The following is a 113,558-nucleotide window of genomic DNA, read 5'->3' on the forward strand; positions in this document are numbered from 1 at the left end:
GACCTTGTAGAAGGAGTGGACTTGTTTATGACAGGTACGCCACGGTCAGAGCCTCCACATTCATGCGTAGGGTGCTGTATTACAGAAATACTAGTGCCATGAAAGGAGCCTTGTGAAGTTCCAGAGCTTGGATTGTGGTCAATATTGTCCACTGCAGCGGTTGTGAAGAGACCATTGCGCATTTTTGATGGGCATACAACATCTTCTTGCTTGAACCGTTGGCAGACTCCATTGGCAATATCGGCGGACACCTGCAGAAGGCGATCATATGACACGCACATTCCCAGATTGAAGAGAGTGTCAATTAGTCCTCTGCTACGTGTGACGGCATGGATTTTCAAGGCTATGTACAGTGGAAGTGGAGTTTCCCTGTCACGGCTGTGACGCACTGCTGTTGACTTTGCTGCTCGTGTATGTTTGACACTGTTGAAAACCAACAACTGTGAGACTGTGAGTGCGGCACTTGTAGTATCTGTTTCCTGAAGCTGATCCTGGTGTTTGATGTTTGCCCCATCCAGGATCATGTTCACCAAAGCCAAAAGCGATGTAGGTACAGACTCCTTCTGAGCATTAGGATGGAAAGTGCCATCAAAGCTGAACTTGGTGGAAAACATCTCTCTGCGTACTACTTGTGCTGCTCTCATCAAATGCATGCCATCACTGTCGTAGTCACAGGCCTTCTTAAGGGCATCTCCGATATCATTCTGAAATGTCAAAAGTGTGTCTCTTCCCTGTGAATGTGCCATTAAACCAGGTACCTCTGAGAGAAGCCTGTTCTTTAGTCGGGTTGTGTGGATCCGATTCCCCACTGGTGCACCAAGCTGTTCAAGTCGAATTTGGTACAGGTTACGCAGGTCAGACAATTTGAATACTGGAGCAGTGTCCTCCTCACTTCTTCTTTCCTCCATGAAGGCTACCAACTCTGCAAACGCAATACCAAGTAGCTGAGCATCTTCCTTGTGTTCATCCTTTGATATAGCCTGTCTTGCTTTGTTATATAGCTTCTGGAGGCAGTTTAGATGATATTTTGCTTCAAGGGCTATCATGTCCGCAGGTGCAAGTTTAGCAAGCAACTCAGTGTCTTCTGTTTCCACGGCAGCTTTTCTAACTTTGGCATCTAACTGTTTTGTTGATGCCATATTGAGCACTTCGGACCCAGCAGGCTTGTTGCAGAAGAAACACAAAGGGTCTTTTGGGTGGATATGACTGTGAGAAGACCGTGTGTGAACCATGGCTACATCACACTGTTCCAACTTTTCTAATGACTTCCGCCGTCGTTGCAGTGTACTTTGATTGTATTTTACTCTACAGGCCTTGTGCCACTGTGCTCTGTTGGTCCTCAGCGTGGCCTCTATGCCATTCCCATCATCCAGCCTGTCCAAGTCCAACTCAGGTGGTATTTGTCCAATTTCTTGGAATGCATGGAGATCCCTGGCCAATGACACATAACCACTGTCTTCTGATGGCTTGTTATGCCTGGTGGGGCATTGCAAAGCTTCTCCTGTTTTTATTTGACAAAGAGCACAGACTTCCCAGTTAATAGAGCTACTAAACTTGGAATTCTTAGATGTAAAAGGCTGAATTGGATCAACCAGTAAATGGCGTTTTGACATGATGCAGGCAGTGTTGACTTATCGCAATTTTGAAGGGCGCTGGAGGCTAGCTGACACAGGCTACAGAGGAATCCTGAAAGAACATAACACATTGTGTAAATTTACTATTACATCTGTTAGATAGCTTTAATTCATCAACAACCAGCTAGCAAGCAATTTTATTTAATTAATTAACAGCTAGCTATATCTATTTTATTTAGTTCACTAACAGATAGCTAGCTAGCTAGCTAGCAAATGATTTTATGTAATTCATCAACAGCTAGATACAGCTATTTTATTTCATTCATTAACAGTTAGCTAGCTAGCAAGACATTTTATTTAATTAATCAACAGCTAGCTAGCTAGGCTATTTTGTTTAATTCATTAACAGTTAGCTAGCTAGCTATTTAATTTAATTAATGAATAGCTATTGTCTTTCATCAGATGGATGGGGATTAAAATACTCACCTTTCCTGACAGCAACATCACACTCTTTCTGTCATAGTAAATGGTGCTGCCAGCTTCCACCTGCCAACTGCCAACTGCGAACTACTGCCCTCTGCTGGTCAGCAACAGTATTGTCATATACAAACTCACACAAAAGGCCATGACTGAGCAAAATTTTCTTTATTATAACAAAGACATATTTTTTTTTTTTAATTATGTACTTATTATAATGGAGAATGAAGCGAAAATAATGGAAAAATGCAATGCTGAGGTCAATGACCTCTCAAGGTCACCAGAGGTCAGACCCAAAGTGCTTCCAATTCAGAAATTAATCCTTGGGGGTTGTAGATGATATGTAGAAAGTTTCATGCTTCTATCATAAAATGCACAATTGGTTTGCTTATCTGCCACACTACTACACTTCATCTCCGATCAGCGTGACCAGCATAAGCCGAGGAGCATCCCGCCAGCTGCGCTCAAGGAAGCTCACTGGCTACCCAGACCCAGTGAACACCCTTCGTCCACCCGGGTTACCCGAGCGGAACGGTGACCCGTGTGCAACGAGACGGCGTGACCAGGAAAAGGGGGACAGCCTTGCTGCCAGCAACGCTGCATTTTCCAACTCTCCAAGACAGAGAGAGAGGGAAGACAAGGGAGCCGCTCACAGCTAAATCACCAGTGGTAGTGTCAAAAGTTTCCTTACCTCCTTACTAATCCACACACAGACAAGTTAGTATCCTGGTCATCAGGCCTCCAATACTTTCAGTTACCACTGGGTGGAGGACACCCCCGCCCACCCACACCCCCCATCTAAACATGAGCTACTGTTACTGCAACAGACATGGACTACGGGTCTCCCACAATAACTCAATGTCCACCATGTGAAGGAGCCAAACACATGCATTCTCCTCCCGTTAACTGAGAAAAACTGCTGGCATATTTGTTTTATGTCTATAGCAGGGATCAGCAACCTGCGGCTCTAGAGCTGCAAGCGGCTCTTTAGCACCGCCCTAGTGGCTCCCTTGAGCTTTTTCAAAAATGTTTGACCTTTTTTTCTTTTTTCTCTTTTTTTTCTTTTTTTCCTTTTTTTTTCTTTTTTTGTTCTTTTTTTCCTTTATTTCGTCTTTTTTTCCTTTTTTCCTTCCTTTTTCCTTTCCTTTTTAATCTCAACATTTCGACTTTTTTCTTGAAATTTTACCCATTTCCTCAACATTTTGACTTTTTTCTCGAAGTGTATAATGAAAAAAAAATCTTCCGCCAGTTATAACTAATATAGCTACATGCAGCATGTGTTGCTTTCATTCTAAGGCTTATACAAGACTTTTCCATTTTGTTTTTTGTGTTTTTGGTCTAATACTTTCAACATTTTTGCTTGCCGACCCCTGGTCTATACTGTCCAGGCTCTTCTGGTGGCATAGAGCAGCTTTGTTTAATCTCATTTGAGTCATTGTTGACCATAGCCATGTTTTTAGTCTTCTGAGAGCACTGAAACTTCTTTCAGCCTCAGCCGAGGCTACTGGGACGACTAAAAGCATCCTGACAAAGTTGATCAAACAGACCCCTCACCTCCACTGGCATTTCCCTCATGATAGTAGCCATTTCTGTACTAGATGTAGAGCTATATTTGGATGTGAACATGGCTAGCTGAACCTTTAGACTCTGCCTGTTAATTTCTGGGTACTGATCAGCAACGCCATCCACCTCTCCAGTGAGCAGAATTTCTTCCAGTTTCTGCAAGAACCTAAATCTGTCTGGTTGAACCTCTCCTGAAACTGAACATGTAAGACGATTTACACACTGGGTGACTCTGATTTATAAGGCTCTTCTTGGCTTGGTTCCTGGTTATTTATGCTTATTTCTTCAGAGAACTAAAAGCCATTATGCTTTAAGATCAAATATCATTTTGCACCTGGCTGTTCCTCGTGTTCGGGCTAACTTGGGGAAAAAAGCTTTTAGTTTCTCTGCACCCTGTGCTTGGAATATCCTCCAATTTGAACTGAAAATGCCTGAACTTATTTCACTTGAAGCCTTTCGCTCTTTTCTAAAAGACAGACAGCGAGAATCCTTTTGGCAGTGCCTGTGTTTTTAAACTACTTGTGCCCGTGAGTTGTTTTTTTCCTACATGTTACTGAAGTCACTACTGCACTTTATTTGCTAAAACAGTTTGCACTCTCATTTTTAATGTTTATTTTGTGATTGCTGTTACTTGTGTGTTATTTGTGGACGTGTGCTGCTGCCTTCCTTGTCACCCTTGTAAAAGAGGTCTTGATCTCAATGGGTCTTTTATCTGGTTAGATAAAGGTGAAATAAATAAAAACATTTTTTAAAGCAGCAATGATGTTGTTCATCTGAGGTTGTATCTTTCTGAACACCGGGCCAGTTAATCTGGATCAAAGTGATCCGGATTTGGAAATCCCATTTTATGCTATCCAGGATCAGGTAATCCGTTTTAGTTTCATGCCGGATTTTCAAAGCAACATTGGATTGGATCACCCTGATCCAGATACACAGTTTTCAAGATTACCAAATCCAGATTACCAGTGCTCTAAATGGGACAACATATCACAATGTGGCCTACCAGCTATGTAAAGAACAACAGGTAGAAGAGCCAACATGGGGTCACTTTAAGTTTATTGTCTTGCACAACATCGCTGCCAGGTGCAATGTCCCTCTCTGTGATGACGTTTCTGATGCTCCTGAGCCTGTTGAAGAACCAGACCAACCTCTGGTTCTGTTGAAGAACCAGACCAACCTCTGGGCCTGTTGAAGAACCAGACCAACCTCTGGCGTTGAAGAATGAGGGACTGACCGGACGTGTAGTAAGGGATGCAATAGTTAGAAATCATTTTTGACAGGTTCATCTCTGATGATTGTTTCTTTGATATTAATATACAGTGATGAATTACAGAAAAATTGAATATATTATTTTTGTTTGTTATTGAAATCTGTTTGGGGGATTATTTCATGGTGACAAGATCATTTTTATTTTATTTTTACTTTACTGAAAGGCTTAATTGGTAGCCTATGTTTACTTTATCTACGTTATCACTGTAACGGTTAAACAAGTCAAGTGCAAAATATAAATAAAAGTATTTACACTAAATGATACAAATGTTGTATTATTTGAGCAATTTTAAAGTTTTTCGACATTTTCCTCCTGAAATCCACCTTGAAATCCTACCCCCTGTTGGGATCAGGATAATCCTGTTTTTTTTGGATCAAAGTTATCCAAATCCTACTGGAAAGTTTTGAACAACACAAACTGAAGGTTTGATCCAGATCAGTGGCGTCAATTCACTGGAAGCTAAGGTATGGCAAGGTTACGAGTCACAGAACTTAACTAAAGTATCAATCAACACGTCCAGCAAATACTCATCACAGAAGTCTGCTATGTAGCTTATCTGTGTGGTCAAGAAAATTGGAACTTTTTCCAAATGCAGTCTCACTCACTGCAAAAAACTCAAAATCTTACCAGGAATATTTGTCTTATTTCTAGTTAAAATGTCTCATTTTTAGTCAAAAAATCTCATTACACTTAAAACAAGAGTCATTACCAGAAAAATTACTTGTTATTTTACCATGTTCACCTGTTTCAAGTAAATTTTCACTTGAAATAAGTAGACAAATCTGCCAGTGGGACAAGATTTATCTTCTCATTACAAGCAAAAAAATCTTGTTCCACTGGCAGATTTTTCCACTTATTTTAAGTGAAAATCTACTTGAAACAGGTGAAAAGGGTTGTTTTTGAGTCTTGTCTTAAATGTAATGAGATTTTTTTTGACATTTTAACTAGAAATAAGACAAATATTCTTGTTAAGATTTTCAGTTTTTGCAGTGTATAATAACTAGTGAAATCGATCATGTTCTGATTTGCATTTGTAGTTATTCTATATGTATTAAGTAATAGAATAATCAATACAAATAGACACAGAGTAATTCCATAAATGTATTTAAAAAACAAACATTTACATTTTCCCTTGAAGCCAAGGTGTGGCGGCTGCCATACCTTGCCATACCCAATTGACGCCCCTGATCCAGATTAGAACTAGGATTGGATTACGTGATCTAATCCGATTTCATAATCCTTCTTTCCCTTTTGAAGAACCCATTTTCAAACTTTGATCCAATCCGATAACCAAAATCCGATCAGATTACTTTTGACCAACTGGCCCTAGAGTTGATGTGTTGCAGTAAAACGGGGTAGGTGTGCTGCACATGCGGCGGGTGTCCAGCAGGGGGCGCCGCAGCTCCAGCTGTTCATCCAGGACTTTTCCTTTTTTCCAGCTTCAACATGCGACACTTTCCCAACTGCCAGCATCATCCCTGCACCCAGTGCGCCTGCGCAGAACGACCCATTCTTGTCCTGCAGGCAGGCAGAAATCCGGGCGGAGAGTCGGAACCGGGCCGCGGACGGAGCTGGTGCACCCCGACCCGACGAGCGCGGTGAGTGGGTGACGGGTCCGGGGGGTTCTGTCTGCTCTCCGAGGGTTAGGGTGGTTCTGGTTGCGGTCTGTCTGTCTGGCTCGGGAGTGACGTCTCATTGAAACGCTAGCGTTAGCCGCGGTGAAGTTGGTCTCAGGTTGGCTCTGCGACAGACTTTCACCAGGACCACGTGACCCGGGACTGGAGTTCTGGTTCTGGAGTTCTGGTTCTGGTTCTGGAGTTCTGGTTCTGAAGTTCTGGTCCTGCTCTGCTGGATCAGGGGAGACTAAGCTCCAGCACGTCTTTTAAATGCATATTTTTGTCTCTTGCTGCACGTTAAACCTCTTTTTAAATCTCCATTTGAGTTTCTTTTTTTATTCCATTTTTATTTATTCTGAAATTTAAACCAAATGTTTCTCTTGACATTAACCCAGCTTTGATTTGGCGCTACTGGATCAAAAATTGAGTGTTAAATTTAATATTAAACAGTAATAATAATAATAATAACAATATTAAAGCTGCAAGCAGCGATGAACGGGCCCTCGCCCGTGCAATTTCCACCAATTATGGTCAAGGACTCAAAACCAAGTCCGATGACACCACCCACGACTCTTTATGTCAAACCATTCAAAAGTTATAGCAGAAAAAAGCCACGGTAACGCTTATTTATAACCCATCGTCGCAGGATGGAGACGCATATTTTGATGTATAACACACCTGGGGGCATGTTACGGTTCGGGCCGTATTAACTGCCGAAGGAATGGCATAAATTGCAGCAAAATTACATGATTCATTCAAAATAGCCGACTTCCGTTTCAGTTTCAGCCATGGCGCCAAGAGACTTTTCTTTAAGTTGCGACATGATACAGGTGTGTACCGATTTTCGTGCATGTACGTCAAACCGTATCATGGGGCTTGAGGCACAAAGTTTTCTAGGGGGCGCTGTTGAGCCATTAGGCCACGCCCATTAATACAAACCATTAAATATCACATTTTTCACCAGGCCTGGCTTGCGTGCAAAATTTGGTGATTTTTGGGGCACGTTTAGGGGGGCAAAAAAGCTCTCATTTTGCCGGAAGAAAAATAAAAACGAGAAAAATAATAAAAACATCTCCTACAGATACAATAGGGCCTTCGCACTCTAAGTGCTCGGGCCCTAATTAGTTCAACAAAAGTATCATCACAATATAGAAGAAAACCTCAAACTGTTGATTATTTGTTCAGGTTTGGAGTCACGTGGTATAGAAAATACTGGGATAAAGCTTGAAAATGACAACAATTAACTGTGTTTGAAAACATTGTTTTTGAATATGCTTTTTTATAAAACTAAAAACTTGTTTTCTCTTGGCATCCTGGTTTACAGTTATTGGATCAGATGGCTTGGAAAATCATGAAATTTGATTTAAAAATACCCTTGTTTTGATTTTATTGCAAAATTAGAAAAAATTAGAAAATACTGGAAAAGTGTGCAATTGATTGTATGTCTCTCGGCTGGCCTGGGAACGCCTCGGACTCCTCTCGGAAGAGCTGGAGGAAGTGTCTGGGGCTAAGGAAGTCTGGGCATCTCTGTTGAGACTGCTGCCCCCGCGACCCGGGAACGGATAAGCGGCGGACGATGGATGGTGTGCAATTGACTAAAGTCCAATTAAAAGTAACAAGAGACATGTATCAACGGGATCTTGCAATACTAAGCACCTTTTTTTTTATATTAAAAAGCAATAATATATCTGTAATTACATTTTTCTAGTCATTGTGGGTCACGTGACATGAAAGCCATTGAAAGAATGTGGCTTTTTCAACAAAAATATTGATATAAAATAAGAGCTCAAACTCAATTTCAAAAAAGGTGTGTCTTACTTATTTATTAGGGGAGTGGTAGCCTAGTGCAGTGTTGCCCAACCCTGGTCCTCAGGGCCCACTGTCCCGCATGTTTTAGATGTTTCCCTTCATCAGCACACCTGATTCTAATTAATGGTCCTAATTAGCTTGTTATCAAGGTCTGCACAATTCTGTTGATGACACAGCCACTTGTATCACAGTGTGCTGAACCTACATGCAGGACAGTAGATCTCGAGGACCAGAGTTGGGAAACACCAGCCTAGTGGTTACAGAGGTCTGGAGGATCCAGGTTCAAGCCCCTGGATTGCAACCGAGGTCAACCACTTTGGGCCCCTGAGGGCCCTTAACCCTTACTGCTCCCCGGGGGCCGTGCAAAGGCAGCCCACTGCTCCTAGTTGGACTAGGGATGGGTTAAATACAGAGAATAAATGTCCCCGTTGTGGGATTAATAAAGGAACATATTATTATATTATTATTTGTGCATTCTGCTCCAGCGTGACGTCACAGCTCCCTAGGCGTGGAGGAGTTTTTTCTTGTTTTGGTTGCGAGGGCTGGAGACCATCCAACCTGAAGCGAACTTCACCGCGGCGCTGCAGTCTGCTCCGTTTTCCCGGATTTGTCCCGGTTCTGCGGAGAGGTGGGCCCGCTGCGGGAGAGGCTGAGGCCGGCTGCAGCAGCCCGGGGCCCGGCCTCGGGGCCCGGAGACCCCCGGGGGAGTCTGGGAGCTTCCCCAGCAGTGATGCTGCGGTTCTGGGTTAGCCGGCCCAGCTAGCAGAGGCGGCTTAAGCCTGATTTATGGTTCCGCGTTAAATCGACGCAGAGGCTTACGGCGTACGGTGCGCGTCGCCGCATACCCTACGGCGTAGGCTCTGCGTTGGTGTAACGCGGAACCATAAATCAGCCTTAACGCTGCACAAAAGCACGGGACAGTGCGGGAGTCCCAGCGGGCAGGAGAGGATACAGATGACGAGGCTCTTAATGTGGCAGAGGAGACGAATCATCACAACACTGAATGTGCAGAAGTCTCTGTGCGTCTGGGATGAGAGGACATGTCAAACCAGTTCATGAACATCTGCATGTACATGCATGTCCAGGCCATACCTGTCAAGTTTGGGATTTAAAGATACAGGAAATGTTCTGCCGCTGTCCCACCAGCCCAAGCGAGAAATTCAAAATAATTACCTGTCAACCATTTACAAACTAGAAATATGTGCTCAGAGTGTGATCATTTTACCTTTGTTGACACTGAAATGCTGTGGACATTCCTACGTATGTAATTCCTATAAAGAGCCTAAATGAAAACACAAAAGTGAATTATTTATTTTAAATATTTTCAGTTTATATACACATTGATTGTCTTCAAGTGAAACATTTACGTTTTCTTTTAAAGGGGACCTATTAACGCATTTTATGTCTATTTTAAACAGGCCTTGAATGTCTTAAAAACAAGCTTTTGATTGTTTTTTCTATATAAATTAGAAATTCAGCCTCTGGGCCATGTCTTTATCTTTACCGTTTTTAACCTCATTCTCTATGCTGGATTCTGAGTGGGCGGGGCTATGATAATGAGGCTCTGTGCTGATTGGCTGCCTGAATGACACGATACACCGCTATGAAAAAATGGCGGAAGCTCCGGCCGGCGGAGTTAAGCCTGAATTATGGTTCTGCATTAAATCGACGCAGACCCTACGGCGTACCCTACGCCGTAGGGTCTGCGTTGGTGTAACGCGAAACCATAAATCAGCCTTTACACCGTGTCATGCATGCGATGCGAGCGTCAGCGTCAAAATCAATTCCATTGCTTTATTTTCTATTGGACTGGCCGCAGCGACGCAGCACAGCGCGACACGCCGTTTAAGCTGAACATTTGTCGGACGCCCTGCTTCTATTTTCTTCCTGTCACTCGCGTTGAAAGCCGGTTGAAAGCGCTGTAGGAAAGCTCAATAAAGTGGCAGCTGGCTGGAGGGAGATGGACAGAGAGCGTCCGATGTCACGCAGTGCGATGCGATAGTCGGACGCTCGCATGCAGTTACACGGTTTTATAGTTGTGGGCGTGGTTTGCATTTTGGTTACGTAACGAAAGGGAGCAGAATCTGAACGGCTCGTAGATCCACATCACACTGGACGGCTCATCCGGGCGGCTGTACAGACACTGCAGAATTTGGTTGCTTTCCTCCTTCTCTGAGTTGGCAGGCTGAGGGGAGACCACTTTATACATGTTAAAGCAAGAGAAAACGTGTTTTTCATAATAGGTCCCCTTTAATTTGTCATTTTCAGTCATGTGGCTCTCTGGTATTCACTGACTGACATCAGTCCTTCCCCTGTCAGAGACACAATTCGTAGTTACACGTCTTTCAGAACGGGTAACTGAGCCCCATCCTGCTCCTCTCTAAAAATGGAAAACCGAATTTACTTTCCTAGAGATATTCATGGCGCGACTCTACTCGCCACTCCCCCGTTTTGCACTTTTACACTACGGGTCGAGGCGGGTGGAGGCGTGCCGAGTAGATACTTTTTCTGTATCTATTCTGCTGAAGTTCTAAGCCAGGGGTCACCAATCCTGGTCCTCGAGGGCCGGTGTCCTGCATGTTTTAAATGTTTCCCTGCTTTAACACACCTGATTCTAATTAATCATCGTCATCAGCTTTTCATCCAGGGCTGCACAATTCTGTTAATGACACAGTCACTTGTATCATGGTACAATGAAGCAGGGAAACATCTAAAACCTGCAGGGACACCGGCCCTCGAGGACCAGGATTGGTGACCCCTGTTCTAAGCGGCTTAGTCGGCACTATATCTGACGTCATCACACTACAGGCAGCCGATTGGTCGGGGGGCGGGGCCGTCAGACGTTTGAATCAGGAGGCGGAAATCAGCGAGGAGAGCGACTTGCAGCTTTTTGTTCATTTCATTCAACAGGCAACGGTAGCGCAAAAGTCTGTTTGGTGATCCAGCTCTGAGATGCAGATGTTCATAAACCTGGTGGCTGAGGAGAGAATTAAAAAGGGATGTAGACGGGCGATAAGGAACAACCAGATCCACCAGGAGCTCGGTCACTTCTCAGCTGCTCGCAGCTCCAGCTGACTTTTCAGCAGTGCCGAGACAAACTAACAAACAAAAAAAAGCTTTGCCGCTTGAAGCTTCTTTCAGTCAAATTTTTTAACTTGATATCGAACACAAGCCACAGACCCAGCAGCACATATATCATCTCCTCCAGGTTGTCCATCTTTAATGTTGTTGTCTTCTCCGTTTAGATCACACAATCAAATATGTCACAGCAGCTTCGCTCCAACCCTCCTACTTCTCATCTGGGTATTGAAAATAAACGAGGGCAAGGTGAGACGAGTCGCGCTGAGTAGGTACTAGTATAAAAGCGCCATAACGCAAAGTCTTTGCTTTTTTGGCAGAAATCTCTCTCGTTACATCCATCCATCTCTGATTTGTTTTTCCGAGTTTGCTCCCGTTGTCACCACTAATCTCGCAAGAACTGCCACCCGGGCTGCAGCAGGTGGCAGTTCTTGCGAGGCTAGTGACGATTCAGTTTGAAGTTTAAATATTATATTATAAAATGGGAAATGTACAGAAAAATACTAATACGGGAGGACGGTGGGAAAGAGGGGTAAAATATAAAAAATACGTCTCCCGGCCAAAACGGGAGACTTGACAGGTATGGTACAGCCACATGCACACTGTCAGGAGGTGCACTTACAAACACAATAATAAAAAAAGATGTCCAAACGTTGGATTGATGCCCAACGTGTAAATATAAACAGAAGACGATGATCTTTAAACCTCACACCCCCTCAACCCCCAACCCTAATATGATCATCATTGTGGGTGGGAGGTTCTTCAAGTTCAGCTAACGATAAAGTTTTAAGCTTCTCTTTGAACTACAGCTACAAATTTGAAACGAATTCTCCGATCAAAACTCTTCTTCATTTTCAGGTTTTTAAAAAAAATTTCAGGTTAACTTGGGAGTTTCCATCCAGTCATACCGAGTTTTTACGTTCTACTGTACGAATCTGGAGACGTGGCGGTGCAGATGCTCTCATTGTAGCGCCCCCTACTGGCTAATTGGTTTCAGATTTCCTCCGTTCTCTGCAGTGCCACATTAATGCACATGAAAGATTGGCCTCTGAAATCTGATTGGCTGTCAAAGTCAGCAAATGGCTCTTTAGATGCGGCCTACAACCGAAGCTTCGTAAAAGTTCACCAAGGTTTAAATTTTACCTCAATTGGTTCATGAGATGTTGACGTGCACTGTAGCGTTCAGCATTCAACTGAGGGGTCCGGATTCTGGCCCCGGCTTGTGTTCGATATCAAGTTAAAAAATGAGAGTGAGAGAAGCTTCAAGTGGCGACGCTTTTTAATTTTTGTTAGTTTGTCTCGGCGCTGCTGAAAAGTCAGCTGGAGCCGCGAGCAGCTATGAAGGTACAGAGCTCCTGGTGGATCTGATCGTTCCTTATCGCCCGTCTAGATCCCTTTTTAATTCTCTCCTCAGCCACCAGGTTTATGAACATCTGCATCTCAGAGTTGGATCACCAAACAGACTTTTGCTGCCATTGCCTCCACCAATCGGTGGCCTGTAGTGTGATGATGTCAGATACAGCCAACTCAGCCGCTTAGAACCTCTGCAGAGTAGCTACAGAAAAAGTATCTACTCGGCACGTTAGACCCCTAGTGGAAAAGCGCCAAACCGAGGTGAGCCGAGCCGGGCTGAGTAGGTACTAGTGGAAAAGTGCCATAAGTCTGGAGGAGGTAATGATGCAGGTCTTGATCCAGGTTTCTTCCCTCTTAAAGGGGAGTTTTTATCTGGTATTGTTTACATAATAATTGCTCGGGTCATGTTCTGGGTCTCTGGAAAGATCCTAGAGATGACTTCTGTTTTTAATAGACGCCTTATAAATAAAACTAAATTGAACTTGATCCCAGAACCAGCTCAAAGCTGTGATGAGCCTAAACAGCGCTTCTGTATCTGCTGCTAAATCGCTTCATCTTCCTTTGTTCTTCCAGGATAACTGGGACCAGATCCAGGGACCAGATCCAGGGACCAGATCCAGGGACCAGATCCAGGGAGCAGACATGGGCCTGTGATCCAGCTAACTCCATTCGCTGCCCTGCTCACCGGTTGCCAGACCACCTCTCTTTTCCCCTTTGTGGTGGTTTGGCTGCGACTCCTCTGAGAGAAGAAGAGGGGGAGGCCGGGGCGGGAGGGAAGGATAAACTCCCCAGCTGCCATCCAGACGCACACATGCTGCATTGCTGCCATTCCCCAGACCCAGATCATCGTACCCAAGGGCGCTGAGCGACCAGCAGCTGGTGGAGGAAGTCCTGCCCCGAGGGTTGGCAGTAAAACCGCTCCGTACACCCGGGACCAATCACTTACCGGCTTTCATCCAGGCCAGTGAGTCGCATCGTACTGCGGTGAGCAGTGGATGGTTGCTGGTGGGCGGCCAATCACCGAGCAGGGCAGACGGAGGAAACCAGAGCCGGGGTATGGAGCCCAGCATGGAGAACTGCCTGGCCCAGGTCCTGCAGAAGGACCTGGGCCGACGACTGCAGGTGGGCCAAGACATCATCGAGTACATCCTGGACCGGGAGAAGTCCCCCGACCTGGAGCAGGACCAGACGGCGCTGGACAAGATGGTGGACGGCATCGCCAGCTCCTGGGTCAACTCCAGCAACTTCAAGGTACACTCGCGCAGAGGAATGGCCGAGAGGCGGGGCTTCATGACATCATTTCTCCATGAGAGGTCATTGAAGGGGAGCGGTTAGACCGACTTTCCTAAACTGACCATTTGGAACAGTTGGATGCTTGACAACTCTTATACATTTTCGTGCCAACCGGGTCAACAGGCCGTTCATGAATCCAAGTCAGTTCAGGCAAAACGATGTTTCCTGCGATGGCGACTCGTACGACTTGTTGTGAGATTCTACCGAGTCTAAAGGTTTTAGACTAGTCTCTCAGTCCAATGATGCAGGGAGTTTTCTAGGATCTGGTTCATGATGGGGAAACCTGGTGACCTCACTCAGACACCTGCCATGCAAGATCCAGGCCACTTATGGGTGACAGTTCTAGCAAAGCTCTACTAGTCCTGCTTTCAGACCCACTAGTCCTGATTTCAGATCCACTAGTCCTGGTTTCAGATCCACTAGTCCTGGTTTCAGATCCACTAGTCCTGGTTTCAGATCCACTAGTCCTGGTTTCAGATCCACTAGTCCTGGTTTCAGCTCCACTAGTCCTGGTTTCAGATCCACTAGTCCTGGTTTCAGATCCACTAGTCCTGGTTTCAGATCCACTAGTCCTGGTTTCAGATCCACTAGTCCTGGTTTCAGATCCACCAGTCCTGGTTTCAGATCCACCAGTCCTGGTTTCAGCTCCACTAGTCCTGGTTTCAGATCCACTAGTCCTGGTTTCAGATCCACTAGTCCTGGTTTCAGATCCACTAGTCCTGGTTTCAGATCCACTAGTCCTGGTTTTAGATCCACTAGTCCTGGTTTCAGATCCACTAGTCCTGGTTTCAGCTCCACTAGTCCTGGTTTCAGATCCACTAGTCCTGGTTTCAGCTCCACTAGTCCTGGTTTCAGATCCACTAGTCCTGGTTTCAGATCCACTAGTCCTGGTTTCAGATCTACTAGTCCTGGTTTCAGATCCACTAGTCCTGGTTTCAGATCCACTAGTCCTGGTTTCAGATCCACTAGTCCTGGTTTCAGATCCACTAGTCCTGGTTTCAGCTCCACTAGTCCTGGTTTCAGATCCACTAGTCCTGGTTTCAGATCCACTAGTCCTGGTTTCAGATCCACTAGTCCTGGTTTCAGCTCCACTAGTCCTGGTTTCAGATCCACTAGTCCTGGTTTCAGATCCACTAGTCCTGGTTTCAGATCCACTAGTCCTGGTTTCAGATCCACTAGTCCTGGTTTCAGCTCCACTAGTCCTGGTTTCAGATCCACTAGTCCTGGTTTCAGGTCCACTAGTCCTGGTTTCAGATCCACTAGTCCTGGTTTCAGATCCACTAGTCCTGGTTTCAGCTCCACTAGTCCTGGTTTCAGATCCACTAGTCCTGGTTTCAGCTCCACTAGTCCTGGTTTCAGATCCACTAGTCCTGGTTTCAGATCCACTAGTCCTGGTTTCAGATCCACTAGTCCTGGTTTCAGCTCCACTAGTCCTGGTTTCAGATCCACTAGTCCTGGTTTCAGATCCACTAGTCCTGGTTTCAGATCCACTAGTCCTGGTTTCAGATCCACTAGTCCTGGTTTCAGCTCCACTAGTCCTGGTTTCAGATCCACTAGTCCTGGTTTCAGATCTACTAGTCCTGCTTTCAGATCTACTAGCCGTGGTTTCAGTTGTTCTAGTCCCAGTTTCACTTCAACTAATCCATGTTTCAGTTGATCTAGTCCATGTTTCAGATCTATTATCCCTGATTTCAGATCCACTAGCCCTGGTTTTGGTTCTTGTTGGTCTCACTCCAGATGTTTCAGTCATGACTTGATCAGGATGAGTTTAAATTTAGCTAATTAAATGGCTTCCCAAGGTAAGCATTATCTAAGCCAGGGGTCTGCAACCCTGGTCCTAAGGAGCCGCACTCCTGCATGTTTTAGATGTCTTTTTGCATCACCACACCTAATTCTAATTAAATGTCATCATCAGCTTGTCAAACAGGTCTGCATAAGTCTGTTAATGACAAAGTCCTTTTTACCAGGGTGTGTTGATTAGGAATGGGTGATATTTTACTGTTCACGATATACCGTCAAAAAAATTCCCCACGGTAAGACTTTGTCATCTCGCGGTAAAAACGATAAATTCCCGTTGATGATGTTTTTGTGTAAAGTCGAATTTATGGTTCTGCGTTACGTACAGGAAGGAAGGAAGGAAGGAAGGAAGGAAGGAAGGAAGGAAGGAAGGAAGGAAGGAAGGAAGGAAGGAAGGAAGGAAGGAAGGAAGGAAGGAAGGAAGGAAGGAAGGAAGGAAGGAAGGAAGGAAGGAAGGAAGGAAGGAAGGAAGGAAGGAAGGAAGGAAGGAAGGAAGGAAGGAAGGAAGGAAGGAAGGAAGGAAGGAAGGAAGGAAGGAAGGAAGGAAGGAAGGAAGGAAGGAAGGAAGGAAGGAAGGAAGGAAGGAAGGAAGGAAGGAAGGAAGGAAGGATAAATTCCCGTTGATGACGTTTTTGTGTAACAAACATGGCGAATCTGAGAGTGAGATAGATTTATAGTTACAAAGGTGGAGTTGAATTGGTATTTTTTTTATCGTCATTTTTATCGTTATCAGGATAAATGCCAGAAATTATCGTGATACATTTTTTAGTCCATACCGCCCATCCCTAGTGTTGATGCATGGAAACATCAAAAACATGCAGGACGGCGGCTCTTTAGGACCAGGGTGGCCTACCCCTGATCTAAGCTAAAGAGTCAAAGCTGCTGTCCCTCAGGTGAGGAGGGCGTGGTCCAGCCGGCTGCCAGCACTGCTTGTGGTTGGCAGACGCCCTCACAGTCTCACAGAAACATGTGAGTGACGTCACAGGGGCTTGTGTGATTGTTTAATGCTGTCTGGTAACAGATGAAGGACCTGAGGTCCCTCGCTGGTCAGAAGGCTGGACACCTCCATCATCCACACCCAGTTCTTTAGTTTGTGCTACTTTTTCTATTTTGTTTGAGAATTAATTTCTTTCTTTTTTCTTACTAGTTGCTGTGCAGTAAACCAAAATGTGCCGAGGCAGCAGAGTCACACAATGACACCGTTTACAAGGAGCTGGACTGCATTCTCCTCTGCTTCCTCCGTAAGCGGCGGGGCTGTTTTTGGAGTTGAATGTAGGGCGCTGTTTTTATCTGTTTTTATCTGACCCTGAAAACTGGCGACGGGCTGCTTTTCGCTCTGCACTGGTTAAAAACATGTCGGATCTCTGAACACAGACGAGCCCGCCTCCACCGGGTTTCGTACTCACGTTCAGCAACAACCGCAGACTCTGAACCGACCCTCTGTGGCATCGGCCGCTGTCATGAAAGCTCTGATGGTGGAAGGAACCGACTCCACCCTCAGTGGATCAAGCCTGCCAGCTGGTTGGACCAGGCCCACCTCCCTCAGTTATCACAAGCTTAGTTTAGCTCCGTTTAGCTGAGCTCCTGCAAACCTCCGTCTGAGGCTAGCCGTTGGCAGGAAATGGGATGAAGTCAGGACGACTGTTTTCTGTTAGGTCTTTATTCAGAAGAAGCTCAGTAGAGCTGCTGTCTGGGTCCAGACTCAGTCAAAGCAAATGTAAACTATTCTCAGGTAGGGATGGGCGGTATGGACTAAAAAATGTATCACGATAATTTCTGGCATTTATCCCGATAATGATAAAAATGACGATTAAAAAAAAAAATTTTCTTTCTTTCTTTCTTTCTTTCTTTCTTTCTTTCTTTCTTTCTTTCTTTCTTTCTTTCTTTCTTTCTTTCTTTCTTTCTTTCTTTCTTTCTTTCTTTCTTTCTTTCTTTCTTTCTTTCTTTCTTTCTTTCTTTCTTTCTTTCTTTCTTTCTTTCTTTCAGGCTCCTTTCTTTCTTTCTTTCTTTCTTTCAGGCTAATTTCTTTCTTTCTTTCTTTCTTTACTTCAGGCTAATTTCTTTCTTTCTTTCAGGCTCCTTTCTTTCTTTCTTTCTTTCCTTCTTTCTTTCAGGCTCATTTCTTTCTTTCTTTCAGGTTCATTTCTTTCCTTCCTTCCTTCCTTCCTTCCTTCCTTCCTTCCTTCCTTCCTTCCTTCCTTCCTTCCTTCCTTCCTTCCTTCCTTCCTTCAGGCTCATTTCTTTCTTTCTTTCTTTCTTTCTTTCTTTCTTTCTTTCTTTCTTTCTTTCTTTCTTTCTTTCTTTCTTTCTTTCTTTCTTTCTTTCTTTCTTTCAGGCTCATTTCTTTCTTTCTTTCTTTCTTTCTTTCTTTCTTTCTTTCTGGCTCATTTCCTCAATTTATCATTTTTACCGCGAGATGACAAATTCTTACCGTGGGGAATATTTTTGACGGTTTATCGTGAACGGTAAAATATCACCCATTCCTATTCTCAGGTTCGTTGGTTCTTCTGACCGGATCATGAACGCTTGTGGCTGGGGGAACTGCTGGTGATTGTGTTTGTTGTGAAGATTCTTCAGAGGTGTCAATCACTTAAAATCAGTCCAGGCGTTCCTGAGATATGTTGTGTAACTTAATTGTATACTTGTGTTGTAATCTCTTTAAAAACAAAACAAAAACACAAGTAGCATCTGTTGTTTATATGTCTCTTCTTCTCTTTCTTCTGCTGCATTCTTCTTTTTCCTTTTGTGCTGCTGGTTGTTTTGAAACAGTAAAGACTCAACACCGCCACCTGCTGGGCGGCTGTGTTATTCAGTCAGCGGTTCTTGTGTGTCATGGAGACACGCCGGCTGAAGGAGCTGAGCTTCTTGTCTGGGAGTTTACCCAGAATCCCACTAATGGACATGCGCCTTATGTTATTGTTTAAAACGTGGGTGTAGTTGTGACGGGGTGAAGATGCTGACTTCAGCCCAACAGTGGTTAAGAGGGGGCTGTGTAGGAGACGTGTTTGTGAGCAGATGGGATTGGTCCGGTTTATTAACCACCACAGCAGCTAACTGCAGCTCACCGGTCTCCAGCCATCTAATGTGGAAACTATTCAGTCTGACCGAGAGACTGGTGGTTCACCATAGATGGAGGTTTGGCCCCTCCAACGAAGCAGCTGAGTTTCTGCTGCGTAACCTTCACATGCACGCCCAGTTCACTCAACCAGAACAATGTTTGTGAGGGAGGAGGGAGGAGGGAGGAGGGTTGGAGCTGCAGACGCTCCGGAGCTGCAGCAAGGAGCTACATCTGTTCAATGATCCAGACCTGTGATTCCTCTGTCTGCCGACCATAGATTTTTCATGTATGGGGGAGTTTTTATGTTCCTCATCTGGTGAAATTAAATAAAACCCCTACTTTATTTTTTAATTAGGGGCGTGGCTTTCTGATCGGCATTGAATAAAGATTTCAAATTATTAGTCTTGTTTTAGATGTATGTCTGGAGACTGGGTCTGAGTTGGCCTGAGAGGTTCTGGGTTGGTTACTGTTGAAGGCATCTAGCCAGGACTAACCACAGAACAGCAGCTGGACTGTCTCCAGATCATCAGTGTCTGCGTCTGGTAGCAGCTGGATCCTCTGGTCCCCAGACCGAGTCTACTAAGTTAACTAGACCAAGAGTCGATGGCAGTAGGGCTGTTCGATTAATCGATTTTAAATCGTAATCGCGATTATGTAATTAGAACGATGTTAAAACGTGAAAATCGTAAAATCGATTTTTCACTTTTTTTTTTTTTTTTTAACCTTGTCTGCACACATATTAATGATTGATACCATATTAATGATTGATGGAAATACCTCTCAATACCTGCGACAAGTGCCCCATCGGAGAGGCTCTTTAGTGTAGGAGGGGGCGTTGTAACATGCCACCGGGCATCCCTCAAGCCAGGTGCGGTAGACCGGCTCGTGTTCCTTGCAAAAAACTTGCAAATGTGAATATCAAATGTAATGACTGACATTACACACCTCTACCTCCTTCATGGGTTGCATTATTATTTAGCATGCAAAGACCCAGTTTAGTTTAATTAAAAAATGTCTTGTTTTATTTAATTGGAAATATAACTTACTGTATGTTTGCAAGTGCTGATTTGCTGATTTTTTTTTTTCAGAGATAAAACTTTATATTTTATTATATTTTTTAAAACTTTTTTTCAACTTATTTTACAGAGTTTTGCACTTTATTCATTCATTTTTGCTTTAATAAGAGCAAAGTTTGCACTTAAAGCCCAATGGGGCAAATGTTCAATAAAAAAACAGCACATTTGAAATAATTTCTTTGCCTTTTGTCAATTCACAAAATAATCGTAATCGAAAATCGGATTTTGAGAGAAAAAAATCGAGATTTTATTTTTGGGCAAAATCGAACAGCCCTACTGGAGACTGGGTCTGAGTTGGCCTGAGAGGTTCTGGGTTGGTTACTGTTGAAGGCATCTAGCCAGGACTAACCACAGGACAGCAGCTGGACTGTCTCCAGATCATCAGTGTCTCTGTCTGGTAGCAGCTGGATCCTCTGGTCCCCAGACCGAGTCTACTAAGTTAACTAGACCAAGAGTCGATGGCAGTGCTCCACACTTGGTGTTGCTTTGGGGGCCCAGGGGCGACCCACGAGTAGCTTCCACCAGCTCGATGCTGGCGGGCAATCGCGCAACTGGGTTTCCCATCGTAGCTCTGCTGGTTCTCGTTTATGTGGTGAGAAAACTGCCATAATCTGAAACTGAAAGAAAAGGTTTTGAAAGCTTGAAAATCAGTGTTTGAAAATGTAAAACCTGAAATAAAGTTTTAAAAGTCTGAAAAAAGTTTTGAATCTCTGCAAGAGTTATTTTGTACATAGTGTGGTGGGAGAATAAAATGTCTTGCAAATAACATTACATTTTAATGATGACATCGGTAACAGGTTCTAAATGTCGTCTTTGATTAACGTTCAGCTGGTCGTCCAACCCGACTACAGACACAGACATCTCAGCCCAGACAGCCGTATCTGAGTCTTCAGCTCTTCAGTCAGGTTCTGCAGCTTTCTAATTTGGGAGTCTACAAATAAAGACGGCTCAGTACATCTCTGCTCCAAGTCTGAACATTGATGCCAAACTTTTATCTGAGCCCCCTGGTGGCCGCAGGAGGTAAATGCATCATAAACAGAAACGGCTCTTTGTAGTGGGAAAGTTATTTAACTGATTTCAGCGCTGCCTTCTGTGACGTCTCCAACGATTGCTATGAGACGGCAGAAGAAACAAAAACAGTCTACTCTCGGTGTTGTTGGAGGTCCAACACAACCTCGGGTTAATCCCTCCAGAAAGCGTCCTCATGACTGCTGCATGCTGCTGTTACAACACAAAACTTAAAATAAAGTCTTCCTCTGCAGACTTAAGAGCTACTGAAAGTTATTCACCACCAAAGATTTCAGTCAGACTTTGTTCAGCCGGTCCAGAACCCGATGTCTCACTCCTGAAATGGTCTGAATCCACCTCTAGGTGGTGCCACGACAAGAGGTTGTGCCTGATATCTGAAGAACTCTATAAACTAAATCTGGGGGTACTGGGTCTGATTCCTTGGAGGCCCCCAAATCAAACTGAAATGTTCACAGACATTTCCACCAACTCCCATCGCACAGGACGTTCCCACCAACTCCCGCCGTGCACATCGTGAATGGGATCGCCAGCGGTCTGCGCTTTGTTTCCTCTATGTGAAAGGGGCTTTACACACCACCCTACTTTTGTCCGTTTCTTGTGTTCCTGCTTTAAATGGGAATTCAAAATGAGTCCAAACGTCTGATCTGAAAGATTTTCCGCTTGCCATCATCCCCATTTTATTCTTATTTGGTCGCGTGCAGCCACCGTCCACAAAACGCGAATTATACGAAAATGTTGCACACAGCGCCCCCACTGGCCAGGAGGTGAATCGATTCAGAGGCTTTGCTTAATCGATATTGAATTAGGGCGGGGATAATTGCGATGCATCGATTTTTCCATATTTTTTACCCACCCCTAGTTGCAAGTTTATAGTTAGAATTTAAGATTTTCCTGGTTGTGTTTGGCTTTAGTTTGAGATATTTTAACAGAAGTTTATCAGGCCATCACGCGTCCTCTTGGAGCAGGACTATAAAAACTAACCCTTTTAGTAATCTTAAAGAACAGACCTGTTCCTCAGTCTGGTTTCTGGCGTCTGTTTTTAGCCGTCTGCCTGTAGCACTCATGAGGACCTCAGTTCACCTTTGGTCCCGTGAATGTCATCTGATGAACCACAAGTTCACCTCCAGGATACTCTGTTTGGGACCGGAGTCACCAACACAGTTTCCAAGGTGAAGCCAGAGCTGGTGTCATCTGTAGCTAGATTTCACTGACACGAGTCCCTGGTACGTTTTATGAAAGCCACAAACTCCAGGGTTGGACTTCACGTTCTCAAGTGTGTGCTTCAGTTACCTTGGTAACGGAGAGGAGAGCAGACATTGTTAGCCACTGGTTTCTGCTGAGTGCGTATTGCACGGCGCCATGTTGTATAGAGACGAACAGGTCTGGTAGTTGACTGGGACACGCCCACCTGTATCACAATCAGCTATTTTTAGCTTGGCTAGCTTGTGCTAACTTGCTATGCTAATGTTTTATGTTTATTCTTGTCAAATATGTCCAAACATAATTGTTAAATATTGAAACATGCAGCCTGGACTGGCGGAACTGGGACCGGGACTGGTGGAAGTGGGTGATTGTGTTCTTTTAGGTCTTTACTCTCAACTCACAACTAGGGTTGCCACCCGTCCCGTAAAATACGGAATTGTCCTTTATTTGAGAAAAAAATGTTGCGTCCCGTATTGAACTAATACGGGACACGATTTGTACCGTATTTTCATTAACTTTTACACCATATTCTAGTTGAATTATTGAAATAAGTTAACTTTTACACCATATTCTAGTTGAATTATTGAAATAAATTAACTTTTACACCATATTCTAGTAGAATTATTGAAATAAGTTAACTTTTACACCATATTCTAGTTGAATTATTGAAATAAATTAACTTTTACACCATATTTTAGTTGAATTATTGAAATAAGTTAACTTTTACACCATATTCTAGTTGAATTATTGAAATAAATTAACTTTTACACCATATTCTAGTTGAATTATTGAAATAAATTAACTTTTACACCATATTCTAGTTGAATTATTGAAATAAATTAACTTTTACACCATATTCTAGTTGAATTATTGAAATAAATTAACTTTTACACCATATTCTTCACCTGTAGGCTATATTCTACATCTGGGCTGATGTGGACATACGTAGCATAGGAGAATATTTCAGTTGTTATATGGTTGTCTGTCTCTACAGTCATGAAAGTTCAATGCTACTAAAGCACTTTAAACTTTAAATCAAAGCATTTTGTTTTTTCATATAAAATAAACACATTTTTATTCAGTTTAGAAGTTTTGGGGCTTTTTTTTTTGGCTCCTGCGCTGCTGAAATCAGGGCGTCCCTTATTTCTATTTCTGAAAGGTGGCAACCCTACTCACAACACAAGTCCGAAGCAACCATTCGCTGTGCAACAAATCAGATCCAGACTCTAGTAGTCGGTGGATGGAACTGCAGGTTTTCCAAGTTTCTTAAATGTTGGAACTTTGGTGCTTCTCCTGCATCTGGTTGGACTGACCGCCAGACTCTTTAAAACTACTGCACTTTGTGTTGTGTTAACACGATGCCATGAGGGAACGACATCAGCGGCAGTTACTGAGATACATTTGCCACTGTTCATCGGTCTGGGAAGGGAAAGTTGCCAGAGCCAACATGAACATGGCAAAAACCTAAAACCTGAAGATGCTCATTTTACCCAGAACAATACAGATTGACGTGCATGTGGGTGTACTGAGTGGTTTCTTTGTCTCCTCCAGGTGGCGCTGCTCGGCTTGGACCTCCTTTCTGCCTTAGTGACGAGGTTACAGGAGAGATTTAGAGCTCAAGTGGGGACAGGTAGGACCAACATCCGTAATCACGCCAGTCACCACGTTGTGGGGCAGTAGTCCCTGTGAAGGTCAAGGAATATGTGAGATTTCAAAATAATGTTCCTTGAAGAAAGAGCTGGAGTGTTTTGCATATTTCTTCTGCATTTCAGAATATCATCAAATTATTCAAGCAGTGTTTATGTAATAGTTGTTGGGACGGGGTTCTGGAGAAGCACACTGACCTGAACTTAGAGGAAACCTTTTGTTTTGTTTTTACTTGTTAGTTCTGCCCAGCCTTATCGATCGATTGGGAGATGCCAAAGACCAAGTACGAGAACAAGACCAAACGTTGCTGCTAAAGATCATGGAACAAGCGGCCTCTCCACAGGTACCAGCGCACTCACTCAGACATGCAGGTCCCGTAGAGGTAAAGTCCGGTTTATGGTTCCACGAGGCTGCTGTACATGTGGGCCACATAAGGGATCTGCGTCATAGTTGTTCATATTCGTCTGACGTCGTTTGTGTCTCTTTGACTACGTTCACACTGCAGTTCCCAAGTGACCCAAATCCGATTTTTTGTGAGATTAGTGTATCGTTACACCCCTATGATCCCACCACTCCTGACTCCAAGTCTGCATCCACACACACCTCTCTACAGACGAGGCAGCCATCGCTCCACAAAAAGCCATTATTAAAAATGCAGCTTTCTTTCTCCTCCTTCTCCTCTTCATTAACACTTGCTCACAGTTTCGTCGGCTTCCACCACACAACAACTTCAAAATATACCCATGTACGCTCACTTCTGTTGCCTCCATGTTTACCGCCGTATGACGGCGTGCTGCGTGTGACGTCTTTGTTATTGTTTCTCTGCGCATGCGGGTCAGTTCAGAGCTGCGATGCGTTCACACTCCAGTCTGATATAGGACACAAAAACAGCCACACAAAAAAATCGGATATGGGAAAAAATCGGAATTGAGCATTAAGGCCTGCAGTGTGAACGTATTCTTTGAGTCAGAAGCTAAAATGATAACAGCGGGTCCTCAATCAGAGCGACAAAAAACACTCTTCCCTTCAGAAACCTGCGGTGGGCGTCGTCGTTTCCAGCAGTGACAGCATGATGATGATGGTTTATCTGTTTGTGCAGTATGTTTGGGACCGGATGCTGGGAGGCTTCAAACACAAGAACAACAGGACCAGAGAAGGAGTGTGCCTTTGTCTCATCGCCACGCTGAGCACGTGAGTCCTGAACCTCCGTCTGCTTCCACTCCTGTCGTCTCGGTAAACGTCTACGTTTGGACACGGCCTTAGTATTGTCTATCCTGTGTTCCTGTTGTTTCTGTACACCAGGCAGTCTTTGAATGTAGTTTCAGGTCCACAACGCCTATGACAGTTAAAAGGGTCTCAGTAGGGCTCCAGGTGGTGCTCTATGGCCTCATCCCTCTAGAACCAAGTGAGCCAGAACTTCGGATCTCTGGGAAGCTCTTGACTCAGAGCCAGTCAAAGACGCCCATATCTGCATGAACAAAACCAAAACGTTCTGACGGTCGTTCATCAGACTTTTGGAAAAGTCTCAATAGTCATTGGAAATGTTTTTTCAGGGTTATGTGCCAAACAAACTAGTCGGCGTGGCCTAGTTTGGGCCTTAATCCTGTATCTTATAACATAATGTTCCGTACCGGGGGACCTTGGTGGCGGTGTTTTTGGAGCGCATCAAATTTACTGAGTCTCAGTCCAAGCAACGGAGAATCTTTATCCAACCGACGAAGAGTCTTCATCCAACCGATGAAGAGATACCGACCGATATCTTGCCGCGTATTGATCCAAACCTAACAAATGCCGGTACCAGTAGGAGGTACCATAGCCAGGAGATTCACATCTGACCTGAGACCACGATAACTGTTTATGCTAGAATAAAAATCCCACATCAGAACTCGTCATCGTCACCAAATCGTTACCGTTTCACCCGTGGGGAGTGCTACAAATCACGCATGTCTCATGACCGTATGGAGACAAGAGTTTGTAAGTAGGGATGTCCCGATCAGCTTCTTTTGGCCCCGATCCGATTCCGAGTCATTTTATTTTGAGTATCTGCTGATACCGAGTCCTGATCCGATACTTTCGTAACACATTGAAAAGATGATTAAATGCAAAACAAACAGATCCAGGTTGTCCCTCACTTTTATTTTATTCTTATTTTATAATTTAAACAGTGCAGTTTTCTTCGAGTAGCTTGAACAATCAAGTAATAATAGTGCAACTATTAACAAGTAAAAAAATATTTCATATTTAAACATAAACAGCTGCTCAACTTAAAATACCCAGCAGGCATGTCAAAAAATAAGCAAATAAAAGTGTCAAAGTAAGGCAGTAATGTGCTTTTTAGACTACTTTTACTTCTTACTGTCCTTTTCTGGCTTAAAGAATAAAACATTTGTGTTTGAAGTGACCTACAATCTTCCTGGCGGTAGACGGGTGTCCATCACGCTGCCCTCGTGCACGCAAAGTCGGCAAGAATGCGCGACGCAGCCTGTGGTGTTTTTCTGTCCGCTCTGCTTAGGAGGTCAACGCAGTCGACGCGTCGTTCGGTTTTCAGTCACCGTTGTAACTTAACATTTATTTATTTAACTCCACTGTAACACTGCTGTGCGCATACACAGATAACCACAAACAAACAACTTTATTGAACTCACTTTACGTGACACAGTCCACACTCCGCACCCCCACCTCACCCATAGCTTTCCTCATATTAGCAGCGTTGCGTACGGGGCGAATCCATCAACCATGAGCTGAATCTTCCTGGACCCGATTACCACTGCTTGTGGCTTGGTGTTTATGTTTTTAATGCAATATCTGTATCTGCCCCAGTTCCTTACTGCTGCATTTGCTTCTCTGTGTTCTTGCAGGTACGGAGCTCAAGGCCTGACCTTGAGTAAAATAGTTCCTCACATATGTAACCTCCTGGGAGACCCCACGAGTCAGGTAGGGGTCTAACCTCCATATGCTTGTGTGAAATGTATGTCACATCTCTATTTGAGAGTTTAGTCGCTGTAAATGTCACAACTTTCAAAGACGTATTTTAGACCAGTTTTACTCCAAACTGTTGCATTTCTCAGCTTATGAGTGATTTCTGTGCTGTGATGGGCAGGTACGAGACGGAGCCATGAGCTGCTTGGTGGAGATCTACAGACATGTGGGCGAGAGGGTGAGGCTGGACCTCAGTAAGAAGGGGCTGCCGCAGTCACGGTACAGTACCACTACTGTTTCATCCTCATGAGTGTTTGTGATGATGCTGCATGATTTCACACGAGCAGGCACTCCTCTCTGTACTTGGATGCCCCCGTGAGGAATCCCTACATTCCTGCAGAAGTAGAACGCAGATAGAGAGCAGGGGCCTCATGTACAAAAAGTGCGGCGCACAAAAAACGTGCTTACGCCACTTTCTACGCTCACGGTTGGATGTTCAAAAAGTGATTTGAACGTAGAAAGTTGCGGTCCTTCACGCACACATCAAGTCTGGCGTACGCACTTTTCTGAGGTTTTGTCCGTTGGCGACACTCACTGGTGATGCAGTGAAGTGCAGAATATGAGGAAACGTGACGTCAACAATAAGTTCACGACCACGTGAAGGACACGACAGTCCCGACTAGGGGTGGGCAAAAATATCGATATAGCAATATATCGCGATACTTTTCCAGGCGATTCAATATCGATATTCAAAATTTGAATATCGATTTTTTTTTTAATTAATTTTTTTTTTTTTATCCCCGATCTTTTTCCCATTATATCACCCAGTGCTCCTACCTAAGTGACAGTCCTGGGCATTGCCACTCTCTACCAACCCTGGGAGGGCCCTGCACTGAGCTCAGGTTTTATTTCACATTTTATTTCATTTTATAATTTATTTTTTATATAACACAATTGCCTGTCCTTAAAAAATGAAAAATAATGGACAGAGGTTTATTTATTTATGGATTTATATCTATACTGACTGATCACTGTGCCTGTCCTTGGTTTTAGTACCCATCTTTCTTGTGTTTATTATCATTTGCCACATAATTAAAGCAACCTCATACTAAATTTAATGTTAATTTCATATGATGTAAATAATATGAAAAACATATACAAATATGTTGTAACTTTAGCTTGTATAGTTATAATAAAACATTGTTTTGACTCAGTTTGTCCCATGAATTGTCACTATAATCTGATGAACGTGCAACTCGGATTTTAAGATCCATCACTATCATCTGATGTACATACATACAACTTGGATTTTAAGATGTTAATGCATTTTTAAATTTTTTGGTGAACTATGTAGAATATAATAATCGGGATATCGCATAATCGGGATATCGCAATGTGTATCGTATCGTGGCTCAAGTATCGTGATGCGTATCGTATCGTGAGGTCCTTCCCAATACCCACCCCTAGTCCCGACATCACCAGATAAGTTACACAAGAGTGGAGCTGCAACAATCTCACATGAACATATAAAGGTAGGATCACAACGATGGAACCTGTCAATCACAATGACAGCCTTGGCTCCGTTAGAGGAACCTGCTGCTGCAGGATCAGGAGCGAGTCTTCCGGGACCAGACTGATCTGCTGGTCCAGGACTAAGACTGGACCATCAGCTGGTTTAGATACCAAGAGGATCATTCTGGATCTCTGCTCTGAACTGGACCAGCTGCTCCGGTTCAGACCAACATGATGTTTCAGCTGGAGCTGCTACAGGTCGGACATCTCTGTCACCATGACGACCCTATGGGACGACTACTGGAGATAAAAGCCAGATTGTGTCCTCTCATGTACAGCACTTTGTTTCAGCTGTGGTTGTTTTAAAGCGCTTTATAAATAAAGTTGAGTTGAGTTGAGAGATTCTTGAAACATCCCATAACTGTGACTGAACAGACAAACATTAAAGAACCAGTTCTCTAAACTTGTCTTTTTAAAATAAAACTAACATGTCTCTGAAATGTTGGTTGGAACAAACTGATGTGACTCAGCAATATATGAATAAAGTTGTCATTGAATGTTTAGGCAACTTTCAGAGTCTCATATCGAGTCAGCTGCAGCTGCTGCAGGATCCAGAAAGTGTTTCTCCTGTGACGGAGTCCGGGACTAAGACCGGTCTGTCCTCCTGCCGCTGCAACACTACGAGTTACAGCAGCGTTCTTTATTTCTCACGTTTGCACCTCGATATAATCACGTTGGCACAACTTGTCTTTATTTCTGCAGCAGAGGAATCAGATCGTGATGCTTCATGTTTTAAATATAAGCTTATATTGTTCACATTGTTATACTTATGAGAGAGGTGATCGCGGACATCCACAATGTGTAAGACTCAATAAACATGTACATTGGTCTTAATCCGTCAGTATGTAATAGTACGCGTGACAATAAAGCGGAACGAGGAGCCGTTTCTCGTCCCACTAAAAGTTCTGGTGTTGGTTCTTAAAATACAAACAAGAAAAGCAGAGTGTAATGATGCACTAACGCTGCCCATAAACATTCACAAACCCTTGCCATCATAAAACCACAACTCTTTATGGAACGCAACACACAGCAAAGGACAAAGATACCCATAATGCAATGCGGTCAACACAACTACAGTACATTACTCTGTTTTATTTTACAGCTTAAATCAGAAGAAATAGCCCCAAATAAATGATTTTTCCAGCCTCAACTTCTGACAGGAGTATCTCCAGCTCACTGCTGATGTTTTTTATTAATTTGTTTTTGTTTTTGCAAGTTCCTTGTTAAGATGAGCGGTTTTTTAATTGATATTTATCCTCATTATCTTATGCAAATGGCTCTACTTGAGGGAGGAGTCAGGGAGGAGAGTTGTGCTCCTGCATGTGCGCTCAATTTCACGCTGATTGTGATGTTCAAAGAAACGTACATGGATTTGGGCTTATGCACAGTTTTCAACATCGGAATTTTTTTTTTGCGTACGCAAGAATTCCACGCACGGATTCATGTTGAAATCCATGCATCTTTGTACATGAGGCCCATTATGACTCGGAGGAAAACTTCTAGATGGAAGGGGAAACATTTTTAAGAGCCAAAGAACAGGAAGTCCACTTGATTGAGGAGTTTCAGAAGAAGTCTTGCTGAGGAACCCAATAGATGCATCAAATCTTCACTTAGACTTCACTTAGATTCTGCAGGTACAGGATCAGTAAATAAAACACTGCGGCTCCTCCAGACGAGAAAACACTTCATAGACCCTCCAGAAAAACGCGGGCAAAAATCCTTGATTCTGCGAGCTAAAATCATTGATTCTGCGGGCTAAAATATTTGATTCTGCGATTAAATGTGCTGGTTTTTTATGTGCTTTATGCCGTGAAATTGCGGAATATGCTGGAAGTTGCGGAATATGCGGGAAGTTGCAAAATATGCTAAATATGCAGGAAGTTGCGGATTCGGCGCTGAGTTCTTCCCTCTTAAATTCAGCGGGCTGTCTCGTCTGATCTGAGGTCGTAGGAGAAAAAAAAAGGAGAGCGCGGGTGGAGAGGAGAGGGGCGGTGGCGGCCCGGAGGCCGGCCGTCTCTCTCCCTCCAGCCCACGGCTCAGTGCTCGGGTGATTGCCGGGCGCACCGGCGCGACGAGGGGACGAGCCGGAGCTCCGTCACCCCACGCGTCCGCCGCCAAGATCCCCCAGTGGACGGGAGCTCCGCCTCCGCCGGCCCTCGCAGGCGCAGTGGTGCGCGGTCAGCGCGGATCCTGAGTCCCCCGGCAGCCGCGCCCACCGCGCAAGCGGGGGGCTCGACGGAGACGGCACTCTCTTTTTCCTCTCACCCCCGCGGGTGAGAGCTGCTGTTTGGGGGTTGGCGGTTTTCCGCGAGGGGTGCGGAGGTCCCCGGGCGGGTCCCGCACATCGCGACCGGGCGTCCCGACATGTCACTCACAACACTCCCCCCTTTTTCCAAACTTTATGCGAAAATGTGCAGCGATGATGCGGTGAAATCAAGCGGGCCCCGCATAATTCGCATATTCAGCGCGGACATATGCAATTATCGCGGGAAATATTTACCTCGGTAAAAGTGATTTTTCTGCACCAGACATTGAAATCCACGGAAGGTCTGTAAATCCACAGCCGTGAAATCCGCGTAAATTTCCGCGATCACGGAATTGCGGATTCCTGGAGGGTCTAACTAGATGATTACCTGTAAAGAAGGTCCAAGTCCCGCAGCTCCCTCCAACACCACTCCAATACTGACATTGGAGCATTTCCTGCCGTGCGTGTTTTCCGCTTCAGGAAACCTCTTCAAGCGGAGGTGTCGAGGTTTACATGGAGCACAGAGCTGGAGTGGATGGGTGGGGGGGTAGTCTGGAGCATCTGAGGGACATTTGGGGAAATACGCCCCCTGGCTGTGAACAGAGAAGCTGCATCCAGAACTTCAGCTGGTGCCAAAGGAGTGGATTTGTTTCTCTAATGACCTGGTTTGTTTGACATTATCAGGGAATGTCGGTACTGTGGGCCCGCTGGGTTGAGGGGGGGCCACATATGGAGCTGTCGCCCTCGTGTGGACGCTGCACGTTTGATTCCTGGCCTGTCGCTCTTTACTGTGGCTCTTTTCCCCTCTCTCTACCAAAGTTTCCTGTCTACCGACTTTCAAAATAAAGGCCACTAGAGCCAAAAAACCCTGAAACAAAAAAAAAACCAACTAAAATATTAGTTATGTCATCAAATATGACAAAATTAACCTTTAACTTGTCTGTTTGGTTTCAACTGTGATAATTGCTCAAGCTGTGGGTAATGAGGATTCTGGGAGATTCAGACATGATCGTCATAAAGAGCGGGTTGTGGTCCGGCTGGGGGGGCTAATGGAAGAACTGACGTGTTTTTTGCTCTGTGTCCGGCAGGTTGAATGTAATCTTCAGCAAGTTTGATGAGGTCCAAAGATCGGGGAACATGATCTCGTCGTCGGGCTCAGGTGAGTTCTCCTCTCAGGTGTTGTCCCGGCCTCCTGCTCCGTCTCCTCATCCTCCTTCCTCTGATGGTACTGACGGTTCTTCACCTCCTGACACGAGTCCACCATGGGGACTTTGTGTGGACCTTTGGTCAGTGTGTGTGTGTGTGTGTGTGTGTGTGTGTGTTTGTGTTTGTGTGTGTGTGTGTGTGTGTGTGTGTGTGTGTGTGTGTGTGTGTGTGTGTGTGTGTGTGGACACTGATCACGTGGTGCAGAAATTCAGGAGTTTAGTGTTAACTTGAAGACCGATGTTGAGCAGGTGGTACCTCCTGGCTTTGTCCTGGACCGAGCTGCTGAGCAAAAACCCATGTAAACGAAGGTCTGAAGGTCCAGTTGGAACCCGGTCCTCTGGAGCTCTGAAGGTCCGGTTCTTTTAGGAGAAACTGAGTCTTCGGTCTGCAACGTGCTGCATGTTTTGATTACATGTACAGACGTCGTAAGGTCAACCTTTATTCTCTCAGTGGAGAAAGTTCGAGCAGCGGAGATGTCAATCAAAGATATAAATGTATACACAATCGTACAAACTAACCATTGCATTGTGGGTAATCTTGTATCCCACAGTCAAGTATTGAGTCAGTGATAGATGATTCGCTGGGAGCAGCTAGTTGTAAAGTCTGGCTGCAGAAAACATATTGGATCCGGTTCCTTCACAGAGGATGTGACGGTCGCCGTCATCCAGTGGCGTGGACGCCTTCCCCAGCAAAGATGATGGTTTGGTACCGTCCACTGAGGCCAGAGGGATTGTCGGGGTGTGTACAGCAGACGTGGACGTCCACATCTTACCTGGGGAAAAAAAAGAGGACTTTTATTGTGAAGTTTTGGAAAGATTTAGTGTTTTCATGGAGGTAGAGGCAGGAGGAGGGCTCTGTTTTATGAAGAGGAGGGAGTAGAGCAGAGGGATACGCAGACATCTCTACAGTCGCATCCAGAGAAAGCTGATCAGACAACAGCTCTGCTCATGACTGCTGGAGACGGTAAGGCTGTTTTAATCCCTCATTAGTAGACCAGTTTTTGAGGTCCCTGCTCCTCAACGACAGGTGGACTCTAACGCAAGTTTATCCCAGCGACCACACAGGAATGAATCTGGCATCGATATAAAGGTAACGGGAAGTTCCAGCTGTAGTTCCTCCCAACCAGGGAGGGACCAGTTGTCCCTGTAGTCTATTTACCGCCTCGTCCTACGGGTCGTGAAGACCTAAACGCATCGTTGTCCCTGTTAAACAGGTTTAGATGGACTTGAGAGACATTTAGTCATCCCTCTATCATTGAGGTTTTTCAGGAACCAAAGTGTAAACCTGGGGTTATTTGATAGAATTGTCACAAAAAGTGTTAATTTCTTTAATATGGAAGTGTTTGTGTCAGCAGGCGTCTTGACTGTGTTGGCGGGTCTCCGGTACCGGTTCAGCGTTCAGAGCGTTCAGAGCGTTCAGCTCCACAGATAAACGCTGGAAGATATTGAACCGTCATCTGTTTTACCACAAAAAACAAAAGACGGATAAATCCAGTTAGAGAAGCTGAGGTCCACATATAGAGCCTTGTGGGACTCCTCAGGTAGTACAAGCCATGTTTTCATGGTGATGTTCCATCTGGAGATACCTCCGAGTCTGGAGATGTCTCCTCTTGAAGAGGTTAACGTCAGACTTCCACGTTCTTCCAGGTTCCTGGAACGGTTTAACAATGTTCTGCTCTGTCAGACATTCCTCTGTCAGACATTCCTTTAAGTTTTCTTTGAGGAACTTTGATTGTAAGGATTTTCTCATTCATTTATTGACAAAGGATGGATCTTCTGTCCATCTTTGCTCTTCAGAGGCCTTTTATGCGTGTTGCTTTTGGACCAACCCATCGTAGCCTGCTGACATCCTCTGGTTGAAACGGCATTGTCTCCTAAAGTGATTCATACCCAGTATTTTTGAAGGTGTTGCATGTGAGGACAGACGTTTATGAGGAAGTGAAATGTGAACTATCAAGGGTTCATAGGTAGATGTAGGAATGAACGTTATCAACGTCTCCAGGATTAACCTGCAAAAGAGCGACGCGTGCCGGTAAATACTTACTGTTCCTGCTGACATCTCAAGATTAAAATTTCTACACTTTTAATTTTGTGTTTTTAGCCGCAGCATTGGTCTAAGAGATTACTGGGGGAGCGGGTCGTCGTTGGACTGACCTGAAAGTGCTGCTGATGGCAGCCAACTTTGCTCCAGAGATGTTGAACCCAAAGCTCCCTCACAGCCGACGGGTCATGAGCACGTTCCTGTCATTTGTTGTAAAAAGGGTTTGATACTCGTATATGGAGGCTGAGTCCGAGGCCTCACTATGGATGTACTGTCGTCTACCTGTAGGCGGTATTGTTGCGTTGACCTAGCGGCCCCGTAGGGGCTGATGGTCTCAGGCCGAGAGCAGCAGCGTTACCGCTGGACGGGTGGTGCTTCTCAAGGGCCTCCATCTCACCACAAACAAGTCATCAACCAGTTGGATCATGTTTTATATATTTGTTTGACTTTAACTGTATTTTTTGAAAAGATCATGGTGATATTGTGGTGGTGCTTGGTGTGTGGTGACATTATAAATCACTTAAAAAAGGAACTCATCCGTTGCAACTGTTGTATTTATATATAACATGACGCCATTTTAAAGTTTCAGTGAACTTGCTGCTGAAGTCGAATCAAACACACCTGGAAACATTGTCGGTCTAACTAAGGTTCAAGCCGCCATCGACGGCAGGTTTCAGGGAGCTTTGTTTCTTAGTTCGTCGGTTCCTCGTGCTGCTAAAGCCTGGTTTATGCTTCTCCGTCAAGTCGACACGCGGGGGGCGCCGTCACGTCGACGCCACGACGTCGACGCCGCTTTGACGCATCATAGGTGCTGAGGAGTAATTGACCATCAAGACGCTAGACGGTGTTGAGTTTTCAAAGGAACCTTTGTAAGCACGTGAGATGGTTTACCTTCCGGCTTCTTTAGAGAGGACGATGTTGGAGTTGAACGATGTGGAACCGTAAATACCGTTGTTGCAAATGTCGCACCGTACATGTAAGGGTGGTCATGTGAGGCGGTTGTCTCTACGCCTTTAGGGCTTTAGTGGAAAGGACGAAAGTGCCGGAAATGACGATGAGAAACAAATCAAGCCCAGATCCGGTGGACGTCAGAGAAGCTAGCTGGGGCCTCGTTAATGGCAGCTGTCTGGCATTAATCCAAAGAAATGGTTTGTTTGGGGTTAAAGGACACATTTGTGGGGTTTCTTGAGTGAACATGTGCTGCCAGGTCTCTGTGGCTGATGGTGGTGGAATCAGCCTGGTGTCTACGTCTTGTCTAGCAGATTGATGCATCACGGTGTTCATGACCAGACCAGCCTGTTGCGTAACGTCGGAGGATGTTTGTAGCTGCATTGGATCCGCCGGTGGTCTCTGCTTTACGACACTATCCGCAGTCAGACTTGTTTTCCTGAAGCTTTTTGAGTCTGTGCGTGCGTGCGTGCGTGCGTGCGTGCGTGCGTGCGTGCGTGCGTGCGTGCGTGCGTGCGTGCGTGCGTGCGTGTACATGCCAGCTCACTTAATCGTCCTCGATTCCAGCACTGTTATGTAAGCACTGCAGACGCTGCTGGTCTGTGTTTTCCCAGAGCTGTGACAAGCAGCGAACTGAACAGTTGAGTAGATCCACAGCGGTCACCTTCAGGAGTCAGCGGTTTAGGGGTTAGACACTCCCAGTGTGTCATTGAAGACACGGGTGGGGGAGGACGGGGATTGAAAGGAAGCCATCATCTGATCCAGTACAGCCTCAGATAAATAAGCCCTTTGTCATTACTGTATAAAAATAAAGGCGACAAGAAAATCATGTGGGTGATACCAAGTGATCGTCATCCAGGGCTCCCCCAGTCCACGCTGCAGCCGTTTTGGTCCTTGTTTCAGAAGTGGCTTCGGTAGCAACAATTGAAATGAGGACTTTTTGGCAGATTTGTCCAGAAAGAAGAAAGTCTAGCATTGGTTACCATCACGGGTTAGCATGAGCAGCACTGGCCAAGCTGAAACAGCTAAGTTATGTTAAGTGAACTAATATGAGCGCGTTCTGGCGGCTTTCAGGTCTTTCCATTTTTGGACCGTCCAGGGCTGAGGGGGGTCGGCCCCTCCCAACATGACAAAGAGGAGACTTTAGAAACCGGCTGGTGATGTCACAGGGGTGTGTCCAGGGCGTCTACAGTCAACGACTCGAAGTTACGAAGGCTAGTTTTGGTCGTGTGTTTGTTTTTTTCTCTTGTGGCAGTTGAACAGCAGTAAAATATCCTCCACTTTACAGATCTTTGGGTTTGTTTGAACCACAAATGTATCAACACTTCTGAGGGTCGTTTCCATGGAGATGTTTAGAGGGATAATTTATCCAACAAAGAGAGACAGAAATGATGAGGGACAAGTAGGCCAGTATCATGAATGACAGGATTGTTCTGCTTGTTTATGACTGGGGGTTAAAGGAGGTTTGTGCTGCTGCAGGCAAAATCAGCCAGAGAAAAATCAGCCTTCACCGACCCAGAGCTTTACTGTCTCTGATGAACTGTCAGATAATCTGTTGAAGTACTTATAGCTGTGTATTATACTTAGTTATGCTTAGTTATGTCAAACTGGATGAAAGTCTTGGGTACTTGGGTACAAGTTGACCTTAAGTGCCCCTCAAATATATATCTAATCCTTTTTTTTTCCAAGACTGCTAATTTCAATCCCATCAGTTTCTGAAACTGTTGGAGAGCATCCTAACGTTCACACCTTGGTGAAGCCCGCTGAGTCGCCTTCTGTTTTGGGAGAAATCTCAATTAGGTTCTAGGAGTGGTCGGCTGTACCAAAATGAATCACACACACACACCTCTTCTTTGCTATGAAATATGAATACATTTATTAGCAAGAAGCAAGCATTTACATAGAAGACATCCACAAAACTACCCGTTTGCTAGGATAACATGTCGGATTACCCCCCACAACTCGGCAGTACACACAATATCACTCGTTTGCTAGGATTACGCGACAAGCTATCCCCCGCAAAACAGCAGCAATCATCACAGTTGCAATCATCACACACAAGTACAAGGGTTTTTAAGGCCTTCTTACCTCGACACGTGACTGGAGAGCCTGGCAGTCCGGTTTTGAATAAGCCAAGGAAAAAACCTGCGCCGGGCGTTTTGCAAGAACCCACGGCAGACTCTGGCCAGACTTCCGGGTTCCCTGTCTTTTATACCTTTCCCTCAGCACCTTGCGGAGGGGGGGGGAAAGACCTATTCGCCCCCCCGTCCGCAAGCTCTCAAACTAAGTTTCGGCTCCCACGGGACCAAAATCCCGTGCGAACCAGGCTCTTTCTCACAGAAAAACAGGCATTTGCTATGATTAACAGCAGGTGCGTGGCTGACTAAAACTAATGCTGTGTTTTGGGAATCCAGGGCATCTTCAGGACACAAAACTTATTTTTTTCTCACTTCACCTTCTCAGGTGATGCAGCCAGTCCTAGATTACAGCCTCACCTGTGATCAATTATTGATCAATCAATTAGTGGGTGTATCGAAAGAACCAACACGGACGTGACCAGTGGATGCTCTGCCTGTGTTCCTCTTTAATTCAGCTCATCGTAGAGTCGGCCGCTCGTTGTGCTGGAACCAAACAAAGCTCAATAATCTGACTGGATTCAGTCTGCATCCTCAGAAAACTCCAGACCTGCAGCCGATCAACCGTTCACGTGTGAAGTGTTTGTCGTTCACTGGTGTCGCTCTGTTTCCTCGGCTCTGTCCCCTCAGACAGCCCATATCCATTTGTCCAGCACTAACGTAGTTTACTTGTAGTTATTTGAGGCTAACATACGTCTGTGGTGGAGTAACCGCTTTCACATACGCCCCAAACACTGTCTTCAGAGACGCCGCCTTCAGAGGCCGGGGCTGATGTCATAGCAGGTTTGGGGGTCTGGCTGTAGAACGTAGAACACTATTGGCCCTTTTCCACTAGTCCCACCTCAGCTCGGTTCTACCCGCCACGGCCCCGTCTTGCACGTTTGCACTCGGGGCTGAGACGGGTAGAGCCACTCCAAGCAGATACTATTTCTGTAACCATTCTGGCGAGGTTCTATCCGGGCTGAGCCGGGACTATTTCTGAGGTCACCACCATCCTCGCCACTGATTGGTTGGGGCGGAGGCGTCAGACGTTTGAATCAGGAAGCGGGAGTCAGCGCGAGGCGACTCGCGGCTCGCAGCGATTTTATCATACAGCGCAAACGTCTGTTTGGTGATCCAACTCTGAGGTGCAGATGTTCATAAACCTGGTGGCTGACGAGAGAATTAAACAAGGGATGTAGACGGGCTGTTTTACTCTCAGCCGCTCGCGGCTCCAGCTGATTTCTGATCAGCGCCGACATGAAATAAGCGGTTGCGCAATCGAGTACGTCACAGCAGTTTCACCCCAACCTGCCCACTTCTCCCCTGGCAGTGGAAAAACAAACGGGGACAAAACGGGTAGAGGCGTGACGAGCCGAGTCGGGCCGAGTAAGGACTAGTCCAAAAGGGCCATAAATGGGTTGGAGATGGTTTCAAGTTCAGGTGAATCCTTAGATCTGGTTCAGAACAAGATTCTCCAGGAAACATTGTTCTGTGTCTTTAGAACCCAAAACGCCTCTTATGTAATCAGAGGTCATGCCGACAGTGAGGTTAGGTCCCGCCTGAAGGGGAGATGAGGTTCCGTCGACAGGGAGGTCCCGCCGTTGGGGAGATGAGGTCTTCGCCTGGATGGTTGTCAAATCAATGTTCTAACAAGCAGCTCAGATATACAAGGCACCAAATCCTGCGACACCGCTGCAGGAGCAGATTCTGGCGGTGGGAGCATCAGGTCAGACTGAAATTGGGGGCGTCTTTGTCCCGCCGCTTTTACTCCCAGCAGCCTCTCTGGATAATTAGAGAAAAGTTGTTTTTATGACGACATAATACTGATCACATCTCATCTGCCTCTTATTCAAGTCCCCCTAGGAGAACTGTTGTCATCCTCAACTGGACAGTCCTGTGTTTTGGGGCTTTTATTTGTAAAGGGTATCCTGATCCCGATGTAGGTCTGAAAATGATCCATGGTTCCTCCCCACCCAAGGGGCTACGTCTACTTTAAAATTGGACGGAAGACGGGACTCGGATCTTTCCTTTTATAAAGAGTCTGAATCTTCCTGTTGAAGGTGAATCAGACGTCCTCAGCTGCAGCATCCAGATGATGTCACTGCTCTGTCGTCATTGTGTTAACCCCGCCCACAGACTCACTATACAACGATAGACTGATTTGATTGGGTTCCCCAAGACTTCTGGGCATATTCAGCTCCAACAGACAGTAGAAAGTTGCACTTGCAGCGGTGAGTCCAGGTTTCTAGGGTATGTAGAGGCATTGGGCCATGATATTCATCTGTGAAGGTCTTTTCTGCTGACGCTGCCATCTGGTGGACGTATGTCAGGATGACACCCATGACTGCTGAATCACCCAAGCCCCTCCCATCCAGGACACTTTCTGAAGGCACATGTCAGCAATTACGAGGCGTATTAGTATAAATCTGGTATCTAAATAAAGGCACCGCACGTGAGATTACAGTAGATGAGTAAAACTCAGAACGCATATTAGCAGGCCATAGTCAATGGAAATGCTTTGACTGATTTGGGTGATTGACAGCGTTCCTGAGTCTTCACAGAAGCAGCGGGAAGTTCATCAGCCCACGTCACCTCAGACGTTATCCAATCAGAACAAAGTGATGATACTCTGCTGCTTTTGCACTCCAGCAGAAACTGTCACAGAGATGATCTCAGAGCCTTGTGGTGGAGTCTGGTTTATGATGCTGAAAAGCCTCAGGCTACTCATAAGGGATGTGATGTGTTTATTCAGCTGCTCAGATTGGAACTGGGTTTAGTTTGTGTGGAAGTAGTCCTTACAGGACTTTTTTCCCATTCCCAAACTAGCTAATGAATGCGAACAAGCCAGCTAGCAGTTGCTAACTAAAAAGCTAGCTGGTTTTGAAATTGGGTTTTGTTTTGGTCTTTGCAGGATAAACCTGAGCTTTTGTTTCGTTGGAGTGGTGAATCATGTTCTGCTCTCATGCTCTACAGAAACAGAACTAACTCATTGATTGACAACTTCCTGTAACCATGGTGATGGTCTGAGGGTGGTGGAACTCATGAGGTCAGCCTTGTGGCTGAGTCAGAGCTCCAACAGGACTTTTCCAAGTAAAGATGCAGCGTAGCATCATTTCTGCAGCAGATTGTTCCGGAGTCACTTCATTTGCTCAGAGTCAATGTTTAGCTCTCATTCAGCTTTCATTCAGCATCACTGCATTCAACCCTGCATTTTCACAGGAAATGCAGCCTTTTATAGTTAATTTGAGATTAAAATGTTCAGCTGGTTCAGGAGTGTACTGCTATGACTTTTGGTCCTTAAAATCCTTAAAAGCTTTCTAAGATATTAAAGGATTTCCAAAATCTCAGGCCCATTCAAATATAATGGGGAAATCTTCAAATCCTTGAAAAACTTCCACCAACTTGAGACCTCACTACTTCAGCATACTTTCAGCTAGAGACTCTATTCACTCCCGGGAAGACCCGGACACTTCCGGCCGGAGGAGCTGCAGTGTTTTTATTCACAGTACTGATGCTGTATGTGCAGCTGAATCTATGTAGTTACACTGTGTATGAAAGGACACACTTTTGAACCAGTATGTAAAGGCCAACGGAGTAAAATTGATGGCTCTTTTTGCAGAAATGTTACAGAATGCCAGTATGTTAGCGCCTTCTGACGAGTTAGCAACAGTAGCTGGGGTGGGCAGAACTTACTTTTTAACTACAGACAACAGCTGCTCATCCCAGGACCACGATTCTGTGGTTTTGTCCATCGTTGCTCTGGTTGATGTGTTTATTCCGTCTTCCTCTGTGACTTCAGAAACTCCTCCTACTTTTTCACCTGGTGGTTCCTTTAATGCTCAATAAGGTGACATTCATGAAACCACATCTTTGAATAATTATTGTGTAACTTGCTTTACTGGCTTTGAGAGAATTGAAGAGGTCTGATTTATAAAAACCAAGTGGTATCACCTGGTATATGGACGTAAATAGTTGGAGATCCTGATATCCATGTTTTTGGCAGAACTGGACATTATTTTTAATGCAAGTATTGGGACTGGAATCCTGTCGCTGCACATTATTTTGATGCCGCCACCCCCATGCTCTTCAATGGGTCTGAAGTGTTTCCGCTGGTTTCCTCCAAACCTGGTTTCTGGACATGAAAACCAAACGTCTCCACCAGAGCCGCCTGGGAGATTTGCGAGGCCCTGTGCGAAATGGTGGGGGGGGGCCTGCGAAATTTTTGGGTTTTTCGGGTCGGATTGAGTGTCTTTATGTGCAATTTTTACTCTCCAATTAGCAAAATACTGGATACCTTCCCCTGCCTCATCATCATCTCTTGCCTCGACGAGGGGCCCCACGGCTGCTTGAGACCCGGTCGGATCGGTGATTTTTGTAACAAATTTATCAAACGAGCCTTTCAGAGAGGCATTAAACTCTTCCATTTCCTGACGGAAATTTCCTGACTCTTTCTCGTTCTCTCGACATTTTGTGACAGTTTGTTCCAACTCCACCGTCTGGATCAGAGCAGCTTGTGTCTGCGCTTGGTCTGATCAGTTGTTTGAACAACAGACACACGCATCATTGCACATATATTTATTGATATGCACAGACTAGTACACATTTAGGTCTGTAATGGAACGTGTCTGTTGATATTTATAAGGGAAAAAACGAAAAACAAAAACGAAAAAAAAAAAAAATTGAAAAAAAAAAAAAATTTTGAAAAAAAAAACCAAAAAAAAACCGGCCCATAGCGCGAGGCCCCTTGGGGCGCGAGGCCCCGTGCGGTCGCACGGTTCGCACACCCCTTGCGGCGGCTCTGGTCTCCACTGTGGTCTCATGTGTCCAGAGGATCCAGAAGTCTGCTGGTTAGTTCAGATGGAGTTTCAGTCGTGTCCTCTGCTGAACCTCCATGCAATGTCACGTTGAGCAGGCGGTGGTGGTCGGGGGAGGGGGTTGGTGGTGCGGGCGGAGCTGTCAAATTAGATTACAGTCAGATGGACGGCCGTTTGAAGGTTACATAGAAACAAACCCGACGCTGACGGACAGGTCCATCGTCGCTCAGACAACAGAGATCAAGGTCAGAGTTATTTATGCAGCACATTTAAAACCAACCAGGCTTCCTTTCAGGTGAAATCTAGAACTATATAAATGATGCACATTAGGTAAGCGTATGTAGGCGGAGTAAAAACACAAGTAAAAGTAAAAACTGGAATTGAAGACCAGTGAGTAGAAATAAACGGAGCAACATCAATAGTGGGAAGCTGCTCCAGACAGCCGGGCCTGGTACCAAGAAACATCTGGATCTGGGAACTGCAAGAACCTCGTGACTGGATGATCCCAGTGCTCAGCGGTATGAAGTTCACACAAATATCAGTCAATCTTTATTTTTACAGCACTTTTAAAACAACCACTGTTGACCAAAGCACTTTAAAGTTAAAATCAAATAAAAACATGGACCACCAAAATAACCGTATGACACGTAGAGACTGAAAGATGAAAACATTCCAGTAAAAAATCCAATGAAAAGAAATAAAAGTTAAAATCAGTCAATAGTTTGGATCTGAATAGAGGCGGGTCGACGAGGGAGCTTAACTCGGGGGGCGTCGTGGTCCAGAGTTCAGGCCCAGCTACAGCAGAACCGCGATCACCCCATTTTTTTCCTGCTCATCCGGGGAACCTCCAACAAAAGTTTACCTGCTAAACGGAAAGTTCTGCCAGGTCGGCGGAAGTCGAGAAAGAAAAATCACAAAGACACAAGGGAGCAGGATCATTTATAGCAGTGTTTCTCAATCCTGGTCCTCGTGGGCCCCTGTCCTGCATGTTTTAGATGCTACCCTGCTTCAGCACACCGTGATAAAAGTACCTGTGTCATCAACAGAGCTGTGCAGACCTTGATAACAAGCTAATGAGGACCTTTAATTAGAATCAGGTGTGTTGGTGCAGGGAAACATCTAAAACATGCAGGACAGGGGCCCACGAGGACCAGGATTGAGAAACACTGATATATAGTACTAAAAACAAACAAGAGCTTCAAATGAGTTGTAAATTCAACGGGGAGCCCAGGTAAAGAATAGAGGACAGGTGTTGTAGGAGACACTGTGGCTGTGAGTGGGGGTACGAGGCATTGGTGTGTTACAGAGATGGGAGGGGCTGTGGGTGTGGGTGTGAGCCGTGAACAGATAAAAGCGAACTCACCTATGGCGCTGATGAGAGTCTGGTCTGGGTTGCCAAATTTTTTGTTGACTGCAATGCAACACCACGCTGCCCAACCATTCTTCACATGCTTGATCTGTTAGTTCCTATGAAGCTCCCAGACCCCTGAGCTTCATCTGGATCTGGTTTGTTGTGGTTCCCAAGAACCAGAACCGAGCAAGGTGAGGCAGCGTTCAGTTATTCTGCTCCTCACCGGTGGAACAAACTTCCTGTAGACCTGAGGTCTGCTCCAACTGTAGATCCTTTAAATCAGGGTTAAAAACATTACTGTTTACTCAAGCGTACTCCTAAATTAAATACTTACCTGCTGTATTCTACTGCTCTTATTTTTAACAGCTTGTGCTTTTTATTATTTTACTTGTTTTTTTTATCATCTTATTCATAATTTTATTCAATCTTATTTGTTATTTACTGTCTAATTATGTTTTGCCGCTTTTAATGTCAATGTAAAGCACTTTGAATTACCTTGTGTTGAATTGTACTATATAAATAAACTTGCCTTGCCTTGCCTTCACACTTTTAGTATATTTTTCTGTCCAACCATCTTTTACTGCTATGATAGCTGTGTTACTGTAATTGAATAAACATCCTTCAAGACGCATCTGGATTTCAGTGTTTGCCACTTATTTATGGACAACTAGGACCCATCCACAGACTCAGCAGCTCGGAGATTTACTTTTTGGAAGCCGCAATAGGTGTGATGTGGTCGTGCTTCCATGTATTTGTCAGCAGGCGAGCAGCAGCGTTCTGAACAGGCTGCGAATGACTAGTGAAGTTTGGTTGATACCAAGGTAAAGGTATATAAAGGATACGAAGGTATCAAAGTACAGGGCATTACGATAATCAGGCTTTCTCAAGGTCACTACGGCTCAACAATGGCTTGACTTTTGGGAGGAGTGGAAGGTGCCAGGAGTTCACTCTGACGACAGAGTTGATTTTAAAGTGTTGACCACAGCCACACCCCGGTTTCTGACTACCTGGTTTATATGGGGGGCAAGGGCCTCAAGACCTGGGATAGATGAGGAAACTGCTGCTCGGGGGCTTGGAAGGAGCAAAACAGTTTTACAGTTTTACTCTCATTTGGAGAGAGGAAGTTTGGGGACTGCTCGTTTAATGTCGTCTAGGCCAGTGTCTCCCAACCTGGGGTCCGGGCCCCCTCTGGGGGGTCGCTAAACTTTGTCTGCTTTGAGGATATGCAGTTGTAAAAATTATATTTGCAAATGAGTCATTCATAAGACATTGTTAGTAGGGCTGTTCGATTTTGCCCAAAAATAAAATCTCGATTTTTTTCTCTCAAAATCCGATTTTCGATTGCGATTATTTTGTGAATTGACAAAAGGCAAAGAAATGATTTCAAATATGCTGTTTTTTTGTTTTTTACATTTGCCCCATTGGGCGTTAAGTGCAAACTTTGCTCTTATTAAACCAAAAATGAATGAATAAAGTGCAAAACTCTGTAAAATAAGTTGAAAAAAAGTTTTAAAAAATATAATAAAATATAAAGTTTTATCTCTGGAAAAAAAAATCAGCAAATCAGCACTTGCAAACATACAGTAAGTTATATTTCCAATTAAATAAAACAAGACATTTTCTAATTAAACTAAACTGGGTCTTTGCATGCTAAATAATAATGCAACCCATGAAGGAGGTATAGGTGTGTAATGTCAGTCATTACATTTGCTATTCACATTTGCAAGTTTTTTGCAAGGAACACGAGCCGGTCTACCGCATCTGGCTTGAGGGAGGGGAAAATCGATTAATCGAACAGCCCTAATTGTTAGTAATAATTTATGAATGTCTTGAATATTTTTTGTGTTTTTTATACACTGGTGACAAACACAGGAAATTATGTAATTCCTTATTATTATATCATTACTCAACATTTAATCTACTCCGACAGGTTGTTAAAGGAAAAAATTAAAAAAAAATGTTGGTCTCATATTAAAAGAGACATTTTTCAGAAATATTTTTATGTCCTTTTATGTCCTTTTGTGCATATTTTATACATTGGTGACATTTGGAGAAAAACAAAGTCATATGTATACTGAGTAAACCAAAGAGAAATGTATCAAAAAAACATAATTAATATTCATTTTTTCAATTAAAGACTATTTTGGTGCTAGTACGTACGGGTGGGGGTGCCTGGCTGGTCTTAGACTCAAGTAGGGGGGGGCTCCAAAGAAAAAAGGTTGGGAACCACTGGTCTAGTCAACTGTGGGTGGATTCCAGGGCAGGTGATGAACTTGGCTTGACTGGCAGATATATTTGCAGATCATCTGCATAAAGGTGATGGTCCCGGCCCATTTAAAACCTTAAAGTCTGTTCTTAAACGGGCTGGAAGCTGGCGGGGTGACAGCAGAGATAGGATTACTTGTTCACGGCTCTGGTACCAGTCAAGACACGAGCTGCAGCGTTTAACGCCAACTGGCTCGTGTGGTAATAAAGGCACGTTCGACTCATTCTGAACCGGCCTAAGTCTGGCTTCTCTCTGGCTTTCGGACTCGATTGAGACTTCATCCAGAGAAGCATCATTAACACAATACTCTGTGGAAACACAGACCTCTGCTGGAATATGTTCTGAATATCCTTTTATTCCTCCGCATAGGAGACATCTCCATCAGTGCAGGGAGGAAAACCTTCGTCTGATCAACCTTCCTCTGGTGCTCTTGTGTTGCAGACAAGAACTTTGAGGATGAGGATTCTGTGGATGGAGGCCGGTCCTCCTCCTCTTCGTCCTCCAAAGCGGCCTCGGCTGGAAGGAGGACGGCCGTGACCGCCGTTAGAAGACCCAGCTCCGCCTCCAGCACCAAGCCCACAGGTGAGCCGTGGGTCCGGGTTCACATCAGACACCTCCCTGATGAAGAGATCCGGTGTGGGTACCAGATTGTATCGGGCTGCAATATTTTCCCCGGAAGTGTCGGCCTGAAATATTTTCCCGGTCCGGCCTGAAATACTTTCCCCGGAAGTGTGCATTTTTTCCCCGCGATGGTAGTTTTTCACCATGTCTTCACATTCAAAACGTCTTTTTTGGCAATTGCGGATTAATCAGTGAGCGCTTAGTTGACGTTACATTTTTTTAATTATATTTATATAATGTATTATGACTATTTGGCTTAGACATTTACAGATTCAACAATGAGAACATATAGAGACATACACTTCTGTAAAGTCAGAAGCAGCAGATCATAGTGGAGGTAAAAGGGAGAAGAAACATATACAAGGAATTATCAGAATTATCAGTGATCTTACTAACATAGGCTAAAAAAAATATTAGAGTTAAAATATTTATTAGGGACTATTTTGGGGCACGTCATCACGTACGGGAGACAAGACGGAACGTCATCACGTACGAGAGACAAGACGGAACGTCATCACGTACGGGGGAGCCGGGAAAAAAAAGCACCGACACCGGCTCTGATGCAGCTGAGCTTTCATTTCTGTTGGCAGGTAAAGAAGCAGCAGCCGGCGCCGTCGATGAAGATGACTTCATTAAAGCCTTTGAAGACGTGCCCTCAGTCCAGGTACGCCGGCCCGTCTCCCGGGTCCATGTGGTTGATGATCTTTAGCAAGTGGTTCAGGATCGATCCCTCTGACTTCCCCATGTCAACGTTTACACCTTGAGGTTTAATGTGTGTCAACTGGAACTCCCAAAACAGTGTCTTGAAGTTTTAGATGCGAAAGCCTGGATTTATGTAGCATTTTTGATCCGTGGAGTAGATCCTTTCCGGTCCAGTCCAACGTGGGCCTGTTGTGGTCCAGTACAGATAATCCAGATAATCTGATTCAGTCTAATGTGGTCAGGTCCAGTAAATTCTGTTCAGCTCTGGTCTGTCCCAGTCTGGGCCTAATACAGTCCAGTCCAGTCTGGTCTAGTCTGGTCCATTTCGCTCTGTTACAGTCTAATCCACACCAGTCTGGAGTTGTATGGTCCAAAATGCTCAGGTCCAGTCCTGTTGTTTCAAGTCCAGTATAGTCCAGTTCAAAAATCTTCCTGAACCCTGAAGGCTGGACCAGTCGGTACCTCTGGATATGTCCTCAGATAAGTCCAAGTAGGACGCTACCAAACTTTGTGTTGGTATGTGAGACAGTTTCTTGGTACCGGCAGCACCCCCTACTGTTGAATTTGTGAATGTAAAGGAGATGAGAGGAATCTTGTCTACATGCTAAGTACCAAGTTTGATGAGGTTTGGACGTTGTGGTTAGTGATGCACCGATTGTTCGGTAACCGAAATTGTTCGGCCGAAAATGACAAAAAAACACTTTTGGTGTTCGGTGGAATAAGTGGGAAAAAAAACGAACAATTAATAACGGCGTTGTAATATAAGGAAATAGACTGGCTGCTCCCGTAACGGTTGCGCACCACAAACATAAATCGTTGGCCAACCAAAAAGTTACCACATAAGAATTTTACCAACATTCACCAGGAGGTGGAACCAAAACAACATAATGCTGGGAAATTAAAAAATGTTCAGTTTTTTATGTTCAATAAATATTTTCTACCTTGTAATTTTGTAAAAGATGTTTTTCTTTGAAAAGCATGCCTAAATCAAATGTATTTGATTTATGCAATGGTGAAAAAATTGGCAAAATAAATGAAAAACTGCGAAGAACCATGTTTGGTATTGTTCGGTATTCGGCCAAGTGTTTTATTATTATTTTCGGTTTCGGTTTCGGCCACAAATTTTCATTTCGGTGCATCACTAGTTGTGGTCAGGATCAGGATCAGTCAAGTAATCTGTTCTGATTTGACTTGAAAAGGGAGTTTTTACCAACATTGTTTGTAAAGTGCAGTGAGTTTATTACCCAGTGCTTTGTTACAGCGCGCGCACACACACACACGCACACACACACACAGGCTCGGGCGTTAAAGGTCATGTGACTAACCGACGCCCCTGTGTCTTCACGTAGATCTACTCTAACAGAGAGATGGAGGATCAGCTGACAAAGATCCGCGAAGTGCTGTCTGACGAAAAACACGACTGGGAGCACCGGGTTGTCGCGGTAACAGCGCCCTTTATATGTACTCATGACGTACTAGCGCATGAATTCAGGGCGCTACACTAACCACCGACTGTCTTCTTCTCTGCAGCTCAAAAAGGTACGATCGCTCATGATGGCCGGAGCTACTGAGCAGGAGAATTTCCCGCAACAGCTGCGACTTCTTGAGGCGCCCTTGAAGCTGTCTGCTAAAGACTTGCGCTCGCAGGTGGTCCGCGAGGCCTGCATCACACTGGGGTAAGTGCGCTAACACCGTACCAGTCCTACAATTTAGCTTGTGTTTATATACATCCATTTTTACATTTGAATAATTCCATTGTTTTCCTTCTCACAACATTCGGGATCATATCTATGAACACCAGGCGAGTGTTATCATGTGAAACTAAAGAAGCAAAGGTCCTAACACAGAGCTTTGTGGGTCTTCTCAGTTAGTACAGTCCATGTTTCAATTGTAATGATCCATCCCAGACGCCTCCGAGCCCAGAGATGTCTCCTCAGAGGTTTACATGAGACTTATTCCCTTGGCTTTCACACACAACTTCGGACTCCTGATATTATAATAATAATAATAATGATAATGACTTGGATTTATATAGCGCCCTTCAAGGCACCCAGAGCGCTTCACAGAGATCATTATTCATTCCTACACATCCTCACTGGTGGTGGTAAACTACATTGTAGCCACAGCTGCCCTGGGACAGACTGACAAAAGCGTGGCTGCCATATCGCGCCAAACGGCCCCTCCGACCACCACCAACAGGGTTTCCGCGGGGTTTTAAAAAGTATTAAAAAGTGATAAATGAAAATTGCCAAATTTAAGGCCAGTAAAAGTGTTAAATTCACTGTCAGAGCTATTATTTTTTTTTAAATTGGTATTATTTTTTAACTTTTAAATTTTAAGCAGTCTATTTTATTGTTATTCACAAAGTGAAATAAATGTGAAACATCTGGTCAACATCAATGAGTCTATAAATCTGTTCTGTATAGTGTTCTATAGGTCAAAATCTGTATTAATGTTAAAAGGTTCGTGATTAACACTTAATGTTGTGACAGTTTTTTAAAAAAATCTGAAGGTAGTGAAAAAGGTATTTAATTGGTATTAAATTTAACATAAGGATTTCTGTATAAACCCTGATACACATTCAAACACATTCACATGGGGCAAGGTGGGTAAGGTGTCTTGCCCAAGGACACTACGACAGTAACTGGGACAGAGCGGGATTCGAACCGCCGACCTTCCGATCATTGGACGACCCGCTCTACCACCTGAGTTACTGCCGCCCGATATTCTAAACAATTGAAGAAGAAACGTGCAAATCCCTTCCAACTTGTCTTTGATGAAGATTGTTTTTAAACATTTTCAAGGATTTTTCTAATACGTTTGGTGACAAAGGGGGGGGTCCTCTGTCTATCATTGCTCCTCAAATGCTAATTCTTTGTTTCCACTGGCCCTTTGGAGATGTGTATTAAACATGGATGTTCCCCTAGTGTCTTGGCCAGGAAGAACAGGCCTTTAGAGACAGCTTGATGCTTGAAAACCAGCTTTTAGTGGATATTTTCACTCCACAAACTGCATCACACAAGTTTAAGTTTTTCAACGCATGAGTGGTAAATTATGTTGTGAGAAACAGCGAAAAGACGGCTTTTGTAAGTACTGCAGATCCCGGTCTTGTCATGGACGGATGGACCTCCAGACGTGTGGAAATGAGGTGTCAAATCTTCCTGGACTCTGCTTTTGTGCCATCTTTACAACCACCGTCGTTTTTTTCCTTTTGCCCAGAAAACTGGCTTCATGGTAACTTGAGACAATTCTGAACGTTTGACAGTCAGGAAAGATATAAAATGAGACTTTTTAAATAAATGAACCCAAGAAGGGAAAAAAGGAGAATAAAAACAAGTTAAAGTAAATGTGAAAACATGTCATTGTTGTAGAAACTTTGGCTTTGATTGATCCGGCACAAGACAAAGAAGGCTCATTGGATGATTCTGCTTCCATTTGTAATCTTTTAAACGTAGAAGTCCGAATAGAAAACATGAGTATCTTTTAACTGTTAGTTTGTTGGTCATGAATCACAGGAATAAGCTAACAAATTGGGAATCATTTATGATTTAGGAGTTGGTTTTCAAGCATCTGTCGGCAGCGCTGACATTCACACGGGTCTGGAACTGATGAGCTTGTGAATCATCTCCACAACTACTTTTTCTCCACATAGTTAAGCTAATGAAAACGAGCGCTGGTCGGGTGTGAGACAGACGGCCTTAAAAACATCTATCAGCCCTAATCTGGCGGGGCGGAACGTAGCTGGCGACATTTAAAGAGCAGCGTTTTGGTAAATGGAGTGATGGATGATGGGAGCTGTTGTCCCCGCTAATGTCTCACCATAGTCCAGGATCACAGCCCCCGTCCCACTGGAGATCTGTCCAGAATGATCTTCTGGTACAGAACGATCGTGGGTTCATGTACCAGCCCTCGTTAATACATTTGCTTCATAAACGTGTACGTACAATATGTTTGAAGGCGGGATGGCTCAGTTCCTGCTGCATGTTTGGATGTGCCGCTGCTCCAACATACCTGGATCATTAACAGACTGGTGCATCAAACTTACATTTGTAAGTGTTAGCAGGTACAATTAAAGAAACAGAGGTCCTCATCCAGAACCTTGTGGTAGCCCAGAGGGGAACAGCTGATGGAGTTGTGAGAGAGGAGTGTTGTTCTTTTCTGCTATGATGGACCGGCAGACCAGTTCAGCACATGGACTTTTGGATGCAATATTTGATACCATCCTATTGAGAGATGTAACGTCTTCCCCTCCTCCGAGGGGGGTCTTAACCGCAGATCAGGTCTAATGCGGAAAAAACGCGGGAGGGGTTTGTAGATCACGTAACCTGAGTACAACCCACCAGGGAAGTTTTATTTACCATTATTATTTTATGAAATAAGCTGATGAGAGTAACAGCAGCAGCAGAACGTCCCAGGGAGGATCTATATCTGCAAGATGAGTAACTGGGGAGACGAGGAGATCCACGAGCTGCTCAGCCCCGGACCTGAGGACGCCATAAACCGGCATAAGTCCGGAACCTCAAACAATGATGGTCCATTGTTTGAACAATTGAATACAAAAACGACAAACGGGGTCTTTGCAAGAACCAGAACCCGGCCAAAAAACACTCATCCTGATGTTCATCCATCCTCGTTTTGAAAACTACACCGTCTGACGGTGATAAATCCTGCTGAAGGAGGACACTACGTCATTCCCCAAGCATTGTCCAGCGATATTAGCGGGATCCAACCTAAAAACGCCTGAGGACTCCGTCTAGAAGCAAATGTTGCTCTGAAACCTGAAGACGGCTTCCGATATTGATTCTTCCTGTCCAGATGTGGAAGCTCTGTTGTTCAGAGAAGCGGAGCTGCTGCCTGTAAAAATCCCCCTGAAACAATGTTCATGAGACGTTTTACTGCCATCAACTTCAAAATAACCTAATTTGTTCTGAAGATGGAACATTTACTGTGCTTACTGTGTTACTTTGAAGAAAACGTGGGTTTATGATGCTTGGAAATGATTGTATTCTGTTTATTTACATTCTGGGACTTAAAAAAAAGGGCGAATGCAGACAGGAACTTTGTAGAGGCCAAGAGAACGATACACCGCAACAAAGACAAGTGGTTGAGGGGATTTCCACAGAATCACTTCATTTTGTTTATATTTAGGTTTTACACAACATTCCAGCTTCTTTGGACTTGAGGTTGTGTATAATAGCTGTGAGACACTAGTTTTCCTCCCAACATGTGTGTGTTTATAACCTGAAGAGAGGGCAAGGACACTTGCACGCAACAGATCATCTGAGGGTTTCTTTCTCTGTCAGGTATTTGTCATCAAAGCTGGGAAACAAGTTTGACCACGGAGCGGAGACCGTGATGCCCACCCTGCTGAACCTGGTGCCCAACAGTGCCAAAGTCATGGCCACGTCCGGGGTGGCCACCATCCGCCTCATCCTCCGGGTGAGAGATCACGGGAGGGCTGGAACTCCCAGACCTCAACCCCATCATCCTGTATATGCTCATGTGCAAAAGTTAGCATCTCTTAACCCGGTTATTTTTAATTTAAAACCATCCAGCCTGCTAATCTGACACCTATGAGAAGTTGAAAAAACTTGCTGGGTCTCTACCGACCACTAGGGTCCGGACCCAGACCTGTTTTGATCTCTATAATTAGATTTTACATCCATGTCGACTGTACGGGTTTATTTTATGAATATTTTTACGATCTGGAGTTATGTAAAACACCAGCTAATGGCTAGCTGGTTGGTTTAGCTACCTAGCGATTAGCTTTGTGTTGACTTTTGACTTGCAAATTAAGACTTAACGGATCGTGGTCATTTGGTGATTTCATTAACAGACCACCATGACTGGCAGGTTGGTTTGGAGGGATCCGAGGATGAAGCTAAAAACAAGCAGTCTGTGCTGACTGTGCGCGAGCTAATCGTGACCAAAATACATTTAACAACAGAAGGTTTTATTTTAAATGTTGTTCAGCTGCAAAGATCCTGTAGGGTGGATCTGCTGATGGCCCAGAATCCATGCAGGTCATTTCTGGAAGTCTGCTGGGACTGCAGGGTGACTTAAACAGCAGCTATGGGCTAGCTGTCATAGCTTGCCAGGTTGCCTTAAGTCAAAGTTAGCTGCAGCTAGCAGCTCCTCCAGCAGATCCCCGCCCTCTTGACAGTATAACCTCCGCCTGTCAAAGGTTTTAGTGCTGAATCAGAAATTAGCGCTACGTTTAGCTGTCGCTGCGTTCATACAGACTTGGTAGCATGGCCATGTCTGATGTGATAACTACTGAGCTGCCTGTCAATCTCAAGGCTACGCCTCATACTATAATAAACCTGCATAAGTGACAACTGAGTCCAGTCGTGGAGTTGAGTCTAATATTAATATTTTGTTTAACACACACAATAAAAGGAAACATTGGATTAGAGTCGGGGCTACTAACTTTTGCAGATGACTGCTTAAAAACACCAAAAAAAACGTAGGACGTAATGAAGACGTCTTTCAGGGGTGAGACTCACGTTTCTGTGTTTTGTCTTCCAGCACACACACTTCCCCCGGCTCATCCCCATCATCACCAGTAACTGCACCTCCAAATCAGTGGCGGTCCGACGGTGAGACCACCTTTCTGTCCTCCTCTCAATGAAGATAAGGTCTCTGTCCTTGCAGTGTCTGCAGGTCGCTTGTAGCCCCGTAAGATTCGAAGTATCTCACCCTGGTGAGAAACAAGATTACTCTAGAATGGCGGCGCCCAGGGACGGATCTAGGATGTCAGGAGATCCGGGGCTTAGCCCCCAGGGGGGGGGGTGCTCAGGTTGTGAAAATGTGAACAAAAAGCACTGGACAACAAATTCAGACCTTTTTACTATAGAAATGTTACAATAGTCAGCAGCTGCTTGAACTGGTTTCTTTCGTCAGAAAAAGTAAAAAAAAAAAATGGTTTTTCCGGTCTGGCGCCGTTTTCCCACTCGTTTGGACGTACAGTAGCTACAGCTCGGTTTGCAATAGCTCTCTACCACTACCAAAAGTTTTCTACCACTTTTAAATACACCTGGTATGTCCAAATTTTGGGAGATTTCTCTCCACTTTTGTCCCTTTTTATTGAGGTCACAATAGTCCTGCAGTCTTGTATCCCACAGTTCCTCACTCAGACTCACAGCCAAAATAATTTTTTCTTCAATCTCGTCTCTGATCTGCAACCAGCGAGTTTTTTTTCACCCTCCACCACCTTCTCTCCTATTGGACACCGCCGAGATGCCGTCACAGCACGGCACGGTGAAATTAAAAAATGTTCAATTTGGGCGCATGCAAATATTTTAAGATATTTAGATAATTTTAGATCATTTTAGATATTTTTAGATAATTTGCGGCGCAGTATCAGGCCAGCAGAGATCATTTTAGATGCTTCCCTTGCCCTGAATGCATTAAGTGACGGGAGCATTATTTTATTATTTATTTTATTATAGATCCGCCTCTGGCGGCGCCCTAGTGGCAGCCTCGTGTAGCGTCTGTAGTTGTTGCGTGCTGGTCTACGTTACTGGGAGGACGCTACCAAACATCTCACTTTCTGGGTTGAAGATGACGAAGACATAAGAAAAACCACAGTTCCTCTACTGACCACTAGGGTCTGGATCCAGACCTGCAGTTCCTCTACTGACCACTAGGGTCTGGATCCAGACCTGCAGATCCTCTACTGACCACTAGGGTCTGGATCCAGACCTGCAGTTCCTCTACTGACCACTGGCTGTAGCTAGAAACCCCTTGATTCTTTGTCCAGGTTCCCTCCACTGGTCTCAGCGTGGTTAGCTGAAGCTGCAATGTGATGGTTTCCTGGTGTTGGGGTTAACAAGGATTCTATCCACATCACTATTGCATTTTTAGTGGATACAGAATAAACATTGAGGGGTGTTTCTGTTCCTGATGAGATGGTTCTGGTGATACGTGCATGTGTTCTCCATTTTCAGGCGCTCCTTTGAGTTCTTGGATCTCATGTTGCAGGAATGGCACACGAATACGCTGGAGAGGTGAGCACCACCACGTCGTTGGACGTGTCTGCTTTGAGCTGGATCGGGTTTGTGGGGGGTGTGAAGGTGGGGGCGTATAATGTGGGGGGCGGGGGGCGGGGTGTAAAGGCGGGGGTTTTGATGGGTGGTGTGTCGCAGACATGCTTCCTGTCCTCTGATGACATTTCAGTTCGCCACCGTTAGCGTTGGCTGAGCGCCGGCTTGGCGCGTCCCTGATGAGGCTCGTTTAATTGATGAGTCCTCAGAGAACCTTCATCATCAGGACCGCCACCCCTGTCGCCGTGACGACAGCAGCAGAGACTTTAAAAAGCCCTGTGGGGTTTCGTCTCCAGTCTTCACCATGTTCCCTTACTATCCCAGACACGTAGCCGTCCTGACCGAGACCATCAAGAAGGGCGTCCACGACGCCGACTCCGAGGCCAGATCCGTTGCAAGAAAGTGAGTCTTCTTCTGAACTTCCCATCTTCACAAAGATGAGCTGAGATAAAACCCGTCTCCCCTGCTCTGCACGTATTCGTCCATAGGTGCTACTGGGGTTTCCATGGTCACTACAGTCGGGAGGCGGAGCATCTGTTCCAGGCGCTGGAGTCCACGTACCAGAAGGCCCTCCAGTCCCACCTCAAGAGCTCGGACAGCATTGTGTCCCTGCCCCAGTCGGACCGGTCGTCCTCGTCGTCACAGGAGAGTCTGAAGTAAGAACTTCACTATATCCTTCCAGAACCCTGGTTCTTTTATTTTTCATGGCTCTGATGTAGATCTGCTGCTGTGTTTGGGATCATGTCCTGTCACATGACCATTTTAAATGATAGTTTACACCCTTTGCACAGTGAATTTCAGTTTCTCCCCTCTGGACGGAGGTTGTCAGTCCCATTTTGTAAAACAAAACGTTATAAAAACAGCTTTGTTCCAGCTGCAGTTACACTGGTGAACAAGCTGTAGTTTGCACAAAAGTTGCACAAGTCACTTTTCGGAGCACGATGTATTTTACAATGTTTTTATCTTATTGCTCTTATCCATTCCTAACTTGGAGGAAATTTTTCTCTTGGTGTTTTAATTCTTTTTTAGCCTCATGTCTTTTATTTCTTATATTTATTTCATGAACTGCAGCACTTTCTGTCGAGCCGAAGCTGTCTCTTGTTTTATGTGTATGTGTTCTTCTTAAATGTCTTGTTCCTGAACTGATTGTTTGTTTTCTGTTGCTTGTTTAACTCTCGACTGCAAAACCAGTTTACCCTTGGGTATCAATAAAGTAACCTGAACCTGAACCGGAACATGTCGGAGAGATGTCCTCACGTTGGTCTCTCCATGGTAAACAGAGGAGTTCATGGGTGTCCATTAGCTGAGGTCCAACTGTGTGTGTCTCCGTTACTGGGAACCTTGAAGTCAGAGCCGAGTATTGTCCTGACCTGATTTTGCCCTCCACTGGTTGGTAGCCGCTAAAACAAACAAAAGAGGGGGGGGGGGGATAAACTGTCCCGACTGAATATGTCGCCGCAGGTTAGTGGATCCTACCAGGACCTACACGTCACTGAGACGCGACAACTAAAAGATCTGAAACCGATGGCTCTGGTGCAGCTCAGGTTCCACCCCAGACCACCACCCGTCCATCACCGTGTTTGACAGTGGGTTCTAGCTGGTTCTGCTGGTCTTCTCCAACCACAGTTCTGGACATAAAGACCAACCATCTCCACTCTGGTCTCATCTGTCCAGAGGACGTTCCAGAAACCGAAACCCTTCACTGCCAAGCAGGGTGGTGAAGGGGTGGTGGTCTGGGATTTTCTGATGTGTCATGGACTTGAAAGTTTAACCTGCTCACAGAGATCTGGAGGTTGTGACGTGGAGCTGTTTGGGTTTTGGGTAAATTAATGGGGAAGTCCTGGAAGAAGACAACAGTCTGTGAATGAATGAAGGAGTGAAAGACGACTATGTGGAGATGGTTTCCTAACCTTGTTTCTTGTTTTCAGCCGGCCGTTGTCAGTGAAGAGCGTGATCGGAGGCAGCATCACTCGCAGTAAGTCGCTGTGTTTCCTCTCTGAGCTTCAGGATTGACCTCCAGTTCATCCAGCCAGAACCTCCTCATCGTAGGGTCTTTGGCTGGATGGGGGAGGTGACGTCGTGTCTGATGGGAACCGTGATCAGATTCTAAACACCAGCTGTTTCCTCAGAGTTGATAACTAGCTTCGTATTTAGGGCTTGTTAGCTAGTTATTAGTTAGCACCAGTTATTAGATAGCAAAGCTATTTTGTTAGCATTTCATTTGCTAATGTTACTTTTAAATGAGTTCATCAACACATCATAAGACTAGAATGCAGATACCACAGAAAACCGTAATAATGGCGACCAGCTGCTACATGCTAACACTAGCATGATAGTGGTTTAAAATTTGCACTCCAAAGATTGTAACTGGAAGGATCCCCATTTGCCTGACCACCAGAAACCAGATTCATGCAAGACTGAGATGAACAAGGATAATGATTGATCACCCAGACCGTTCAGGGGGTCCAGTTGCCTTTGATGGAAGTCTTTGAGGTCAATCATGAGCCGGATGACTGAGAACCCACCTCAGTTTACAGATGGCGTAGCTGGTGAACATCCTGGCACACGAGCTTTGCTGTGCTCTGAGTTGACCTTTGACCTGGTGTTCAGTTCTTGTGGGTCTGAGCTGCTCCTCAAATGGCCTTGCACACCTTAGAAAACTGGCGTTGAGATGGCTGACGTACATGATGTTGACGCACATGACGGTGACGTACATCAGTGGTCCCCAACCTTTTCTGAACCACGGACCGGTTTAATGTCTGACAATATTTTCACGGCCCAATCTAAAGGTGTAGTTGATAAAAACTAAATAAAATGGCAAGATCCGCATTAAAAACTGTGGTATTTTCTCTATTTCTATAAATGTGTTTTTATGTCTCATTAACGTTATTTAAAGCCAGGCTTTTGTTTTATTTATTAAGGAGACTGATATTTAGTGCTTTTATTTTGAAGGCGTCTCGCCGAGACCTTGTAAACATCCGGCGCTTCGGACTTTAATGGTAAAAATTTAAGTTTAAGTATGTCTGAAAGACTAAACTAGTGTCGGGAATGCTACGGTGGTGCCCAACTGACACAAAAAGCACCTTCTGATAAGGATTTGTTTTCTTTGCAAATGTTATGCCGTATTTATGTCCATATTGAGTTTGGCTGTCATGGTTACTCATGTATTGTGGTTAGCGGTAGGCCTGATTTATGGTTCCGCGTTAAATCGACGGCGTAGGTTGCGGATGACGGTGACGTACATGACGGTGACGTACATGACGGTGACGTACGTGACGGTGACGTACATGACGGTGACGTACGTGACGGTGACGTACGTGACGGTGACGTACATGACGGTGACGTACATGACGGTGACGTACATGACGGTGACGTACATGACGGTGACGTACGTGACGGTGACGTACGTGACGGTGACGTACGTGACGGTGACGTACGTGACGGTGACGTACGTGACGGTGACGTACATGACGGTGACGTACATGACGGTGACGTACATGACGGTGACGTACATGACGGTGACGTACATGACTCCGGGTCTCTTTTGTGCTCTCCTCCAGGTAAGCTGGTTGGCTCCAGGGTCTCCACCACTCCCGGCTCTCTCCAGCGTTCCCGTAGTGACATTGATGTGAACGCCGCCTCCAGTGCCAAATCACGTCTGTCCACCGTTCCCGCTTCCTCGCCGTTCGGCTCCGCCGCCACCCTCCCCCCCGGATCGTACGCCTCGCTGGGTGAGCTGTCAGCCTTCATGCTCTGATCATCCGTGAGCTTCCTCCTGCTTAAATGTGTTTCATACAGCTTCCAGCACAAACCGGAGGCTTTAAGACGTAAGAGTCTTCTTTTACAGTCCATGTCCTGACTTGTGGAACAGCTGATTCGGTGCTTCACTGGGGAAGATGTCTTTGTACCGATTAGTTCCATCAAAGATGGAAAAACCCTCAATGAAAAAACTCGAAACTGACCAAAGTAATAATGAATGATTATCTGAACGTGGACCAACAGCATCATTTAAACTAATGGAGCTGTCCTGGACAGAGGCGACCCTCAAGAGACATGTCCACACCTCTCCAGGTGTCTCAGGTCTGAAGGGTTCTTCTCTAGACTCCAGGATCCAGATGTTTCTACAGATGTTCATCTGGACTCATAGAAAGACACTTCAGAAAAGTCCAGTGTTTGGTTCTGAGTGGTTCTTCTTTTCCCCCTTTACTCCTCTTTTTCACTGTGTTCTCCTTTTCCCCATCTTTCTCCCTCTTTTCCCCCTTTCTTTTCCTCTTTTTCCCCTCTTCCTTTTTTTCTCCTCTTTTTCTCCCTTTTTCCCTCTTTTCCCTTTTCTTTTCTTTTCCTCTTTTCCCTCACTTTAAAACTTAAAAATTGCTCTTTTTGCGCGAAAGAATAAACGACTTGAAATATTTAACCATAAAAAGAACTTTTGACTTCCTGAACTCACAAACCTGAATTATATGTTTTTTTCCTTTTCAGCCACCCCCCCCCCCCCCCTTCGCCTTCGCCCCCAAAACCCTAACCCTAACAATAGACACCCCTGCATTAAAAGTTTAGTTCAGAAATCCAACCTCCACAAACTAACTTTGTGAGGAACACCTTCGTAGTTCAGCAGTCGCTTCTCCTGAGTTCCAGTTGTTCACATTAAAGAACTCGGAGGCTGAACTCGAACTCTGGCGCCCCCTGGTGGCTCGGAGCTCCTCCACCACTGGGAGGAATCCGAGCGTGTTCTCAGCGTTCCTCTTGGACTTCTACTAACGTCTCCCTCTATCTCCTCCCACTCTGCTGCTCTGCCTTTCTTAAATGCCCTAAAGATGGCACCCCTGGTAGAAGCGATGGTAAGAACTGTGTTTTGTGTCTGAAGCTCCACACTCAGGTGTTTACATCCTCTCCTCATCTGTGTTCTCTTTTCCTGTCTTTGTTCCCTGGAATGTTCTCCAGTCATGTGGAACTCTGCATGGAGCATCTGCATGGACTTCCTGTCTGACTGTGACCCCTAGCAACCGAAGCCATCAGATCAGTGTGGATGTTTTAAGTGGATAGAAAAGGCTTTTCATCCAGCCGTGAACCGTGAAAACGTTTGATGCCTTCAGAGGCCAGAAAACTGCGTTTCTCCATTAATGGCAGATAAAATGTGATCCAACCGGACACAGATGTGACATACTCGGGTCTGGAGGTGAACGTGAACCCTTGAGGCTACCTGCTGGTTGAAGTTCCTTCAGCAGCAGTGACTTCAACAAGTTCCACTGTCGTGTCATTGCATGTACTTGATCACATGACATGTTAAAACAGATCTGACGGACCGGCGTTACTGGTACTAAAGTTAGATGAGCCTGAACAGGCCCAGTTCCAGTTTGACAGAAGGCGCAGGTCTTGACACGACCACAAGGACGTAACTGCTCGCTTCCTCCTGGAGGGTATCTGATAGGGCTGGGCGATATGGACCAAAAGTCATATCTCGATATTATATTTTCTAGCTGAATGGCGATACTCGATATATATCTCGATATTTTTTCTGTGCCTTAATTGGGGTTTCCCCCAAAGCATTATAGCATAGCATCTCTGTTAGCATCATTTTTTTCTGAGGCAAACCCTTAAAAAAACAGTCAGTTTTAATACAAAGCCTCGTGCCAAATGTCACACAGGTTTTATTAACAGAGGTCTGCACAATATCAAAATGTATAAAACAAATGAAATAAAAATAAACTGCCTGCATATAGAGAATAAAAATGCTTCTTGAAGAAAATAAAACAAATATCCCTTTCCTGCATAACAATTAAATTAAAATACACTGCAATTAATACAATGTAGACAGTAACAGGCAGACTTTTCCACTGAGGTTGACAGTTGTGCAAATAACAAAACATTTGTGCAAATCTCAAATAAAACATTCAAGTCAATTTGTCACAAAATAACCTATATCAAAATCATAAATTTTTTATTTATTTTTTTTAAATCGCTATAAACGATATTGTCTCGTACCATATCACGTTTGAAAATATATCGATATATATTAAAATCTCGATATATCGCCCAGCCCTAGTATCTGAACCTGCAGTAGTTGATATTGTCCTAGTCTGCCAGCAGGAGCTGTTCTCAGGTGTAACGGTACAGCAGGTATTCTGCAAACCTTTGATACTGAGCTCATCAGAAACCAGGTTCATGACACTTTTATCTCCAAACAAGCTTTCTGAGCTGCATGAAGATCTTACCAAGGGTGGGAGGGGTCGTGTGGGACAGGTTTGGTGTGTGAATACCGTCATGGAGCTCCTTGATGTCCAGATGGCACTTGACCTGTTGTCGTGGCGACCTGGCGCTGTGGCGCTGCCTGCAGACAGGTGGCGGTTCTCTCACGCCTTCAGTCTCTTACCTTCAGTGAGAACCACATTTGAAACTGTTAACGTTGACCGTGTAAACACAACTGCACCCTCCTGGAGGTCCTGTAACCAGGGAGACCAAAACCATTTCTGTTCCAGACTGTAAATATGTTTATTTCTGCTGTAAAGTTGAAGATTTTAACCGGGAGATGAACTCACTGTTTGACCTGGACCCTAGCGGCCCGTAGAGGAGCCGCAGGTCTGGATCTGGACCCTAGCGGCCCGTAGAGGAGGCACCTTTGGTTGAACGCTATCTTGAACCCTAACCCTGACTATTCTCAGCTTCTCTGTCATCCTCTTGTCCAGGTCTTCGTCTTCCTGTCTCATCGTCCTCCAGCGTCTCTCTGCAGGGTCTGGGGTGTCATGCTCATTGTTTACACGTCCTCTTGTGTCTTCTGTCTCTGGTTTGGTCTGCAGGTCGTGTTCGTACGAGAAGACAGAGCTCAGGCAGTGTGGGCGGAGCCAGTCCGTCTGTGGTGGACAGCAGGGGGCGGAGCAGAGCCAAGATGGTCTCTCAGTCCCAGCGTACGTACACACTCCTCCAAGGCTTTTGACGTCTTCCTGTACCGTCCACATTTGTGTCTTCAGTATAGAAGAGTTTGTCGTCTGAGATCTTGTATTTTTGAGCGTGTTTGCATCCATGCATGCTCGTCCAAACGTTTAGGGTTTTGGTGTCAGCCAACATGTCAGCCACCCAGAGTGCATGCTGGGTAAAAGTCAATGAACATAACTCCCTCTGTCCCATTTTGACCGTTCTTGATCTCCATCTCGTCCTGCCTTATTGCTTCCATCACCCAGGATCCAGATCAGCCAATCCCATCAGTGGTAAGGCCTCAGCTCATCCAGTCACATGTCGGACGCGTCATGTCTCTGCTCGCCACCATCCTCTCTGCTCCTTACGTTTGTTTCTCTGTCTGCAGTCATGAGGAAAAGTTTGTACCCCTTGTTTGGTTCAGTTAGGCAAATACAACTCCAGATAGGTAACATTTGAAGAGTTCTTGCGCCACCAAGGACAGCAGGATGAAAAGCAGCTCCAGACCATCACCCCTGCACCGCCGTGTCTCAGGCCTGTCGGTCTGGCATGGAGGTCTAGCACTTACTCCAGTTACCACCGCTGATGTCTTTCTCTCGTAGCATTGTGTTAACACTAGGGGTGTGCAAACAAGGCTACCTCACGATTCGATTCGATTTCGATTATTGGAGCTTCGATTCTTCGATTCTTCGATTATAACGATTTTCGATTCGATTATTGGTGCCACGATTCTTCGATTATTGTGATTTTTAAGGCTTTTTTTCCATACAAGATTGATTTTGTCTTCATCTGTGGCTACATTTGTAAATAAATAGCCAATCAATCAATTAACTCAGTTCCTCTAACAACACTCATTAAGTAAATAACAAGGTTTTTTGAACATTTGACATGTATTTTTCAAAGACACAAAATCATTTATTTTATGACTATGTAAACATTTGCTCTTTGACTTACTTAACTTTGACCAGGGAAAGCTGCACTTGCATGAGAGCGCCCTCTATTGGCGGAAAACACTGAAAACGGTCAAGCCCTGGATTTAATGAGTTCATTAATTCAAGTAAACTAGATATGTACTTCCATCAAATTTATTTAGTGTAAACATATCTGCCATATTTCAAGTGAATAATAAGAAATGTGCATTCTTGAAAATGAAATGATTCCGCAGCTTATTCAGTCTGGAATATGGATAGGATAACTTAAAAAAAAAAAAAGATTTTTTTTTTTTTTTTTTTACTGGACCATAATCGATTACAAATCGTCACGTGACGCATCGCGATGCATCGACACATCGATGAATTGCACCCACCTCTAGTTAACACACATCTTAATGCGCCAGACCAGAGTTTTTATTGAGGGGTACGAACCTTTGTGCATGACTTCACAACATTTACGTTTTTATTTGGTATTTTTCTTCATGCTCCATGCTTGTTCTGTAAACTAGTGGTGTGTGTTTTACGTTTGAATCCACGCGTGGAAACGCCTGTTCACGCTGGTGGTTGGTGCCGTGGTAAATGTCTCCACCCCCTCTGCGTTTATCCACCAACTGGGCTTCATACGGCTGTTTACAGACTCCCTCTGTTGGTGAAGGTGCAGGTCTCCTTTCCAGGGTAGGTGTTCCTTCCCTCGGTGTCCGGCGAGCCGATGCTGGACGTTGTGATTCCCTGGCAGGCCTTTTGGTGGGCTTGTTATACGAACATTTACGTATTGGCTCACATCTCAAGAACCATACAGGGTTCATGGTTGTTTCACCGCTCTTGAAACAAATGCAACCAAACTTTGTCGCTACAGTTTTTCCGCCATTTAAAAAGGGAAAGAAACTCTGTTCTGTCTATCCGTCTTCACTTACTTGGGTGAACTTGATCCACAAACTATACTGATGAAAAATTGATGCACCGATCAAAGAGTTTGTCTCTGGCCTGCGTTGTGTGATGTAATGATCTAAACCTATTGACCGGGTACCATGCCCGGCAAGCACCCAAGATCTCTTTTATAGGGACGCTAGGGTTAGGGGCGCCGTTGTAGCTCTTCAAGTGTGGGGGGGTGTTACTGTGATCCTGCGGGGGCTTCATTGATCGCTGTTTGCTGGTCTTCCCTCACAGCCGGCAGTCGCTCCAGCTCTCCTGGGAAGCTCCTCAGTCAGGGCGGATACGGTCGGATCGCCCGAGCCCCGCCGGCGGCCTCAACCACGGCGGCGGACAAACGCACCCGAATCCCTCGCAGCCAAGGCTGCAGCCGCGAGACCAGCCCCAGCCGCCTCGGCATTGGTAAGACCGACTTTTAGAACCCTGTGAAATTATGTTTGGTTTTCTTCAAAGGATCCCGACATCAAGGCCAAACTTCAGCTTCCCCGCAACTCTACCTGTCCATAAGCGGGTTTCAGAGGTCATCCAGACTTCAGTGTCATTTGTGTTTCATGTTTGTAGATCCAGCTAGCTTACTGGTTTCATCCGGATTCATTGACGGTACAGCTGAGTATCATCTAGAGATCATAGAGATGTCATGCATTTTAAAATCTAAAATGCTCAGTGAGGCCTGTCGGCTCTGAGGTTGAGCGTTTGGGATTCATTGCATTTCTCATTGGACACTTGGGAATAATCGTTCTTCAGAACTAGATAGTTTCCAAATTACCTGTCAGACTGATGTGCAGCAGTTGCTGCTCTAAGACCACTGCTGATGTCGTTCCCTCTTGGGTATAACTGGTTTTGCTTTTGTTTAATAAATAAATAATGAAAGGCGTCATAAAAATAATTTATCTGTAAAGGTGACTGGTGTCCAGGTGTGTAAAGGTGACTGGTGTCCAGGTGTGTAAAGGTGACTGGTGTCCAGGTGTGTAAAGGTGACTGGTGTCCAGGTGTGTAAAGGTGACTGGTGTAAAGGTGACTGATGTCCAGGTGTGTAAAGGTGACTGGTGTCCAGGTGTGTAAAGGTGACTGATGTCCAGGTGTGTAAAGGTGACTGGTGTCCAGGTGTGTAGAGGTGACTGGTGTCCAGGTGTGTAAAGGTGACTGGTGTCCAGGTGTGTAAAGGTGACTGGTGTCCAGGTGTGTAAAGGTGACTGGTGTCCAGGTGTGTAAAGGTGACTGGTGTCCAGGTGTGTAAAGGTGACTGGTGTCCAGGTGTGTAAAGGTGACTGGTGTCCAGGTGTGTAAAGGTGACTGGTGTCCAGGTGTGTAAAGGTGACTGGTGTCCAGGTGTGTAAAGGTGACTGGTGTCCAGGTGTGTAAAGGTGACTCTTGTCCAGGTGTGTAAAGGTGACTGGTGTCCAGGTGTGTAAAGGTGACTCTTGTCCAGGTGTGTAAAGGTGACTCTTGTCCAGGTGTGTAGAGGTGACTGGTGTCCAGGTGTGTAGAGGTGACTGGTGTCCAGGTGTGTAAAGGTGACTCGTGTACAGGTGTGTAAAGGTGTGTAAAGGTGACTCGTGTCCAGGTGTGTAAAGGTGACTCTTGTCCAGGTGTGTAAAGGTGACTGGTGTCCAGGTGTGTAAAGGTGACTGGTGTCCAGGTGTGTAAAGGTGACTCTTTTCCAGGTGTGTAAAGGTGACTAGTGTCCAGGTGTGTAAAGGTGACTCTTGTCCAGGTGTGTAAAGGTGACTAGTGTCCAGGTGTGTAAAGGTGACTCTTGTCCAGGTGTGTAAAGGTGACTGGTGTCCAGGTGTGTAGAGGTGACTGGTGTCCAGGTGTGTAGAGGTGACTGGTGTCCAGGTGTGTAAAGGTGACTGGTGTCCAGGTGTGTAAAGGTGACTGGTGTCCAGGTGTGTAAAGGTGACTGGTGTCCAGGTGTGTAAAGGTGACTCTTGTCCAGGTGTGTAAAGGTGACTGGTGTCCAGGTGTGTAGAGGTGACTGGTGTCCAGGTGTGTAAAGGTGACTGGTGTCCAGGTGTGTAAAGGTGACTGGTGTCCAGGTGTGTAAAGGTGACTCTTTTCCAGGTGTGTAAAGGTGACTCTTTTCCAGGTGTGTAAAGGTGACTAGTGTCCAGGTGTGTAAAGGTGACTGGTGTCCAGGTGTGTAAAGGTGACTGGTGTCCAGGTGTGTAAAGGTGACTGGTGTCCAGGTGTGTAAAGGTGACTGGTGTCCAGGTGTGTAAAGGTGACTCGTGTCCAGGTGTGTAAAGGTGACTGGTGTCCAGGTGTGTAAAGGTGACTCGTGTCCAGGTGTGTAAAGGTGACTCGTGTCCAGGTGTTGTAAAGGTGACTGGTGTAAAGGTGACTCGTGTCCAGGTGGGTAAAGGGGACTGCTGGGGGGATCCAGGAGTTCTGGAGGTGGGTTACCTAGAAACCCCCTCAGATCCAGTTCTGCCGTCCAGTTGTAGGTGATGGAGCTCGTTAGCAGCTCGTTAGCAGCTCGTGTTGCTGTGTGGTTTGTGTGAAGCTTCCTGGGCAGCGAGGCTAAGACCGTGTTCAGAGAGACAAACCTGCAGTCCAGATGCCTTGAAGAAGAGGGATTGTCCGGGATGATGAAAACCTTCACAGACGTGCGGGTTTTATTCATGAAGACTGTGACTGCATCGATCCGGAGGTGTTGACGTCATCTGACTGAACACTGAACTCTTCTGGGACATTTGTCTCATATGGACGTATATTTCTTTCTTTGATCAAGAGTAATCTTCTTTCACTTTAGAGCTGAACTTTGTCTCTTGGGGGCTTCTGGTGGTGTTTTTCTTGTGTGTTTGATTTTTACTGTGAATTATAATTCTGCATGTTTTTAAACGTGTTGCTCTCAGCTGTGAGGGTTTCAGGATGCTCTGGAAGATCTTTTTCAAACAAGGATTCATGAATGGATGAGAACAGAGTCGTGCTGACACCTGGTTGAAGGTGCACCTCAGGGTCCGTTTCTGGGTACCAATTTAAAGCTGAGTCTTTGTCGTTTCTTCCCCTCCTCCCTCTCTCCTGTTACTACCATCACATTTCTTCTTCTCCTCCCTCTCTCTTGTTACTACCATCATACTTCTTCTCCTCCTCCCTCTCTCCTGTTACTTCTTCTCCGTCCACCTGGACTGGGATTAGCATGAGATTTCCTAAACGTAAAACAAACAGCACAAAAAGCCCAGTTTGTGGTTCTGCAGCTCGAGCATGGTCGACTGTAGACCCGTGGTTCAGAACCTCACCGGCTCACGAGTCTCTGGACTCCGTGATACTGAAGCCGTGTTCCCATCACGTTTAAGGTCTTCGACAAATCGCAGGTTAACTTTGATGATTTGGGATGTGGAGGGTGAGGATTAACCTGCCGGGTATGACTCCACCTAAACCAGGGATCGACAACCTGCCGCTCTTCATCCTCATTGTAGCGGCTCCCTTTGGCCTTGAAAAAAAACCTGAACATAAATAAATTATTTTTCTGAACTCATTTTTATTCATATTATTAGTTTATTTTGTTGGGCAGTTATCTTGGAGTTTTAGTTGAAGAACTAGTGATGCACCGATTGTTCGGTAACCGAAATTGTTCGGCCCAAAATGGCAAAAAAACACTTTTGGTGTTCGGTGGAATAAGTGGGAAAAAAACCGAACATTTAAAAACGGCGTTATAAAATAAGGAAATAGACTGGCCGCTCCCGTACCGGTTGCGCACCACAAACATAAATCTTTGGCCAACCAAAAAGTAACCACATAAGAATTTTACCTAACATTCACCAGGAGGTGGAACCAAAACAACATAATGCTGGGAAATTAAAAAATGTTCAGTTTTTTATGTTCAATAAATATTTTCTACCTTGTAATTTTGTAAAAGATTTTTTTCTTTGAAAAGCATGCCTAAATCAAATGTATTTGATTTATGCAATGGTGAAAAAATTGGCAAAATAAATGAAAAACTGCGAAGAACCATGTTCGGTATTGTTCGGTATTCGGCCAAGTGTTTATTATTATTTTCGGTTTCGGCCACAAATTTTCATTTCGGTGCATCACTAAAAAGAACCATTTTTAATTTCTAAATTGTCAACGAAAATATACGTCAGTCACCTAACGTCATCAGCCATATTCATTTGCCTTCATCGCCAATGACGCTGGCTGACCTTAGTGCTTGATATGTGGCGAGAAGATATCAGACAACAAAAATGTAACGTTGAAAGACACTTCCAAAGCAAGCAGGTTGCCCCGACGCCGTCGTTCACCTCCTTCAGAGTTCCACGGTGAAGTCCACGAGGTGCGGCAAAGCAATCAACCGCCAAAACGTTAGGTGTGGAGTTCTGGAGGGATCCTTCATGAACTCGCCTGAAACCTATTGGCTGTTTCCTTTCTGCTCTTCTCGGCGTGCTGGAGATGATCCACTCGAGCAGGGAGTGCTGTTATTGTCTTTGTAGAGTTATTCTGAGGCTGCAACTTGTGACTCAACTTGACTTGACTCGACTTGACTTGACTTGACGGACAGGCTGCAAACGGCATCAGTCTGTTGGGGGTGACTTTGTCGTCTGCCTTCAGAAAACGCTGAGTCATTCAACAGAAGAGATGCAGGGGGATGGGTTCTACATGCTCACAGACACTGTTACCATAGCAACAGGTGACCCACTGATCTAGAGTGTTATTGGATAGCGTTTAGGAGAACGGCGTCTAGACGGCAGCAGCTGCATCAACACCCTTCACAACCTACAGGAATGTTCTCATCTTCATCATGTTTGTTTCCAGGAAAATACCGGACCTTTCCGCGCGTTTCTGTCCTCACGCTCACACTAACCTGTTGTCTCGACAGCTAGCACGAGTGCTAAAGCTCTTCTTCCTGCTGCTCTTCCCTCCCGCTACACGCTAGCCCGGAGCCGAATCCCCCGCCCCAGCATGAGTCAGGGCTGCAGCCGCGACACCAGTCGCGAGAGCAGCCGCGACACCAGCCCCGCCCGGGGGTTCACTCCTCTGGGTGAGTACGGCTGAGCCGACAGCCCCTCCCAGCGAGCCCCCGTCGCCGGAGACGAGGCGGCCACATGGGCGCGCGGCTCTGTCTCGCTGCCTGTCCCGGTCTCTCTTGCTGTCTGTTTGTCTCCCTGTCCACCTGCCTGCCTGTCCCTGTCTGTCCCTGTCTCCTTGTCCCTGTCTGTCTGTCCTGTATGGTGTTTACAACCCGTTGACATAATCTGATCCTCTTCATAGTTGGATTCATCCTAAATTAAACGGGACCTATTATGAAAAACACGTTTTCTCTTGCTTTAACATATATAAAGTGGTCTCCCCTCAGCCTGCCAACTCAGAGAAGGAGGAAAGCAACCAAATTCTGCAGTGTCTGTACAGCCGCCCGGATGAGCCGTCCAGTCTGATGTGGCTTCTACGAGCCGTTCAGATTCTGCTCCCGTCGGAGCTCTGGCCGGAACAACAACAACAACTCCGCCGGCCGGAGCTTCCGCCATTTTCCACGCGCCCAATCAGCACAGAGCCTCATTATCATAGCCCCGCCCACTCAGAATCCCGCATAGATAATGAGGTTAGAGAATGGGAGGATAAAGACATGGCTCAGAGGCTGAAATTCTAATTTATTTAGCAAAAACAATCAAAAGCTTGTTTTTAAGACATTCAAGGCCTGTTTAAAATAGGTATTAGATGCCATAATAGGTCCCCTTTAAATCAACCTGCCAATAAGCCCCCCTCCCCCTACCCGTTGTTCACTGGTGTTGTTTCCAGTTTTACGATTGGGACTGTGTCCGTGAAAACTTTGTCCCAAGATTTTTATATTAATTTTGGACACTAAAGGACCTCCTTTCATGGAGGAACATGGAAACGGACTTAAATGTGTTCTGGAGAGAAATGTAGAAAATCTAAATTTAGTTCTGGTTGGTCATCAGGTTAAACTGGAGGTGAGTGTTTACAGAAGCTTCATGTTACTGTTGTCATGGTTACAGATGACAACATCCAAGATCAATACTGTTCCCACACAGCCGGGAATGATTACATTTATTAACTTTCATTAGTTTACTTTGGAAAAGCATCACTTTTACTCTCAGCTAGATTTAAAGTTATAACTTTACGTCTGGTGTTGGGTCGATCCATCCTCTGAGACGAACTCTCCCCTAGTGGATATTAACGTTAACCAACTTATCAGAGATTGAGTGTGTGTTTTAACATAATTGAGATTAAACAAGTTTAGGAAACATTATAGTTGAAGTCGTTGATCTCAGAACAAACGTGGACGTCCTTGTTGATGTTCTGGACGGCACGTCGGGAGTTTAATCCAAAGCTGATCTTTAACTCTGATTAGTTTAGATTCAGGAAATGAAATAAAGTACACTCCTCTTTGATACCTGGATTCAGAAGTACAAGTACTCCAGATACATGCAATTTAAAATAAATGTCATAAACAGATGAGAGTTTAGGATCTTCAGTGTTTCTCTGTGGAGTGGAAAACTTCAGAAGTCCGAGTTCTGGTCCCTGTGGAACTGATAATATGTTCGTGGGGGTGGGTTTTACTGAAATGTCAGTTGTGCCTAAGAGGAGCATCATTAAAATAGCGACTCGTAGTTTAACTCAACTACAATAATTAGTTGTAAACTGTGATTGAACATCATTAAACAGAACCGGTTCTGGGGGACAAAGTGAGCCAGCCCCTGGAGGAGCATCTGGTTTGGAGTCGGTGTCTCTGAATGAACCGCCTGGCGGTGCAGACCCTGAAGCAGAACCTTCCTGGAGACCTACACAGTTTTACTCACCGGCCTCCCACTGCCAACGCCAATCAGCTGTCACTGTGATCACTTAATGGTCGTGTTCAATAAAGACAATCAATTATTAGGGATGTCACGATCAGGTTTTTCGGCCCCGATCCAATTCCGAGTCATTTGATTTTGAGTATCTGCCCATACAGAGTCTCAATCTGATACTTTCATAACACATTAAAAAGATGATCAAATGCAAAACAAACACATCCAGGTTGTCCCTCATTTTTATTTTATTCATATTTTATCATTTAGCATTTAAACAGTGCAGTTCTCTTCGAGTAGCTTGAACAATCACGTAATAATAGTGCAACTATTAACTAGTAAAAATAGTGCAAATTTAAACATTAATTTGAATTAAATAAAAACAGACGCTCAACTTAAAATACCCAGCAGGCATGTAAACAAATAAGCAAATAAAAGAGCAACAGTGTCATAAAGTAAGGCAGTAATGTGCTTTTTAGACTACTCTTACTTCTTACTGTCCTTTTCTGGCTTAAAGAATAAAACATTTGTGTTTGAAGTGACCTACAATGTTCCTCGCGGTAGACGGGTGTCCATCAGGCTGCCCTCGTGCACGCAAAGTCGGCAAGAATGCGTGAAACCGCCTGTGGCATTTTTCTGATCGCTCTGCTTAGGAAGACGACACAAACACTTCGTTCGGTTTTACAGTCACCGTTGTAACTTAACTTTTATTTATTTAACTCCGCTGTAACACGGCTGTGTGCAGATCACCACAAACAAACAACTTTATTGAACTCACTTTACGTGACACAGGCCACACTCCCCACCCCCACCCCCACCTCACTCCATATTAGCAGCGTTGTCGCGCAACATTACGTGGACCTGTTGCTTGTTGATACACCGGTTGTTTAACATTTTTTCCATCATCTGTTTGATGCGCTGATCAAAATAATGAAAATAAAAGACATATCCGATCCCTGATCGGGATGCAACGTCCGATTTCGATCAAGTCTGAAACAATGTGATCGGCCCGATTTCCGATCATGTGATCGGATCAGGACATCCCTATCAATTATCAATCGATTATGAAACTCGTTTGGATGCTTCATATTACCCACAGTTCCTGTTGTTGACACGTTGGCGAGTAAATGACAGAATGTTTCTGTTCTTCATCTGAGGGGGTCTTTGTCGCTTGTGGGCTAGATCTGGACCTGGTCCACCATGTAGATCTGGACCTGCCCCCCCGACCACCTCAGTGTCGCTGTCTACATTTACTTGTATAGTAATTCCTGTAGTGCACCAGTTCTCCATTGTGTCTGTGTCTCTCCTTTCTCTGTTCTTCATTCTCTCTGCCTGTTCTCTCTTTTCCTGCTCTGCCCAGCTGGCCTCCAGCAGGAGGTCCCCCCTTATGATCCAGGTCCTGCTCAAGGTTTCTTCCCTCCTAAAGGGGAATTTTTCCTTGCCACTGTTTGGCTTAAGGTTTTTCTCCCACTAGAGGAGTTTTTACCTGCCATTTAATTGTTTATGTAATAAGAACCCCGTAGATCTGGACCTTGGGGAAGTTCAGTCCAGCTGGGTAAAATGGTGTGTGTGGTCCTGTATGGTTCTCTAACCTCCTGGTCCTGGTGTGGGTCACCTCTGTCCCCCTACAGCCTCCCGCCGTCACTCCCGTTCCACCAGCGCCCTCTCGACAGCCGACCCTCACGGCCAGTCAGGTGACCTGCATGTCCCCACATCCCTGGTCCTCTGTCTCCAGATAGTTGTGGTTGAAGCCTTGATGCCCCAGCATCCACCAGTCTCTGCTCCCGAGTAGTTTCAGAGCAGTTTGTCCTCACGCATGTGGACGGTCTCCATCCACGTCTTCATGAGTCAGGGTTTTCATTCATTTGTACTTGTCATTGTTTTCTTTTTCCGCCATCGTGTTTCTAGACCATGTTGACCTTTTATCCTTTACGTTCACGTGTTTCCATTTCACTGGTCAGTTTTGTTTTTGGTCAACTTTCAGTTCTGCCTGTGTCGTCGTGATTTTGAAGCCCTTATATTTTAATTTCACTCTTTAGAAATGGCATGTCTGTAACTGAGTCTTTTTAGGGTCCAAGCAGCAAACTTGTCGTCTTGAATAAACGTGTTGTAGACGTCATGTGTTTGTGATGTTACGGGTTGGAGCGAAGCTGCTTTGGTCCCCTCTGATTCCTGGGACGCTCCCACATTGAGCCCTCATCAGTTTTCCAACCGTGAACGTAAAATTAGGTTTGAGGTAGGGCTGGGCGATATGGACCAAAAGTCATATCTCGATATTTTCTAGCTAAATGGCGATACTCGATATATATCTCGATATTTTTTCTGTGCCTTAATTGGGGTTTCCCCCAAAGCATTATAGCATAGCATCTCTGTTAGCTTCATTTTTTTTCTGAGGCAAACCCTTAAAAAAACAGTCAGTTTTAATACAAAGCCTTGTGCCAAATGTCACACAGGTTCCTTTATTAACAGAGGTCTGCACAATATCAACATGTATAAAACAAATGAAATAAAAATAAACTGCCTGCATATATAGAATAAAAATGCTTCTTGAATAAAATAAAACAAATATCCCTTTCCTGCATAACAATTAAATAAAAATACACTGTGCAATTAATACAATGTAGACAGTAACAGGCAGACTTTTCCACTGAGACTGACAGTTGTGCAAATAACAAAACATTTGTGCAAATCTCAAATAAAACAGTCAATTTGTCACAAAATAAGCTATATCAAAATCATTTAAAAAAAAAAGTTAAATTTATTTTTTTTTTAAATCGATATAAACGATATTGTCTCGTACCATAACGTGTTTGAAAATATATCGATATATATTAAAATCTCGATATATCGCCCAGCCCTAGTTTGAGGTCTTTCATCCACTTTTCTTCCAATAATGCTGATGAGAACGTTTTAAAACGATTCTGACTGGACCATCGGCTTCAAAGTTACATGCCAATCAAATTTGTGGGTGTGGTCGAGAGTTCCTCTGTGTCCTGTGATGTCATGACCCGAGCTTAACAAAGGGTTACTGACATGAGTCTTCATGAGCACCCCTCCCAACAGATGATGTTTTCTACTCCTAATGTTTATTATTGACCCGTTACTATAGCAACAACTCTGCTTGGACCCTGATGACAGCTGTGTTTGGTTGGATTCTTGTTCTCGTTGTTTCCGGTGGCTGCTGGTGATTTATATTTCCCGCTCTTTCCTTCGTGGTGACGGATCTCAGAGAGGTAAGTCTCGGTTGCCACGTTGTTTTCCTTCTCTCACCCGTTTCCTCTCCCTCTCTCTTTCCCGACCCGCCTCTGGTCCAGATCGGTACGGTTTGATTCACCAGGCCCGGATCTCTGCATCAGTGAACGCCATGAGGGTCCTGAACACCGGGACCGAGGTGGAGGCGGCCGTCGCTGACGCGCTGGTGAGCTGCTAACTCTGACAATGAAAATCAGTGCGCCATTTACTCAAGGAGCTCTAGATCTCAATCTGCCTCTGGAGTATCGATGGTGTGGAGGGATGGGGAGTGAAGACACGCAGAGATGTCTCTGGGACTGTTCACCGTATTTCTAAAAACCCCGGTGTTACCAGCACTAGCCTGTTAGCATCCATAGACTGTAACTGTGACCTCAGCCAGCTAACGAGCACCAATAAAACAGAACAGATTAATCCAAGCTAGTTTCAATCAAAAATCATGATATGACATGCACGAGTAGCACGACTTCAGACCGTTTCCTACTGAAGACCCGTTAGCACTCGTTAGGGCCCATAAGGACTCGTCAGGTTAAGTGGAGCGCGATGTTAGAAGCGTTCACAGAAGCAGGGTGGTTCTGGTCTTAAATCTGAGGTGCAGAACCAGATGTTGATGGTTCTTGTGCTTAGGTGTTCAGATGTTAACAGTCAAAAAAGCTTTCCGGCTCCAGAAGGACCATTCCCCGTTAAATTTGTCCTCTGCTACTTGTCCTCCCCTGCTTGTCTGTTTCAGCTGTTAGGAGACTCCAGGAACAAGGTACGGTACCTGGACATTTTACTTCCATGTTTGTGTCTCCATTCCATCATGCTTTAATCTCACGACTGCTGCCTGGCTCATCATATCAGCTCCTGACGCTCCACCTCTGCTTTCCTACTAATTTATGCGTTTGTCTTGCACGCTGTGCCCTCAGTGGTCCTGTCCAACATTTTCAACGTTTGCTCCGGCGTACTTTAATCATTAACTTTTACAGTATTTTCTTTTGCACTGAATTTGGAGCAGAGAACTTGCTGGCTGATTTTAAACAAACAAAAAGTGAATCTGAAAAGAAGCATTTGTGTTCCATCGTCGTTTGTGTGAAAATACTCAACCGCCAAAGAACGTTTTACAAACACAGAGTTGTTTCTCTGTTTTTATTTCTAAATGCAGGTCTTTTAGATACATTTGGAATTTCTTTATCAAAGTGTACCTCCTTGTTGGGTTCATTCCCAATCCCAAATCAGAAGAAGTTGGGCTGATTTGTAAAGGGCAAAAATAAAAATAGCGAATGCCAACCGATGAAGAGTTTCAGGTACTATTTTGTCCTTTTCCACTTTGCTCTGGATTAGGGCTGCAGCTATTGAATATTTTAGTAATCGAGTATTCTACTGAAAATTCCATCGATTAATCGAGTAATCGGATAAAACATATATTTGTTTAGTTAAAGAGCAATTATAAATATACATAAGATGTTAGATGTTAATTGACATCAAGACTAAATTATATAATCCAGTAGGTTCATGGCTGTGCATTTAAAAACCCTGAACTTACACCAGTTGACCAAATTCACTGATTCACTCAAAAAACTAAGGATCTTACCAAGAAATGTTCTTATTTCTAACCTAAAAATGCCATTACACCTGATATCAGACATAACTTAAAATGTTAGGTGTTTTCCCACGTGTTTCAATTGAACTTTCATTTTTGTCAAGCAAATTTTAAGTTCTAGTTAAGTTTTAAGTTAAAGTATAAGATTTTGAGTTTTGGCAGTGTTTAAAATAAACTTCTGAGACCTGCTGTATTGGAGCACATTAGGCACCAGTGCTGCTTGTTTTCTCCATGAATGACTACAGAGATAAAATGAAATGAAAACTACCCAGTTAGCTTTATTACGTTTTTATTTTTCTGATATTTTCTGCCTTTTCTTTTAGTTGAAACTGTAGCGGGAACAGAGGTTTATGTACCGGGCGAAGGCTGATTTATGGTTCCGCGTTACAACAACGCAGAATGGTGCGCGTCGCTGCGTACCCTACGCCGTAGGCTACGGCGCAGCCGTGGAGAGCCTGCACGGTAGCGAAGCACCGCCAGCCGGACCGCCGCTCTCCGCCCTCGCCGGAGAGCACCGTAGGCTCTGCGTCGATTTAACGCGGAACAAAATTTTGGCTTTAGAGGGGGAACATAGGAGAACGGACCAGAAGAATATAGCGTGGATTAAAAATAAAAGTTAAGCACTGAACTACATGTGTCTCCCGTCTGGGCCATTGCAGACTGCCTGAGCATGGTATGTTACTAAAACCAAACCTCTTTTTTCCCCCTTTAACGTGCGCAGCGCATGGATGTACGGCGAAGCGTCAGCGTGTTGTGTCGCATTAAATGTGGTCCGGGCGTAATACGAGGCTTTGAGCTGGTGAAATTAAACGAAAAAAAATAAATAAATAAATTAAACGATTCCTCGAGGCAGAGAAAATTCCTCGATCATTTTTTGTAATCGAATTACTCGAATTATTCGAGGAATCGTTTCAGCCCTACTCTGGATCACTTGGAACCTATTTCTTGTTAACCTTGTCCAGAAGAGATGCCTCTTGAGGCCTCTGGGCCATCAGCATGGAAACATGGATCGTACTAACAGAGGAGAACCACAAGGCTCCGTCTGAGGATCTCTGCTTCTTCATTCCAATACTCGGCACCATCTGGTTTATACAAATATCAGTTTATATGCAGATGACACTCTGAATTCTATTCCCAATCAATATTCTAGCTCTCTACCTTTGAAGATATGGGGGCACTGTGCTCACACCAAAGTGGAAAAGGACAAAAACACAGCTGAAACTCTGAAGTGTTGTGACAAGGAACTGAAACATCTCAAAGTGCTAAAATGCTGTGCTGTCTTGGCTTTTTGTGGCATCTGTTGCAAGGCTGACATCTTTAAATTGATATTTATTATCAACATTAAAAAAAAAAAAATTTGAACTTTGTTTGGTTTTTACTGTTGCCAAGTTTGCATTGTCCACAATCTGTTTTCCACAGAGGAAGCCGTTGAGACGGAGGTACGAGTCACCTGGGATGTACTCCGATGACGATGCCAACAGCGACGCGTCCAGCGCCTGCTCTGAGCGCTCATATGGCTCACGAAACGGAGGCATCCCCCACTACTTGCGGCAAACAGAGGATGTGGCAGAGGTGTTGAACCACTGCGCCAGCTCCAACTGGTCCGAGAGGAAGGAGGGCTTGCTGGGCCTGCAGAACCTCCTCAAGAGCCAGAGAATCCTGAGGTTGTGAAAGTATTACATTTGCTCAGCTTTTTTGTACTTCACTGTGAATAACTTAAATCATGACTGAAGTATGCTTCTGAAATGGTTTCCTCACAGATTTGTGTTTTATAAAGTAACATTTTCAGGAATATCTCAGATTTGACAAAATCCAAAAATGTTTGTAAATTTGTGGTTCTCCCCAAACTTAACACAAATTCACCAGGAGATTAATAAAGTACTATTTATCTGAAGTGAACTGAAATTAAATTATAAATTATAATTATATTATCATTTTTGAGTTTTTTTTTTGTGTGCAAATTTTCAAGTTTATATGGTGAAGTCAACATTTCGTTGAATATTTAACATTTTCACAAATATAACATCTTAGCATAATTTCACTTCATGGATAAAAAGTAGCGTCATTGAAATTTTTTTGAGCTTGTAACTGAATTTTCGATTTTACAAAGTCAAAGTTGAAAGTTTTTTCTTTTCTTGTAAATTTGAGATTATACCTTAATTTCAGTTTTTTTCTCACAAATGTGATACATTTGAACATAATTTCCTCAAAGGGATTAGAATTTATAAAGTCATGGTTTGAGTTTAGTTTTTTCAAAATCTATGATTTTATATTCACAATTTTGATTTTATATTCAAAATGTTTCAAATTTGAAAAGTCACAAAGACTCTCGCCCTTTTCCCATTACAGGGTTTATTCATTTTTCCTAAAGTCATCTTAATATGCCATCATAATAGCTAGCTAATCTTTTCAGAATGTATACTAGCGTCCTAGGTTTATGTAGCTGGCTCCACTGAAATATGAACTTCTAAAATCTATACTGTTTTCTTTCAAAAATGCAACAAAGTAATGCACCGCCATAATTAATGCCTGATCTTGTGTGTCATCAGCAAGAATACTTTTGTTGTATTATTAATTAAGATTTTACTGTCCGTGCAGTCGAGTGGAGTTGAAGAGACTATGTGAGATCTTCACAAGGATGTTTGCAGACCCGCACAGCAAGGTAAGGAGCTGAACAAGTAAAACAACAATGATGATTCAAAACCGAACAAGAACATTGTCAGAGCTCCACAAAATGAAGGGGTGCCAAAACAAAAGTCTGAGGGTGTCTTGTTGCTGTTTCGGTAGTTTCTTCCTAAACCTCCTGCTTCCATACAAAATGTTTGGAACTTTTTGTGGCCCACAATGTTAAGGAAAAAAGTATACAATAATTTAAAAAAAATTACATCAAAACCTTTAATGTGATCAGGAGAGGCGTGCTGTTGAGTTTCGTGGTGATTGATTGCACAGAATATGTTCACACAATTCACAAAAAACATCCCCATTTGAAATAATGGGTTTGACTGAAATTGGTGAAAAAGCCAGCCTTCTTTGGAGCTCTGCAAGTCCGACATGGTTACCATGGAAACACCATTTGAACTGGGAACAGGTTACAAGCCTCTGAAACATATCGCCCTGGATCTCTGTTTTTGTCATGTTTGCGGTGATTGGGGCCGCTGGGTGGCACAGTGGTTAAAGCAAGTGGCCCGTTTACAATACAGTCCTCCTGCAGCGGTCGCAGGTTCCAGTCCCGGCCTGCGGCCCTTTGCTACATGTCATCCCCATTCTCTCTCTCTACGCCCTGATTAAAGACCACTAGATCAGTGATCTTCAACCCTGGTCCTCATGTTTTAGATGTTTCCCGGCCTCAACACTCCTGATTCTTATTAACGGTCCTCATTAGCTTGTTATCAAGGTCTGGACAGTTCTGTTGATGACACAGCTCCTTGTATCACGGTGTGCTGAAGCAGGGTAGCATCTAAAACATGCAGGACAGGGGGGTCCCGAGAACCAGGGTTGAAGACGCCTGCACTAGAGCCACAAAAAAATCTTTAAATAAAAAATAAATGTTTGCGGGTGATTGACATCCGTCAGAAAATCACTGTCTTAAAAATGACATCAGTACATTCAGGATCCCTAACCATGGTTACCATAGCAACAGGTGGGCCTGCAGCCCCTCCCTTCTCTGTTCAGGCTCCCTCCCCCGATCTCGGCAGGATTGGATAACGTTAAGGACAGGGGTATTCAACTAGATTAGGCAGGGGGCCACATCTGCAAAAAGACTGTATGGAGAGGGCCACACTTTGGGGGTTTTCAAAATGTATTTTGCACTCAAAGACGAAGATTTATGTAAATATATAATACATTTGTGCACAGGAATGAGCAGGAAAATATATCTGTCTAGTTTACATATGAATTATGTATTAATTGTCTCCAGATTTAGTCATTGTGAATGTTAAATATAATATTCAGATAAAGAAATATTATTTTAAATGCAAGTTCATTTTGAAACCATGCATTGTGCAAAACTTAATGAAGTTGATATTGACCTACTTTTAATAAAACATGCCATAATGACAAAGCACCACTTTCTACCAAGATTTCCTTATTTGAATATTATATTAAGCATTGAGCACAAGCATTTCAGTCCATAGTAGCCAGTTTGATGTTATAAATAAGCAACCAAAATATTAACCATAAGCTCCTTTATTTATGACACATCTGTGCATTATATCAGCAAAACAAAACAATCGCATGAAATTATAGGAAGCTTAGAATTCCATCTGAAATGCAAAATCCTCATTTAGAGATTCAAATGAAAAAAATTTCAGGCCAATCCTAGAAGCCTAATGATGTAAACAAGTCCTCGTTACAACGGAGGTTAATAACAAATAATGTGAGAAACATTATCCCTGTGCAACACTGGCAAAAAATCTGAAGTAAAAAACATCTCCAACAGAGATTAACATGTACAAACACTGTCCAATGAATCATTAACCAACTGAAAAGGCTACCAAGCATCTTAAACTTTTATTAATTAACAAAATGCGATATGTAAACCATGTTAGTTTCACTTACTTCGTCACTTCCGGCCGGTGGTCGGTAGTGACGCCGGCTGGAAGTGATATTAAATGCAACGATATATAAAACGATTTAATATTAAAAACATTAATAACTAGGAATGAAATATGACCAGGGGCCACATAAAAACTCCTGGCGGGCCGCAAGTGGCCAGCGGGCCGCCAGTTGAATATCCCTGGTTTAGGAAGTATTTCCACGGTGCTGTAGCTGCATTGGCACCTCTTCAGAAATGTTCTGGTTCCTGTTTGCTGTTTGCCGTGACATGAACTAACAGAGTGCTTCTTGTTGCATGGTCTGCCTTGCTGTGGATGAAACTACAGAGAGTAAGTGTGTGCTCTTCAGTCTATTTTGATGGCCGGCAGCCATCGACCGCAGGCTAACAGATCTTACCTGTGCACGTGGTCTCAGGTGTTCAGCATGTTCCTGGAGACACTGGTGGACTTCGTCACGGTGCACAGGGAGGACCTGCAGGACTGGCTCTTCGTCCTGCTCACGCAGCTGCTGAAGAAGATGGGTGCTGACCTGCTGGGCTCCGTCCAGGCCAAAGTCCAGAAGGCTCTAGATGTCACCAGGTCTGTAACGTTCATCCGGTCCCCAGACCCGCTCAGAGAGGGAGGCGAGGGCCTTTGGTCCTCAACGTTTGAAACAGATACAGATACAAAACACCAATAAAAATCACTAGGGAAAATTGGTGTCCTAAAGGTAGAAAATATGCATCATGAGTTTAATAAAACAACTCTCCATCTGACTTTTGTTCAGCGGTCTGTTCACGCTGCCGTTTTTGTTTCCTCTGACTCAGAATGAGGAGTAATAAAGCAAATCCTCCCATCGCCACGTTTGATATCATCATTGACTCGGCACTGCCACCGGCTGGATCTGTTGCTTAGCAACTATGTAAACACAAATGACCCACAGAGGGATGTAGGTTAAGCCGGGCATACACTGTGCGATTATCGGCTCGTTTTGAGCCGATTTTCCAGTCGTGCGACTATTTTTTTGAATCGGGCCGGATTTTGACCCAATCGTTGGTCATGCCTCGTGAAGTGTACGTGAGGGAACGACGAGAGATTAACACCTCACGACGAGCTCCCGATCACGAATCGTGTGCTCGCAAGAAAATTAAACGTGTTTGAAATCCTGGTCGCTCCTCGTGAAGGAATCGCACAGTTGAAGCAGCAGCGACCCGATTGGACTCATCCTTTCGCAGAGAGCACGCGCAATCTCTGATGTCACGTCAAAAACTATTATTGGTAGTTTAAAGTTTTGCAAATTCACATTACAAATCATGTTTTAATAGCAGAAAAAAAAGACCGGCATTTCCCACGTCTGCCCAGCCGATTCCTTGTCCAATCACGGCGTTGTCTAATCTTTTTTCATTTATCGCCACACAGAATGTCACAAATTGCCTGATTTATGATTACATGTTACACCAACGCAGAGCCTACGGCGTAGGTTACGCGTTGCCGCGCAACCTACGCCGTAGGTGTAACGCGGAAACATAAATCAGCCTTTAGTGTGCGCTCTGTGTGCTGTTCTGAACACTTCTGTTGTGCTCATTTTGCTGGGACGTCGGGTCCCTCCGCCGAGACACAACTTTTGCGGTATGCTTTCACTGTTGTGTCTAAAAATGATGCGCAGTGCCCACCCAATCAGAAACGGTACAGATATTTTATGATTTTTTTTTTATATATATATATAAAAAAACAAAATTATAAAAAAATAAAGGATTCCCATAACGTTTGATCGGGTGGGCAGGACGCACGTTTTGGTGGGCACAGCCCACCCCTCCCCTTCCCAAAACCGGCCTCGAGTTCCAGTACACAGAGGTCCGACGTGAGGATTATGATCGTATAGTGTGAGCAGACGGGTCGAGCATCAGAGCATCGGGTCGTACAGTGTGAGACCATAAATCGTGGCGGGCCAACTTTTGAACTCAGCGATCTAGTCGTGCAGTGTGAGATGGGGCTGACTCAAACGATTTAAAATAGCACAGTGTATGTCCAGCTTTAGTGACAGAAACGTATGGAGCAGAGCAACCACACGGTCAAGTCCAACAGCTGGAGCCACCACTGTTTCCTCTGAATAAGAGGACTTCTCATACCGTCAGGCAGTAGCCGGTTTATCTGGTAAAGATGGACTACACAAAGGAGACACAGCTTCTTGTTTTGGTGTCTTATTCAGGGAGTCGTTCCCGTTCGACCAGCAGTTCAACATCCTGATGAGGTTCATCGTGGACCAGACTCAGACTCCCAACCTGAAGGTAAAACGGAGTCAAGCCTTCTGGTTTACAGACACGCTTGTGTTTAACTGGTCAAACCAACAAGAGCTTCTTGATTTCCAGGTGAAGGTGGCCATCCTGAAGTACATCGAGTCGCTCGCTCGGCAGATGGACCCAACGGACTTTGTGAACTCCAGCGAGACCCGACTAGCGGTGTCACGCATCATTACCTGGACCACCGAACCAAAGAGTTCAGATGTGAGGAAGGTCAGCCCGGTTTATTGAATTATTTAACAGATAATCCTAAACCTAGTGTTGCTTTTTATCCCTACATTGTTTATTCTTGCTTCATCAAGAACATGAGTGGTTACCCGAACCCTTGAGCCTCGACATCAACTCAAGAGCATGTGGGTGTGACCGAGGTCGTGATGGAGCAAAGGTGGCCGGTGTGAAGGTGGCCACAGCCCCGCTACAACTCTGGGTCGTTTTCTTGAAAACTTGAGACTATTTTTGCAGATGAGGAGTTTATAGTCGCTCCATTTTTATATTTTTATTTTATTCTTTCGTGCAATGTGTTAAATTGTAGTTGCTATTCCTGAGTTTTTCGATATGTGAAACTTAGAAGTGGTATTGGAGTATTTGCTTTGAAAGAGTACTAGAGATGCAATATTTGCTTTGAAAGAGTACTACAGATGCAGTATTTGCTTTGAAAGAGTACTACAGATGCAGTATTTGCTTTGAAAGAGTACTACAGATGCAGTATTTGCTTTGAAAGAGTACTACAGATGCAATATTTGCTTTGTAAGAGTACTACAGATGCAATATTTGCTTTGTAAGAGTACTACAGATGCAATATTTGCTTTGTAAAAGTACTACAGATGCAATATTTGCTTTGAGTACAGAGAAGGTCAGAAGGAGCTTCATTGTGTTTTTGAGAAGGAACTCAGAAAGTGGTGGAGGTGTTTGGGAGCTGTGAGACAGTGGTGAGGTGTGCTGTAGGTGTGACAGAGGAGCTCAAGGTGGAGGTGGGATTGCATCAGGGATCAGCTCTGAGCCTCTTCCTGGTTGCTATGGTGATGGACAGACTGACAGGTCCACGATGTTTGCAGATGACATTGTGATCTGTAGTGAGAGCAGGGAGCAGGTGGAGGAACATCTAGAGAGGTGGAGGTATGACCCGGATTAGATTCATTTTCCGTTTTGTAAATGTTGTAAATTAATGACATCAGAAGTTTTCGGTCTTATTGATTTTTTTTTTTTCTCTTGCATTTTAGCATCACAAGTTTGTGGACAGAGTTTTTGAACACATTTGTAAATGTTTGAATTTCCGATTGATTCATTCCGAGTTTATAAAGTAACCCTGCAAGGTTTAAGGCTCTTCAAGGCCTCATTTATTTTCTTTTTTTCTAATGTTTTGCAAGTTTATGAAGTCAGACATAGAGCGACGTTTGTTTTTGTGTCACGCTTTTTAATCAGTTCCTCCATAGTTCCCCCATAGCTCCTCATAGTTCCTCCGTGGCTCCCCATAGTTCTTACAAAGTTCCTCCTTAGTTCATTCATGGCGCCCCATAGTTCCTCCATGGTTCTTCCACCTTGGAGGAGCTGGAGGAGAATCCATTTGACCCTCCATGATGGGGAGTGGTCCGGTTGTGGTCCGATTGCTCCGTCATAGTTCTGAGTTGAAGAGTCAGCAGGTGTTCCTCTCATCCACCCACTGTTTTCCCAGTAATGGAGCAGGAAGCTGCTCTCAAACTTTCCTCCATGGACCACCTGTGTGTTCAGAGACACCTGACTTCAAGCCTTTAGAAGTTCCAACAGGGTTCTTCTGGGCCTCATTGAGGATTCAGTGTTGTCTCTGGAGATCCACTTCCAGGAAGAACTAAACTGTCTCAGTTTTAGTCTCAACTGTGGACTGATGGACATTTGGACCCTCTCAGATGATTTTTTTGTCCCTCTCCAGCCTTTTGCAGGTCAGCTGCTCTTAATCAGACGTCTGTTTGTGTCGTCAGTTCATCCATGTGTGTGTTTTTGAGACTTAGATGAAGATCAGATCAACTTAATGCAGAACAGCAGTAAATTCCATCGGCCCGCCAATTTCCTCTCACCACAGTAAACTCCCACTTGTGTTCTTGTGTTTTGACCCCGCCCATGAGCCTGTAGTGTTTGTCGAGCGTTGTAAACTGTGATAGCGGCGCTGTCAGTGGCCTTGGCGCGGCGGCCCATGTCTGATGCATGTAACATGTTCCTGCTGTGTTTGCTTTTCCACCGCTGGCCTTCCACGTTCAGTCCGAGCTGTGAATGAATCCAGACCAGCTTGTTATAAAGGTTTGCCTGTTTTGGCGGCGGGGCGGTGTCTTGCTGTAATGCCCCTTCTGCCTTGCACCTTTGACCCAGACCCTTCATAACTGGCAGAGCGAGGAGCTGGCCGGCAGGTCCAGCGCTGCAGCCATACTGTCCACTGAGGGCAACCAGGAAGAAAGGTGCAAGCAGGTAGAGCCCGTTTCCACGGCCAATCCCGAGCCGAGCAGCACGAATTGTCCGCCTGCCTGGTGCCTTACTATCAACCTTTGAAAATGGAGTTCAACATCTGTCACTCACCACTCGTCCTTCAGCTGTGTGGCCGTTATAACCTCAAAGTCACTCACCGCATAGACGAAGCTTCTCGTACAACCAGAGGAGACCGACGTGCCTCTGGATTACAGGAAGGGAATGTTGATTGTGTGGATTTGGATCTGACAGGAATGCTGTTTTCTTACCACCCAGCAAACATGCCCTCTATTCAGCCATGTGGGGCCTCTGGGGGTCTCTGGGGGGCCGTCACTGGTCTGAAAGCAGAGATGTGGTCATCAATAGGATGACTCAAAATGGAAATGAAAGTGGAAAGACCCGAGAAAGCAAGCAGTGCTCTTTCTGAGGAATCCCTGCTGGCAGCCCAACAGGGAAACACTGATTTGGGCCCTGTATGGGTCTAATGGGCCAACTCCAACCTGTAGATCAGGGGTCGGCAACCCAAAATGTTGAAAGAGCCATATGAGATCAAAAATACAAAGAACAAATATGTCTGGAGCCGCAAAAAGTGAAGTCTTGTATAAGCCTTAGAATGAAGGCAATGGCGAAAGGCGAAATGTCGAGAAAAAAGTCAAAATGTCGAGAAAAAAGTCAAAATTTCGAGAAAAAAGTCGAAATGTCGAGAAAAAAGTCGAAATGTCGAGATTAATGTTGAAGTACAATCTCGAGAAAAAAGTCAAAATGTCGAGAAAAAAGTCGAAATGTCGAGAAAAAAGTCAAAATGTTGAGAAAAAAGTCGAAATGTCGAGAAAAAAGTCAAAATTTCGAGAAAAAAGTCGAAATGTCGAGAAAAAAGTCGAAATGTCGAGATTAATGTTGAAGTACAATCTCGAGAAAAAAGTCAAAATTTCGAGAAAAAAGTCGAAATGTCGAGAAAAAAGTCGAAATGTCGAGATTAATGTTGAAGTACAATCTCGAGAAAAAAGTCAAAATGTCGAGAAAAAAGTCGAAATGTCGAGAAAAAAGTCAAAATTTCGAGAAAAAAGTCGAAATGTCGAGAAAAAAGTCGAAATGTCGAGAAAAAAGTCGAAATGTCGAGATTAATGTTGAAGTACAATCTCGAGAAAAAAGTCAAAATGTCGAGAAAAAAGTCAAAATTTCGAGAAAAAAGTCGAAATGTCGAGAAAAAAGTCGAAATGTCGAGAAAAAAGTTGAAATGTCGAGAAAAAAGTTGAAATGTCGAGAAAAAAGTCGAAATGTCGAGATTAATGTTGAAGTACAATCTCGAGAAAAAAGTCAAAATGTCGAGAAAAAAGTCGAAATCTCGAGAAAAAAGTCAAAATGTCGAGAAAAAAGTCGAAATGTCGAGAAAAAAGTCAAAATGTTGAGAAAAAAGTCGAAATGTCGAGAAAAAAGTCGAAATGTCGAGAAAAAATTTGAAATGTCGAGAAAAAAGTTGAAATGTCGAGAAAAAAGTCGAAATGTCGAGAAAAAAGTCGAAATGTCGAGAAAAAAGTTGAAATGTCGAGAAAAAAGTTGAAATGTTGAGAAAAAAGTCAAAATGTCGAGAAAAAAATCTAAATGTCGAGATTAAAAAGGAAATGAAAAAGGAAGAAAAAAAGAGAACAGAAGAAAAAAAGAAGAAAAAAGAAGAAAAAAGAGAAAAAAAGGAAGAAAAAAAAGAAAAAAGATGAAAAAAAGGGAAAAAAAAAGGTCAAACATTTTTGAAAAAGCTCCAGGAGCCACTAGGGCGGCGCTAAAGAGCCGCATGCGGCTCTAGAGCCGCGGGTTGCCGACCCCTGCTGTAGATACACGTCCACCAATGAGGGCTGGTTGGGGCATGTTTGCTGGATCACGTCCACCTAACACCTTTCGTCTGTTTGACTCACACTAACACCCACCTGCACACTTGCATGTTGGTAACATTTGTTTTCTACCAAATAGAGATTTCTACACAGTCAAGCAGAAATGTTTGTCTTAAACCTGGTTTATATATCTGCATCTCTGGCGTTGGTACTTCTGCGTCTCTGGGGTTGGTACTTCTTAAGCCTGATTTAAAGGTATAGTCTGTGATCGTATTCAAAAACATTTATTGTTATACTGGGTGAAATGGTCCTTCCATCCTGAGAGTAGCCAGTGAATAATGTGTTCAGAAAAAGGAAAGAAAAACATCCGACCTCTCTGACAGCTTTAATCCTGTAAAAACTCTGTTATCTGCACACCGAACGGCACGGATTGGTCAGAGGACCAGAGGGCAGGGGGGAAAGAACCAATCAGATGCCTTCATTTTAAGTAGACTTAAAATGAAAGCACGTTTCCGGTCACAGTGAATCAAAGAGATAAGGACAACTATTGTGCAAAAAAACAAAACAACCCCAAAAAAAAACCAAAACACACACACACGAAGAAGAGAGCGCTGAAAGTTCACTACTGCTTCACGAACCGGAACAGGAAATGCGTTGCTACCAAGCGAACCAATCACAGCCCTCTCGGTCTGCGTTAGGTCTGCGTCGCCTCGACACGTAGTTACATTTTTTGGGAGGTGCAGGTCAGGCTACGGCGTAGGCTACGCAGAACCTCCCGCGTAGCCGCGTACCCTACAGCGTAGGTTTAACGCAGAACCATAATTCAGCCTTTAACGTTCTCTGCGTCACATTGTAATTCCACCACCAACCAATCGACGGCAGTGTGGGTTCTTCTTCTGCAGCACCGTAGCTCACTGCGCCGACACCCCTTTCCTTTACATCCTGCATGTAGCTCAGATGTAGCAAGAGAGCAAATAGAGAGCATATTTTACACAAGATGGCGCTGATCAGTGTTCACCATCAGGGGTTTTTAGACACTGTTGCAAACTATATCCAGACTTTAAAACAACAAAGAATAACAAACCAGCTGGAAGTTCAAAAAGAAAAAAGAGCTAATCTACCAGCCAGGTTGGTTGTGGTCTGCGTCGACGACAGGTACATTTGGAGAGAGGTGCATGTCAGGCGGGCCTTTAACGCAGAAGTATAAATAAGGCCTTATTAAGGCCTTATTCAGTTATTACACAAATGGACTTTGTGCCTTCAAAAGAGTTTTTGTTTGTCTCGTAATGAATTATCTTTGTTGCAGAACAATAACAGACCAGAACCTTCTCCAGGCTCTTTTATCTGCACTCACCTGCATGTTGCACAACTCCTACTGCAACAAGGTCCCTGAAGGGCCGTGTTCTTGGTTCCTTTTGATTGCAGCCGTGAGCGCTCACTGTTCAACAAAGTTTATTTTCTGCAGGCTAATGTTTTGTTACTGATGGTGGACATGGAAACTTGGTTTCAGAGCTGCAATGACTTTGTGTTACAATGTCCTCCTGGGGTTTTACTGACATTGAAGGCCTTGAACTTCTTAAAGAGGCATAACAATACAACACCCACTGGCAGCACGGCTCAGCTTTAATCCAGACTGTTTCCAATAAACGCCACAGAAGACCAGCATTGGCGACGAGATTACGATAGTTTAAAGGTGTGAGGAGACAAAAACCCGCTGAGCTAGCAGTCAAACAACTACCGTATTTTCTGGACTATAAGCCGCACCTGTATATAAGCCGCACCCGCTCTATTTTTAAAAAAATAATAAAAAAAGATATACAAGCCGCATTCACTCTATTTAAAAAAAAAAAGATATGCAAGCCACAGATATTTATGTTGTTAGATTAGATATTTACTACATGTACACAAGGATTTTGAACTGTAAATGATGTTTGTACCTAAATAGATCCTTTCCTAACAGTGTCTTTTAACACGGCAGCAACTTTGCTGATTAAAACGGGACAGAACCAAGAGAAAATAACGGTATTTATTTATCTATTTATCTGTTTGAAATCTGCTTCTACCTACTTCTATCTGCTAAAGAAGAAGTAGTGTATTCTTCTTTGCATTTATTTTGTCTTAGTTTTGATTGTAATTCCGGTTAGAGCGTCCTGAGCGGTGGAAGAAAAATCCACAGAATAGCTGCACCTTTGTATAAGCCGCATGGTTGAAAACCTATGAAAAAAGTAGCGGCTTATAGTCCAGAAAATACGGTACTAAGTTCTGTCCAACTCTAGTTCAGGCCCATCTTTGGCGTATCACCTTGAGAAATCAGTACTTTCTGTTAGCGGTAGGAGCTAAGAAAAGCAAGATTCACCAGACTCAGATGGGACAGATCTAAGTCTGAATTTTGATACCAGATTATACGTTTGTAGCAGCATAGATTAACTTGTTTTAGATTTGAGGTCATTTTAGAGCAGGACTCTCAAGCGTCGGCCTCATGGGGGGTTGAGGCCTGTCGTGTGAGCGGTTTGAAACCTTAGCAGCTCTGAAATCAAGTGGATCCTAGACCCGTCCATTCTGACCCGTCCCGTTCTGACCTGTGTACGACGCTGCCCGCAGGCGGCCCAGGTGGTCCTGATCGCTTTGTTTGAGCTCAACACCCCGGAGTTCACCATGCTCCTGGGGGCCCTTCCCAAAACCTTCCAGGACGGAGCCACCAAGCTGCTGCACAGCCACCTGAAGAACTCCAGCAACTCCGGCAGCAACGTGGTGAGTACGACGGACGCGGCCGTCGCCCGTCAGCACTCGGGACCGTTGAGTTGGTCACGTCAGCGTTTCTTCTCTTCTGTCCTCAGGGTTCTCCCAGTAACACCATTGGCCGGACGCCGTCACGTCACACCCCCAGCAGAACCAGCCCTCTCACCTCCCCCACCAACTGCTCCCACGGAGGGCTGTCTCCAAGGTAACGGGCCCGCCTGCTCCACACTTCCTGTCTGCTTAACAGCTCACCCAAGATGTAACTGCAGGGATTAGGCATGGGGCGATATACGATATTATTGTTTATCGCGATAAAAAACGGCCACGATAACGTTATCGTGGGGTACTGTAATTATCGCCACATTTTTTTTTTGTTTCTTTTTCTTTTTGGTCACACAAGGCTACCAGCCAGGTAGAAGCCAGTTTTATTTTTTTTTTCATGTATTTTATTAATATTATTTATTATTATTATTTATTTAATATTTTTTCAGAGAGTAGTACATCCGTGTGCATTTGACGACTGTGGCACTTTATTTTCACTCAATCTTTGTGTTGGCCATGCAGCTTTTGTTTTGTATACTACAGAGCAGTGCCTTTATTTTATTATTTTTCCAGAGAGCCGTACTAAGTAGCAGGCAGCCAGCCACTGTTAAAGTTTCAGAGAGTAATACAATCAGTGTGCATTTGGCTCTACTTTGTCACTTTATTTCTATTTGTCACTTATTTCTTTGGACTCTCAGGGAAGTATTTTCTTACAAAAAAAGAAAGTTCAAATAAGTACCGGTACTATAGTTTACACTTTGTAATGCATAACATTTACAGTACACTATTTGTTCTCTACCTCAAGTGTCACTGTGTTGAGAATGATCTGAGAATAAATGTTCTGAAGGAACCAGTGGATCCACGGTTAGTGTTTTTCCTTGCATTTTAAGAATTTTATAAGCGACACGCTAATATCGTGATAATATCGTAATCGTGATATTTTTGTCCACTAATATCGTGATATGAAATTTTCATATCGTCCCATGCCTAGCAGGGATGTGGGTCTAGCATGTGGAGGCAGTTGAACAAACACAGCTGACTGAGTTTCCATGGAAACGGTACGCTCATTCAGTCGGCGGTTTTTAGATTTTTGGGGGGCGTATTTTTTTAACTCTGTCTGGGGTCCCTGTTTGGTAAAAACCCTTTGTTTGTCTGATGCTTTGATGAGTTACACCTGAAGAAGAAAACAAGCTTGATTTGTGAATCTAAGGTTCAAATTCAAGTTGAGCTAGCTACATAGACGTTGCTGAGCTAGAAAGAGCGGTCGCTACGCTCTGGTTTTACACGAGCAGAAACCGCCAGATACGAGGAGGATCTGAACATGTGACTCTCAGAGCAGGAGACAGAGGGTCAGCAGGAGACTTTTAAAACCAGAACAGGAACCGTTCCACAAATGAGTTCATACCAGGAAATGTGCAACTAAAAGAAGAAATGCGGCACTAATCAATGATCCAAGTGGGAGAGGCTACGACACACACTGAAGGTGAGCAGGAAGCAGTGGTGAACAGTAACGGAGTAAATTTACTTGAGTACTGTACTTAAGTACATATCCAGAGGATTTGTACTTTACTTGAGTATTAGATTTCTTTGGTACTTATTACTCTTACTTGAATACATTTCCAAGACAAATATTTTTACTTTTACTCGAGTACATTTCTAGGAAGGCTGAAAAGTACTCGTTACTTTCAGGTCTGCTCTTTTTTCTTCTTCCCTAAAATCCTATTGGACACAAGCTGTTTTTGTCAAAGGAGGAGACCTATCACAGTGCACGCTCTCCACTGGGATGTACGGAAAGCGGAAATACGTCAAGCCTCCTCAAAACGATACCGCCAAAGTAGCCTGCGTTTGTCAAGACAGAGCCGCAACAAGTCAAGACAGAGCTGCAACAATGGCTACGTCTGCGTCAGGAGAAGAAAGACAATCCGCTGAGTCGTCTGAGTCTGATAATGAGCCGGACTCGGAGCAGGGACTTTCACAAAATCCTTGGCCGTATCTTAACTCAATGTTTGAGTTCGACCGAGTAAAAAACGAGGGCACAGACAAACCACAGACATTTATTTTCAAATGTTTATTGTGTCTGGCGAAGCAGAACTACCTCTCTGCTTTGAAATTTACTCTTACTCTTACTTTTACTTAAAGTAAATTTAAAAGCATTTACTTTTGGATACTTAAGTACCTTTTAAAAGCAAGTACTTTTCTACTCTTACTCGAGTAATATTTTGACTGAGCTACTTTTACTTGTAACAGAGTAAATTTTGACCAGTAGTATTTGTACTCTTACTCAAGTACTGGGGTCGAGTACTCTGTCCACCTCTGCCAGGAAGTGATGCAATATGTCCCCCAAAAGAGTGGTCTTTCAGTATCCTGATCACAGATCGTTCCTTCCACCTCACGGACTCTGAGGTCTCCCGGTCCAAGTTAAACTTGGTTCTGACTCTGTATTTCCTTTGGGGTCGGGTTGGTACGGCTGTGGATGTGATGATGATGCGTCTGTGTCTCTGTTTGAATGTTGTCTCCTCGCTTCCTGTTCTCTGAACTAACTCTTTCTCTAACATCGAAGCTCAGACTCGTTTCTTTTTGTGTCTTCTCTTTCCTCACACTTGTTCCTCTTCCTCCTCCCTGCCCGCCCACGCCACCCCCCCCCACCTGTCCACCCTCCCTCCCGAACACCGTGGCAACAGTCGTCTCTGGGGTTGGGGGGTCGACGGACTGCCGAAGCAACCCGCTCCCCCTCAACCCCCTCCGGCTCACTCCTCCACCCCCAGCGGCCCCTCCCTCAGGGTCCTGCGCAGAGCGTATTCACCGAGGTAACGAGGCCGAGCCGCACAGGAAACCACGCTGTGATGAAGCCACGCCCCCTTCCCATTTTCATCCGCTTCGTCTTTTAGTTGTTGAGCTAAGTTTAAAACCTTACCTCTGAATGACCATTACTCCATTTCTACTAATAGCTGGGAGGGAATTCATGAAAATCGTGCACTTGGTGACAAGTTTTTGATATTTGGTATGGTGTTAGATACGGACATAAGGTTTTCAAAAACCACTGCAATCAAATTGGGAAAACGGCCCCCTAGTGGCCGGTTTGCCAAAAATTCAAAATGAATCAATAAGCGAGGCGATAGAGGCAGCATTGTTGGTGTTAAGTCAGTTTAAATATGCACAGCTGATGTTTTTGTGTGTGTTATTTTAATAAAATCCTATTCTTTCACTGTGACTTAGTTCTGAGGTTCTGTTCATCTTAAGCCTGAATGAAGGTCACTGTTCTCACCCAATGAGGTTAACACTACAGCAATAGTGACCTGTCCAATAAACAGAAAACTGCATTCCTTGGGGGTGAAAATATGGGTCTACAGTCCTATAGAATATTTCTATGTGACTTAATTCTAGAGATATGGACTTTTTGGGGCAAAAAATGACGTTGAAAATTAAATCTGACCTTCAACATGATCTTGAAATATGAAATTTATTTCGGAATTATATTCCTAGCACCAAAAAAGTAGAGAAAGTGACAATATACAACAATCTAGGACTAAGAGAAGCTGAGATATGAGCTTTGATCTTTTCAGCAGGAGCCATTTTGAATTTTCTGCAAACCGGCCACTAGGGGGCCGTCCCAATTTGTTTGCGGTGGTTATTGAAAACCTTATATCCACACCTAACACCATGCCAAATATCAAAAACTTGTCACCAAGTGCACAATCTTCATGATTTTTGACATATTCCCTCACAGCTATAAACAGGAATCACCCATCAGCACTTCACTGTTTTGAGACCAGAACGGTTCTGTCCAAACTTTTGTACCCCCAATGTTTCGGGGGTTTTTAGAGTAAAGACGTCCAAGCACTTAAAAAAACAGTTTTGGTGGTTGAGGATCAGCTCGCTAAGACCCAAGCTTCGGACCGCTGCCAAAAAACACGTCACCGAACCTTTTTGGCCCCTGCCACTCTTACCAACATGTAGGTTATTTGGGCCGAGCCAGACCCGATGGGTCGGTTCAGGCGCTAGTCAACGGACCCGGGTCCCTGGTCCAGGTGAAAGACTTGGAGCTCTTGATGTTTTTCTTCTTCTTCATGCAAATCAATCACCAGATCATTCCAAAACCTTCCAAAACCTGTTCTTTGTTTTTCATCCGCTGATGCTCAGATCCGGTAACTCAGTCGGTTTGAGGTCTTTCTGCTAAAATGTTGTTTGTTTTTCTCAAAACTTGGTTCTGGATGTTGAGACCAAACATCTCCACTTTGGTCTCATCTGTCCAGAGGACATTGATCCAGACGTCTGCTGGTTTTGGGCATCTGTTCCTGGGAAGTTTGACAGCTCAGTTCATGCAAGGTTGTATTTGTCTGATACTAAGACCTTATAAAAGCCAAAAACTGGATTAAAAGAGTGGGTGCTTACTTTTGGACGTGGCTGTATTCCAACATGAACTTCACTTGGGCTTTATGTGAGTTTTCATCTCATCACATCCAACCGATCTGCCTGCAGCAGTTCTGACATCCTGCATGAGTTTTGCATGTAAATCGGTGATCTGTTTCCTGCTTTAGTTGCTGGTTTTATCATGTAGATGTCTATACTTCTGTCTGTCTGCTAGCATGATGGAGTATGACACGGAGAACATGAACTCGGAGGAGATCTACAGCTCCCTCCGTGGCGTCACCGAGGCCATCCAGAGCTTCAGCTACCGGAGTCAGGAGGACCTGAACGAGCCGGTCAGGCGGGACGCCAAGAGGGACGATGCGGTAGGTCATGAACAGCAAAGATCTTCTCCGTTGCAGCCCACCTGGTCTAGAAGAACGCTCAAAAAGAACTGTTTAATGTAAACTGTAGGTCCGCAGCATAAAACACCGGCCACCACCAACTGATGAGGCATATGCAGTAGTCACTAACGATTATTTTAGATTAATCTAATAACGATTTTTTTGCACTATTTGATACATCTTTCTGTTAAATTCCAAAAAATTATTCATTTGACCATTATCACATTTTCTTACTTGTGAAAACATAAAATGCATTTTACACATTAACCGAAGCAGAAGTGTTGCAGGGCTCGTTTTGTTTATTCGGAATAATCTCCATAAATATAAAATAACTCATTCAAAGCCCAAAAAGTGCAAACGCTGTTGAAGATGTCACTTTGTGTACAAGTCCATAAATGTAACATAAATTGTGAGTCGGAATGGTTTTCCATCACAAGCGTTAATCATGTTGAATAAATTAGTTTTAATCTTAAATGATCTTTTACTAGCTGTTGGCACGAAGAGGACAAATGTTAGCCAACTGTTATATTGACAGACAGCAGTTAGCCGTTAGCATCATCATTTTATTCTTTACACCAGAAAAGCTATGTAGGTTTTACTGAGCGTCCAGAGCAACATTTTGTTAGGTTTCTCCCTGAAAAAGTCCCGAACCAGATGCTCAGATCTAGTTTTAAGAGGAAGACGTTTCATGATAATAATGTGAGCTGCTTGTACTCGCCGTTGTCAGGCTGTACACTCGGTGCACGTCACCGTATTTGCGTAATAGTTCACGGCTCCGTCCTTCTCGGTACAAGACATCTGTGTTTGTGGACCAGTCCAGTTTGTTGTCACACAAATGAGCTTGTCCCCATTTTCCTGTGTTCCAGTCTGGAAGAGACGGAGTAGCTTCGTCTCCGGCTTCTGATGGCCGTCTAGGCCTGGACGTGGTGGAAGGAGGTCGTACTGCTCTGGACAACAAAACCTCTCTGCTCAACACGCCGTCGCCGCGCTCCTTCTCCGGGCCACGTGGCCGTGAGTTTGCCCCGTACGGTTATGGAGATACCATCTGTAGCTACGACAAGAGCGCGCTGAAAGAGGCCGTCTTCGATGACGACGTGGAGCAGTTCCGCGACTGTGAGTATCGGACAATATAAACCCAAGATATTTTATGTTTTCTCCTCAGGTTCATTTAATTTCTTCATATTTAGCCAGTTTGTTATTTCAGACTCCAACACATTCTGATAATGTGATAAGATAAATGAACAAATAGAGCAGACATCTCTGGACTCGGAGGCGTCTGGTGTGGACCATCACCATGGAAACATTGGTTGCAAGAGCACCACAAGGCTTTGTATGAGGATCTCTGCTTCTCTCTCATCATCTGGTGTTGATTAATGCAATGCCAGAATGGACTGATTTATGGTCCTGTTAAAATTATTTAAAAAACTCTTTGTTTCAGTGGTCTGACCATAAATTGGACCAAGTTTCAACAATCTCAGACTAGCTTGCTTTACTTTGACTTTCATTTTTTTCAAAAGGCCCAAAACCTTTAAAGTCAGAGACTGAATGTAAAAATAGTTTTTCTTCCAGTACGGTGGTGCAGTGCTGCAGATATGAGTGCCACCTGGAGGTCTGTTGAAAAGTTTCTCCGCAGACTGGAACCTATAAACAAAGTTCAGGGTTCCCACGTGTCTTGAAATACCTGGAAAATAATTGGTCAGACAAAAGCTCTACAAAAAAAGACAAAACTAGCGGCTGAAAGTCGAAAAGTGTCGTTAGTATTTGTCCACGATGTGAGGTTTTTATCCCCCACGGCTACAAGCTCGTCCCTGTCCTGTGTTGAGTGACAGGCAGAGCAGAGCGGTAGTGGGAGTGTTACTGAATTGTCTGTGCAGTGGATGCAGCTCTGATTTCAGCAGAGCAGGAGCTGATTACAGGTAACAGGTCATCTTCAATGGGCTCCGCTTTATCCAGTATTTCACACTTGTTTTTTTGTCTGACAATGGAAAGTATGTGAAGGAAAACTTTAGGAGTTCTGTTGTATTAAAATATTGTGTATGTGCACAGATAGATGGGAGAAGAAATTAGAGAGATGAATGACTTTTCATGTAGACTTGACCTAGGACTGGGCGATATATCGAGATTTTAATATATATCGATATATTTTCAAACACGATATGGTACGAGACAATATCGTTTATATCGATTTAATTTTATTTTTTTTTTATTTTTTTTTTATGATTTTGATATAGCTTATTTTGTGACAAATTGACTTGAATGTTTTATTTGAGATTTGCACAAATGTTTTGTTATTTGCACAACTGTCAACCTCATTGGAAAAGTCTGCCTGTTACTGTCTACATTGTATTAATTGCACAGTGTATTTTAATTTAATTGTTATGCAGGAAAGGGATATTTGTTTTATTTTATTCAAGAAGCATTTTTATTCTATATATGCAGGCAGTTTATTTTTATTTCATTTGTTTTATACATTTTGATATTGTGCAGACCTCTGTTAACAAAGGTACCTGTGTGACATTTGGCACGAGGCTTTGTATTAAAACTGACTGTTTTTTTAAGGGTTTGCCTCAGAAAAAAATGAAGCTAACAGAGATGCTATGCTATAATGTTTTGGGGGAAACCCCAATTAAGGCACAGAAAAAATATCGAGATGTATATCGAGTATCGCCATTTAGCTAGAAAATATCGAGATATGACTTTTGGTCCATATCGCCCAGCCCTAACTTGACCTCATTAATTTCCAATAAAAGTAGTTGTTAACAAGTGAGATGCTCACAGAGATCACAGGGAAGAGGAGAACCGTTAATTACAATGTCGGCTTAAAATGTCCTGGAAAATAATTTCAGGGAAAGAGTGGGAATCCTGAAAGTTTGGTTGACGGATGATGATGTAGTCTTGGGTGCCCAGTTTTAGTTGTCTAAAAAGCTGAAATAGCTAATTCTGTCTGAATTAAGGTGGGCATGTTCCCGTTTAATGATTCACAGCGCTGTGTTTTTTCGTTGAGTGGTACGATGAAAAGAGAGGCTTGGATTGCCCTCTCCTGAAACCCAGGAGCACCTAAACCGGAACCATGGTCTCTCTCTCTGGTCCGGGTCAGGGTTGTGTATCAGGGAAAAGTCACATGGGTCCATGCAGGCTTGGTCCAGTTCTTCTGCAGTCTTCAACGGTAGAAACAGTAGACCAGATGTTTGGGTGTAGCATTCTCTCCATCTACATCAGCTCCGTGTTTCAGTCGTCATGGTGTTCATCTCTCTACACCCCCCTGTTCCCCCTCTCTGCCTCCTCCACCTCCATCCCCTCCATCCCCTCCCCTTCCCTCCCCCTCGTCTCCAGGCCGACGGCAGGAAAGCGGTGAAAACAAGATGACCCTCCCCAAGGTGTTTGGTCCTGGTAAAGATGCTCTCCCTGCCTCACATCTTCACCTTCACTCACCTGTCTGTGTTTGATCAGCTCCCCTCTCCTCCAGCGTCCCCACCTCAGTGTTTCAGTGTTTACCTTCCACGATACTCCAAAACCCTCTTAAAAACCCAGATCACAGATCCTGGGGTTTCCTCTGAACTGTTAAACTCGACTTGAGGTGGTGTTTAGTCCCGCTGGCGGCCCCGTCTGGACCGGACCGCTTTAGTTCGGCTGGCGGTAACTCTCATTGGACCAGTTCTGATCCCAGTTTCTCTGAACACTGAAAGTATTCTCTTATAGAATCTAATAGTATTTTTTGTGTGTCCTCCAAGTACAAGTACAAGTACTTGAATAGCATTTCTCCAGTCAAGGATCCACTCGTTCTTCCGGTGGTCTGCATTAGAGGGCTGCATTGGGATTGGGTCCCGCGGGACCCAACGCAAATCTCGCCGGAGCGGGCGTTTGAACTTTGTGAGGGCGGCTAAAAAAAACACTGCGGGATCAGGATGTAGCCTAGCGGAAAGATGGAAATCAATGACGTGGAAAAGAACCTCAAACGAGGTCTTTGCAAAACAAAGACAAAGCAAGGCCAGTCAGATATTTGGAGAAACTGCGTTTAGTGTCTGTGGGCGCATGTTGGAAGAGAGATGCAGAGATTGGGACCGCAGTCGGTCAGCAGCATTCTCTTCCTCCACAGCAATGTAATGGCCAAGAGATTCATTTGTTAAATTAATTCGTTAATTTTGTTTATTTTATGTTATTTATTAGTCTTATTTGAGCCACTCGCAGCCTGCTCTCGTTGCTATAAGCACAATCACATAATTGATGCATGCGCGAAAGAAATGATGGATTTGCATCTAACTTTCGGTCAGGTGACCTATGAACTGTCAATTATCCATCAAGCTCCACAATAGTGATGCACCCAAATGAAAATTTGTGGCCGAAACCGAAACCGAAAATAATAATAAACACTTGGCCAAATACCGAATAATACTGAACAATGGTTCTTTGCAGTTTTTCATTTATTTTGCTAGTTTTTTCACCATTGCATAAATCAAATAAATGTGCAGTGAAATACCTGCCAGTCACAATTTGTCTTACTGTACTTATTGTATTTTTTCTCATAATCCTTTTTCATTTTCTCCCGTTCAAATCCAATTAATCGGGTCGCGGTGGGGCTGATCTCCGCAATTTGAACCATGTATAATAATTGTAAAAATCTGGGTTATTTTCTTGGAGAATCTGGTCATATCAGACAGTGAGGGTTCTCCACCGCATCGGTAGTACGGGTCCTTTTCTCTGCGCTGTGGCCGTCTCCATCACCAAGCGGTTTCCCAAATCCAAATCAGCCTGGATCATTTCTCGTGTCCTCTGCTTTTTCCCCACATCCAAGTAATGATCTGACATGCTGACATGTTTGCTGCATTTAACACCACACGCCCCCTCACTCCACGCTGTTCGCTGTTTGATTGCGTCATCTAAACACGCCGTTATTAATTGTTCGGTTTTTTCCCCACTTATTCCACCGAACACTGAAAGTGTTTTTTTGCTATTTTCAGCCGAACAATTTCGGTTACCGAACATTCGGTGCATCACTACTCCACAATGATCATGTTAACATTACATCAGATCGATTTGTCTAGGACATTTCTCTGGCGGGACGGGAGAAGACACAAAATCGATGCATCTCCCGGTAATGGTCAGAAATTGAGCGGGAGCGGGATGAAGGAAACAGTCTGGCTCTAGTCTGCAGCACAGCTAACTGACCGCTGACCGCGAACCTACGCTGGCGCCTTTAGTGGTCAAGTGAAGATTGCATCTCACATACTTACATATTTTTTCAAGGACGTGCACGACATAAATGCCAACCAAACTGTGCCCACAGCTTGATGTGTCCACGTCAGCGTGATAAACTGCAGGTGTATTCCTGAGCTTTAACTCGTTGGACAATCCGCCCCCTAACAACGTAGCCCCACATCATCATGCTGCCGCCGCCATACTTCACAGTAGGGTGGTGTTTCCTTTTCATCCTCCAAATGTAAAAATGGTCGTCGAGTCTCATTGGACCACAAGACGGGTCTTTAGATGTGAAGATCGTTGTCCCTGTGTGCAGATGTCCACTGTTATCTGGATGTTTTTATGGTGGTTTTGGAGCTGCGGCTTGAAAATGCTCTGAAAATGCTGATGTTTTACAAATAAAAAACGAGACAAATGATCTCAACCTCACAATCAGAGAAGGGGAAAAACAGTGTTCAAACTTTTGACACAGATAATACTTTAAATAATAATTTAAATCCACTTGAGTGTTTTATCTTGCTCCATTATATAAAATCCATAAACGTAGCTGTTAAATTGAAAGTTGTAATATATGGGTTGTTTTAAGCCACTTGGTGGATTTTATGTCCAAATAAATTAAAATATGTTGGTTTGTATTTGAGAGTAAATGAATATATATATTCAGTTTGGATCTGAGCAGGTTTGGTAGTTAGTTGCAGGTCACTTATCTCCGTCTGACTCCTGCTTCTTCTCTTACCTTGACAAGCAGTTGGACCGGATCACTCAGACCTGGTGTCCGAGCTGCTGAAGGAGCTGTCCAATCACAACGAGCGCTGTGAGGAGCGTAAAGGAGCCCTGGTGGAGCTGCTGAAGATCACGCGAGAGGACAGCATGGCGGTGTGGGACGAGCACTTCAAGACCATCCTGCTGCTGCTGCTGGAAACGCTGGGCGATAAAGACGTAAGTTACCGTGACAAGTCTGAGTGTGATCAGCTCAGCGCAGTCACGTCAGAGCGATCATATCAGAGCTCCCAGGTCGACATCAAACATAATCTTCTTTTTATGTTTTTGTAATTATTTATAATTTTTTACAAGAAAAATATGAATTTTGTATTTCAAAGTAATACTTTTTTTTTTCCTGCTTTACTTGCTAATATTGATGTTTTTTTCTTCTTAAATGTACAACTTTGTAAGATTCATAAAGGCTGTTTATTTGTTTTTTAGGTTTCTAAAGTTGGTTGTTTTTGTTCTTTTTGATTTGAGAGTTTATTTATTTACGTTCAAACCTTCCTGAGCAGCTTTGAGTTAAACTTGAGGTTCATAAATCCTGCTTGTTAAATCTTAAACCTGACCCAACTTAAAAGGTTTTAACCCTTTTATTTTTTAAAGTTTGCTGTGTTTCCTTCCTTGCAAATGAACTAGTTTATAAAGTCCCTTTTGTTCTAGATCAGGGGTCGGCAACCCGCGGCTCTAGAGCCGCATGCGGCTCTTTAGCGCTGCCCTAGTGGCTCCTGGAGATTTAAAAAAAAATTTGACTTTTTTTTCTTTTTTTCCCCTTTCCTTTTTAATCTTGATATTTCGATTTACTCGACATTTTGACTTTTTTCTCGACATTTTGACTTTTTTCTCTACATTTTGACTTTTTTCTTGAGGTGCATAATAAAAAAAAAAATCTTCCCCCAGTTCTATTATAGAAACATACAGCATGTGTTGCCTTCATTCTAAGGCTGACACAAGAGATATTTGTTTTTTGTGTTTTTGGACCAATATGGCTCTTTCAACTTTTTGGGTTGCCGACCCCTGTCCTAGATAGATAGAGACTTGAATCTAAACTTTAGATTACGGATTTGTTCCGTTAAATCTGAAACCTTGAAGCATCTAAAAGGGTCTGAGCACATCGACCCACAAACAGAAACACCAGAACTCATCCCGTACAGCTGTTGTGTCTCTGACGTGTCCCGCTTGGCCTGCAGCACACCATCCGAGCCCTGGCGCTGCGGGTTCTCAAGGAGATCCTGAGGAACCAGCCGGGCCGCTTCAAGAACTACGCAGAGCTGACCATCATGAAGACGCTGGAGGCCCACAAGGACTCGTACAAGGAGGTAGTGAGAACACGTGGCTGTGGTTCCCCCGGTCCAGCGTTTCCTGGCTGATCTGTGTCTCCGACCGTGTTGCAGGTGGTCCGGGCGGCCGAGGAGGCGGCCTCCACCCTGGCCGGGTCCATCCATCCGGAGCAGTGCATCAAGGTCCTGTGTCCTATCGTCCAGACGGCCGACTACCCCATCAACCTGGCCGCCATCAAGATGCAGACCAAAGTCATCGAACGCATCTCTAAGGACTCGTTAGTGACGCTGCTGGTCGACATCATCCCTGGACTCCTGCAGGTCCGACACATTTCCATCTTCTGCTCAGAAACGTTGAGGGTGGATGTCAGAGTGCACACGTGCAACAGTTAGAACCTGTCTTTAATGCTAAAGAAAAAACTAAAATGGGGGGGGGGGGGTGCAATCCCAAGAGGGAACGACATCAGCACTGGTCTTAGAGAAACAATACTGAGAACCCTCATGATTCAACAACGTGCTGCAGCTCAGCAGAGGCAGCGGGCACCTTCACCTGCAGCTTTCTCCACCTTTCAGAAACAGAAATAAGGGATTTCAGCAGCGCAGGAGCCAAAAAAAAGCCCCAAAACTTCTAAACTGCATAAAAATGTGTTTATTTTATGTGAAAAAACAAAATGCTTGATTTCAAGTTTAAAGTGCTTTAATAGCATTGAACTTGCACGACTGTACAGACAGACAGCCATACTAGCAACTGATATAATCTCCTCTGCTATGTATGTCCACATCAGCCCAGATGTATAATATAGCCTACAGGTGAAGAATATGGTGTAAAAGTTAATTTATTTCAATAATTCAACTAGAAATAGTGTAAATGTTTATTTATTTCAATAATTCAACTAGAATATGGTGTAAAAGTTAATTTATTTCAATAATTCAACTAGAATATGGTGTAAAAGTTAATTTATTTCAATAATTCAACTAGAATATGGTGTAAAAGTTAATTTATTTCAATAATTCAACTAGAATATGGTGTAAAAGTTAACTTATTTCAATAATTCAACTAGAATATGGTGTAAAAGTTAATTTATTTCAATAATTCAACTAGAATATGGTGTAAAAGTTAACTTATTTCAATAATTCAACTAGAATATGGTGTAAAAGTTAACTGTGGCAGGGTGCGTGCCACGGGGGCCCGCCCGAAGGATGGAGAGACACAGAGCTTACGTGCAGACCCTTCTTTATTGGTTAATTAAACACCCAGACCACCCACACACAGTGCATAAGCACCTCTGCCTGACCGCAGCTCCTCCGACCCTTTTCTGCTCTCCAGCTCTGCGTTATAAAGGCAGGCCGGGTGGAGGCGTGGCAGCCACTCAGGTGGATGGGACACAGGTGCGTGTCCCGTCAACCTCTCCACCCGGCCACACACCCCCAACGCCAATCTCGAGCCGGGGTCCGTCCGGAACGAGCCTACTCCCCCCCCCCCCCCCCGCCCCCTCGGAGCGGGAGAGGAAGCCCGGAACCCTCCGGGCCTTCCTGGTCGGGGGGGTCGTCCCCGGCGTCGGCCTGACCAGCGCAACGGTCGGGGGGGTCGCCCCCGGCGTCGGCCCGCCCGCCGTGGAAGACGCTCTCGGGGCCGGGCCCATGGTGGCCTCGGGCCACACGGTGCGTCCACGACCGCGTCCCTCACGGCGCAGCCCCGTCCTGGAGCTGGTGCGTCCCGGACCACGCCCTCCTTGGTGACGCAGCCCTGCGCCGGCTGCTGGTCCGCCTCCAGGACCGCCACTTCCCCCACACCTTGCTCTGGCCGCAGGTCCGGCCCCGTCTCCGCGGGACCCGCCGTCGCTGGCGGCTGCACCTCCGCAGCCGCCTCCCCAGCCAACTCCGCCTCCCCCTCCGTCTCCGCCGCTGACTCCATCTCAGGAGCCGTCGTCTGGTGGCCCGCAGCTTCTGCCTCGCGGCCCCTACGCTCCGCCACCAGCGCTGCCGCGGCGAACCTCAGACGGGGTGCAGGGATGGGTCGCTCCGTCGGTCCCGCCATCTCGGGAGCCGTCGCCTGGCGGCCCGCAGCTCCTGCCTCCCGGCCGCTGAGCTGCGGCGCTGGCATCTCCTCCCGCGCTGCTGGCGCCGGGGTGGGTCTCCCCGCGGCCATGAGCGCCTCCATCGCGGCCAGCTGCCGCTCTCCCTGGTCGCGGAACATGGCCGTCATGCCCGCCATGGCCTGGGCGAGCGCGTCCAGGGCCCGCTCCATGCCTCTCTCGTCCACCTTCGAAGGCCCCACGTTGGGCGCCAGATGTGGCAGGGTGCGTGCCACGGGGGCCCGCCCGAAGGATGGAGAGACACAGAGCTTACGTGCAGACCCTTCTTTATTGGTTAATTAAACACCCAGACCACCCACACACAGTGCATAAGCACCTCTGCCTGACCGCAGCTCCTCCGACCCTTTTCTGCTCTCCAGCTCTGCGTTATAAAGGCAGGCCGGGTGGAGGCGTGGCAGCCACTCAGGTGGATGGGACACAGGTGCGTGTCCCGTCAACCTCTCCACCCGGCCACATTAACTTATTTCAATAATTCAACTAGAATATGGTGTAAAAGTTAACTTATTTCAATAATTCAACTAGAAGCTCTGCTCAGCCAGTGAAAGACGCCTGGTGATTCCACCACAACGTGGCGTGAAATCAGTACCTAAACTCATTGTTCCCCGATGGTGGAATGTCCTACCAAACTCTGTCTGATCTCCAGGGTCTGTATCTACTTTTAAGAGCAACCTCAAGACTCAGCTCTTTAAGCATTTCTGCTTCTAGTTAACTTCTCTGCTCATCAGAATTAGTTAGAAGATTTGTCCAGCTCTTTGCAGGACTCACCACTGAGAAAGCTGCATGCACTTATGACAAAATGATCGTATGATGGTCTTTTTAGACGTAGCTTTCTTGTTTAAAGCGACTGTTGTGTTGGGCGGGAAGGGAACAAAAAAATAAAAAAGATTCTGGCACTGGCATGGCAGCACGTGTGTCCAGCTGGACTCTCAGCAGTCTGACCGGCACTGATCCAGCTGGACCTCCTATGTGATTTCTTGCTTGTTCTCTCAGATGTAAGTCGCTTTGGATAAAAAGAACTTCTAAATGACAGTAGAAGTAATAAAATAGTATGTTTAGTGTCCAGTATTTTCATATAATAATACTGTGGGGGATATTTGTGATGCGTGGAAGGATGACGTCATGCAACTGTGACAAAAAAGAACAGGTGTCACGAGTACTTTCCTGACGTAAATGTGACACGTCACGGTTAAGACGGTGGTTTTAGAAGATTGCTTGTCTGAGACCATTGATAATGTATTTCCCTCTTGGCGTTGTATATTTGTCATCATTTTTGTTGAACGACTGTGACACGAGTTTGATGTTTTATTAGTTGTAAAGCGCCTGAGCAGAAGTTTCCACTGAGGCTTATTTGGTCAGTGGTCATATTTGGACACGGAGAACTGTTTGCCTTATTTGTCCCTGGAACTGTTTACCTGTACTCTGGCCTCCCTGTGACCCTCCCGCGTTCCCGCTGACCTGCCGCGCTGTGTGTGTGCTTCTGTGTGCCGCGGCGCCTGATGCCGCCATTCTCTCCGCAGGGCTATGACAACACAGAGAGCAGCGTTCGCAAGGCCAGCGTGTTCTGCCTGGTGGCCATCTACTCCGTCATTGGCGAGGACCTCAAGCCCCACCTGGCACAGCTGACAGGCAGCAAGGTACGCCCGCCGCCGCCGCCCCCCGATCTTATCGCCTCCCCGTGTTGACCTTTCCCAGCCGGTTCCAGCCGGCCGCCAACAACAAAACACATAGACTTGGATGGCGGCGTGTCCACGAGTTGTTGACTTATGTAAAGCTGCAGGTCTGAGGGTCAGATCCACCTGAGGGAAGGAGCCCCCTCCCTCCGCTGCTCAGCCGGGGATGTGATGATCTTTATGGAAGAGTCCATCACCTTCTCCGTCTGTCCTGCTACGTCTGCTCACGCCTTTAACTGCTTCTCTGCACTTATAGCACTTTATTTGTTAAAACTGAGCAACACAAAGAACGGCCTGACGAGGAAACACACCCTTGAATCGGGATTAAAATAAACACGTAATAAAGTCGGGTAGAAATAGATCAAATACCTTTTGTTTAATTAAAGCATTGACTGAAACTTAAATAAAAATAAATTGATACTTTGAAATTAAAACAAGTTATTAAATTAATTTAAAAGAAAAAAGATAAATCCAGAAAATAAAGTAATATATTATTTTAAGAATTATTTATAATTTAATTTAAATTAACATTCAAAAAATAAAACCATTAATTATTAGTAGAATTGGGGCTTTATATTTCAAATTGAACTTAAAAAGTAACATTATATAATTTTTTTTTTTAAATTTTATTTAACCTTTATTTAACCAGGAAAATCCCATTGAGATTAAAAACCTCTTTTCCAAGGGAGACCTGGCCAAGATAGGCAGCAGCAATTACAACACATAGTTATAAATGACGGAAAACACCAACAGATAAAATACAATTAAAATAAAATTAAAAAGCAAGCAAATCACAAAAAAAACAGGTACATGTAATGGAGTCGGCCTCAAGTATTTTCAATTTAGATTTAAAATTTCTCAGAGAAATTAACTCTGTTAGCCTCCAGTCATCTTGTAATATGTTCCAGGAAATTATTTTATAGTTCAAAATACTGTTAAAGAATTGTACTTTATTCTTTTACATTCGTGAAATTGAGTAGTTTTTACTAAAAGAAAAAAATTGAAACAATAAAACAAATTCAAAATAAAACAAGTAAATAGAGACAATTGAAGTCAGAGTCTGAAGCTGAATTTTGACAAGATTATAAAACCATAAAACGCTGGATCAATGACAGTTTAACTATTTAAAAAGAGATGTATAAAAGCCTGTTTTACATCACCATTAACTGACCGGGTTCAAGTGTCCGGCTGGCCCGTCAGTAGTTCTGTTTACATCAGCCCTGACCCACGGTTAGTGTAGGTGAAGCCTGGGTCCTCCACACCTCAGCCCTCCTCTGTAGCCACTACCACCCCCCTAATTAGTAATTAAATATTCTTTCTTCTCTTGGACCTTGTTTAGAACCTCTGGGTTCAGTGGTGTACTAGGTTAGAACCGCTACTTTCAGCTCAGAACTTCTGGAATTGGTCTCCCTGCTCACGTCGGGATTTCGTTCTATGACATCTGTCCATTTTCGTTTATATTTCATTTCATTTCATTTTCATTTCATTTTTATTTATTCCGTATCATGGAAATAGTTCACATATGTTCCATTCCATGATCGAAAAGGGGCAAGAAGAAGAAAGCCTTATATAACAAGCCCCTTTCTCAAAAAAAATAAAACAATTCGTATGAAGATGGTCTGTCCGTCTGTTCAACAGTCACTACTTATATGATACCAAAAAAAAGAAATAATGAAAAAACAAAACAAAAAAATAAGAAAACATACACACTAACTCACCAACAATACAAAAACAAAAAACAACAAAAGATATTTTACCCGTTAAATTCATATTGTCTGATTGTGTTGTCTTTATACAATTTCTTGAACTGGTGAATATTTTTACAATCCTTTAAATCAGTTGTTAAGGAGTTCATAATTTTACACCACATACTGAAATACACATTTGTTTTAAAGTAGTTCGTGCAAACGGATGTTTAAAATCAAATTTCCTCCTATGGTCCTTATCTTCTGAACTAAACACAAAAAAACGTTGTATATTTTCAGGCAATATTCTGCTTTTTGCCTTGAACATAACTAATAAAGTCTGTAACTCAACAATATTTTTAAGTTGAATTAATCCTGCAACTGCATAAAAAGTCCATTGGTGTGTTCTCTTGATGTCTGATCAGATTTAGCTGTATCTTTAAACGTTGTGCTCTTAATCAAGTGAGTTTAGAAACTCAGCTGACAAAGTATTTAGGTAAAAAAAAGTGTTTTATTTTGAAACAGGTAGAGACATAGTTTTTAGAAATGTATTTTGGCGTGTTTGCATCCATCCGTACTTGTAAATATGTGTCAACGATATGTACTGCAGCATAGACGCAGGTGTCGTCGGTAAACAACCGTGTCTTCTCTGTTTGCAGATGAAGTTACTGAACCTTTACATTAAGCGAGCTCAAACCACCAACAGCAACAGCAGCAGCTCTTCAGACGTGTCCTCTCATAGTTAATGGAGACCAGTGTGTCCTGTAGTTTCGTCCAGGCCTCCTTCCACATCGAAACTCTGGAAACTCTGCAACGGAGGTTTCAGACGAGAGGGAGGCGGTTTGTGGATAAAGATTGACTTCCTCCTCCATCACTGCGACACCACCTACTGATCAACCAACAACGTTCATTTGAAATGTTCACATCAAAGAGGAGGAGAAGCTGGAATTCCAGTCCAAACCAGTTTGTGACTTAATGCGGCCGGTCCAGATGACAATTAATCCACAAATCTGAGAACAAAACGGTCCGGGTTTAAAAAATCAGAAATTCTGAGTTTTGTCTCACAAATATGCAAATTTATAATGTGAAAAATTCAATTTTTTTTGTTTTTGTGTATGTAAAATGTAAAGCCTTTTTTTCATTAATTTGCTAGTTTATAAAGTCTGAAATTCAAATTTTCTTACCGACAAATGTGAGTTTGTGGGCAATTTTAATTTTTTTATTTTAGGAAGTCAAAAATGTGGTTTTTCTCATACAAATCCATTCAAAAAACAACAATTCAGATTTCGGTATTGCGAACTTCATAATGTCAAGATTTTGAATCTTTGCCCTTTTTTTTATTTATTTTTTTTCCCAAATTTTCAAAATGTATGAAGTCAGAAAGTCTGTAATTCTTTTCCCACAAATATCTTACGTTTAAAAAGTCCAATAGCCCCCAAATCTTACAAATTTGCAACTATATAAAGATGGATTTTTACTGGTAAATTGGCATGTTTGTAATTTAAGATTTTTTTCTTTGCAGTTTTGCATTTATAGATTTTTTTTCCTCCACAAATTTGCATATTTATGTAGTTCAAAAAAAGAGTTTTTTTTATGCAAATACCTTGGCTTTAAAGAGTTTCCAAGTATATGAATTCCTTTTCTTCCTGCATAATTTCAGATTTATGAATCAAAAATTGGAATTTTATCGTGCAGAATTCCTGATTTGATGGAATAAAAGTAATTTAATTTAATTTAAATTTTATAGTTTTATTTTTCTTTTACAATTTTTTTTTTAATTTACAGTTTATGGGGTTTTTTGTCTCACAAATTTGCAAGTTTATGAAATCATAATTTTGTCATATTTCTCACATTTCTTCTCTGGGTCCCTGGAGGTTTGTTTCTTGCATATCGGTGAGATTATAAAATTTAGAATTTCTGATAATTCTTTAGTGCAATTCTTTCAGTTTTCTGTCACTTATTTTTGATTTGTCATAGTTGAAAATGTTTTGTTTTTCCAAACCTGCAAATTTATCGAATCAGTTTTTTCTGTTTTTTTAGAAAATAAGTTTATGTTTTGATTTTTTTTTTTGCAATTGTATAAAGTGCATAAGAAATTGTTTTGTGGGTTTCGCTCAACTTTGATCTTCAGATCCACAATTCCACCTTGTTAGAGTAACAGATGTAAGTATCACCATGGACCATCTTAAATGGTCTGAAGTCCTTCGTCGCACTGGAGTTTTTCCAAACGAGGGTCCCAGCAGGAACAGGCCCTTCCTCCAAAACAACTCCAGACGTTTGTCTTCAAGACTTAAACCAGGACAGAGTTTGGTCCTCCTGAGGGAAGTGTGGGACCAGAACAATCACAATCTTTCCAGACAGACAGACAATGCTTAAGGGAACAAAATAACCAGAGATGAAAAGATGTTTTTTTGTGGAAACGGCTGATTGCAGCCTGATAATTATTGTTTTTATCAACAGAACACTGAAGCCTTCAGGCTTAAACTCGCCGTTACGCTCCAGATAATTTTTTCTGAGTGTCGTGTTGGACAATCCTTCAGATTAAACTTCAGTTTGAGGTGCACACGGTGACATTTCTGTTGACATGCACGCTTAAAGGTGGATTACGTTTATTTTCTGCATATAAAGCTGAGCCTGTAATTTCAGCATGACCTTTAAAAAAACTGAGCTGAGGAAACGCCATTCACTGGAATCTTTTGTGCAACGCTGCTGCTCTGTCTGAGCATGCTCAGTGACTCTGACTGGACACTCACCAGTGCTCCCAGACTGGGAATGCTGAGAGAGACTGGGAATGCTGAGAGAGACTGGGAATGTGGAAACAAGTCCAACTGTTTCCTGTGACCATCACAGATCAACGTCTGAGTGCTGCTGCAGATCATGAAAGCTTAACTGAAAATGTTTCCAGACAGAACGGAAACATTTAACGGAACAAGGTGACAGGAAAGGAGTTTCTCTGAAGTGTCCAGGTCAGGTGTGACATCACAGTGTCAGTCATCGGCACCGCCCTCATCCTTGCAAATCACAAGCTGGAGCAAACACTGCTGACCAAAAATGTTTTATTTACCTTTAATTTGTGTGAATGTTTGGGCTGGAGGTTAGAAAAGCTTTACAATGTTGGAATAATGCAGGACATCACATCTCCCATCCGGTGGGTCATTCCTGTCCAATCCGCCGTCCACCGCCTGTATCATGATCTCAAATTATAACTTCAAGATTTCAGAGATTTTGTTTTGCAAATTTGCAATTTCATGAATTCAAAAGTTTGGATTTCTCACAAATTTGAGAGTTTCTGAAATCAAAATGTCCAATTTCTTTAATTAACTTGGAAGTTTATAATGTCACGTCTTTTCGCTCACATTTGCATAAAGAAAATTCAAAATTCAGATTTTTTTGATGAGCTTGACTGATTCAACATTTCAGATATTTCTGTCATAAATTCACAAAAGGTTTATGAATTCAAGATTGAGTTTCTCGCTCATGAACGTGCAGGTTTATCACCTTAAATTTAGATTTTTCTCATAACAAAAAATTGGGGAATTTTCTTAGAAATTTCCAAGATTAGAGATCCCAAAATGTGAACGTTTTTAAAGTAGAAGAAATCATCAACTTTTTCTGTCGCATAGACACAAGTTTAAAATTTGAGATATTTCCTTGCAACTTGCACTTAAACTGAATGTTTGGATCTGTCTCTGGTTTCTGAGTTTATAAAGTCAGTTTCAGCATTTTTTCACTCGGATTTGTGGTTTTGGGAAATCCCAGTTTCAAAGTCTGGACTTCAGCTGGGATGCTCCGTTGGTTCTTGATGGATCTTTAGCAGCAAACACTTCAGCTTTTTAGAATCATGTCATTTCCTCACATCTTGCAAACATTGACCAGGAGCTGTTTTTACTTCTCTGGTGGGTATTTTACTTGTTTTGGGGCCAATTCTTCCTATTTAAGTAACTGAATGTACAGATGTTGATGTTGGGATGTTTGGTTTGACAAAGACTTGAGTTCATCAGTGAAATTCATCTCTATGACCTGAATCCCGTTTCCTGGACCTCGTCTGCTGTGATGGGGCTTCCCTCCTCCACTTAAACCAAATCTGTCGTTGGTTTGAGCAACACTCGACTGTACACCGCCGCTCTTATTTCTCACTCATGCAATCTTCTGGCCTGTAATATTGTTTTTATTTTATTTAGCGCTTATGATGATTGTACAGTAGTTGTTTTTTTGGTTAAAGTCCACCTGTGATAGATTTGCAACGATGTAAAGAAACTCTCAAAATAAACAGACTGACATTTGACCTCCCAGTTTTTTATTTCCTGGTTCTTTGCTGCAGATGTTGGTTAATATTTGTGAGTTTTGAAGCCGGGGTGAAGCTCATGCAGAGCTCCCCTTCCTTTCACTCCACAGCTTGAACCTTGACTCCCAGAGACGCTGCCAACGGTTGTTTGAACATTAACCCGATCAGACTTTGAGTTTTAAGAGTAGGCAACAGCTGCGGGCAATAATACAGTCAAACACAAACAAAACTCGAGCGTATTTTCCAATTTTTGTTTGTTTCAATAACTCAACCTGCAAGTAGGCAGGGACAAAGTCCTCCGAACCACTAGGGGGCTCCACAGCTGCCATGTCAGCCTCCTTCCAGAATTTGTGTTTAAAAAAATCATCTTCATTTGTGAAAGGTCTGAAATTATGAATTCGGGATTTTATTTTTTCTTTTAAATTATATTTTTGTTTAAAAATTGCACATTTATATAGTCAGATTTTTTGTTTTATTTTTAAGTATTTCTTAGATTTTCTTATATTTTCAGGTTTATGAATTAAGAATGTTTTTTGTATTTAGTTTTTTCAAATTTGAGAATTATAAAGCCAGAAATGTAAAAAAAAAAAAAAATTATTTGAAAGAAAGTAAAGCAATTTTGAGTTTCTTGTCTTGAAAATTTTGCATTTTTTTAAATTAAGTTAAAACACTTGTGAAATTCGAATTCTTCTGGGGTTTCTTGCAAATTTGAGTTTCCGTGGATACAAGCAAGTTCTTCACAATTTATTAGTTCATTTTAGTGCAAGTAAATGATTCCGAAATTTCGGTTGGAAGCTGTTCAGGATTTGTTTTTCTTTTGACTTAATTAATTTTTGAGGTTAGAAAATTTGAGATATTTATTTAGCGAACTGGATAATTTGTAATGTAAATAGATTTTTTACTTTCAAATGTATTTTTTTACACATGAATTTTTGAGTTTTGCAAATGTGCCAGTTATAAGGTCAGTTGGTGCGTCCGAAATGCCATACTAAACAGTATATACTAAAAAGTATACTTAAGTAGTATGCATTAATTCGGACGTACTATTTACAGCGCACACGTCACTTCCTGCCGTTGGGAGGAAGTGACGTGTGAAGTGACGCACAGCAGCAGTAGCAGCACCGCTCCGCTATTTCCCGTTTATCCTGGCGGAAACAAGATTACATTATATAATATTATTATATACGAATATTATAATATTAATATTATATAATATTACTATACTTAAAGGAGCCGTCTGTAAGAAATGTCCAAAACTGGTACTGCAGTCACTTTCAAAATATTGTTGAGGGGCGTGTACCCTCCCCCTCCTCCCCCCGACCAGAGGTTGCCAGGTAGGCTGCAGAATGCAGCAGGAACGTAGGCTGCCATGGCTGCGATAATTAGAGCCGAGCTGGCAACCCGGATGCCGAAACAATACTGACTTGGTGATTGGGAGATAGGTGGAGGGTGGAGCTTCAGAAACAATACTGACTTGGTGATTGGGAGATAGGTGGAGGGTGGAGCTTCAGAAACAATACTGACTTGGTGATTGGGAGATAGGTGGAGGGTGGAGCTTCAGAAACAATACTGACTTGGTGATTGGGAGATAGGTGGAGGGTGGAGCTTCAGAAACAATACTGACTTGGTGATTGGGAGATAGGTGGAGGGTGGAGCTTCAGGCCAAAACAAAAAATGACAACATAAACATCAGTTGAGGGCTGCAACTCCTCTTTTTAAACTGGAATATCCTGGCTTGAGTGCTGTTGTCAGTGACATAAGTATTTGAAATGAACATGATTTTTAAATGTCTGTTGACATATCGGGGTCATTTTATGATTCGTTTTATTATTGCGCTTACATACAGCTCCTTTAATATTATACTTATGACATATACATATCACTTAGCAATCAAACACCACTGCATTGCATTGTGGGAAGTTTCTGCTCAGCTAGTGTCCATCAATCCACACTAATAAATTTCTCCGGAATGAGTATGGATAGAGCATACTATTGAGTACGTACTAATGTTTTGGACGCACTAAAAAATCTTGCATACTCATTTTGCATACTCATTAGGGTGGAAATATGGAATTTCGGACGCAGCCAGAATCTCTCCCCTCGATTGTGTCATTGAATCTTAAAGGGGACTTATTATGAAAAACACATTTTCTCTTGCTTTAACATATATAAAGTGGTCTCCCCTCAGCCTGCCAACTCAGAGAAGGAGGAAAGCAACCAAATTCTGCAGTGTCTGTACAGCCGCCCGGATGAGCCGTCCAGTGTCATGTGGCTTCTACAAGCCGTTCAGATTCTGCTCCAGTCGTTACGTAACGATGGAGCGATTTACATCGGTTGAGCCTCCGATGCGTGAAACCACGCCCACAACTAACCCCGCCGGCTGGAGCTTCCACCATTTTTTCGTAGCAGTGTTTCGCGTCATTCAGGCAGCCAATCAGCACAGAGCCTCATTATCATAGCCCCGCCCACTCAGAATCCCGCATAGATAATGAGGTTAGACACTTGGATGATAAAGACATGGCTCAGAGGCTGAATTTCTAATTTATTTAGAAAAAACAATCAAAAGCTTGTTTTTAAGACATTCAAGGCCTGTTTAAAATAGGTATTAGATGCCATTAACTTTTTACCATTAACTGCCCCTTTAACTTGAAACTAAACTTCTGATTGACAAATTGAGCGTGTTGAACTTTAACCCGATCTTCAGAACTTGTTCCCTGCTGCAAACGTGAATAATTTTAAAGTATGACTCTGGAAAGGCCTTCAATTCGTAGCACCAGGACTGATTCGCTTTTCTATTTCAATCTTTTTGCAGTGTGTCACGTTTATTCTTGCTTTTTATTTCTGTAAAGCACCTTGGACACCTGTTCGTCACTGGCTGTAAAAATAACTGTTGGTTGGTTGGTTGGTTGGTTGGTTGGTTGGTT

General features: G+C 44.0%; 1 protein-coding gene across 47 annotated transcripts; it reads left to right on the top strand.

Annotated features, from left to right (window-relative positions):
• The first annotated feature begins 6,386 nt into the window (after positions 1–6,386).
• Positions 6,387–110,634, top strand: clasp1a (cytoplasmic linker associated protein 1a). Of its 47 annotated transcripts, XM_061724019.1 has the most exons (45): positions 6,430–6,482; positions 11,555–11,636; positions 13,314–13,991; positions 23,748–23,826; positions 24,083–24,186; positions 24,943–25,034; positions 26,702–26,777; positions 26,944–27,041; positions 31,668–31,738; positions 45,763–45,903; positions 46,533–46,606; positions 47,994–48,086; positions 48,175–48,320; positions 51,948–52,083; positions 53,173–53,243; positions 54,594–54,653; positions 55,014–55,091; positions 55,178–55,345; positions 56,618–56,664; positions 58,250–58,420; positions 59,504–59,527; positions 61,484–61,591; positions 61,865–61,891; positions 63,698–63,862; positions 68,280–68,441; positions 71,838–71,900; positions 73,521–73,624; positions 74,186–74,209; positions 76,457–76,701; positions 77,636–77,699; positions 80,006–80,169; positions 81,779–81,857; positions 81,939–82,082; positions 84,210–84,305; positions 88,730–88,879; positions 88,966–89,072; positions 91,591–91,716; positions 93,495–93,642; positions 94,527–94,773; positions 96,994–97,050; positions 99,602–99,795; positions 100,809–100,937; positions 101,013–101,219; positions 104,512–104,628; positions 107,009–110,634. In XM_061724019.1, the coding sequence occupies exons 3-45, from the start codon at positions 13,797–13,799 to the stop codon at positions 107,093–107,095; spliced, it is 4,938 nt and encodes a 1,645-aa protein (XP_061580003.1). In that variant the 5' UTR covers positions 6,430–6,482; positions 11,555–11,636; positions 13,314–13,796; the 3' UTR covers positions 107,096–110,634. The 47 variants fall into 47 exon arrangements, with proteins under 47 accessions (XP_061580002.1, XP_061580004.1, XP_061580005.1 ...); XM_061724018.1 differs by lacking the exon at positions 11,555–11,636 and having other exon boundaries at positions 6,387–6,482; XM_061724020.1 differs by lacking the exon at positions 11,555–11,636 and having other exon boundaries at positions 6,387–6,482; positions 99,605–99,795.
• Positions 110,635–113,558: the final 2,924 nt, after the last annotated feature.

This window comes from Cololabis saira, chromosome 6 (genome assembly GCF_033807715.1).
Source record: "Cololabis saira isolate AMF1-May2022 chromosome 6, fColSai1.1, whole genome shotgun sequence".
Taxonomy (NCBI): domain Eukaryota; kingdom Metazoa; phylum Chordata; class Actinopteri; order Beloniformes; family Belonidae; genus Cololabis; species Cololabis saira.

Bases quoted from the DNA above. Each gene is read 5' to 3' on its own strand.
- clasp1a (XM_061724018.1), top strand. From the start codon at position 13,797: ATGGAGCCCAGCATGGAGAACTGCCTGGCCCAGGTCCTGCAGAAGGAC. The intron at 25,035-26,701 runs GTGAGTCCTGAA...GTGTTCTTGCAG, and splicing joins CTCATCGCCACGCTGAGCAC to GTACGGAGCTCAAGGCCTGA. The intron at 82,083-84,209 runs GTCAGCCCGGTT...CCTTTGACCCAG, and splicing joins AGAGTTCAGATGTGAGGAAG to ACCCTTCATAACTGGCAGAG.